Raw genomic sequence first — 144,179 nt, 5'->3', positions numbered from 1 at the left:
TTCCAACGAATGCTATCCTGGGACACGCAGCTCAGCGCGTCCTGCTCTCAGATCGCCATCTTGGATCCCCGCCGCATTGAGCATAAGTTATCTGAGTAGCAGGTATATTGACCCCATCATTCATATCTATGGAGTTCTTTTACTAAGCTACAGTAAAAACTAATGCACGTTTACTGTAGCAAAAAAATAGTTTACCTCAGGGCATGCATAGGTGCCCAGAAGTAATATTTGCACATATGCATGCTACCCACATGCTAAAAAAAATTAATTTATTAATACTGGAGGCAGAGAGTAGGCATGTTCTGTGGTAATTAGCAAAGCTATACTGCCATGCGCTAACCGATTAGTGCATGTTTAGCACATGAGCCCAAACCATCTACGCTAATGGCTAAGCACTTATGGCAAAATTAGCACGTGAAAACCCCATTGGGATAATATTATTATATATTCAATGATGGAGGTTTTTTTATGCCAATGAAAGAAATCTAGTTCATTTTAGAGGTGTTAATACATATTGCTTTATAGCTTTGAACCACCTCTGGACTTCTGAGGCATTTTCCCTTCAATGTTTTGGTAGATAAGAGATCTCATTATTTTGTTATTGCTGTGCATAATTAGCATGTGGCCATTAATACAGAAAATGAAAATATCAGCCAATTTACTCATTCCGTAAAAATGGTCTTAGCGCATAGGAATGATCCACGTAAAGACGTGCTAGGGTCACATTTTACCATGGCTTAGTAAAAGGGCCCCTATATGTATTTCATCTATGCTTAGATCTAAATCTACATTATCTACATATACAGTGTAAAGATTGCATCAAAGACGTAAGGTGAAGTTAACTATAGCATCAAAACAGTAAAAGTTCACCTTATTTATATACTCTATACTCCCTTGTTTGTATAGGTATATATATATATATATATATATATATACACATCTTCATAAAATAGATTTAAAACACAGTAAATTTCTTTTTTTCACAATATGACATTTTTAGCTTTTTATAAAGTTACCACCATATTTCATACTCGCAATACTTTTAACTAAAGAAATTCGGGACATTTCATAAGCACAAAATACATTAGATTATTGTTTTCTTTAAATGTAACAAAATAGAATTATAGTAATTCATTGAATTTACCTCAGTACTGAAGAATTAAATAGCATTATGTTGGATTGCACTACAGTTCAATAAGGCAGTTATAGGTCATTGCTTTGTCTAGCTCACGAGAATACATCAATAGGAATTTTGAACATAATTGGTTGGTGATGACCATAGTAATGAATCACTGAAAACATGCTGAGAACACTTAGGGCCAGATGCATTACACAGGATCGGAAAGACCGCGTGGGTCCACTTCAATCCAATTTTTGGCTGATTCTAAAAGAGCTATTGATGCACTAAAAATTTTGCATGCAAATGATTTGCGCAGATATTCATCGTAATCTCTGCCTCTGCCATCCGATTGCTATGAGAGTGATTCACACACATGCGAAGAGCTGGCAGGAGAAGCATGAACAGCTGAGAAAAAATCAGCAGGAGGGATGCCCATTCCTTCCTGCCAATGGAGCCCTCCCCCATACCAGGCGCCACCCCCTGAACCATCCCCTCACCCCCAAAAAAGGCAGGAGGGATGCCCACTCTCTCCTGTCACCAGATACTCCCCCAAACTCCTTAACCTCACTCCCCAAACCCACCCGGTACTTCTTTCACAAGTTAGGAGAAGGAAGAATGCAGTCCCATCTACTCCAAGACCCACAGTCCAAAATGGCGGGCCTTCCCCTTCCCAGTGCATCATGGGGAGAAGCCTAAGGCCTGATTGGCTCAGACACCTAAGGCCTCTCCCTAAGGCATCTGAGCTATTCAGGACCTTAGGCTCCTCCCTCTGTTCGACAGAATGTCTTCTTCAGGGGTCCCTTTGAAGTCCTATGGTAAAGATATGTGAATAAAAATGCCAGTCGGAAATAAACAAAGGGCTTAGCTAGCACTTTTATTCCAAGCCCTTTGTTTATTTCCGATTGGCATTTTTATCCCTGTATCTTTACCATAGGACTTCATAGGGACCCCTGAAGAAGATATTCTGTCGAAACATGGACCTTGTTGGGTCCAGGGTCCAAAGATTTTCAGCGGACTGCGTCCTAGAGGTTTTTATGTGGTTTGCCAAGTTTTAATATTATTTTAATATTAATAAAGTCTATCTCAGGAACATCATTTCTCCACATTTGTTTTTTGTTTCTACTTATACGTTTGGAACTGGACCTGTTTTAGAAGGGTCAAAGTTCTCCAAAGTGCCCAAACTTACCAGATGACCACTGCATGCTTCAAGGTAAGACACTCCTAAACTCCCCCAGTGTTCGCTGACCCTCTCACACTCACAAAATATCAGAGTACAAATATACATACCTGTCTCCAGAACATCAGCACCAGGTATAGGAAAGCCTAGTAGAGCTGCACACAGGTATCTTAAGTAGCCTGGTGAGTGGGCTAGTGAATCATAGAGAGGAGTAGCAAGTCCCATAAGCCACTCTAACCACTTCTTTTATGGTGGAAAATGTGATCCCACCAACCTCCCCAACCCTACACTGCCATATAGGTGCCACAGGCCTAGTAGGCTATAAGGGCTATTCAGGTTGTAGTTAGGTGGGTATAGTAGGGTTTTTTTGAGGGGGGAAATCAGTATAACCTATAAGGGAGCTCTGGTGAGATGTTTATCCGACACCCTTTATGTGAAGTTCACATAAGGTGCCCCACTGCTCTGTTGCCATGTCTGGGTAGCCAGTCCATTACAGGACTGGCCCCTCTCACATCCATATGGTCTTGTTCTGGGTGCTTTTGATAAAATTTTGGTTGAAAATGTGGTATAAAGATAGATGTCCTGGCGGTCTGGACCTCCCAATGGCCTGGACATCCAGTTAGAGGAATTTAATATATATTAAACTCCTCTATCTGGATATATATTTAATATATATTAAACTCCTTTATCTGGATGTCCAGGCCATTGGGATGTCCAGACCGCCAGGACATCTATCTTTATACCACATTTTCAACCAAAATTTCATCAAAAGCACCCAGAACAAGACCATATGGATGTGAGAGGGGCCAGCCCTGTAATGGACTGGCTACCCAGACATGGCAACAGATATATATTTCTAGACGTATGGCTTGTTTGTTTATGTTTTATCTTATTTATAACCCGCTTTTCCCAAAGCGGCTCACGAGTATAAACATACATAATAAAAAATATATAAAATATATATATAAAACAATCACACAAATAAGCAACCAGAGCTTACATCTAAACAGCCATTGAAGTATTCATATGAAAAAATAAATGCCTCTTCAATAGCTTCTTAAACCCAGCGAGATTACATTGCTTTATGATGTACAAAGGTAGGAGATTCTATTCCTGGGGTCCCCTGCAAGTGAACATAGTCACACGTGAGGAGTTCAATCTCAGGTCCCTTATAGACAGCACAGACAAATCGCCATGATGAATAGAACGCTATTTTGACAAGGGGACATAAACATGAATAGTACCCACCAAACTTGCAGGAGCCAACCCACTCAAATATAGATATACCATCACAAGCAACCTGAAATATATACGATCCTCTAATTTCAGCCAGTATAGCTTCACATAGTATTCAGTAACATGCTCAGTCCTTTCCAAATGAAAAAGAGTTCTAACCACTGAATTCTGTGCAACCTGTAATGCACTCAACAGGGTGGTTTGCCTTTCAAAAATAGGCAAATTCTTACTGCCAACTTTGGACATCTAGTTCCATATGTTCAAATTGGACTTAGACATATGTTTTGAAAATCCCCTCCACGTTAGTGTCACAATATTAGTGTCCATCCAAAAATAAGTTGAATTTCATTTATGTGCCCAGATTGTTCTTTTATAAATTTGTTTCACCATACACAGTGCTTCATTTAGACATCAAATTATGTCCAAAAACGTATCTGGCAGCTGGCTTCTATTCTGTCCGACATGAGCCTCATTTCAATTTCTGCCTCAGAGATGTACAGAGCTCAAGCAAGCCATTTTACTTCAATTAATCTTTATATAATCAGTCACACAACTGCAGGGCTTACCAAACTTTAACAATATTCCATCTTTTGTAGAGCTGAAACACCAAAGAAAAACGTTAAAAAACGTGATGTCAAAAACATGATGACATCATCTTCAACAAACTTTATTAAAGTGCAAATCCTCATCAGTTAATATACAGTATAATACCTACTTCCTAAATTCTGAGCATTATTTTGCCACTGCAGCTGAAAAGAGTATGAGGGGTATAATCGAAAGGAACGTCTAAGTCCGTTTTCATCTAAGTCACAAGTCGTCCAAAGTATAAAACAGCCTAGGACACATTTTCGAAAAATACATCCAAAATTTTTTTATGTTTCGAAAATCATTTAACTATACGTCCTGCCGATTTGATCGTCCAAGTCGCTAAATCGTCCATCTTTATACCAAATTTTCGTCCAACTTTTTGTCCAAGTCAAAAAACGCCTAGAACAAGCCCTGTTGGATATGGGAGGGGTCTAGAAAGTGATGGACAGAACACCCAGACATGGCACCTAAATAGTGGGGTACCTTAAAGGGCACTGCTGTGAACTTCACAAAAAGGGTGCCATGTCTTCTCCTCACTACTTCAGCTCCCTTATAGGTCATGGTGAGCCCCACAACCACCTCCAGAATCCCCTAGACCCACTTATCTACCACCCCAATAGCCTTTATGGCTGCAAGAGCCACTTATATGCCTGTACAAAAGTGTTTTGGGGGTGTATAGGGGAGTGCACATGTTTAAGTATCAATGCAGTGATTACAGGGGCTTATGGGCATGGGTTCTCCTCTCCATGGGTCCTTAAACCACCCCCAAGATGGCTTAAGCCCCCTCTGTGCTGGACGACTAGGCTTTCCTATGCCAGGCTGCCAGGTGATGATGGTCTGGAGGCTGAAATTTAAAGGTGTGATTATGATTTTTATGGGGTTGGGGGGGTGTCGGTGATCACTGGGGTAGTGTATGGGGTCTGTATTATGTGTTTGCAGTGCTTTTCTGGTGACTTTAGGTGGGTTTTTGTGACTTAGACCATGTTTTAAATTATCTAAGTCACAATGTCCAAGTTCCGTCGATCCTGGGCTGTATAACTTTTGGTTATACATGCTGTATGACTAAGTCTAAGCCGGCCCATGTCCCACCCAACTCCCACCCTTGACACTCCTCCTCCATTTAGCTTTGGTCGTTCAGCGGCACTATGAAGGCCTAGGTCATTTAGAAATACGTCTAAAACCCGTTTTCATTATTGGCACTTGGATGTATTTTGAAAATGTTTGTCCAAGTGCCAACATAGGCCAGTTTTTGGACATTTTTCTCTTTCGATTATGAGCCCCTATATGTATATGTATGAGGATAAATAAAAAAGTACACTGACTTTTCCTCCTAAACCCTCTGCTCCTCTTCCTTTGTTCTCCATCTCGGTAAATAATACTGTCATCGTTCCAGTCTCCTCAGCTTACAACCTTGGAGTCGTCTTCAATTCCGATCTCTCATTTTCTACGCACATCCAACAGACTGCTAAAGCCTGTTCCTACTATCTCTACAATATCACCAAAATGTGTCCCTTCTTCTCTGAGCGCACTACCCGGAGCCTTGTCCATGCTCTTATAATCTCATGCAATTTACTTCTAACAGACCTCCCACTGAGCCGCTTCTCTCTCCTGCAATCTGTGCAAAACTCAACTGCACAGCTTATCTTCTTCCAACCTTGCTACACTCACCTTACCCACCTCCTCAAATCACTTCACTGGCTCCCTTTCCACCTTCACATATAGTTCAATCTCCAATTACTAACCTACAAGTGTGTTCATGCCGCATCCCCTTAGTATCTCTACTCTCTTATCTCTCTTTATAAGCCTCCCTGAGAATGCAATTCCTCAGATAAACTGATTTTATCTGTACCCTTCTCTTCCACTGCCAATTCCAGACTTCTCTCCTTTCATCTAGTTGCACTTTATGCCTGGAATAAACTACCTGTTTGCCACTTCCCTTGTTTAAAAGCAGATTGAAAATCTACCTTTTTGATATACTGTAGCCTTCAGTTCATAACCCTACTCCCCACTGCCCACTCCTCACCACTTTAGCCAGCAGACTACATATCTCCTTAACTGTATCCCCACCCTGGCATCCTGTTTGTCTGTCTTGACTGTTTAGATTATAAGCTCTTTTGAGCAGGGACAATCTCTTTTGTGACTCTGTACAGCACTGCGTACATCTGGTAACATTCTAGAAATAGTGGTAGTAGAAGCAATAATGCTACCTAGCATGCGCACGCTCACATCCCCCAAAAATAACAGGGAATAGATAAACATCAAAATCATTGAATAGTACGAAGCAATAACAAACAAATTAGAAAGCAAATTTTAAAAAGCCTCTGATGAAGTACTCAATTTCTGGCTTGAACGTTCAATATCAAGTCTTCGCTAACTGCAAAAATCAATCATTCAGACAGCCAGAGCTAACACCACAATGACTAATAATGGGAAAAACACTTCTCCTTCTAATTGAAATTGAAGTCTCATCCCCTACAGCTAGCAATCAATAAATGTCCCTACTAGGAATGGACAGTAGTTAGCATGCATTCAATTTGTTATCATGCCTTAAAAAATGTAGGGGTCCTTTTAGTAAGCTATGGTAGAACATGGCCTTGGCATACCCTTACCTGGGTTTTCCGACATGCTGAAGCCACTTTTACAACAGCAGTAAAATAGCTTATTTTCTATTTTTTGTATTAATGGCCATGCACTAATGTTGCCTTTAGTGAACGACCATTAAAAACAATTACTAGGTGAACACTTACCACAACCCATTTTGTCAGAGTAAGAGTTCACGTAATAATCAGTTAGCATGTGGTAATGTAGCAGTGCTAACTCATCAGTGCAGACATGACCACTCTCCAGCCTCAAACATGCCCCCTCCATATACTTATACAGTATAATCTTGTTATAACGGACTCGCTTATAACGGAACCTTGCCTAAAGTGGATGAGGTTCGCTGGTCCCAGCCGAGCGCCATTATAAACATACAGAAAATCATCGGATATAGCGGACTCGCATATAACGGACTTTCGGATATAACGGACAACTATTTTGGTCCCGAGAGCCACTTTTAGCTGTAATTTTCTTCGGCTATAAGATATGCAGGCTCCACCTACAAGGCGAGTGGCATGCCGGTGATATAATATCAAAATGCAGCCCAGAAGAAAATGACAGAATATTTTTCTTTCCAGTACAGTACGACATAATGCTTTAGAACATCTTTTAGGGCTTCTTTTACGAAGCCAAGTTAGCGGTTTAACACGCGTAATAGCACGCACTAATTTGCCGGCCGCACTAGCCGCTACCGCCTCCTCTTGAGCAGGCGGTAGTTTTTCGGATAGCGCGGGGGTTAGCGCGCGCTAAAAATGTGTGTGCAATAAAGCCACTAATGCGGCTTCGTAAAAGGAGCCCTTAGTGTTCTGGTTTTGCAATCATTTCATGCCATACCAATGTTTTGCTGAGTTTTGTTCTTTATGTTGCTGATATGGTTGTGCATTGACTGTTGTTCATTGACTGAACATTGTTTCAAGTTGACCTAAATAAAGTTTTTTAAAATTGCAACTCTGTATATAATGGACTTTGGATATAACAGACCGTTTTTCCAGGTCCCTTGAAGTCCGTTATAACGAGATTATACTGTAAATTCCAAACTTGCTGCAGGACCTGCATCTTCCACTGAATATTCCATTTTATGCACTTTCAACTATAAATGAAGGGTGGTAAATTGCTTAGGGCATTATTAAAAAGCTCTAACAAATTTTACTTTTTTTAAATAAAAATTACGGTAATATATAAAATAAACCAAGAAAAAAATCTGAAAATTGGAATGAAGACCAAATGAACCGAAAATGAACCAAATTTTTTTTTTAAATCATGTACACATCCACAGAGGGCCATTTTCAAAAAGGATGTCTAAGTCCAACTTACAAATAAATATACTTCAATGTAAATTACACTAAAAAAATCTCCTCTCATTGATACAAAACCTATATGCTAAATCTTCCACCCTTGAATTCTACTCTCACTATATCATACTATAGGTGGGAAAATAGCCTCAGAATAGAGTGACTTCATGTTTGCATATGCTCTCAACAGTTCACTCTCATTTTCAATCATAGGCCAAGCCACCTCCCCCCCCTTTTTAACTTTATTTAATTATTAATCTTATCTATCCTTTTTTCTATACTCATTTTTCTTATTATTAATTTCAGATTTTTTTCATTAAAAAATTCTCCATAAATAGTCTTCATAAACCATATTCTTCCAAGCTCAGAGGGACCAATTTCATTTCTTATAGTAAGTGCATAGAAGTTATGTTCACTTCATGAAACAGTGCATTCAATAATCTTCAAAGTGCTCCTTAATTCATTAAATCAATTTTTCAGAAGATCCAGTATATAGTCCAACAGGAAACACTGCAATATGTGTTTAAATTTCTTTCTTCACATTATTAGAAACAAGCCACATATCATCTATATTTTTTACTATTATTTAGCTCATTTTCTGTATTTTCTCCATTTATTCTTTCTTTCTTTTCAAGACCGCTTCATTTCTATCTCCAGATTGTTTATTTTCTATCTCTAACGTGGCCAGCGTTTCGCGGTTTCAAATTTCTAACCGCTGCCTCAAGGAATTAATAATAATAGCAGTTTACATACCGCAGGACCGTGAAGTTATATGCGGTTTACAATGATTAGAAATGTTACAGATTGAATGGAATTAACAAAGTACAGACTTAGTGGTTGATAGTTCTAGCGATCGTTTGTTGAGAACTAAGATTGTATAGGTTGGTTTCCCAAGTATTTCAGGAACAGATGTGTTTTTAGGCGTTTCCTGACTTCCCCATAGGCAGTAGGCACGAGCAATTGTTCAAGGTCAGATTGATATTGGCTTGCACATTTCCAAACACGCAGTTTCTCCTGTGGCCAAACAATGTAAAGAAAGTAGTGCTCTGCAACTGATGCAAACAGATTATCAAGGACATAATCAAAACAGAAAAATATTTTTTTTTAAAAACCCAAGTCAGCACTTGGACATTTTGCTGGCCAAAATGTCCATGTGCCCATTATCAAACCTAAAAATCTGGATGTCTTGCAGGTCATTTGCCCTCCAGAACCTCTAAAGAGGTGTGCACTGGGTGGGATTTGGGTAGGCTTTGGGGTGGGGTAGACTTAGACGTCATGCAGCGATAATTGAACCTTTTATGAGACATCCTAAGTGCAATTTACGTCAATTATAATGTGCTAATTTATTTTTATTATTGGTGCCAATTATGTCTTTTCAATTATTAACCACCTCCTTTACAAACGCGTAGTGCGGGTTTTAGCACCTGCAGTGGCAGTAACTACTCCAATGCTCATAGGAATTCTATGGGCATTGGAGCAGTAAAAGAGGGGGATAGAATAGTAAGCACTATATTTTGTTGGGCTTACTTTTGGGGGAAAAGTTATCAACATGGACTACTGTTAAGTACTATTTTACCATTGATTCTAGGAACAGATGTATCTTTTGGAGGGCTATCCATGCACTACTATAGTGAGATATGTACCTGGATTTTTTTTATGTGAAGTTCACTGCAGTATCCCCTAAGAAGCTCTGCTGTTCTGCTGGGAAGTCTGTATGGCCAGTCTAGTAAGAATGCTGATCCCCCCCCCCCCCCCCCCCCCGTCAGCATTCCAGTGGCTTGTTCAGTGTGTTTTTCTTTTTTTGTGTGTTCCAAATTTTTATTGGTATATAACAATAACATACAATATATCAATTAAGAAGAAATGAACAGAAAGAACATCAGCAGTAGAAATACAAGTCAAGTATCCAGTGTCTGAGCAAAATAAAGACGGTCAACATAAATCAAGTAAGAGCTATAGAATATGGTAAGAAAACATTAACAGATAAAAGTAACATATAGGTTCTGCATATAAGGTACTATACTCTCCCTGTTGCAGCTAAAACGACAAGAAAATAGGTAATGGTGAATTATATATTGTTGCATAATGAATACAGTTATGAGTAAGAAAATAAAGGCCAAATAAAACATAATGATTATTCAAAAAGATAGATGCGCTGAGGACATGCATCTATGAGAAATGGCCATTTTCAAAAAGACAAGATAGACATTTTGCATTTTTGAAAAAGGGCATGTTTTATGCTGGATCTTTGTGCATGCTCCACAAAACATCCAAACTCAGATTTGGACGTCATATTAAAAATGCCACAGTAAGAGGCAAGTGTGTTTGTGTGTTTATTCAGATACTAGCAATATCTGGAAACAATTTCAAACTGGATATGCACTGGACATGTTTACTGATTTTTTATTTTTTTTAATAATAATTAAAAATAAAATTTCAAAATAACTTCACTATTTTTATTGCTTTTCTCCCTCTCTCAGTTCTAGCTGTGGCAACTAGCCACGGGCAGAAAGAGTTTTTAATGTCACATTCTTTCTGCTCCAGAGACATCTGTCTGATTCACAATGTCCTCTCTCTTCTAATACTGTCAGCGAGTACTTTTAGTGAGTACTAGGCAGTGCAGGCCTGCAGCCGCAGCCAGGAAGCCACAGGCAGAAAGCCTGAGGTTTTAAAGCTACTTTGTTCTGCTTTACAGTGAGATCTTTGTGAACCATAGCCCTCTCTCTTTCATTACTGTCAGTTTCTTTCTATTAGCAGATACAGATAGTAGCCCTGCAGTCAACCAGCCTTAGGCAGAATGCCTGAAAGGATTTTATTGGTTACTTTTTCTGCTTCTAAGACAGATCTTTCTGAGTCATAGAGCTATATTCTGTTTGGATGATTTGGGTTTTTCAAAATTGGTTATATTGCTTCACTTTAACAAAGTAGTTTTTTAGAATTACCTTCCCTCTTATAAAGCATGAGAGAAATGGTACTCTTAGAATATCCTCTTTTTATTCCTGTTCTACTGCTGACGAGAGCTGACCTATTCAGGAAAAAATTGTGTGATTTGATTTTGCCAACTGAATCGATTTTTTTTGACTCTATACGATTTAATTTGCTTTCTATGATATAACTTTAAAATTAGCTGGCGTGTTTATTTGGCAGCCTCTTCAACCCCAAGCCAGCACTGACATGTGTAAACAAAATAAATACTGTTAGATCTTAGCTTGTGCTCGCTGTCTAACACCAGATCTGGCAGGATACACATTTCAAATCTGACGTATTATAATCACAAAATAGAAAATAAAATTATTTTTCTACCTTTTGTTGTCTAACGGGAATTGACTGAGAAGTATTCTTGATTATTGGGTTTTCTACTATATATACCAGGGGTGGGTGGGACCATAAATCTTTAATTAGTAGAGAGCCAAACAGATGAGAACCAAACTTCCCAAAAAGTATAGGAAAAGAGGGTGGTTTTTTTTTAAGATATATATATATATATAATTTTTTTTTTTTTTTACTAGCTAAAATAGTAAAAGATTGAAGGGAACAGGAAAGTACTTGATTCTATGGGGCTCATTTTCAAAAAAGATAGCCATCCAAAAACCAGCATAAACTGGCACTTACTGGTCAAAACGTCCAAGTGGGCATTTTCAAAACGGACTTTCCAGATGTATTTCTGGTTGTTTTGTCTCCAGTGCATCTAAATCTTAAGAGGACATGTTAGAGGTGTGTTTTGGCGGGCTTAGGGTGTACCTAGGAGTTGGACGTTCTGCAGGGTTAATCAAACTTTTAACAAAACATCCTGGGCATCATTTAGACATTTGGACCTGCTTTAAAAACTAAATAAGTGTCAAATAGGTGCCCAAACTGACCAGATGACCACTGGAAGGATTAAGGCATGACCCCCCCACACACACCTTACTCCCCAGTGGTCACTGACCCCCTCCCACCCCTCAGATATGTGACCCCCCCAAAAAAAAAACCAAAAACCCAGTACATTCCAGTCTGCCACTCAAATTCTGGAATGTACAACTTCAATGATAGTATAGACCTGGGAAGGACCTGGGCACAGTTCACTATTTTTAAAAAAAGCTTTGAAAAACATGTTAACCAAAGGACTGATGACAATCGAGAGTGCAAGTTTTGCAATAATTCATATACTGCTTGTTTGAAATAATAATTACCTCTGATGGTCCTTTTGCTATTTTAAAGAGATATGAATAAGAATTGGTTCTAAAATCTGATCATAAAGATCTAAGAACTGTTTTACTGAAATTAAAAAATTTGAGATAGCTGGGACCCTAATGATACAATTTAAGGTTTGAGCATTTATGCTAGTTCAGTGGCTGGTGTAGTGCTCACACTTAATTTAATTATGCAAATAAAGGCAAATAAATTATATTATGCAAATAAAGGCAAGTATTCTATAACACACTCGTATAACTTCCTGATATGCCCCTGACTCGCCCAGGCCCCTTCCAGGTCTATATACTATTATTGAAGCTGCACACTCCAGAATTGGAGTGTGCAACATATAGGCTCTCTTTTACTAAGGTGCACTAACCGATTAGCGTACACGCTAATCGATTTAGTGCACGCTAAACGCTAACGTGTGCATGCTAGTGTATGGACGCATTAGCATTTAGTGCTGTACGACTAAGTCTAAGCCTGCCCACGTCCCGCCCAACTCCCGCCCTCGACACTCCTCCTGAAATGCCCTGTTTAGCTTTGGTCATTCAGTGGCACTATGAAGGCCTAGGTTGTTTAGAAATACGTCCAAAATCCTTTTTTATTATCGGCACTTGGACGTATTTTGACTATGTTCGTCCAAGTGCTGACTTAGGCCGGTTTTTGGACATTTTTCTCTTTCAATTATGAGCCCCTTAGCACACATTTGTAAAAGAGGGCCTTACTAAAAGAGGGGAATAGAGGCGCCTTATTTTGTTGGGTTTACTTTTGGGGGAAATGTTACCATTGTCCAATTTTATGCAACATGAGGTATTTGGTGTTAACAGTAAAATCACATTTCTTAATAGCAGCCTTTTATCATACATATGTCATATTCCATGAGTAAAAAATGCTTACATGTAAAAAATATATTTATTTCTAAAATTACACCCTTCCAAGCAAGTCAACAAAACGGCTGGCTAGGCATCATCATCAAGCACTCCTCATCCTATCTTAACTTCAGAAAACAAGTTAAAACCAACCTGTGTAACCGATTTGTAACCAAGAACTCTTAAACCTTCCCCTGAACCCTTATTCACATGTACTCGATATCCCTACATTGTGACTTTATGTAACCAAAGACTTCATTGTTATTTTTCCGCTGACTGTCCAGCTCTTCTTATTGTAAACCGCCTCGAACTACTATAGCTTTGGCGGTATATAAAAATAAAATTATTATTATTATTAAAGTACAGGTGTTGTGCTTGGAGACTTCCTTTCATTTATTTCAAATACTTTGAGCATGGGGCATTGACGCCATTTGTGAAAGCTTCAGGTTTGAAAATAATTCTACATGCAAAATGACACCAGCGCAAGGTTTTAAAATTATAACCAGGATTTATTGAATTATTGGTTCTATTTTCCCATTATTAGATCAAAAGAACAGCATAATTGCTTACGTTGCGCTCATGGGAGATCATCATTGTGGCCAAAGGCTGGCCTTCTCACAATGGTCTCGTCTTTCTATCTCATTACAGTCTATTATATAACTTTTGGTTTAGTGACATCATCAAGTTTGACGACCAATAACATTTCTCTGGGTGGTCTTAAAGTTTAGACAAAGAAACATTCCTCCATGTTTAAAAGTTAGTCAAAGTTTCAGATGATTTCTGAATTAACATTAACATTCAAAAGAATTCACAATTATTAACATGGTAAATTCTCAGTCCTTCCATGCTGACAAGTTCTGAGCCTTAAAGGAAAAAAAAACTCCTAAGCTGACAGATTCAAATTGCACAGCCTTACACAGAAATCTTACTCAGGAGAAAAAGGGGGGTTAAATCCCCCTCTCCTCTCCCTGAAGCGTGGGCTTCCAATGCCCCCCTTCTCCCTATTCTTGAGACTGACTCTAATCACTTCCAGATGTTGTGCTCAAGATTTTTCCTTAGTGTTTCTTCTTATAAAACCATTTATATATCACATTCATATCACCACATATCACATTCAGGGGCCCCAAACATTCATAATTTCATTCATATCTTGGCCATTCATACTTCATACATTTTATATCTCAGTTTGGAATATGGAATCTAATATGCTTTTTCTAACTGGCCTGAGCACATCTGTTTTCAATTAGAACCACGAGGCTAAAGGCGGGAAGCTGAACAAAGAACAGAAACTATTCACTGACACAAGATGCTGACCTAAGACAGGACAGTTATAGTACACACAAAGAACCTAAACTGGACTCCATGTAATCATGATTTCCACCATGATTTAGCTCAACAGCAAAGTACACAAGAAAACACCATTCTTTTCCTTATATTAATCTTTAGTGTGTTTTTTCTTCTGGCCTTAGCTACATTATATTTAAATGTTTTATTCACCTGTTTTTCCGTACGCTTCTATTTGGGCGCAGTCCTTAACTAACACAGATGTTTGTCTAACTAGAATTACCCAGAATCATACGAAAAACTGGCGCTACAAAAATACTGCACTATCATGCTTCTGACATCCATCTCAATATCGTCCCATAAACACGAGCCACGACTCAACTTCTAATATTAACAGTAAAGGGTTCCCCACATTTCCAAAAAGAAGGGTCACTGGAAAGAAATGATCTTTCTTTTTCCTTTTAATTTTTCATTTAAGGCAATAATACAAATCTCCACAGAGATATGAGTTAACAGAACAGTGTTAAATGAAAGACAATACCTTTGTGTGCGCTAGAAGAATCAAAGCAGAAAATATCCTTAGCAGGCACACAGTCCTCCTCTGGCCAGGCAAAGAAGCAAGTAGGGAACTCTTAGAACACATTTTCAGAACTGACCCTGTGTCATAGGGCTTCTTTTACTAAGCTGCGATAGCATTTTTAGCGCATGCAGAATTTTAGCGCGTGCTAAACCTGTGCTACACGGATAGACCTAACGCCAGCTCAATGCTGGTGTTGGCGTCTAGCACGCATGGCAATTTAGCATGCGCTAAGTGCATGCTAAAACTGCTAGCGCAACTTTGTAAAAGGATCTCATAGTGTTGCTGTTATAACAGCGGGAGCCAGAGATGCTTGCTTTTTCTCTTACCCCTCTTGTCCCCCACCCCCCAAACTTCCCAACAAAATCATACAAACACTTATTAGTGAAAACATGGCCACAGCCCTGTTTATTGGAAATTAACATTTTAACAGAACCACCAACATAAAATATTTCAAGCTACAACAGTATAAAGTATAGCCCCCGATCCAGCCATGTCAGCAAGGATCTGAGGGGTGGCATGAACCCCACATGCCCCATTTTCCAGGGTCACCTGACCCCCCAGGCACGGCTACCACGCTGTCCCGCAGTTCTTCACCCCGATGAGCCCAGCAGCCAGTAGCTCAGGATACTGCTCCCAAGCCCCTCACAGCCTCAACCTTCCAGTGCCTAAAAAAGGGGATGGTGGTCGGGAATGCCACCTTGGAGGACCAGGAATGCCACGAGTCCTCTGAAGTCACAGCTTAAAACCCTCCCACTCGACTACCCCCACGGCTGTGGTCCGCCAATCGCTCCCCAACCCTTCAGCAGGAAAGCTCTGCCAGCCAATCCCCTCCCGCTTCCCACCTGACTCTTTTCGACACACATGCGCACTCGTCCTCCCAGCCCCATGTTAGTCTCATCCCACGAGACGGGCTCTCGGACTCCTAATTAAGTGGTCATTTTAATAAGATGTGCTAAGAAATGGGCTTAGCATGTTTTAACGTGGGATTTTCTTGTGTTAAGCCTATTTCTCACATGTCCTTAAAACAGAGGGGATTTTTTTCTTTTCACATGCTAATTTTTTCCTGCACAAATATTAAAACAGCAACACTTATGAGGCAGTAAGGGCCCAATTCTATATATCATTTATACTCAAATATAAACCTATTCGAGTATAAACTGAGAACACTGTTTCTCCCCTAAAGGGGGCAAACTGTTAACTCGAGAATAAACCAGGAGGTTTATATTTAAGTGTCTCAGTCTTACATATGAACCTAGAAGTGGAGGAAAAAGAATCTTTATAAATGATAAAGGATGCACTGTGTGCACTTCCACCCCCACCTCCCCCCCCCCATACACACAATGACTGGCATTTACTTCTCAACCTCCTGCCACCATCGCAACCATCATTTTGCCCTCCCTCTCCTACTGATAATCAGTTTGTCAATTACTTGCTTCTCTGGCAGACACTGACACAATTATTCACTGAATGGATGGGAGCGGGGCCTTGAACATCAATGCATGCTCTTAGGCCTGTTGGCTGCCGCCCACAGTCAGAGAGGGAGGAAGCCGGCAGGCCTAAGAAGGGGTTTTGAGAAACAAATGCCAGTCATCGAGGAGGGGTACGGAAGAGGCAGGAAATGTTGGTTGCTGTGGGGATGGGGTGTTAAGAAAGAAATACAGTTCATTGGAAGGGGTGGGGGAGGCGAAGGTGCCATATGAAGGGTTACTACAGGAGGATCTGGTGGGGTTGAGATGAAATGCTGGTTATCAGGTGTTGTGGAGAGATGAGAGACTTGAATATAAACTGAGGCCCCCATTTTTGATCTTTAAGTTTGGGCCAAATATCTCAGTTTATATACGAGTATATACGGTATGCCACCTAAAACATCAGCTCTGACTAGTGCAATTCTATAACAGTTAGGCACCCGTTATAGAATCACATATATTGATGCCTAAGCATGCTTAGGAGGCACTAAGTATTCTAATATATAGGTGCACCCTATAAATGCCAATTTTTTCCTGTACTAAGGGCTAGATTCACTAAGCAAACCGATCGTTTACCGATCAGTTTGCGACCCGATTTTCCTCTGACCTGATTCACTAACCTCTCCTGCGATCTGCTTACAATCTGTGCATGCAAATGAAAGGAAACGGCATGCAAAGTAGGCAGGGATGCGATTCACCAAACAAATCTGGGACACCGACTGGGCTGGCAGATCAACAGAAGAAGCGATTGCTGGGGACCAGTCGCACACGTCTCTACCGACTCTCCTGCTCTGCCTTGTACTCTGCCCCAATCTTCCAGCCCTGCTTTCTGCCCCAATCAAGTCCTACTCTCTGCTCCAAGCTCTGGATCTCTGCCGCCTTCCCTGCAGTGCGAGCCCGTGGGTTTAAAGCAGGGGCTGCACAACGCAGTAGGCACGATGGGACCACTGGTCTGACCCAGCAGCAGCAAATCTTATATTCTTATGTTCACCATCTTGGTTGAATTCCTTTCTAGAGGTGGCGATTTTCCTTTCCTTCCATAAAGAATTCACTTCCCCATAATGGGAACTACAATTTAAATCATGAATCACACATTAATCTTAAATATGTCAGCATAATAAGCTGACCCGTTTATCCCTGACTATAAAGAGACACTGCAGAATGTAGGGGTTTTAGTGAGGTACTAACGGCAACAGATCAAGTACGCAGCCTAGGAGTAACCTTAGACGGACACCTATCCCTATCCACCCACATATCCCAAGTAGTCTCTACCTCCTTCTACTACCTCCGCCAACTGAGAAGGATCAAACCCTACATCTCCACACCTGACCTAGCCCAACTCCTCTACGCATATGTCCTCTCCAGAATGGATTACTGCAACTCCCTATTTAATGGAATAACCAAAAAAGATCTCAAGCGCCTCCAATGGGTCCAAAATGCAGCTATCCGCCTCCAACACAGCCTCAACTACCATGATCCCATCTCCCCAGCACTCCACGCTGAACACTGGCTCCCAATTAGCCAACGCTGTGCATTCAAGGCCCTGGCAATAGCATACAAAAGAATTTATGCCACCACCCCCTCCTACATAAAATCCAAGCTACCCATCTACATCTCCACCCGCACCCTCTGCTCAGAAACGGAGATACGCCTATGTATTCCCCCCGGATGGTCCCTCCTCTCAGAAACCGCCCGCAAACGCTCCTACAGCCACTTCATTCCCCAACACTGGAACCAACTCCCCCCTCAACTCAGACTATAGAACTCACTAATGACATTCCGGAAAATGATAAAGACCCTTCTCTTCAACTAAAGGTCACCCTCAGGCTACACCCAACCCCTTAAACCCCACCTCTACCCTTCTTTCTCCATTCTAATCTTCTGCCAAAAATTTCTGTATAGTCCAATCTCAGCCTATACTCAAATAACTTGTATCTAAACTAAACTACTGTTCTTAATTTGCTGTATAGTCCCTATATTTACACTGCTGCACAGTCTCGTATGTCCAAGTATTTAAATCTACTGTATAATCTTGTATGTCCAATTCACTCCATTGTGAATGTTTACTTGTAAACCGTTCTGAGCTACTGTGAGGACGGGATAAAAATCTAAATAAATAAATAAATAAATAATAAAATTTTGAGCCCAATGACTAAATTTGTAAAAACATAATAATGTATTTTCATCATATCTCTTCTTTTCTTTGGTTTATTTATCTTTACACATCCAGAGGGGTGGGGGGTTGGAGGGAGGGGAATAAATATTGATAGTGATATTTGGGTAACTTTATTCTTTATTTGTATTGTATATTAGGATATATTATGATATTATTATATGCAGGAAAATGAAATTATTGAATGATATTTATGTTATCTGTATAGATAATAGTGTAATATGTGGAATATCTTTTGTTCTTTCATTTGTATGACACTGTTTTTGATTAAAAATCAATAAAGAATTTAAAAAAAAAGAGACACTGCAGACACCCTGTGAGAGTCTGGTATTCCAGGATTTTACAAAAAAAAAAGAAAAAGATGTTTGAAGATTTTTACTGATGTTTGTGCTCAGAATGACGCTCAATATAAATTAATTAGTAAAGTTACTTAATTAATTCATATTCATTAATGATTTACTAAGTAATTCAGTTACAGGTTCTCTTCTTTCCCAATAGTTTAAAGACTTGACTCGTGCTATGAGGAATAATTTTTGCAGTCACTTAGCAAAATCCCTGTGGACGTTGGTGTGAGAACAGGGTGGTCAAGAAGGAAACAGAAAAAGAAATAAAAATGTATTTGCCTAAAATTAGTTATAAACATTCTATTTGTATTCCAGGTGGCAAAAAAATTGCTACTCAGTCTGAAATCAAGCAATATCCCCCCAAAATCAGCAATATTACTAAAATTGCCATCACTGCTGTGTGTATTGGTTTGAATGCCAAACTGACCAGTATAGGACTACTTCAATGTTTCTGTAGCATTTTTTATTACAAAAATATAAAAAGGGCTTCAAAGCAACTCCTTAATCCTGTATAATAGAGCACAGCACTTAATTTGCTTCTCTATAAAGCAACAATAGGCAATTTATATTATGCTGTTGCCTAGCTGTCAAATGAATGCATTTCAGGGTTAAGATTTCTTGCCTTGCTTTGTGTTTTTTTATAGTCTCTGTTTCCACACTTTATGACAGTGTAACATGCAGATAGAAATGTTTGTATAGCAAAATTTATTAGCATAAACAGCCTCAATGTCTAAAATGTTAATTTTACAGCATATTCGGATAATTCGAGTTCTGATAAAAAGAGAAAGCTGAATTTCAAATTGACCCCTCCCCCCAACACACATTTTTTTCTAAGATGCTCTGACGCTCATAGGAATTCGGAGCATCAGAACAGCGTCAGAGCATTTAACGCTCCAGGCCATAGTAACATAGTAACATAGTAGATGACGGCAGATAAAGACCCGAATGGTCCATCCAGTCTGCCCAACCTGATTCAATTTAAATTTTTTTTTTTTTTTTTTTCTTCTTCTTAGCTATTTCTGGGCGAGAATCCAAAGCTTTACCCGGTACTGTGCTTGGGTTCCAACTGCCGAAATCTCTGTTAAGACTTACTCCAGCCCATCTACACCCTCCCAGCCATTGAAGCCCTCCCCTGCCCATCCTCCTCCAAACGGCCATACACAGACGCAGACCGTACAAGTCTGCCCAGTAACTGGCCTAGTTCAATCTTTAATATTATTTTCTGATTCTAAATCTTCTGTGTTCATCCCACGCTTCTTTGAACTCAGTCACAGTTTTACTCTCCACCACCTCTCTCGGGAGCGCATTCCAGGCATCCACCACCCTCTCCGTAAAGTAGAATTTCCTAACATTGCCCCTGAATCTACCACCCCTCAACCTCAAATTATGTCCTCTGGTTTTACCATTTTCCTTTCTCTGGAAAAGATTTTGTTCTACGTTAATACCCTTTAAGTATTTGAACGTCTGAATCATATCTCCCCTGTCTCTCCTTTCCTCTAGGGTATACATATTCAGGGCTTCCAGTCTCTCCTCATACGTCTTCTGGCGCAAGCCTCCTATCATTTTCGTCGCCCTCCTCTGGACCGCCTCAAGTCTTCTTACGTCTTTCGCCAGATACGGTCTCCAAAACTGAACACAATACTCCAAGTGGGGCCTCACCAATGACCTGTACAGGGGCATCAACACCTTCTTCCTTCTACTGACTACGCCTCTCTTTATACAGCCCAGAATCCTTCTGGCAGCAGCCACTGCCTTGTCACACTGTTTTTTCGCCTTTAGATCTTCGGACACTATCACCCCAAGGTCCCTCTCCCCGTCCGTGCATATCAGCTTCTCTCCTCCCAGCATATACAGTTCCTTCCTATTATTAATCCCCAAATGCATTACTCTGCATTTCTTTGCATTGAATTTTAGTTGCCAGGCATTAGACCATTCCTCTAACTTTTGCAGATCCTTTTTCATATTCTCCACTCCCTCTTCGGTGTCTACTCTGTTACAAATCTTGGTATCATCTGCAAAAAGGCACACTTTTCCTTCTAACCCTTCAGCAATGTCACTTACATACATATTGAACAGGATTGGCCCCAGCACCGAACCCTGAGGGACTCCACTAGTCACCTGTCCTTCCTTCGAGCGACTTCCATTAACCACCACCCTCTGGCGTCTGTCCGACAGCCAGTTTTTGACCCAGTTCACCACTTTGGGTCCTAACTTCAGCCCTTCAAGTTTGTTCAACAGCCTCCTATGAGGAACTGTATCAAAGGCTTTGCTGAAATCCAAGTAAATTACATCTAGCATATGTCCTCGATCCAGCTCTCTGGTCACCCAATCAAAAAATTCAATCAGGTTCGTTTGGCATGATTTACCTTTTGTAAAGCCATGTTGCCTCGGATCCTGTAACCCATTAGATTCAAGGAAATACACTATCCTTTCTTTCAGCAACACTTCCATTATTTTTCCAACAACTGAAGTGAGGCTCACCGGCCTGTAGTTTCCTGCTTCATCCCTGTGACCACTTTTATGAATAGGGACCACATCCGCTCTCCTCCAATCCCCAGGAATCACTCCCGTCTCCAGAGATTTGTTGAACAAGTCTTTAATAGGACTCGCCAGAACCTCTCTGAGCTCCCTTAGTATCCTGGTATGGATCCCGTCTGGTCCCATCGCTTTGTCCACCTTCAGTTTTTCAAGTTGCTCATAAACACCCTCCTCCGTGAACGGCGCAGAATCTACTCCATTTTCTCATGTAACTTTGCCAGACAATCTCGGTCCTTCTCCAGGATTTTCTTCTGTGAACACAGAACAGAAGTATTTGTTTAGCACATTTGCTTTCTCCTCATCACTCTCCACATATTTGTTCCCAGCATCTTTTAGCCTAGCAATTCCATTTTTTATTTTCCTCCTTTCACTAATATATCTGAAAAAATTTTTATCTCCCTTTTTTACATTTTTAGCCATTTGTTCTTCCGCCTGTGCCTTCGCCAAATGTATCTCTCTCTTGGCTTCTTTCAGTTTCACCCTGTAGTCCTTTCTGCTCTCCTCTTCTTGGGTTTTTTTATATTTCATGAACGCCAACTCTTTCGCCTTTATTTTCTCAGCCACTAGGTTGGAGAACCATATCGGCTTCCTTTTTCTCTTGTTTTTATTGATTTTCTTCACATAAAGGTCCGTAGCCATTTTTATCGCTCCTTTCAGCTTAGACCACTGTCTTTCCACTTCTCTTATGTCCTCCCATCCTAACAGCTCTTTCTTCAGGTACTTTCCCATTGCATTAAAGTCCGTACGTTTGAAATCTAGGACTTTAAGTATCGTGCGGCCGCTCTCCACTTTAGCCGTTATATCAAACCAAACCGTTTGATGATCGCTACTACCCAGGTGAGCACCCACTCGAACATTAGAGATACTCTCTCCATTTGTGAGGACCAGATCCGATATCGCTTTTTCCCTTGTGGGTTCCGTCACCATTTGTCTGAGCAGAGCCTCTTGAAAGGCATCCACAATCTCCCTACTTCTTTCCGATTCCGCAGACGGAACATTCCAGTCCGCATCCGGCAGGTTGAAATCTCCCAACAGCAGAACCTCCTCTTTCCTTCCAAACTTTTGGATATCCACAATCAGATCCTTATCAATTTGCTGCGATTGAGTCGGAGGTCTGTAGACTACACCCACGTAGATAGAAGTTCCATCTTCTCTTTTCAGAGCAATCCATATCGCTTCTTCCTCTCCCCAGGTCCCTTGCATTTCGGTCGCTTGGATATTGATCTTTACATAGAGAGCTACTCCTCCACCTTTATGACCATCTCTGTCCTTCCTAAAAAGATTATATCCCGGTATGTTTGCATCCCATCCATGTGATTCACTGAACCATGTCTCTGTGATAGCAACAATATCTAGATCTGCCTCTAATATCAGGGCTTGCAGATCATGAACTTTGTTGCTTAGACTGCGAGCATTTGTGGTCATCGCTTTCCAGCTATTTTTCAGCGATAATCTCCTTTTTCGTATGGATTTTTGTGTCGTTTCACTTTCCGTTGCAATACTAAGAAATGAGTTGCTGATATTGCTTATGTTGCAGCCTTTACTACTATCACATCTTTTCTTTTGCCGGGGGTGGTCTCTATAATTGTCCTTCGTACATACACCACCCCCACCTTCTAGTTTAAATGCCTAGAAAAATATTGTCTAAATTTCTCTGCAAGGTTTCTTTTTCCTGCTGTAGTAATATGTAGCCCATCAGTGCAATATAGCTTCTTATCCTTCCATGTATTTCCCCATCCTCCTATGTACCTGAAGCCTTCTTGATGACACCAGGCTCTGAGCCATCTATTAAAGTCCTCTGTGTTTTTCACTCTTTGCTCTCCTTTTCCATATGCAGGCAGTATTTCAGAAAAAGCTAAAGTCTTTACAAAAGGTTTCACGCCCTCACCAAGCTCCCGAAAAGCTTTCTGTGCTGCAAGTGTGGAGTTGTTGGCCAGGTCATTTGTTCCCAGATGGATAACAACATCAGTGTTAAAATCCTTAGTTTCTTCCTTAATTATAGTCAGTATTTGCCTGGAACTCCTGGTAGCTGAGGATCCTGGAAGACATTTCACTATTTTGGTCTCCTCGCCCTGTGTTCCAAGGTTAATGCCTCTGATGATGGAATCCCCCAAAAGTAATAGTTTTCTGTTTTTGGCTTTTTTATTTGTACTTAGGGTGCGCTTGTTCTCTTGAGTTACCTTCATTGGTTCCAGTCCCACCTCCCTTCTGTTTTCCTGAGTATCACAGTGCACTAGTGGAGCGAAGGAATTCTGTAGAGGTAATATTAGTGAAGGTGGATGTTTCTGTGTTACATGTCGCAGTCTTCCTGAGCCTACTGTGACCCATTTATTCCTGGGCTGTTTTATTCTTTGAGGTAGAGGTGGTAAGTTGGTATGATTTTGTGGAGTGATGGAAGCTGCTTTAATTGTATTCAATTCCTGTTTAAGTTTGCAGAGCTCCTCCTTAATACTGGCAAGTTGAAGACAGATGGGGCAAGCCTTAAGCCTCCAAATAGTATGTCTTGGAATTAAAGCACCACAGTGATTGCATAGAATAAAGGTCATCTTGATTGGTTGTGAAGTGACTTGATTTGAGTAGTCCTGATTATATGGGTCTCTATATATGAATAGTGGTCCCTGGGGTTGGTGGGACTATAAGTAAGACTACTAGTAAGGCAGAAATATAGGCTCTATACTACCTAAAACACAGTATTTTAAACAAAACTGCAGGTTCTATCAGGCCGTGGTAGAAAACTCTATCGTGGCTTAATAAAAGGGGGTGTGAGTTTGTCACTACTAGAGCTTGCATGGTAGCCCAGTAGTAGAAATGTATGTCACTATGGAGCTCTTTTACAAAGCTGTAGTACAAGTTGGCCCTAGTGCGTCCTTAGATGGATTTGTCCTACGAGCTAAGGCTGTTTTTACCAGTCAGAAAATGACCAATTTTTTTAGTTTTTAGGTTTTTTTTAAAATTAATGGATATATACATTACCATTAGCATACAACCAATAAAAACAAATGTCATGGGAGCACTTACAGACACCTATTTTGTAGGCGGAAAGGGCTCCCATGCTAATCAGTTAGCACGCTATAATGTGGACTCGTTAACTGATTAACAATGGAATGCCTACTTTCCATTTCCAGACACACTTCTTCCAAGCAAAAAATAAAAAATATTTCTTAGCACATGAGAACTTTCCACAGGGCACCTAAGTGGATCCTGTGGTATGCCCTCTTAAGTTGTCATAAGCACAAGCTAGCACTTACCGCAGCTTAGTGAAAGGACCCTATGTATGAAATCTAGGTTCAGTTCCCAAGTTTTGTTTCTGTAACTATGAATTGTTCGTTTTAGGGGAGTCTCTTTGATAAAGCTTTAGGTGAAACAAGTCAGAGTAACACATTTCCCAGACGGACTAAAAAAAAACTTTTCTACGTAATATTTGAGCAGTTGATCATTAATGATCAAGTTCAGTAAATATTTACTGAGCATTTCAATGAAATTAAATTTTTAAGAAGCTGACTAATTTAAATACTATATATACAGTATATATCTGAATGACTATAGCTAAAGGACCTATAAAGATATGACACATAAAGCGTAGCACTATGAAAATTAATTGAGTGTTGAGTGGTGTCACTGAGGTCTTGTGAGAGGATTCTAATATTATTACTTTGTTATATGGACTTGGAGATTACCGTATTTTTCGTTCCATAAGACACTTTTTTGCCATCCAAAAGTGGGTGGAAATCTTGGTGCGTCTTATGAAGCGAAGGTACAAATTTAGTTACCCTCCCCCCGTACCATTGTAAATCCCGCCCACCACTGCTGCACTACCTTTCTAAACTCACCCGCCCACTGCTACCGCAATACCTATTTAAACCCACCCAGCTGCCCGCTGCCACCACACCACCTTTATTTAAAACCCCGCTCCGTCTGTCCATCCGTCGCCATTCCCCCTTTTTTACCTGGTGGTCCAGCACCCTCGTCTTATTTCCTGGCCAATGGCAAAACAGATCAACAGCATGGACATCAGGAACAAGCTTTACGCTCTCCCGTTCGGCCCCACGCTGCTTTCTGAATGGCTGCCTTAGGTTCTCGCGGGACTCGCGAGAACTTATGGCAGCAATTCGGAAAGCAGCGTGGGGCCGAGCAGGAGAGCGTAAAGCTTGCTCCTGACGTTCGCACTGCTTTTTTTGTTTCACCGCTGGCCGGGAAATGAGCCCAGAAGAGCGAAGGCTGCCACAGCAGGCAGGGAGGGAGTGAAGCTGGCTGGATCTGCTGGGCAGAATTTTAAAAGATACGGGGGGGGGGGGGGGAGGCTTGCCTGGGCTGGTTGGCTGGTTGGCCTGGAGCTGGCTGGCTGGCTTGGGGCTGGATGGCCTGGGGTTGGCTGGCTTGGAGCTGGCTGGCTAGCCTTGGGCTGGCTGGTTGGCCTTGGGCTGGATAGTTGGCCTGGAACTAGCTGGCTGGCCTGGGGCTGGCTGATTGGCCTGGGGCTGGCTGGATGGTTTGGGGCTGGCGGGCTGGCTGGTTTGAGGCTGGCGGGCTGGCTTGAGGAAGGCTGGCTTGGGGCTGCCTACCATTAGAGGTGCCCACCACTAGATGTCCCCTATACCCTGTCCTGGCCTACCACTAGACCACCAGAGGGTTTTAGATATTGGAATAACTCGACAGGTGACCTGTCAGTAACTGTGTTACCGATGGGTCTGCCTGTTTTTGGTTTTTCTTTTTCAATAGCACATATATTTAGCATGTGCTACACCCACAAAATATCTGGCCCCCAAAAAAAGTCCCCCACCACTGATGATAGCCCTCCCCAATGACCCCCCCATGAGCCGGCACCGTGACACCCCCTCCCCCACTCATGGCAGTGAAAATGGCAGGAAGGATGCCTACTCCCTCCTGCCTGGCCAAGTACTCCTGCATAGTGCCCCTACACGGTCCTGGAACCCCCCACCGACCCCCCCCCACAAAGAATAGAAAGGCAGGAGGGATGCCCAGTTCCTTCCTGCCACCGGATGCTCCCCCAAACATAGTAACATAGTAGATGACGGCAGATAAAGACCCGAATGGTCCATCCAGTCTGCCCAACCTGATTCAATTAAATTTTTTTTTAATATTTTTTCTTCTTAGCTATTTCTGGGCAAGAATCCAAAGCTTTACCCGGTACTGTGCTTGGGTTCCAAACCCTCCACAGTACACTATGTGATGCACGGGGAGGAGCCTAAGGCCCTGATTGGCTCAGACACCTTACGGAGAGGCCTTGGGCATGCAAACTTGGTAGTGCATCAATCGCTCGGCCAGAATCAGTCATAGAATCGGCCAACAGCGATCCAGTCTGTATTACCAACTGACTTTAGTGCATCTAGCCCCATATATAGAATCCAGGGGTTAGCAGGAGATTGAAGTTGCATCCTGCTTCCTTCAGATAGGTCCCAAGACTGTTTAATTAGTAAACAAGGAACTAAAATATTAAAGAACTCCCTTACTAAGATGGCAGTATTTAAATCTAGGAGAATAAAGTTATACATTCTTCTTGAGGGACATGGCTCCCTTGCACTCGGGTAAAGTTCTGGTGTAAACTTCAAGAGTTGTGAAGGGGCTTGTTAATTTTCCAAATGACCCCTATTCTGATTTCTGATCTTGTACCTGTGACTTTAGAGGTTAGCAAGTTGAAAAATGATAATCCTCTTCTCACATGGAATATGAACAGAATCTTGCTAAAAGACCCCAATTTTGTAGAACCGTTAAAAGAGGCATGGGAAAGTTTTGTTTTGCTTCTGAATCAGATACCATCGATCTGATTGTTCATTTCATGAGATACTCCGAAAGCCATACTTAACAGGCATAGTATTTCATTAACTTCTAGAATAAAAAAAAATAAAGTGGTTCAGGCTAAATTTGAGACATTACAGGCTGAACTGGTACACTTAGAGAAGCTACATAAAACTACACATATTGAAAATTCAAAAAGCGCTTATTGGAATTCAAGCTGAACTGAATTCCTTAGAGACCTTTATTAGAACTTCAAATATGCAAGGAACAAAAAGATTCTTTATGAGCAGTCTAATGGGTTATTAATGTGGCAAAGTACAAGACCAAAGATAAAGTGTCAGATACCTCAGATTAAGAACGATAGGAATGTAATGTCATCTGAGGCTGAACAAATAACTTCTTGTTTTTCTGAGTGTTATAAAATGCTATATACTGTACCTCTCAAAGGCCTTGGAACTTGAGGAGTAGTTGGCAGCTACTTGCTGAAGTAAAGGAATGGGGAAATTGTCCCTTTGAAAGTGCAGAGATAGATCAAGCAATTATCACCCACAAAACTAATATAGCTTCTAGTCCTGGTCATCTCCTTTTGGAGTTGTTATAAAGGTCTAAGAGGGCAAATCTATGAAAGGGACTTATATTCAGTAGGAACATGCAGGGAAAAATATTGTTTTTGTTCCAGGACAATTTTCTTAATTAAGAAGTTGCTGCCCAAACAAAAGAGAAAATCCCACATGTTGCAAACCACTATCCTCCCCCCCAAATATCACTATATAATAATACAGCAGATAAAGACCTGAATGGCTCATCTAGTCTGCCCAACAATTACACTCATTATAAAAATTCATGCTTAAATTGAATCATCTTTTAATTTTGCTATCACTGGGTGCTAGACAGTAGAAGCCTTCTCAGAACTTCTGGGGTTACTGTCAAAGCATGATACCTTGGGTCCAACTACTGCTTAGGTTGTAAGCTCTATCAAGCAGGGACTGTTTTTCTTCTTCTTTATGACTCTGTGCAGCGCTGCGTGCGTCTAGTAGCACTATAGAAATAATTAACAGTAGTAGTACTGGAGCTGCTATCAAAGTTCATTCTAGCCTATCCAAATCATCAAATCATTCGTGAAATACAGACTGTAAAAGTCCGCCCAGAACCTTCCTCATGTTCTAAATTACTGGAGTTTCCATCAAAGCCCTCCATAGCCCATCCTAAACTGAATTGCCATATATAGGGCACAGGCCATGCAGGTCTGCCTAGTACCAGCCCTTGTTCTTCAACTAATACCATTCATTTTCTAATTAGAGATCCTTTGGGATCATTTCACACTTTTTTTTAAATTCCATCACCATTTTCGCTCCACCACCTCCCATGGGAGGGCATTTCAGGCATCAACCACCCTCTCCGTGAAAAAATAATATCCTAACATTACTACCCCACAATCTATGCCCTCTAGTTTTACCATTGTCCCTTCTCTGGGGGGGGGGGGGGGGGAAAGGTTCTATAGTAATACCTTTCAAATATTTAAAAATCTGTGTCATATTACCCCATCTCTCCTCTCCTCTCCTCTCGAGTATACATATTCAGGTCTTTTAGTCTCTTATTGCACGTCTTTTGTCTCTAACCCCCTATCATTTTCATCACCTTCCTCTGGACCGCTTCAAGTCTTATATGCTTAACCAGATACAGCCTCCAAAACTGAACACAATACTACTCCAAGTGGGGCACCACCAATGACTTGTTCAGGGGAATCAACAATTCTTTTCTTCTGCTGGCTACGTCTTTCTCTGTACAGCATAGCATCCTTCTGGCTACAGTCACACTATTATGCCACCTTCGGATCCTCATACACTATCACCCCCAAGGTCCCTCTTCCCGTCTGTGAATATCAGTATCTCACCTCCCAGCATATATGGCTCCCTTGGATTTCTACTCCTCAAATGCATCACTTTGCACTTCTTTGCATTGAATTTTAGTCTATTATTCTAACTTTTGCAGATTTTTTACAATATTTTTTCACTCCCTCTAGATTGTCTACTATATTGGCATCATCTGCAAAAAGGCAAATTTTACCTTCTAACCCTTCAGCAATGTTGCTTACAAACATATTGAACAGAATCAGCCCCAGCATCGATCCTTGAAGCACTTTACTACTGATGTTTCCTTTCTCTGAGTGAATTCCATTATTCACCACCTTCTGGCGTCTATCCGTCAACCAGTTACTAATCCAATTCACCACTTTGGGCCCTAACTACAGCCCATGAAGTTTATTCAAGAATCTAATATGAGGCCATGTCAAAGGCTTTGCTGAAATCTAAGTAAATTACATCTAGCACACACCCTCAATCTAATTCTCTGGTTGCCCAACCCCTTTAAATATCCCATGGCACTAGTGTTAAGAAATTTATCACCCCTTCCCCCTCTTCCCCCTCCCCTACACACCAGAGAGGCAATTGAGTTCCCCTGCCATATAGTGGGTTATCACTGGTCGAAGAGTATCAGGGCAGGAGTGATCGTCCTTTGATCCCAGCTCCATTGCACTGAAACAAAGATAGCTGTAGCCCCTGAATTGAAATACCAGGAGTTGGAGCCTTGGAAGCAGGCTACTTTAAAATAGACAAACTTTTGAAGGCACCCCAAAACTGAGTGTCATGGTAGTTACAATTTGTTAGATTAATAAAAACTTGGCTGTTCTTTTGCAGCAGGGTGAGTAATCCAGCAACAGGTTTTTTTTTTTTTAAGAGGAAACAATGGGGCATCTTCCATAAGAAATTCCTGTGGGTGTGCCAAGAACCATTAGAAACAATTCATTAGTAACTAATACAGAGATGCCAAATTACCCAGTTCAAGGAGGCAGACATTTTGTCCAATCCTAGTTTTGAACATACATTTCAGAGCAGTGTGGGATTTATAAATCCTGGTTCTACCCATTGAAATCAATGCTGCAGGTCCTATAATGTATCATAGTTATGCTTTCAGAAAGGAAGGTCAGGTCTAAAATGTCCCTTTTTGAACTGGGTAGCTTAGCAGTTCTGTTTTCTTCTATCAGATATTTTTTTTTTGTTTTTTTCATTTATGCAACTAAATAAGTATTTTTTATGTCAAAGTCCCTAGTAGGGACTCCTGCAGATTAAATACTAGAATATAACAAAGCTTAGTGGTAGAGCTATTGCCTCCACACCCAGTGGTTGTGGGATCAAATCCCAGCACTGTTCCTTGTGACCCTGGGCAAGTCACTTAAGAACATAAGAACATAAGAGTTGCCGCTGCTGGGTCAGACCAGTGGTCCATCATACCCAGCAGTCCGCTCACGCGGCGGCCCTCCGGTCAAAGACCAGCACCCTACTAGTCCCTTTGGGCCCTACTAGCCCAACCAGCGTACGCCCTTATTTAGCAGGAACTTGTTAACTTTGCCTTGAATCCCTGGAGGGTGTTTACCTCTATGACTCCGGAAGAGTGTTCCAGTCTTCTACCACTCTCTGGGTGATGAAGAACCTTCTTACATTTGTACGGAATCTATCCCCTTTCAACTTTAAAGAGTGCCTTCTTGTTCTCTTAACCTTGAAGAGGGTGAACAACCTGTCCTTATCTACTAAGTCTATCCCCTTCAGTACCTTGAATGTTTCGATCATTTCCCCTCTCAATCTCCTCTGTTTGAGGGAGAAGAGGCCCAGTTTCTCTAATCTTTCACTGTACAGCAGCTCTTCCAACCCCTTAACCATCTTCGTTGCTCTTCTCTGGACCTTTTTTAGTAGTACCGTGTCCTTCTTCATGTACAGTGACCAGTGCTGTACGCAGTACTCCAGGTGAGGGTGCACCATGGCCTGATACAGCAGCATGATAACCTTCTCTGATCTGTTCGTGATCCCCTTCTTTATCATTCCTAGCATTCTGTTTGCCCTTTTCACTGCTGCCGCACATTGTCGATCAGAGCTCCCAAGTCTCTTTCCTGGGAGGTTTCTCCAAGTACAGCCCCAGACATCCTGTAGTCGTGCATGAGATTTTTGTTACTGACATGCATCACTTTACACTTGTTCACGTTGAATCTAATCTGCCATGTCGATGCCCATTCCTCAAGCCTGATTATGTCACGTTGCAGATCTTCACAATCCCCCTGCATCTTCACTACTCTGAATAACTTCGTATCGTCCGCAAATTTAATCACCTCGCTCATCGTACCTATGTCCATATCGTTTATAAAGATGTTGAAGAGCACGAGTCCAAACACCAAGCTCTGCGGCACCCCACTGGTGACACTCTTCTAGTCCGAGTATTGTCCATTTACCCCCACTCTCTGTTTCCTATGCTCCAGATAGTTTTCAATCTACGTGAGTATTTCACCCTCGATTCCATGGCTCGCAATTTTCCAAAGAAGTCGTTCATGCGGAACCTTGTTGATCGTCTTCTGAAAGTCCAGATATACAATGTCGCTGGGTCGCCCTTGTCTATCTGCCTGTTTCCTCCCTCGAAGAAGTGCAGCAAGTTCGTCAAACAAGATCTGCCTTTGCTGAAACCATGCTGGCTGGTCCTCATCGGACCGTGTCCTTCAAGGTGTTCAATTATGCGATCCTTTATCAGCACCTCTACCATCTTTCCCGGTACCGAGGTCAGACTCACCAGTCTGTAGTTTCCCGGGTCTCCCCTTGAACCTTTTTTGAAGATCGGCGTAACATTCACCACTTTCCAGTCCTCCGGGATCTTTCCCATTTTGATCAACAGATTGGCTATTAGTTGAAGCAGTTCAGCTATGGTCCCTTTTAGTTTCTTGATGACCCTCGGATGGATGCCATCCGGTCCCGGAGATTTATCACTCTTAAGCCTATCAATTTGCCTGCATATCTCTTCTAGATTGACCGTTAATCCTGTCAGTTTCCCGTTTTCACTTCCAGCATATAGTCTGATTGGTTCTGGTATGCTGTATATATCCTCTTTGGTAAATACAGATGCAAAAAAATGTGTTTAGTTTGTCAGCGATTGCTTTGTCCTCCTTTAGTGTTCCCTTTATTCCTTGGTCGTCCAACGGTCCCACTGCTTCCTTCGCAGGTCGTTTCCCCTTGATATATCGAAAGAACGGCTTGAAGTTTTTTTGCCTCATTGGCTATTTTTTCCTCGTAGTCTCTTTTGGCCCATTTTACTGCCTTATGGCTCCATTGCCCTGAGTACAAAATAAGTACCTGTGCATATGTAAACTGCTTTGAAAGTATAACCACAAAGATAATATACAATTTCCATAGTAAGCAAGGTAAAAACAAGAACCAAATGCATGATTGCACAAGAAAACTGCCTCTACTAGTTATCATTTCTAAAGCACTACTAGGCATATGCAGCACTGTACACCAGAGGAAGAGGGCAGTTACTCAAGCCTGACCTGGGCTGGACTCTGCTGGACCAATCAGAAAACAGGAACTAAGAACACCAGAAATGCATCACACAGCTAGGAAGGGCCTGGCTACAACCAGATTCCTGAAAGGCAGAATAACTCTTCCAACAGGCATTCACCTCCCAATCTAAGAGTCACAGATTCAAGGCTGGTTTGTGTCTGATGGTTATTAATATTGAACTAAAATCCTGATATTTTATTTTTGTAGCTTAAGGTTAGAAACAACAAGGGAAATGTTGTTTACATTTTCCATGCCAAAGATGTCTATTTGGAGACTATTCTAGAAATGAAAGTAGGCATCTACTTTCCTTTATAGAATACTAGTAAAGCAGGGCAAAAATGTGCAAGCATTTTAGGTGCAAAAACTTGAACAGCTATAAGAAGCTATAAGAATGGCCACACTGGGTCAGACCAATGCTCTATCTAGCCTAGTATTCTGTTTCCACAGTGGCCAATCCAGGTCACATGTACCTGGCAGAAGCCCAAATAGTAGTAACATTCCATGCTACCAATCCAAGGACAAGCAGTGGCCTCCCTCATGTTTGTCTCAATAGCAGACTTTGAACTTTTCCTCCAGAAACTTGTCCAAACTTTTTTTTAACCCACTTTTAATCTTCTGCTATTTGTCTTCAGATTCAACATCCTTTGTTTCATTGATTGACATTTAAAGTCAATGGATTGGATTGGATTGATTGGATCCAATATTGGATTGGATTTATTATTTGATTTACTCCTATTGACATAAGTATTTAACGGCGTACATTAAAAATATAATACTTATTATAAGCTCTTTCAAACAGGGACTGTTTTCTTTGTGACTCTGTACAGTGCTTCGTACATCTGGTAGCACTATAGAAATAATTAATAGTAATAATAGGAACAGTACAGGGGGCAGTGTTGGGAGGAACCATCAGTTAGGTGGATGCCAGCAATATTCAGTGCTGACACTCACATAGCTAAGTAGATGAATTCAGGACAGCTCAAAAGCTGTCCTAAATTCAGCTACATAGCCATGTTGGCCCCATCTGTATATCATCTGTGACCCGCATAGGCAAAAAATAAATTATACAGAGGCCTGCCGATCTCTCTTCACGTTCCAGAAGCGAGAACAAATCACTTTCTGACCACATAAGCTCCTCACACCTCCAACATTCAGGTTAAAGCCCCCCGAGCTTTTCTCGGTGGACAGGAATGAAGCCCACTCACTCCTAAACCTAGCAACAGCCTTTCCAAAATGGCTGCGTGACCTCCTGTGGCAGCCTTGTGATACTACTGAAGTACTGAGATAGGCCTGAGCCTAACCTGCATGCTGGAGAAGTGGGAGAGAGGTTTGCATGGTTGGAGGAGTGGAGCACGGGCTTGGACTCATTTCAGAATGTAGTCCATCCCTCCCCTGAGAGAATTACCTACTGCCTTCTAATATTGTAGTCATGTAACTGAGGGTCTTATCAGTAAGAATTCTCCCAGGAAAAAGATCAGGTTAACATAAAAATTTGCTTCACCCATAAAATTAAGTGAATGGATGAAACAGAACTTAAATTTCAATAATCAGACATATTGTGAAATTGTAAAGAATTGATTTCACTAAAAATATTTAAACCAAATTAGGAATCCTTATTTTCAATGAATAGTTATAACAGAGTTATTGTTCTTAGCATTTACAGTTATATGGGTTATAACTTTATTAAATAGAAACAAGTTTGCTAAAGGTTTGTTTTTCCAACAGGTCAGAAGCAGTTACCAGTAAATTAACACCATTTAAAATACAATTCACCTCACAAAACAGTGTTTTCTACAGAAGGCAATATCAGATAAGTAAATGTTCTCAGAGTTTTTTAACTAAACATATACAATAAAAATTTAAACAAGCAATTAAATCAGGAATTTGATTCTTTCTGTAAATGTTCTGTCTTGCAGGTGCTTCTGAATATAGCAGGACTATGCTTTAACAAATCAGGTAAGTAGGCAGCGCTTTCTTGACTACTTCTTCTTTCTTCCCTGGATGATTGCGGTGTGGAACAGTCTTGCATGGTGGCTGTGACACCTCTCAATTTCCAGGGTCCTTCTCCTGTGGATCTTGGATGAGATTATTCTGTCTGCAGATGCAAATCTCAAAGGCTGGGGAATGGTGTGTATGACCATCCCTGTTCAGGATCAAAAGGTGCCCTCAGAGTGCAAGTAGTCGATCAATCACTTTGAGCTTTGGGTGATTCAGCTGGCTCTTATCCACTTCGAGGGTTGTATCCATCATCGAACCGTCGATGTCTTCTTGGACAATGCCACGCCAGTGGCTTATATCAATCGGCAGGGGGGCATGAGGAGTCCCTCGCTGAGTGTGGAGGCTCAGCTTCTCTTCTGGTGGGTGGAGAGACAACTTGTGGCACTGTCAGCAGCACATATGGCAGGAGTGGACAACGTTCAAGCAGATTTTCTCTGTTGTCTGACATTGGACCCCGGAGAATAGTCCCTGTCTCAAAGAACGTTCAATTGCATAGTAGCCTAGTAGGGGTGCCAATTGATTCTTCTCACTGCGTCTTGTTGAGTAGAAACCAATGTTTCAGTTATCATGCTGTGGCTTTCTTCGGGTTATGCTGTGAGATCTGCAGTTTGTCTTTGTAAATAGTGGATTCAATGATCTGATTGGGAACAGAGCGTACATTGGTCACCAGTTTGAATTATGATGGGAAAGTCAGTTGGTCACAAATTTGAATTTTGGTGGGAAAATCTGTTGGTCTCTTTATTCCCCCATAGAATGGAAATGTCTGTGGTGAGTTTAAAGATATTCTCCCTGTAAAGCTGGGTTATATGTTCTCTCAGGGTTTCATCAGCTGACATTGTGCTTGTTACTCCTTGGGATTTTGCCTAGAACTTGTGACTTGGGTTGGCCACTACTAGAAACACAATACTGGGTTTGATGGGACCTTCAGTCTTCCCAGTATGGCAACTCAAATTCTTATGTTCCCTCCCATGACCTGTCTCTTCTCCAGCTGAAGAGTCCTAGCTGCTTTAGCCTTTCCTGAATAGGGAAGTTGTTCTATCCCTTTTATCATTTTTTTTCTCTTCTCTGTATCTTTTCTAATTCCATTAAATCTTTTTTGAGATGCGGCAACAGAATTGCACACAGTATTTGAATTGTGGCCATACCATAGAGCGATACAATTGTTCAATAGCATCATTCAACCATTTATTCTATATGCAAGTGAAACTTGAGGGAGAATAGAACCTTCAGTTCTGTTATACACACTCTCAGGTTGATATTCAAAGTGATTTAATTGGCTTCTGGCTGGTTAAATTACCTGCTTAGGACTAACTGTTCATTTTTAGTGGCACTAAACTGGTTCTATTTTGGGAACATACTAGGGGTAAAGTCACAGTTAATAAGACAAGGTAACCGCATATATAGGATCCTATAAAAGTCAGTTCTAAAGCAGCAGCAAAAGTGGTCTTACCACAGGTCTTTCCTGTGTGCCAAGGCCACTTGTGCTATGGCCAAAAATAGGCTGATTTTCCTAATTCTAGAATTAATGGTCATGTACTAAGACCCAAATTCTATAAAGGGTGCCTAAAGGGCACCTAAGTCCCACCTAATGCTGAGTGGTACTTAAGCATTGAAACTACCCCTTCTTTTACAAAGGTGTGCTTTAGGATGGAGACTGTGGGAAGCGCCTGGACCCTATTCAGGGACACCTTGCAGGAAGCACAGAGAATGTATGTCCCCAGTTTCAGGAAAGGCTGCAAGAACAAGCGATCAAAGGACCCGGTTTGGATGTCAACAGAAGTAAAGAGGGCGATAAAGGACAAAAAGGTATCCTTCCGGAGATGGAAAAAGGACCCAACGGAGGAAAATCACCAGACGCACAGGAAATGCCAAAAAGAATGCCACCGGGAGGTTAGAAAAGCAAAGGGGGAATACGAAGAGGGGCTGGCCAGAGAGGCGAAAAACTTCAAGGCATTCTTCAGTTACGTTAAGGGAAAGCGACTAGCGAGAGAGGAGGTGGGGCCGTTGGACGATGGGGATAGGAAGGGAGTGATTAAGGAGGATAAAGAGGTAGCTGAGAGGTTGAACACGTTCTTCTCGTCGGTTTTCACGAGCGAAGACACATCTAATATACCGGACTCAGAGGAGCTCATGAGTGGAGAACAGGCTGAAAAATTGGATCACATAGAGGTAAGTAAGGAGGATGTCCTCAAACAGATAGACAGGCTAAAATGCGGCAAATCACCGGGCCCGGACGGGATCCACCCAAGGGTGCCCCCAAGAAATAGCGGGCACAATCCAGCATGTTTGCAACCTATCCTTGAAAACTGGTGAGGTACCAGAGGACTGGAAATTGGCGAATGTCACACCTATCTTCAAGAAGGGATCGAGGGGTGACCCCGGGAACTACAGGCCGGTGAGCCTGACTTCAATTATAGGGAAGATGGTGGAAGCTATGATCAAGGACGGCATTTGCGAGCACATCGAGAAGAATGACCTATTGAGAACAAGCCAGCACGGATTCTGTAAGGGAAGGTCATGCCTAACGAACCTTCTGTACTTCTTTGAGGGAATAAGCAGTCGGGTGGACAATGGGGAACCCATAGACATCATTTACCTCGATTTTCAAAAGGCTTTCGACAAGGTGCCACATGAAAGGCTGCTTAAGAAGCTGTGGAACCACAGGGTGGGAGGGGATGTGCACAGATGGATCAAGCACTGGTTGTCGGGCAGACTGCAGAGGGTCGGAGTAAAGGGTCAATATTCTGACTGGCGGGGAGTCACAAGCGGTGTACCAAAGGGGTCGGTGCTGGGGCCGTTACTCTTTAACATATTTATCAATGACCTGGAAAAGGAGGCAAAGTGCGAGGTTATAAAATTTGCAGACAATACCAAACTGTGCGGCAGAGTTAGGACCAGGGAGGAGTGTGAGGACCTACAAAGAGACTTGGACAAGCTAGAAGACTGGGCAAACAAATGGCAAATGGGCTTTAACGTGGACAAATGCAAGGTCATGCATATAGGGAAAAAGAACCCGTTGTTCAACTACAAATTGGGGGGGGTATTGTTGGGAGACAGCAGACTTGAGAGAGACTTGGGTGTGCTGGTGGATGCATCACTGAAGCCATCTGCACAGTGCGCAGCAGCCTCCAAAAAAGCCAACAGGATGCTTGGCATCATAAAGAAGGGCATAACAACCAGAACACGGGAAGTCATCATGCCATTGTATCGAGCGATGGTGCGTCCACATCTGGAATACTGCGTTCAGTATTGGTCACCGCACCTCAAGAAGGACATGGCGGTACTTGAGAGAGTCCAAAGGAGAGCAACGAAAATGGTAAAAGGGCTGGAACACTGCCCATACGCCGAGAGGTTGGATAGGCTGGGGCTCTTCTCTCTGGAAAAGAGGAGGCTCAGGGGAGATATGATAGAGACCTTCAAGATCATGAGGGGCATAGAGAGGGTGGATAGGGACAGATTCTTCAGACTGAAGGGGACAACAGGTACGAGGGGGCATTCGGAGAAACTGAAGGGAGATAGGTTCAAAACAAACGCAAGGAAGTTTTTTTTCACCCAAAGAGTCGTGGACACTTGGAATGCGCTACCGGAGGAAGTGATCAGGCAGAGTACGGTACAGGGATTCAAACAGGGATTGGACGGATTCCTGAAGGATAAAGGGATCATGGGATACTGAGGGAGGAGCTGGGATGTAACACAAGTATAGAAAGCTAACCAGGTAATGAGTATAGAAACCAAACCAGGTCGTGCATGTGCAAGACCGGAGGGTTAGGACTTCGATAGGAAGACAGGACTTAAATGAGAAACCAAGGTGGCAAGGGAGCCCCTTCTGGTGATACAGACAGGTCGTGACCTGTTGGGCCGCCGCGGGAGCGGACTGCTGGGCAGGATGGACCTGTGGTCTGACCCAGCAGAGGCACTGCTTATGTTCTTATGTTCTTATGCTAAGCTTTTTAGCGCATGCTAAATATTAGCATGTGCTAAACATACGCTAAACACTAACGCGTGCATGTTATCCTATGGTCGTGTTAGCGGTTAGTGCACATATTGATTTAGCATGAGCTAAATCTGCGCTAAAACGCTTAGTGTGCCTTTGTAAAAGAGGGCCCAAGTGGTTAATAGCCATTTAAGGGTCTTAACAACCAAAAATTTGCACATGGACATCCAGAGGATGTGGATTTCACTTTGCAGGTGCGTCCACAATTTCATGGATGCCAACTGGGAAAACTCACGCCAAAGAGAATAGGCGTGGGTATGGAATAAGCGCAGAATGAGTGTGTTTTCAATATGGGGGTCCTTTGATTCATTTACATAACGCTGCGCAACTTAGGGCGTCCATTTCCTTGTTTTCAGTAATGAGCTGATTGGAGAACTGTTTAGTCAGAAAAAAAGGGTAGCTTTTTAACAAGAAACATAAAGCTGTGTTTTTCATGTGATCTTTTCCTCTAATTCGCAAATAGCATTGCTGTTTGTTCACAAAAATAGAAGGTTTTGCATGCAATATATCTGTTTTGATGTGCCCTGTTTATGTGGTGTCTTATTAAATGTATTTTGATATTAATAAAGCAAAAATAAAAATCCAGAGAGCTATTTAGCAGATTGTATTAATGACGTCCAAACTGTGCCTAAGTTCCAGCCAAAGAACTCAGGTCTATCTGAAGCCCAAACTATGCTGAAAAGTAGGCTTCCTTTACAATGCCTATAGGACCTAGTTTTACAATTGCTATGCAACTTGCTAGCTCACTGTGTAGAACACTGGTTAAACTTATAGCCTTCTACCCTAATGTTGTGGTTCGAATCCCAGTCACTCTCTCTGATGGAAGAGAAATAAATAAAAGCATTAAACAGATCCAACTCCCAGTATCACAATTATAATGAAAAACACCATAAAATCGCCATTCTAATAATGTCATAATAATAAAATATTATAACATTAAGGACTCTCGCCTAAAACCTGATATTATAACATTAAGGACTCTCGCCTAAAACCTGATTCTCTAAAGGATGTCTCAAAAACTGGACGTCAAAACAGTGCTGAACGTCACTGAGCGTGATTCTACAAAGGACGTATATCTTGGACGTCCAATCTGCGCCTAACTTTAGATGCGCTTTGCAGAATCAGGGCCTTAGTGAGAGCCAATTAAAATACTATGGTGTGGACCCTTCAGTAATGTTTTTTCCATGGAAAAATGATCTTAAATTTTTACCGCAAATAATCTTAGATAACTCCCCACTCCAAATAGTAACAACAACGAAAATACTGGGAGTGTTACTAGATCAAGAACTTTCTTTTCATGATCAGATTAGTTCAGTGGTTAAAAAACTGTTTTTATAAGCTACGTCTTATTAGATCTTTATCAAAAGTCTTAAAACCAGTGGCTCTTAACGTTCTCATTCATTTTTTAATCATTTCTAGGCTTGATTATTGCAACACATTGTATCATGGTATAACCCAGAAAGAAATAAGAAGGCTACAAATTATACAAAATACAGCAATAAAAATTATTACTAATTCAAAAAAATATGATCATGTCACACCTCTTCTTCAAAAAGCACACTGGTTACCAATCTCGCATAGAATAACTTATAAAATCGCACTGATAACCTTTAAAATCCATCAAACTAACGCATCAATATTTCTGGATTGCCTTCTGATACCATATTCTCCATTTAGGCCATTAGATCAACAGAACAGCATTTGCTGACTATCCCTTCCTTAAAAGTAATAGGTACTAGGAGATCTACTATTTTTTGGGTTATAGTATCCCAGCTCTGAAACAACCTACCAATTTACTTACGTGATGAATTCTCACTAGAAAAATTCAAAAGCTCTTTAAAAAGTTTCTTGTATAAGGGCGCATTTGAGACATAGATAGGATAATTCATTTATCATTAATGCTTATGCTCTAATACCTAATTTTAATCAGACCTTATGTATAGGTCGAAATCTTCTTTACCTTCAAGATTATTCTTTGTTACCCTCCAGATGTTCTTTCCCTAAATGTTTCTTTATTTTCTTTAAAGATTGTAGTTCATCCCCCTCTCCTTTTGTATCGGTAATAATTTGTACATAAATACTGTATGTTTATATGTGTAAAATTGGTTTATTTTTGTCTCCTATTTTTAAATTGTCATACGCATTGAAATATTTGACATTGCGTGTACAACAAATTTTTAATAAACTTGAACTTGAAACCCTTACTGTCACCCTTTTTGTAGGCGGTAAGGGCTCCTGCACCAACCCTGCACTAATCAGTTAGGCCACAACAATGCCCCAAGCACTAACTAATTTGCCCCTCAAAAGGCCCCTACGTAGTGCACATTATTTGAGCGCTATTCATAGAATTCTCACCTTGGAGGGTAATTCTATAAAGTAGGTGCTAACATTTAGGACTCAGTTAAACAAGTAAAGGTTTAAGAAACACACGTACTTACTAAGCAGTATTCTAAATGCATATCTACCAGCCTAAGAATGCTTCCAAAGTACATATTTTGCAAGTGGGCATACACATAGGCCCAAATTCTCTAAACGGCGCCATAAATTAGGTGGGAATAGGCACCTTACCGCTACCTAATTTAGTCATTTTAATTGGTGAGATATAAGTCAACTAGGGCCTCTTTTACAAAGCCACAGTAGTGATTCCTAGCGCAGAAAATGCAACGAAGCCTATTAAACTTCTGCGAGCTTCATCATATTTTCTGCGCCAGGAATCACTACTGTGGCTTTGTTAAAGGAGCTTTTAATGCCCAAGTCTGAAAATACATCCACAAATTGGTAAGGAAGGCCTAAATAACCCAAAATGAAGCAAAAATGCACAGATGCTTTAATATATATACTTTAATCTTGCTGAATTTCTAGGAAAAATACTAGTTTCTGTTTGAAAATCTACAAAAAAATATGTATTTTTGAAGCAGCCATTTAGATTGGAACTCTGCTGGCTTTTTGAAATCCTCCCAATAGCAAATTTTATTTCAACAGAGGTCCGTAGTCTGAATAGCATTCTGACAGTGATAAAAAAGCAGACATGTTTTATGGCAATCTACCAAACCTGTTAACTTATCTGTCAAGTAAATTTCTTTCAATAATTTCTTAACTTTATGAAAAGGCTCCTTTGCTTTATTGTTTTTTGTCAGTAGAATAATATGACTTTTTAGTCACCTGTAGACTCTTTTACAGATAGCTACCACTGGTGCCTCTTTAATTATGTGTTGCTTGAAATTTTCCTCCAAACTTTTCTATGATATTCTAGTGAATCTTTTTTCAAGATTTTTTTTTAAGTTCAATAAGTTTTATTAGTATTTCATAAGAAAAAATAACAATTGACAACAATGTGAAAAATATATAGAAATGCAATCTCCATCACAGTACACAGTAGTGAATAAGAATGTTATACAGGCTATAATGTAAGACAAATCAGAAGCAACATATTCAATGATTGAAAAACCCCAAGGTAAATATACAAAAGAACATAACTCAAGTAAAGGGTGATAAGGAAAAATCCAGTAATCTACAACTCCCTCCTCAACTCGACACGTGGAGAAGTATTTGGTCTACAGCTTTACGTTCTTCTTGCTCATCTTCATTAAAGCAAACCGTATACTTTGTGCTTCATAGAGCGATATGGACCCCACATAAACTGGCTCACTTCAAACCTTCTGAACCTGGCCTCTGTTGGTCCTGCTCAAAAGAGCGTGGTACTTTTTTGCATCAGCTTTTTTCCTGTTCGCTTATTACTCCCTTTTGGCATTCTATTGGGAAAAAAATTTGTGCTGTCTTTAACATCAATGTCTCTCTTACTCCTGCCCTAATACTTCTTGGTACCCATGCTCTTGATTGTGAGTTACATGATGATGATAAGAAACTCTTTACTCTTATGCTACAATTAGCTATAAAGCTAGTTTTGCAGAATTGGAAAAATTTATCTCTGGTTACCTACACGATGTGGTGGAATATGTTGTGTGTTACAGCGAAATATGAAAGGGCTGCTGCCATTAAGAAAAAGTCATTACATTCATTTTTTCAAGATTTTAAGTTTCATTGAATACCACAGGGACTACTTAACCCAAAAATATGGCCATTGTTAAGAGTTGCTATCTAATTTATCAAGCTATGTATTTCATAAATTCCAACTGAAATCATAGCACTGGTTTTTATATTTGACAAGTTAGCCTCCTTTCAGGGTTCAAATCCAAATCTTAATACCCCCAGCCCCCGATCCAAAGCAACTTTAGACAAGTTGGGGACCTGATTGTTTAATTTATGGCCTGATTGTTTAATTTGTGTCTAACTTCCTCAAGTAGCATCTGACTATAACCTGGCAATGATAAACCAAACCTCACTACAAAATGGTCCCTTTAAGGAACCTGAGCAATACTGACTTGATCCATTTGCAATGCCCCTTATAACACTGACATAAAACTGAGATGGACAGAAGATATTTATTGGGCAAGCACCAAGGCTATCATTGTGTTGGATAATGGACTGGCTAATGCATCATTCTTGTATCTATGATTAGTGTTGTGCTGTTATCATCAAGGTTACCTGACAAGAGCTGCTAAGGGCTGTAGGGTGAATTGGAGAGGAAGAGAGATCACAGTCTGCTACAGGAGAGAAGACAGAGTGAACTTCTTGAACTTCTATCCCAGCTGGGCCTATTCGATGTGGCACTGAGGTCATCAGAACATCTGATAAGAGTTGCCAAGTACTACAGTGCAGAAAATAAAAGGGCCCTTTGGAGCCCCTTTAAAGCCACTTTAGACAAGTTGTGGGACTGACTGTTTAATTTGTGGCTCTTAGAAAATCATTGGCGTCTGGTGCATAAGAACAAGGCAGTATGTGCTCATAAGAACATACAAATAGCCATACTGGGTCAGACCAGTGGTTCATCTAGCCCAGTATCCTGTTTCCACAGTGGCTAATCCAGGTCACAAGTGCTTGGCAAAAACCCAAATGTAGCATGTCTGACTATACTACTTATATGTAAATGGAAAATAGAATCCAAGCCTCCTGTTCCCACTCATGAGAGTGAGCACAATTGATAAACATGTAGTTTCTTTGTCTGTTGCTGGAGGTCTCTCCAGCCCCACATCTCATACTGAGGGTTTATCCTCTATCATATATCTCACAGCATTGGCTCCTCCTGAAGATGGGGGAGGTTACATTATATTACATTACTAACTTTTATTCTGCCATAACCTCGCAGTTCTAGGCAGATTACAAAAGAGGTATGATGGACATTTCTAGGAACATTGCAGGTTTAGGAACTAAATACAAGGCTGAGACTTATTCAGAAACATGGGAAACTTAGGTATGGTATTTACTTGTCTTGACAAAGTTCCTAAAAAGCAGGGTCTTTATATTCCTTCAGAGGCTTTTATAATTTGGCGATGTTAACAGGATGTGTGGTCTATTTTCGCTTCCTGGGTTGCTAGTAATCTGTCGTATAATCTCTTGCGATGTGTGCTTTTGATTGTGGGGTGGATAAATGGAGTCTGAATTCTACTTGGTCTGGCTGAGGTGTTCCGGATAAGGCAATCGTTCAGGTAGGTAGAGGTAGTGCCATTCAGGGATTTGTATAATAGACAGTAAAGTTTGAATAATATTCGTGCTTGTATTGGGAGTCAGTGCATGTGTAAATATGCTGTAGTGAAGTTGTCATATTTGCTTAATAAGTAGATCAGTCTGAGGGCCTTGTTTTGAACAGTCTGCAATTGTTTTATCGTGCTTGCGGGGCATGGTAGGTATAGGATGTTACTGTTGCCTAGTTGTCCCAGAACTAGGGACTGGACCAGGAATTGGAATTGCTCCCTGTTGAAAAATTTTCTTATTTGTCGTAGGTTCCGCATGACTGTGAAGGATTTCTGGATTGTTTTGTTGATTTGCAGTTGCATAGTGCAGCATCTGTCTATCATCACCCCGAGAAGTTTTAGGGCAAGTTGTATGGAATATATGGTGGATTTTATTTCTGTGTCTGTTATGGGTAGAGTTTTTTCCTTTTCAAGCAGTAGGAACTTTGTTTTGTCCTTGTTCAGATTAAGTTTGTGGTCTGTCATCCATTTTTCGACTGCTTCTATTGTCTTATGAAGCTTTCCTGTTGTGGTGGTAGTTGAGTGGTCAAAAGGAAGGAGGATGGTAATGTCATCTGCATAGCTGTAAGATGTTATCCCTAATTTGTCCAAGCAGGTACTAAGGGAGGTGACGTAGAAGCTAAAAAGCATAGGAGATAATAGTGATCCTTGGGGGACACCACAGGGATTGGGCCAGGATTCAGATATTTCTTTGTTTGTTTTGACTTTATAGTTCCTAGCTTGCAGGAATACTTGGAACCATGTGTGAACCCTGCCTGTGATTCCTATTGTTTCTAGTATTTGTAGTAGGATGGCGTGATCTACTAGGACAAATGAAGCTGAAAGGTCTAGTTTTATGACAGCATTTTCTTTCCTTTGCTTAGGTGTTGTCGGGCTGTGTCCAGAAGAGACCCTAGTAGTGTATCTGTGCCTTAGTTGGACCTGAATCCTGATTGTGAAGAGTGAAGTAGGTTGTGGTCTTCTAGGTAGTTTGTGAGGTATTGTGCCACTAGACCTTTCATTAGTTTTACATATATTGGCATTGAAGCAATGGGTCTATAGTTGGAGGGGAGGATAATTGTACAACTTTGGGTCTTTGGTGATTGGGGTGATGATTATTTTGCTGACCTCTTGTGGGAATTGGCCCTCTCTGAACAGTAATTGTATCCAGTTCGTGAGGTGAGTATGAAATTTTAGAGAGGTGGTTTTTAACAAGTAAGGTGGGGGGGGGCAGTTATTAAGATCACATGCTGCCTGGCTATATTTTCTATAAAGTCAGTTCAGGTCTGGCCATTGTATTGTTGGAAAGTCAGTCCATGTTCTGTCTATTATGGCTCAGTCAGTCGCCTTATGTGGGTTGTAGTGTTACTTTGTCCAGTAGGCTTGGGGCGTTTTCAAAGGTGGTTCTGGCATTTGTGATTTTGTTTTTAAAGTATTCTGCCAATTGGGTTGCTGGCAGGGGGGGGGGGGTTTCCATTGGTGGCTAGGTGGGGCTTGGTGTCAGTGAGTTCTCTTAATAGCTTGAATAGTTTTTTTGTGTCTTGAGTTTCCTTGCTTACCTGTTTGGTGTAGAATGCTTTCTGTTTCTCCTTTAGTTTGGTCAGGTTTCTCCGTTCTTTTTTTTGTGTATTCCTGATTTCTTTTTCTCCAGTTTCTTTTGAGTTGTCTGCATTGTCTTTTAAGTAGGAGAAGTTCGCTGTTGAACCATTTATTGGTTCATCTGCTGATTCTGTTCTTTATTTGCATTGGTGCCAGCTCATCCAGGATTTTCTCATTTTGTGTGTGCCATTGGGCTTTAAATTCTTTGTGATCACAGGGATCTATCAAAGAATCTGCTTTGGTCCAGAATGTTGGTGGGTTAATAATTTGCCCTGTTTTGTATGTCGATCTTTGGATTTCTTGTTTGGTTTTGGTTTGTGCCAGTTGAAGCTGAAAGTGTACATGAAGTGGTCGGACCAGAAGGAACGGAGCCAGGTTCCATTTGAGATGTGAATCTCCAGTGAGATGGATTGTTGAGTCATGAAAGTTACTATGTCTAGTTGATGTCCTTTTTAATGTGTGGCTGAGGGTTTAGTATCTGATAGAATAGGAATGAAAGAAGATTTTCTATTTGTTTGGAGGAGTGATCTTTGAGGTGAAGATTTAGATCTCCTAGGAACAGGTTGTGGGCTGAGGATAGTGAGTTTTGGAAAGCAAAGTCTTCGAATTCAGGTCTAGCAACTCCCATTTCCCAGGCATTATGTAGCAGAGAAGGCAGGTCATGGAGCCTTTTAGCATTTCATCAGATAGTTTTCAGGCTAGTAGATCCATGTATGGGATGGAAGCTTTGTCTAGTATGTCTATGTTTAGATTGATTTTAGACAAGGCTGGCCAAACCTCCCCCTTAATTTTTCTCTCACAGCCCACCATGAGTTTGTAGCCTTGTGGACAGAATTCTATTATACAGGGGCCAGAGTCAGAGGTTAGCCTGGTTTTGGATAGGAATAGGCATCCTAGTTTCTCAGTTACTACCCATTCCCATATTAGGTCAGCTTTAGAACCTAGTGTTTTGATGGTCATATACACACAGGGGATTGGGGAGTATTCCATTTGTGAGTTGTTTACCCTTTTTAGGTGAATTAGGGTCTTCGGCCTGGGAGGGGGCTTGGAAGGAGGTGAGCTCTTTGGGCGAATGTTTGTCTTTTCCCTCATGTTGGGGAGATGTGGTACATTTAGGATGAATAGTCTACTAGAATTCTGTCTTTGTAGCTTCTCCTGATTGGGTGGTAAAGTCTGTTGGCTGATAGAGCTACTGAGATTTGGAAGATGAGGTTCCCTGCCACTTTCCAGTTAGCTAGGATTAGGGTAAGTAGCAGGATAGTGTACATTTGTTTTTTCATGGAAGGCTTCATTCAGCACCAAAACTGGACTAAAATCTGAGTTCAGGTTTCAATCAAAACTGCATATATATGTGTATACAAAGATGCACCATGACCAGTGTTAGCTGCTTAATACAGTGTAGTAAAAGGGCTCCTTAATATTTATTACCTGCCCCCTTTTATGAAAAGATATAAAACAATGGTTTGTACAGCTTGTTGATTAATTTTTTAGGCATCCTCTTAATTGGTATGGGGAAATTTTTCTATCTTCTTATTCTTCAAGGCTTCCTTATTCATAAATGAAAACATTCTAACAATCCTAATTAGAAGTCCTGATTGAACATTCTGAAAAAGAGAGAAATAGCCTGAATTTGATTTTTGAATTACTAGAAGTCATTCATCGTACAGATAAATGAATGTGGAGAATTTTATTGCTGTCCTATGCACTAGGGAGTATCTGTATAGTCTTTGATATTGTCACTCATAGAGCAGAGGGCCTTTACAGTACAATTCATGGCATATATTGAATGTTTTTTTGTTTAAAAAAGGAAAAAAAAAAAAGAAACCACATAACAAATAATGCAAAAATATTCTGAGATATTTGGTGAAACTGTCAATCATAACTGTACATATTAACCTAATAGACTTTAGACAAGTTGTTAATAGGGTGCCTCAGAAAGCACTTTAGATGATAAGGAAATTCAACATCAGTCTTGTATTTTTAGTCTTCTAGAATAATGTTACAGCAGATCAAATAGCAGAGTCCTGTTTGATAATAACATGGAAAGTGGTTTATATCAGTAGGCAAGCACCAAGGTTGTCTTCATTTGCCATGCTTATTTAATTTATAGCTAGAACAAATCACGCCAGATACCTTGGAGAAATTTACTGCCAAAGTGCCAGTGGGAGGATGAGAAATGAGCAACTTTCATTTTGCACATGGCATTGATTTAATAGCTGGAACTTCAGAAGGGTTTAAAGAGAAAATAGAAAAGATGCATAAGTCTACAAGCAGATATGGGCTGAAAATTAGTGTGGAGAAGAATAAATTAGTGACAGCATCAGACAGCAGTACTGAAAATGTAGCGATAATAATTAGTAATAAGAAGCTGGAATAAATAGCTCACTTTAAATATCTTGGAGCAAACAGAAAAGATATTACATCAAAAATAGAAGTTTAAAATAGCCATTATCACTGGATAATAAAACAAATCTATTCTGGCAGTGACATCACAATGAAAATGAAATTTAATACTTCATTCAAACAACTCTTTCAGAATGTCTATTCAGAAAAGTGGACCAGGCAGACATATGCCCAAGACAATCTTCTCTCCCTGCTAGCAGAGAAAACTACTGGAAGTTCTCCAGAACAGCACCCTATTCCAGCTTGCCAGTTCTTAATGGATTTGTTCCCTCCCTACTGATATCATCTGGGGGGTGGGATGTACCAACAGAGACCACTTGGAAACTTAAGGGATCCCCATAACTGAGTAGGATTTGTACCTGGATCCCATTGCATAAAGTCCACTGCACTGACTAGGCTGCCTCTCTGTTCTGCAGGGATGCCTATTTGGCCATTTTTGTACAAATGATGCCAAACAGAACTTTTTAGTGCCTGCTTTTTTAACATTGACATATTAGACACTTCATTTTGAGAACTGGCCATTCATTTTGGGCGGTTTCTGTGCAAGAACATCCTTCTCCCGTATTTTTGAACAGGAAATCCCAACTCTTTTCCTATTGAAATAGCAGCTTTGAGATGGACTTTATAAGCAGGATGTCCCAATTTTTACTTGGACATTCTTTTGAAAATGCCCCTCCACAGCTGCAATGCACCTTAATTACTTCCTCCTGAAATTCAAAGAACTAAACTAAAGCTTAACTTTGTATACCGAGTCATCATTCTGAGAAGGCTCGACTCGGTTTACAGCAATTAAATAAACAGGGAATGATTTACAAATGATAAATATAAGATAATAGCAAAATTTCAAAGGAATTAATTTTCAAAATGTTTGGCAAATAGAATAGTTTACGGAAAAATTAAAACGAACTGGAATTCCTTAAAAAAAAGGGGAGATCATTCCAGAGTTGAGAGAATTTAAAGACCAAAGATTGACGGAAGATCTTGACTCCTTTAATCCCATTTTTAGAAGGAAGGGAGAGTTTAAATTGCTGGATACCTCTTGCAAAGGAGAATCGGTAAACAGTCCAAAATAAAGGAATAAGAGGATTGAAGATACCATGTAGAATTTTAAAAGAAATACAAGCGCATTTAAATTGAATTCTAAAATAAATAGAAAGCAGATTGAAATAAGGAAAAATATGAATGAATATAAGCACTGACAAGTTAGATATAAAGGGGGAAGGCCAATGACATAATTTGGGGAGTAGAAATCCGAGAGAGCCATATGTGTTGCAAGGTGAGAGGCTGATATGCACGGATGGGGAAAGGGACCTTGGGGTGATAGTGTCTGAGGATCTAAAGGCAACAAAACAGTGTGATAAGCTGGTGGCTGTAGCCAGAAGGATGCTAGGCTGTATACAAAGAGGAAGGGAAGTGTTGATGCCCCTGTACAAGTCATTGATGAGGCCTCACTTGGAGTATTGTGTTCATTTTTGTTAGACTTTAAGGGGTCCAGAAGAAGGCAAGGAAAATGGTAGGGGCTTTGAGCCAAAAGATATATAAAGAGATACTGGAAGACCTGAATATGTATACTCTAGAATAAAGGAAGGATAGGGGTGATATGACACATACACTTAAATATTGAAAGGTATTAATATACTGTAGGACCAAATCTTTTTTAGAGAACAGAAAATGGTAAAATTGTATAAATTGTAAAAACGTATAAATGTAAAAATGTATAAATTGAACTTGTGGAATAGTAGACTTAGGAGTAACGTTAGGAAATTCTTTTTCATGGAGAGGGTGGTTGATGCCTGGAATGCCCTCCCGAGTGAGGTGGTGGAAAGGAAAATGGTGATGGAATTTAAAAAGATTGTGGGATGAACACAGTAGAGATCTCTAATTAGAAAATGAATGACAATTGAAGAACAAGGGCCAATACTAGGCAGAGTTGCATGATCTGTGCCCTATATATGATAGTTCAGTTTAGGATGGGCTGGGGAGGGCTTTGATGGAAACTCTAGTGATTTAGAACATGAGGAAGGTGCTGAATGGACTTTACAGTCTCTTTCCCACAAATGATGTGATGGATTGGATAAGCTGGAGTGAGCTTTGATGGACTCCAAGATACCAAGCTTTGACAGCAAATCTGCAGTCAGTCCAGTCCTGCATAGCCGCACTCAACCACCCTCAGCCTCAGCTACCAGTGCACAGAAACAGCATTTTATTTTTACTGGGGAATGGGGAGTCTGCGTTGGGGTTGGGCTGCACCTGATCAGTCGTCTCATTGCAATTTTCTTTCTCCCCGCAGGTGCAGCTAAGTTGTGCAGACATTTCCTATGGCAGCTTTGTGGATTTATGGTAAATTGTATCACCGCAGAGCTCAGGCCTCCAGCAGCAGCAGCAGCATTCCTCTCCCCCTTCTGTGGTCTAATGGGCTTTGTAGAGTGTCAAGCCACAAGTACACACTACAGCGATCATCAGGGCCACTGACCTACAGAGAGCAAGGCAAGCTCAAGGAAGCAGGTAAATAAATAAACATAATTATTGTGGGTCAGTAGGTCACAGACACTGACCCGTGACCCACATGACCTATCTAATATTGTTGGCCCATCTGACCCATGACCCGTTAACCCATTATCAGCTCTGAGCAGGAGATAGTGGATGCTGCGGATGGGAAACTGGATGGGCCATTTAGCCTTTATCTGCCATCATGTTTCTAGGTTTCATCCCCCTCTATCCAGGAGAAAAAATGTATATGCTCTGAGAATAGCACTTGTCTTACAATAAGTATTTTATCCCCCCCCCCCTTCCTTTTACTAAACCGCGATAGCGGTTATTAGTGCAGAGAGCCGCACTGAATGCTCCATGGTGCTCCCGACGCTCAAAGAGTTCCTATGAGCACCAGGAGCAGCGCGGAACATTCAGCATGGCTCCCTGCACTAATAACCGCTATCGCGGTTTAGTAAAAGGGGGTGTATATCTCTTATATCCCAAACCTCTGAAATATTGTGTCAACTCTTTCATCTAAAAGTGGCTTCAAGCATGAAGTGTTAAAAATTATAAAACATGTTTGGATGTTGCAAACCTTTTTCAATGAAAGATGATAAATATAGATTGCTATTATTGTGTAGTGTGAGATATTACCTTGCACCGTTAGAATTGCTTAAATTGCTTCAAATTAAATCTGGAGGGTGGTAAATATTACGTATTTAACTATGAATCTGAATATCTTTCCTGAATAAAAGAGCACTTTTTATAAGTAAATGGAAGTTTAATGATCCTGTAAGCACCCTAGGCTTTTATTCTTAAATATGTTTCAGTAGGCAATGAATGCAAGCTTATTTTTAGAAAGACCAATGAAGGCATAATGATGTAAAAATAATCCATTGTACAAGGCAATTTTGGGAAAAGTTAAAATTAGACACACAGTGGTATTTATCAAATAACCAAGTACTAATTTTTGCATGTTATTAATGTAACAATCTACTGGACAATACACATGATTGTGAGCAAAGAAAGGTATTGTCAGAAATAAGGAAAGAAAAGTTATTGAACTCAGAATAGATACAAGGGGGCCACTTAAAGTTCTCAGCCCATCCAAGAAGAGAATGATGTGGAGCCATGAAACGTATGAGTTATTCCACACTTTTCATGACACTTTTCATATCATTTCATATCAATCAAATGAAAAGTGTCAAGAAAAGTGTGAAATAACTTGTAAGTTCCATGGCTCCACATCGTTCTCTTCTTGGATTGGCTGAGAACTTTTCATCGTAGATTGAATGGAAAATATTTTGTATTATGCAGTCAGTGCTCAGCTTTCTTCCATTTCCCAAACTGGAGAACGGTAACCTGTTTTATTTTTGATGTTAAGATAGACATCCCATCCCTTTTCAAATAATCCTGTCTCTGAACTTTCTATAATGTGGCACCTTGTTCCGGGAATACATTTTCTGAATTGTTACATCATAGGCCTCTATCCATGTGAATATTCAAATTCTATCTAAAACCATACATTACCTTATTGATTCTTTTTTCAGGTTTCCAGGTCTCACTGTGTCTTGTCAGGTAGAAACTGCCTTTTCAGCCACCATGCTTTAGCTTTCTTCAGGGTGTGCTATGAGGTCTGCAGTTTGTCTTTGTAAATAGTGGGTCCACTAACCTGATTGTGAACAGGGCAATCTGTTGGTCTCTTTTTTTTCTCCATAGAATGGAAAAAATCTTTGGTAAGTTTAAGATATTCTCCCCCACTGATTTTCCCACCAAAATTCAAATGGACTGTTCTGTTCCCAATCAGTGGACCCACTATAAAAAAGACAAACTGCAGACCTCACAGCATATCTTGACGAAAGCCACAGCATGATGGTTGAAATGTCAGTTTCTACCTGACAAGATGCAGTGAGACCTGGAAAATTGCAACAAGCACAATTGCAGCTGTGGAAACCCTGAGTACCTTGTTGATAGGGCCAGATTAATGGATAGGCCCAGTAGGCACGTGCCTAGGGCCCAAAACTGTCAGGAGGGCCTGCTGAAGGAGGGCACACTGACTTAGCTTTCCAATTTTTTGTTGTTGTTGTTGGCAATGGGCCCTCCTCCTCGGTATCGACGGCAACACAGGGCCCCCCCTGGCATCGGCGCTCCCCTGGGCCCCTCCCCCGGCATCAGCACAACTGGCAGGTTGCTAGCTACCCTATCCTTGCCACCACAATTTCCTCTCTCTACAGGGATGTCCAACCCGTGGCCCACGAGCCGCATATGGCCCCGCTTGATGGCGATGTGGCATTTTCCTCTGCTGCCCAGGTGTTTAGCTTGTTGCTAGCTCCCTCCTCCGTCTTGCTGCAGTGTTCACTCAAAGACGCAGGTAGCGGCTCCTACATGCCTCCTGCGGCTGACCCGGTAGTGTTCCCTCTAACGTCACAACATCAGAGAGAAGGCTTCCAGATCAGCCACGGGAGGCGCGTAGGAGCTATTGCCCACGGCTTTGAGCGAACACTGGAGCAAGACGGAGGAGAGAGCTGGCAACAAGCTAAACAACCGCGGCACAGAAGGGAGGGACGGAGAAAGACGTGTTGGGACTTGAGAGGGAGGAAGCACAAACAGGACAAATGATGGAAGGAAGGAGGGGCATGAACTTAGGACACAGAATGAAGGGAAAGAAGGAGGGGAGCATGAGCCATAAGATGGAAGAATGGAGGGAGTGAGGGAAAGAGATGCTGAGGTGAGGGAGAGAATAAAAAGGGAAAATTGGGTGTCTGAGAGAGGGAAAGAGATGGTGCACATGGGGAGATGAAGAAAGAGGAGAACTGTTGGAGAGAGAGAAGTGATGGGAGAAGAGTGAGGTAGAGATGCATGGGCGCGGAGAGAAGGGGGCGAACATACTGGGCCAAGGAAGCCTTGTGGATTTTTTTTTTGTACAGAGGGGGAGGGTATTAAAGAAGTGCTAGATTGGGCGTGGGGGGAGAGCTTATGGGGCCAGAAACAGAGGACAGAGAGAGTGGGCAATGGTATGAAGGGAGAGAAGTTGGACCTGGGATGGTGTGGACGAAGATGGAAAGAGATAATTGAAGGGAGAACTGTTGGGAATAGAAAGGGAGAAATGGTGGACCTGGGGAAGGGAGGCAGGCAGGTAGGGGGAGAGATGGGATGGAGGGCAGTTGGGAAGAGAAAGAGAGAGAAGTTGGATCTGGGGATGGAAGGGAGGGAGGGAGAATTGTTAAGCCTGTGGATGGAAGACAGAGAGATGCAGCATCTCTCTTTTTTTCCCTTCCATTTCATTGTTCAGCATCAAGGAGGGAGGGAAGAAGAAAAACAGAAAAGAGAGGGAGCAAAATGTTAGACCATAGGGATAGAGGAGGAGAGATGGACCCATGGGAGGGCAGGAGGGAAGAGAGCTGGGATAAGAAGATGCTAAGAGATATAAAGAAAGGGACAGGGAGTTATAGCCTGACCAGAGGAGAGCGGGAAGGGGATTCTGAAAGCGGTAAGCCATGTGGATGAGGTCAAAAGGGAGATGACAAGATGAGTGAGAGAGCAGTGAGTAGAAATGTGGTAATGAGGAGTAGATAGCAGGAAATAGGAGGCTGGGAAAGGAGTGAGATGGGAAATGGGAGAGCTGGGGACTGAGAGAAGATGGAGAATTGAGAGGTAGCTGAATATTTAAAAAGAAGAAGGGTGAGAAAGAAGGCAAGATTTGAGTGGACAGAGGCAAAAAAGAAAAATTGAAGAAAGCTTAATGTGAAAGATCCATTCCCACCTTTTGTCTGTCTGTTTGGCACTGAAGAAGAAAGGAAATGAGAAAAGAAATAGTAATAATAATAAAAGAAATAGCAGATGGAAAGGAGAATGTGAAAGATCCATTCTCACCTTTTGTCTGTCTGTTTGGCACTGAAGAAGAAAGGAGATAAGAAAAGAAATAGTAATAATAATAATAAAATAAATAGCAGATGGAAAGGAGAATAAAAGAAATAGCAGATGGAAAGGAGGCCTGGAAAGAGTTAAAGAGCACAGACAGAGGAAAGCAGAACAAGATGATTAGTATATTACTTTCACCAGACAGCAAAGGTAGGACAATTTATTTTCTTTTCAGTTTAGTGATTTAATTATGTCAGTGTTGAGAATTTATGTCTTTGGCTTTGTTTTGCACTGTTTTTGTTTCTATTTTTCTGATGTTGCATGACATGCAGAGTCTGGCATCTGCATTCATTTTTTGTCTGTTTCAGTTCGCTCTAACACTGAGCAAGCTGGCTTCCCTTCTCCCTCCTCCTCATGATGTAACTTCCTGTTTCGGAGGAGAAGGGAAGCCGGAACATGCTGTGTTAGAGCCCTGTTGCCTGGGTTCAGTTCACTTAAAGACGGTGGGCAAAAGGGCAGTGAGGGAGTGAAAGGGAGGGAAGCTGATCTCACCTCACCGGGCAGCTGGGGGGAGGGAGGGAAATGCTGCTTCACCCAATTGGGGAGAGAGAGGGAAGGAGGGAGAAGGAAGACCAGTGAAGGGAGAGGAGAAGAAAAAGAGATGCCAAGACCATGGGAGGGAAGGGAAGGAAAGGAGATACCAGACCATGGAGGGAAGGGAAGGAGACCAGGGGCAAGGAAGTAGAGGGGAGAAATAAAAAAGGGCACATGCTGGATTGGGTAAGACAATAGGTAAATAAATGGGGGTGGTGGGGTGAGGCAGGGGTGGGACATGATGGGGCGGGGCAGGTGGTTTGGGGCAGGGGGTCCAATGGACTTGTGTGCCTAGGGGCCCTCGACGAATTAATCCTGCCCGGCTTGTTGATGCTGCTTTTAAATCTTAAGCTCTGCCCCTTCCCAGCTGCAACATTCTTAACATTAATCCTGTGTTCTGCGATAAATATATACAGAAGATGCACTAATAGTGTAGCCTCCATACAATCTTGAAAATATATATAAAACTTTTTAAGCTGTATCTTCAGAATGTGCCTTCCTAATGGTTACTCTTGCACCATTAGGAATATTGCACTGCATTCCACATCAATTTATATTTAGAACTGTTGTTCTGCACTCATCATAGTTAGCTTGACTAGCTTTGTATAAACTTCAATATAGTATGAATCAAGTCAAATCACTTTAGAATTATGAATTCAAATATTGCAATCATTGTCACTTTGTAAAATTTAATGGCACTTATCCGAGTGCTGTAAAACTGAATGTCAGCTGGGGACTGATTCTTCTGACATGTTTCACCTATATCGGCTGCCTCAAGTTTGTTCCCTGAAAAATAAAACAATGTTGTTATTCTGAGTCCCAATAGCCACAAGAATAAACAATCCTTTATAAGACTTCTCTTTTCATTTCTGCTCTTTATTACTTAACTGTGTCACTCTGGTCCATTCCCCAGTAGCTTCTTCCTACTAAAGATGGGCGTGGCGTCTTTGAATCAACTTTATATAGAGAGCTAGTAGAACAATAATGCACTGATCCTTTGGACTCTTTACAGGGAAATACCTTTATATACTGTATAGCTGAAAAAAGATATTCATTGTGATTCCTTACAAGGGAGTTGCCTGTTTAGTTTCTAAATTCAAGCCAAGTGGAGCTACTATGTTTAACCGATATATTCAATGTTGTTCTCTATAATTTAATATTTGCTCATAGTTAGGGAAAATATAGGGGAAACGATTGCTAGACACAGAAACAATCTTAAGGAAGAGAAGAATCAGGTTATGCATGCTCAGTGCGGGAACTGCCAATGGTGTGACTACAATCTAAGGTAAAGAATGGGCGGTATCACATAGAAATATAGATATCAGATCATGGAGCAACATCGCATGCAAAAATAGAAATGTAGTATATGCAATAATATGTCCATGTGATTTTATATATGCTGGATGTAGTAGTAGACCAGTGCATATTCGGTTGAATGAACATAAGTCAAGAATTGTCACACATACCCAACAAGCACCTTTGGCACAACATTGGCAGGAAAAACAACATTAAATAAATATTAGGTAGCAAATTAAAGATCAAGTTACTGAAGGGTAGGAGGATGATCTAGCCTTTGTCCTACTCCACAAACTTTCCCCTAACCAAAACGATGAATCAATTACTCTTAATTTCAATTGAGGTGAGCCCTGTGGTGCCATCAAGCCTCACCCTGGCTCGGTATAGTGTTGCCCCCCCCCCCCCCGAGCCCTTTAATCCTCACACTCAGATGTTAACTCTTGCATTTCATTATATCCATTGTCACTCTTGCTCAGTGCCCTTTGCACCCGCCAAGCTACGGCTTCTGCCCTGTACTAGCTCTCTCCCCAACATAACCTGAAATGAACCGTACCCCTACCTGCTCTTCTGTCCCTTTTTTTCCTTTATTTTGTATTTGACCCAAGGGAGGGGATGGGGGGAAGTAAAGTAGTGTGACTAAACTTCCATCCAACCTTCCACCTCCCTGCATGAACCGCTTCCTCTGCCCACCAAATTATCCACCCCTTCCCTTCCTTCTACCAATCCTTTATTCCACTTTACCCACCACCCCTTCAACTCAGGTGACTCTTCTCTCCTTCCTTTGATTCTTCCCCTTCTCCTATTTTCTTTAACGTGACCCTACCTAAGCCTCACCTCACCCCCCCCATGCCCTCTTGCCCCAGTTCTTGTGCGGGCTTTAGCCCCCCGGTAAAGGGGGTAGACATTAAGATTTGGGATTTGTTTTAAACCAAAAGAAGATACAGCTGACAAACTAATGCATTTGCTGACAGATTAATCTAAGCCTTTCCACTCTCCATCAGATTTATCTAAAGCCATATAATGTCCTCCTTCCCCAGAGGTGGAGGGGCTCTTTACTCAGAAGATCTCCATACCCTTCCAAGAGGTACTTGTGCTCCCTATCAAAGCATCCCCCTCTTTCCTTCCCCTCCCTCAGAGCTCATCCCCCTTCCCTATGATGCATCTCTGCTCCCCTATCTGTTCCTTCTCTAATGCCTTACCTCAGCTTGAAAAGCCTGTTTAAGGTGAGGGAGATCCATATTCTTAATACCCTGCTTATTTCACACAAGGAAAATGGCTGAACCATCACATTTTTTATTCCCCATTTTAATATACACATAAAAAGTTTACCAAGGGGCAGTTCAGCCCTTTTATAATTGTATTACAAAAGCCTCATTGGCTGGAAAATAGATTTGAAAGTTAGAAAATTTATTTACTCTAAGCTCTATAAGCAGTAGCCAGTCTTGAAAACCCTGTTTTTGCTGGTAACCTTGAATATTTATGTTTGATTCATTTTTTATATAATTGATTTTGGCATAATGAAATCCAAACAGGTTCACAGGATCTCCTGAGGCAAAACTGATTCTGCCAGGATTTATGCTGATTCCCAAGAAGGCAATAAAAGGTACCAGGCAAAATATTTTTTAAAGTCATACCTTAAGTTCCACGGTTTATTGATTTTATCTTTGATACAAATGTCAAAGAGCAATGTTACAACAAAAGCAAGTTAAATTTTGTCACCAGTAATTAAGAACATAAGAACATAAGAAGTTGCCTCCGCTGAGGCAGACCATAGGTCCATCCTGCCCAGCGGTCCGCTCCCGCGGTGGCCCATCAGGCCCATTGCCTGAGTAATGGTCTATACCTATCTATACCCCTCAATCCCTTTTTCTTCTAGGAATCTATCCAAACCTTCTTTGAAACCATTTAATGTTTTCTTGTCTACAACAGCCTCTGGAAGCGCGTTCCATGTATCCACCACCCTCTGAGTGAAAAAGAACTTCCTAGCGTTTGTTCTAAACCTGTCCCCTTTCAATTTCTCCGAGTGCCCCCTTGTACTTGTGGTGCCCCTTAATTTGAAAAATCTGTCCCTGTCTACTTTTTCTATGCCCTTCAGGATCTTGAAGGTTTCTATCATGTCTCCTCTAAGTCTTCGCTTCTCCAGGGAGAAAAGTCCCAACTGCTTCAATCTTTCGGTGTATGGGAGATTTTCCATTCCCTTTATCAGTTTAGTTGCTCTTCTTTGTACTCCCTCAAGTACCGCCATGTCTTTCTTGAGATACGGTGACCAGTACTGGACACAGTACTCCAGATGCGGCCGTACCATTGCACGATACAGCGGCATGATGACTTCCTTCGTCCTGGTCGTAATACCCTTCTTAATGATACCCAACATTCTGTTTGCTTTCCTTGAGGGTGTGGTGCATTGCGCCGATGCCTTCAGATTTGCGTCTACCATCACTCCCAGGTCTCTCTCCAGGTTACTGACCCCTAGTGGTGTTCCCCCCATTTTGTATGTGAACATCGGGTTCTTTTTTCCCACATGCATGACCTTGCATTTCCCCACGTTGAAGCTCATCTGCCATTTTTCGGCCCAATTCTAAGTACACAGAAACCTCTGGTAATTGTTATAGGTCAAACATTCTGTTCTCTGGAGTATATGATGCTTCTGATATGTTTACTGAATGATACAATGTTTACATCTGAAATTGTGTATTTGAAAGGCCTCCCCCCATCTCTCTTTCATGTGAACTGTACATGTTTGATCAGGTATCAGATATTCAAAATAAATGTGTGCTTGCACCGTAGAGATAAACAGAAATGTCTGTACAATAGAAAAAATGAACTTAAACATTTAATTTTGCAAATGTTGTTTTTTTTATCACAAGTAAAGGTCAATCACAGAGCCAGTAACAGTACTATGCATATATTATACAGGGCCTGGGCTCAGTTCTTTAGGCACTCATCTGCTTCCCAGGGCCCAAAGAAATAGAAGAAACCTACCAAGTCACCCCTCCCCAGCAAAAGAACATAAGAATAGACTTACTAGGTCAGACCAATGGTCCAACTAACCTAATACTCCTTCTTCACAGTGGCCAATCCAGGTTACAAGTACCTGGCAAAAAAAACCAAATAGTAGCAACATTCCATGCTACCGATCCAGGGCAAGCAGAGGCTTCTCCCATGTCTGTCTCAATAACAGACTATAGACTTTTCCTCCAGGAAATTGTCCAAATCTTTCCTAAAACCAGTTGCTCTATCTGTTCTTACCACAGCCTCTGGCAACGCATTCCAGGGTTTAACTTGTCTGAGTGAAAAGAATATTTCCTACTATTGATTTTAAAAGTAGCTTCATCAAGTGTCCTCTAGTCCAGTGTTTTTCAACCGCTGTTCCGCGGCACACTAGTGTGCCGCGAGATGTTGCCTGGTGTGCCGCAGAGCCGCCATCAGGGCAGTACTACCAGTCCTGCATTCAGGGGCCCGGAGCTGACAGGGGGCCCGGGCTCCCCCAGGGTCCTAGGCAGTGTTCTAAGGCAGGGGCGCCAGTAGCTCGCCAAGGCAAAGTGAGTCGATCACCTAGGACTCACTTTGTCTTGGCGATCTAATCTATCGAGCCGATAAGTCTTCTTCTCCCCGACGTCAATTCTGCAGTCGGAGAGGAAGTTCGGGCCAGCCAATCGCTGCCTGGCTGGGCGGAACTTCCTCTCCGATTGCAGAATTGACGTCAGGGAGAGCATGCGTCGGCTTTGGGGCCTGTTATCCATTGGTGGGTTCTGTTCCCCGATGGAAGCGGCAGTGGCAGTGGCTTGGGGAACGGCAGGGAGAAAGAAAGAAAGGGGGCAGGCAGGGAAACAGAAGGAAAGAAGAGAAACAGAAAAAAAGAAAGAAAGGTCAGGGAGAGAGGAAGAAAAAGTTGGGGGAGGGAATGAGGTGTGGAGGAGAGAAAGCATACAGGCTGATAGAAGGGAAGAAAGATTGGATGCACAGTCAGAAGAAGAAAGTACAACCAGAAATCACCAGACAAGGTAGGAAAAATGATTTTATTTTAAATTTAGCAAAGTGGAGGCAGTATTACCACAGTTTTCAAAGGAATTTGCCCAAATAACTTAATAGTTAACTGGGTAAATTCCCAGAGATGAAAACTTCCCTTCACTTACTATGCACAGTTCTGAATTTATATCTGCTGTCTATATTTTACAATATGGTCACCTTTTACTAAACCGCAATAGTGGTTTTTAGCGCAGGGAGCCTATGAGCGTCAAGAGCAGCGCTGGGCATTCAGCGCAGCTCCCTGCGCTAAAAACTGCTATTGTGGTTTAATAAAAAGGATGGAGGGTATATTTGTCTATTTTTGTATGGTTGTTACTGAGGTGACAATGCATAGAGTCATCTGCCTTGACTTCTTTGAAAAAAACCCAGAATAAGAATGATAATTAACATTTTCTCAGCGTATAGTGTGCTTTGTGTTTTTTAATTTTATTATTGGTAGATCATTTTGACTTGGTCATTTTAAAGTAGCTCACAAGCTCAAAAAGTTTGGGCACCTCTGAGCTACAGTGTTGAAACTGTGTATTTCTATTTTATCCCCCCTTTTACAAAACTGTGGAGCGTTTTTTAGCGCCAGCCGTGGTGGTAGCAGCTCTGATGCTCAGAATTCTATGAGTGTCAGGGCTGTTACCACTGTGGCTAAAATCCACACTACAGTTTTGTAAAAGGGTGAGGGGTTAGTTTGTGATGACATATTCCATACTAGGCGAAGGTGTTTTCTGTGTTCTGTGTGTTTGAAAGACATGGTTTTCTGTTAGGATTGACGGTGTAGGATTGATCTGTGCTGGTCTGGCTTGTTTAGTTTTACAGAGCTGTCATCTGGAGCTGTCATCCGCCGGCTCATCGGGGATCGATCAGAAGAGTGCTGAGTGTGACGGACAGCGGCTATCTGGAGGAGACAAGCGCAGTAAGTCCTGAGTGACAGTGAGATACTGCAGTGATGGACAAGTTTTTGAAAAGAAAAGAACTAGACTCTGAACAAAATTTGGAGCCAGATGAGAGCCCAAGTATGACTGGGAGTCAAAAGAAAGCAAAGATGGTTAGCGCAAGCAAATTCTCTGGCGCAAGGCAATATAGTGAAAGCTATATTTCAGTTGGATTTACTTTCACTGGAGATGCAAACAAACCAACTCCACTGTGCGTGGTGTGTGGTGAAAAGCTAGCTAACAGTGCTATGGTCCCAAGCAAACTTAAACGCCATCTCCAAACGAAACACCCTTCGCTTCAAAACAAGAATGCGGACTATTTTGTTCGCCTGTGTGACAACACGGAGAAACAGGCAACTTTCATGAGAAAAAACCACAAAGGTAAATGAAAGAGTTCTTAAAGCTAGCTATCAAGTTGCTGAACTTATAGCCAAGTCAAAAAAGTCGCACACTGTGGCAGAGACATTAATACTTCCTGCCTGCAAAGCTATTGTAGAGGAGATGCTCGGACCTGAAGCAGCTAAGGAAATAGCCAAAGTCCCTCTCTCAGACAACACAATTTCCAGACGTATTAATGACATGTCTGCAGACATCGAAAGTGTGGTTTTGGAAAAGATCCGTATCAGTGAGAAATTTGCATTGCAACTTGACGAGTCTACTGATATCAGTGGACATGCTGAACTCTTGGCCAATGTGCGTTTTGTTGATGGTGATGCAATTAGAGAAAACTTCTTTTTTTGCAAGGCATTGCCAGAAAAAACAACAGGAGAAGAAATTTTTCGGGTCACATCAGAATGCCTTGAAAAAGGAGGACTTAAGTAGGAAAACTGCACAAGTGTCTGTCCGGTGGTTGTCGCGTGGCAAGGTCTTGGTTCGTGTGTATGAGCTGCGGGAGGAACTTAAAGTGTTTCTGACAAATGAGAGGTCAGATTACGCAAAGCAGTTTGCAAGTGATGAGTGGTGTGCAAGGCTGGCATACCTGGCAGACATATTTTATCATCTGAATGAACTGAACACACGAATGCAAGGCCGAAGTGAAAACCTGCTTACAAGTACAGATAAAATAAATGTATTCCGTTCAAAGGTGCAACTCTGGCATCAACACGTGGAAAGTGGCAATCTTGAAATGTTCACACTCACCAAGCAATGGCAAGGTGTTCACACTGCTGCACTGTGTGAGATAATAGTTAAACATTTAAAAACTCTTGAGGAGAAGTTGTCATTTTATTTCTCTTCAGTCTCCACTGAATGCCTTGACTGGGTTAGAGACCCTTATAGCTCAGCATCAGTTGGTGGAAAGAACATGACTTTATAGGAGCAGGAGGAACTAACTGAACTGAGACAAAATCGTGGTTTCAAGCTAAGATTTGCTGATCTACCTTTGGACAGTTTTTGGTTGGATACCGCCAAGGAGTTCCCCCTTCTGGCAAACAAAGCTATTTTGACATTGCTCCCATTTTCCACTACATATCTGTGTGAGATTAGCTTTTCAAGCATGATTGCTATAAAAACCAAATACAGAGAGAGACTGAGAGCTGTTGACGAAGAGCTACGTGTGTGTCTTTCTTCGATTCCAGCCAGAATATCAGCTTTGTGTTCAGCCAAACAGGCCCAGGTTTCGCACTGAATAAAGTATTTTATAATTTTTCACTATTCTGTTTACTTAATATTTCATAATAAAGTAATTATAAAATACTTTCTTTGTGTTTATTTGATTCCTATTCAAGAGAATTACTTTATATATAGTCAATATAGGCACAGAGTTAAATTTTTTAACATTTTCTAATGGTGGTGTGCCTCGTGATTTTTTTCATGAAACAAGTGTGCCTTTGCCCAAAAAAGGTTGAAAAACACTGCTCTAGTCTGTCATTTTTGATGGAGTGAAAAATTGATCCACTTGTACCCATTCTACTCCATTCAGGATTTTGTAGACTTCAATCATATCTCCCCTCAGCCGTCTCTTTTCTAAGCTGAAGAGCCCTAACCTTTTTAGTCTTTCTTCATACGAGAGGAGTTCCAGTCCCTTTATCATCTTAGTCGCTCTTTTTGGAACCTTTTCTAGTGCCATTATATCTTTCTTGATATAAGGAGAAAAGAACTGAATGCAGTACTCCAGATGAGGTCGCACCATGGAGCGATACAGGGGCATTATAACATTCTTAGTCTTGTTAACAATCCCTTTTTTAATAATTCCTAGCATTCTGTTTGCTTTTTTGGCTGCCACTGTACATTGGGCAGAAGATTTCAACGTATTGACTACGATGACACCAATATCCTTTTCTTGGGTGCTAACTCCTACAGTGGACCCTAGCATCAGGTAACTGTCATTTGGGTTATTCTTCCCAATGTGCATCACTTTGCATTTATCCACATTAAATTTCAGCTGCCATTTGGACGCCCAGTCTTCCAATTTCCCAAGGTCCGCCTGCAATTTTCACAATCTGCATGCGTTTTAACAACTGTGAACAGTTTAGTGTCATCTTCAAATTTAATCACCTCACTCATCTTTCCAATTTCCAGATCATTTATAAATAAGTTAAATAGCACGAGTCCCAGTACATATCCCTGTGGCACTCTACTGTTTACTCTCCTCCATTGAGAAAAATGACCATTTAACCATAACCAAATCCTAATCCACAAGTGAACTTTACCACCTATCCCATGACTCCTTAATTTTTTATCAGGAACCTCTCATTCTTAGTATTATTAACCATCTCTTTTAAAAATATTTCCTAGCATCTTATTTGCTTTATTGGCTGCCTCTGCACATTCAGCATATTGTCTACAAAGACACCCAGAACTTTTTCTTGGGCACTGAGCCCTTGAGGTAGACTCCAGCATCTGGTTACTATGATTTTTGTTTTTCTTTTCAAAGCAACAAATTAAAAAAAACAAAGGCTAGCAAAATAAAACATATTTCAATATTTTAATAACAATAGCATTGTACATTTATTCTCCAGGAATCAATATGTTAGTTATTTCCTCTTTTTTATGTGAGTGCATCAAATCTTCAAAGACCCTTTTTACTCAAAATGAGCTAGTATTTACTGTTAAGAATGTAGAAGCATAATTTCTTGAAATTGCACATCCCGTGAATAAGTTAATGCTGCTAATTAGAGCTGCATGCCTTGCTGTGATGTAAAATTGCCTATGCGTAGACCTGAATGTCTTTTTTATTATGCCTCTGATAAGTCACTCTAGAATGGTAGCAGAATTAATCATGTTTAACATTTACCAGTCCATGACAGAAATTATTGAGACAAATGTCTGTTAATATGCAAATGAAGGTCCTCTTGCCTCCAGCATCATCCTGTAATTACTCAGCTGTTTCTCTAGTGTGATTTATTGAATCAGCAATTTATAAAGATAGAGTGGCACCGACTAATTTACTCATGTAGTTTCATTAACATTTGAGGGGTGAAAATATGCTTGCTGTCACTTTCAAGATGGCATTTGTTAGCCGTACAACGTGATATGGGTCATTTAATTCATCTATGCAAATTCATTTACGGAATGTTGGAGGATCACCGTACAACTGTGCTTCTGTAATGCCTCTTCCAGCATCCTCACTCATGATTTCCTAAGTGGTTGGTTTAGGAAAGCACTTTGAGAATACAGCAACAGCTGGTCCTTGGAAGAAATAAATAACCAGATTAATGAGATAATGGAAACTTCTGGTAATTAGAGAAGATCTGATTGGCATAATATTTACTGGGTCACAGTTGTAAAAAACGTATTGAAAAATGCTCACATAAAAGCTTTTACTGAGTAATCTTCCTGTAAGATCTTTGTTTGGTCTTTGTCATGATGAAGTTATATCATTTTTAAATCTTATAAATGTGTCTTGTAATGCAACATCACCTAATGCATATAATAGGCCTAACAGCATCATAAACATGAAAAAGTATGATAAAACAAACCCTTTATATAAGCTTACCTCCCCCACCCCAATTCTCAGTAAGAAGAATAAAATGAAAATTGTATTCCTTCCCAAAGTCACACATAATACAAAACAGTGTCTTATATACCGCAATTCTCTACAAGAAATCTATGCAGTTTACATTAAAAGTCAAATCAAATGTCATCGTAAAAGATATAAATACAAAGCTCAACAATACAAATCCCTACTATAGCCTGTCCCTCCTCCCATTCTCACTAGGGAACTGAAACTGACTGCATTGTTTAGCTAAAGAAATGTTATCACATTATAATTCCTCCCAAACCCGAACAATAAAATACGCAAATTTCCTGCAATATCTTCCCTTCAGCTTGCGATTAATTTCAATCAGCCAGTAATGATAATTAACAAAGGGAGAAGTCGAGCATGCACAGCCAAGACAAGCAACACTGGGAAATGGGGCGAGTCTGACAGAGAAAGTCTTTCTTTAGATCTTTTGTTGATATATTTGCTAAAATATGAGAGTGGGAGCTGAGATTTAAAGGCCTCAAAAAAATAAATGAGCATTCTTTTAAAAGTCGTGGGAACCATCAACATTTTCCTTATTGCTTCAAGATGTTTTTACCCTGAAAAATGATTTAATAAATAAATTATTTTCTTTTTCTGTGTTGTAAGTAGTGCACACTCATTGTAAAAGTGTGCATGCCTAATGAAAAGTGCAGCCTTCATACAGTATATTCAATTCCGTGTACTTTTGAAGACTTATCTTTTTGAACGTGCTTTCTCTTAAATTGTTAATCAGTAGAGAACACTTTTTGTAGTGATGGACCGTGTATGGTTTTTATTTCTTTGTACGAAAGCAGTGTGCTTTCCTATATTTAATCAAAGATTTAGCTAAGAAATACTTTCTTTCCTGCTAAACAAGCAACCATATTGTAATTTTTACCGACCCTCAGTGGCACCACTCAGGACTCAAACTTTTCATTGTCCTGAGCTTTACGTGTCTGCTCGTCACTGGGTCTACCAATCTTTTAGAGCTAAATATTTTTAGACTTTTTATAATTATTTATATTTTTATATATGTTTTTATACTTAGCTTAAAACTGTGGCTAAGTCTTCTTGGCTTGAGATGTCAGCGTTTATAAGGGATGTCCAAGCCTTATAAACGCTGACATCTCAAGCCAAGAAGACTTAGCCACAGTTTTAAGCTAAGTATAAAAACATATATAAAAATATAAATAATTATAAAAAGTCTAAAAATATTTAGCTCTAAAAAGATTGGTAGACCCAGTGACGAGCAGACACGTAAAGCTCAGGACAATGAAAAGTTTGAGTCCTGAGTGGTGCCACTGAGGGTCGGTAAAAATTACAATATGGTTGCTTGTTTAGCAGGAAAGAAAGTATTTCTTAGCTAAATCTTTGATATATGAAGTAAGCACCTAGATTCATATACAGTGCTTTGGGTTTGATTCCTATATTTAATGGCATTCTTTTTCTATTTATTTTTTCTTGTTTTGATGTATTTTATTGTAAACTGCCTTGAATTGTGCTGCAACTAAGGCGGTATATGAAATTTTAATAAATGATAAAAGACTGCTCTCTTCTCAAATCTCTAGTTTATATATATATGGTACCAAAAGATCAGTGGCTAAATTTAAGGCTCCTAAGGTGCCTAGCGGTTTTAGTGCACGCTAAAATGCCACGCATGCTAAACGCTAATGCCTCCATAGAACTTGCGTTAGTATTTTTCGTTTAGCACATGGTTTGCACGCGCTAATCTTTTGCGCGCACTAAAAATGCTAGCACACCTTAGTAAAAGGAGCCCTTAGGCAGAGATCCAAGATGCACACATATCTAAGGGCCTCTTTTATCAAGCTGAATAGCGCGGGCTGGTGCGGTAAATTCACCGAAGTCCACAGGGATTAAATGGGGTTCGGTGCATTTGCCTCTCGGTACTCACTACTATGGCTTGATAAAAGAGGCTTTAAATTAGTCACTGAACTATCAACAATGAATTAATATTATTATTATGTTCTTGTATACCGCCATACCCAATGAGTTCTAGGCGGTTCACATCAATTAATTAGGATCCGATCTGCACACGGATTTACAACATTTTGTCGAAGTTACAAGCAACGAGGAAGGGGAGGCCTTATCAATCAATAATAGCACTTAATTGTCATTAATTTGAATTTGCACATGCTAGTGTGCTGTTCTATAAAACCCTGCACTTAAATCTTTTTGTTAAAAGCTTTCAAAAGTCTGGCTTACAAATGTATTTTCATTGTAGATTTTTGGAAATCTGATGTGATTTTAATGTTTTAGTTAATATTTCACCATCCACCCCCTTTTTATAAAACTGAAAAAGTGTTTTTTTATTGTCGGCTGGTGCGCTGAATGCTCTGTGCTGCTCCTGACGTTCATATGAGGGTCAGGAGCAATGCAAAGCATTCAGCGTGCCGGCCGGTGCTAAAAAGGAGAGAGATTGTTTTGTCTAGTAAGTTTATATAACTATTGTAACCCGCCTAGAATCATGGGATAGTGCAGGATAGAAAATTTTATTTTATATTTGTATAATGAAAAATTTCTTGTCAAGATGGATTGTTTTGTATAACTTTTAAAATTGCATAAAGTAATCAATATATTGAAAGAAAAAAATATACAAGCACTACAGGCTAAAAAAAAAAATAGGCCACAAACAAAGGAAGGGGAAGAGGAAAGAACCCAAGGGAATTATCCTTGAGAAAATTAAGGAAAATGTACACTGAAAAGGAAGCAGACTAATGTCAAGCCTATATTAATATGTCTCTAATTTAGGGTATTGCCAGATAAAGCATATTTCTAGATCTCAAAAAGGTTTGCAATTGTACCGACTCATAAAGGACCCCTTTTATCAAGCAACACTAGAGGTTTATAGTACGAGCCAGTACGGTAAATGCTCTGATGCTCATACCTCATTGGCCTGCGCTAAAAACCTCTAGTACAGCTTAATAAGGGGGGGGGGGGGGGAGTATAGGTAAGTAACGCCCTTAAACTGAAGAGAATACTTGCAAGGATACCTTAAGAAAAATTTTGCTCCCAATTGAGAAGCCTCCTGCCACAAAGCAAAAAATTGCTTCCACCTCTCCTGTTTTTTTTCTAGACACATCAGGATAAATATGTATGTATTTTAAACCCCAAATGTCAGAGTCCAAATAGCGAAAATAAAAATGCAATGCTGTATCCTTATCTTGAGCAACAATAAACAATACAAGCAATGTATTTCTCCTAGCTACCAATTCCCTTGAGTTTTCTAAGAGTTCAGTAACAACCAAAGAATCTTCTGAAATAACTTCTGGACATTCTGCTTTTTCGGGGGTAGAAAGATAATAGGTATTATTAAGTGGAGCATAGCTGAATCCGGAAAATTAATATTCTCATTTAAGTATCTATAGAACAGATCCTTAGGTAGTATAGAAACAACCTGTGGAAAATTCAATATTTGTTGGATTAAGAGCAAAAGAGCATAAGCATATGGGACAGACCAAAAATCCATCAAGCCCAGTATCCTGTTAAACACTCTGACACTCATAGAATTCCCATGAGCATTGGAGCATTTAACTCACCAGCCCGTGGTAGAAACCTCTACTGTCGAATAGTAAAAGGATCTCCACATAGGCTAAAATAGGTATTTTTTTGCCCTTCACATATAGTTTTCATTTTATAAAAGTATCCTTCACCTGCTTCTCATTAATATTGTTTGCTCCTTTTTAAATTTCTGAGGAAAGATTCTCTTCCCAAAATTTGTTTTCACTTTTACAATCACCCAACCACACATACCGGTACTATCCCAGATAAATAGTAGATATTCAGATGCATACAAAAGCTTTTTATTTGAGTCACAAAGGGTTGGACTCTACAAAAGGCACTGATATTAGTGGCTGCAAAAACGGCTGCTGATCACGTGTCAATTGCGCAATGGTGCCATCTGTAGAATCGTGGATACCTCAAACATAGGTGCCAGAAATGTAGGCTAGGGTTTGAGGCCTACATTTCCGCACCTATGTTTGATGTGAATCACATCCATGGAGGATAGCGACAACTTTTAATTTCAGGAAAGGAAACTACGAAGAAATGAGGGAAATGGTAAGGAAGAAACTTAGGAACACTTCCAAAAAATGGCAAATGGTAGAACATGCCTGGTCTTTTTTCAAGGACATGGTGAGCGAGGCGCAAAATCTGTATATCCCCAGATTCAGAAAGGGGTGCAAAAAGAGTCGAACAAAAGACCCGACGTGGATAACTAAAATAGTGAAGGAAGCGATAGGCAATAAGAAAAATTCATTCAGGAAATGGAAAAAGGACAAAACTGAGGGGAACTGGAAAGAGCACAGGAAGTATCAAAAATAATGTCACCGTGTGGTTCGAAAAGCCAAAAGAGAGTATGAAGAGAGGCTAGCCAGGGAAGCACGAAATTTCAAACCATTCTTTAGATATGTTAAAGGGAAGCAGCCGGCTAGGAAGAGGTAGGACCGCTAGACGCCGGAGACAGGAAGGGAGCTGTGAAGGAGGAGAAAGAAATGGCAGAAAGACTTAACATGTTCTTTTTGTCTGTATTTACAAATGAAGACACATCCAACCTGAGCAATTCTTCAATGGAAATCAAGCAGAAAAATTAACATCCATGGAAGTGAGCCTTGAAGATGTACGCAGGCAGATAGGAAAAACTAAAAACTGACAAATCCCCGGGTCCGGACGGAATCCATCCAAGTGTTCTGAAGGAATTAAAGGAGGAGATAGCAGAACTACTGCAGCAAATTTGCAATCTATCCCTGAAAATAGGCATGATCCCGGAGGATTGGAAGATAGCCATTGTCACGCCCATCTTTAAAAAGGGATCAAGAGGTGACCCGGGAAACTACAGACCGGTGAGTCTGACCTCGGTTCCGGGGAAAATGGTGGAAGCACTGATAAAAGAAAACTTCAATGAACATTTTGAAACAAACAAACTTCTGATAACCAGCCAACATGGCTTCTGCAAGGGGAGATCATGCCTAACGAACTTATTGCACTTCTTTGAAAGAATTAACAAACAGATCGACAGAGGAGACCCCATAGACATCATATATCTAGATTTCCAAAAAGCCTTTGACAAGGTGCCCCATGAACGTCTACTCCGGAAACTGAAGAACCATGGGGTGGAAGGAGATGTACATAGATGGATCAGAAACTGGTTGGCGGGTAGGAAGCAGAGGGTAGGAGTGAAGGGCCACTACTTGGAATGGAGGAGGGTCATGAGTGGTGTCCCGCAGGACTCGGTGCTTGGGCCGCTGCTATTTAATATATTCATAAATGATCTAGAAACAGGGATGAAGTGTGAGATAATAAAATTTGCAGACGACACCAAACTATTTAGTGGAGCTCGGACTAAAGAGGACTGCGAAGAATTGCAAAGGGACTTGAACAAACTAGGGGAATGGGCGACGAGATGGCAGATGAAGTTCAACATTGAGAAATGTAAAGTATTACATGTGGGAAGCAGAAACCCAAGGTACAACTATACGATGGGAGGGATGTTATTGAATGAGAGTACCCAAGAAAGGGACTTGGGGGTAATGGTGGACATGACAATGAAGCCGACAGCACAGTGTGCAGCAGCCGCTAAGAGAGCGAATAGAATGCTAGGTATAATCAAGAAGGGTATTACAACCAGAACAAAATAAGTTATCCTGCCGTTGTATTGGGCGATGGTGCGTCCGCATCTGGAGTACTGCATCCAATATTGGTCGCCGTACCTTAAGAAGGATATAGCGATACTCGAGAGGGTTCAGAGGAGAGCGACACGTCTGATAAAAGGTATGGAAAACCTTTCATAAGCTGAGAGATTGGAGAAACTGGGTCTCTTTTCCCTGGAGAAGAGGAGACTTAAAGGGGATATGATAGAGACTTACAAGATCATGAAGGGCATAGAGAGAGTAGAGAGGGACAGATTCTTCAAAATCTTGAAAAATAAAAGAACAAGAGGGCATTCGGAAAAGTTGGGGACAGATTGAAAATGAATGCTAGAAAGTTGTTCTTTACCCAACGTGTGGTGGACACCTGGAATGCGCTTCCAGAAGACGTAATAGGGCAGAGTACGGTACTGGGGTTCAAGAAAGGATTGGACAATTTCCTGCTGGAACAGGGGATAGAGGGGTATAGATAGAGGATTACTGCACAGGTATTCTATGCCTACTTCAACCTTAGGCATTCTAAGGCATTCCCGTAAACGCGATCTTGGCACCAGTTTTATAGGTGCCTCTAGGGACCTAAATTTTCTTTTTAAACTATTTTTAAAATGGATTTTAATGGCTTTGCCACTTAAGTTAGGCACTGGTAGGACACCTACCGGTGTCTTACTTAAGGCACCATTTATATAATATTGTGCTACTGCCAGTGTGTCCTCATGAATTCTCACTAGCAAGCCACTGTGTTTTCCACAAATGAGAGTAGAGACGGGTCAGAGTTTATCAAAAATTTGTTGTTATTGTTATAATTGTTCTTGTCAGAATGCACCATTAGTCAATTAACATTGCCCACCAGGGTTTCTCTCATTTTCTTGGGTTTTCTCAATTCCAAGCAAAAACATATTTCATTTAAATTCAAAAAGAAAAAAAAAAACAGTGCTAATAGTCCAAACCACAATTCCCACAATGCCCTTCATTCACCTTCCTTGGGTTGGGCACTTGTGCAGCTTCAGTGATTAGTTCAAGACTATAATCCCCACAATGCCTTTCATTCATCTTCCTGGGTTAAGGCATTTGTGCAGTTCATTAGCCAATTCAATAGTTCAAAGGCAGAACTTCTTCCCAAATAGTGTGAGACTTTCAGTAGCCTAATACTCTCTGCCCCAGCCAGCATGGCTGAGCAGAAAATGAATGAAAACACCAGAAGAACACAGCTTAAACTTCTTTCTTGCCTTGCAGTTGCAGAATGTATTGCTTAGAGTAGATCCACTCCATGACACCCATTTCAGCCTTCCATTCACAGGGCTCATGCTTGGAAGTTCAGGTCAGCTACAGGCAGAGTTTCCTCTCCTAACTCCTCTCGCCTTGGGTTCTGCATCCCCTACCCTATATGTCATGTCTGTCTGTCCAAGTTAGATTGTAAGTTCTTTTGAGCAGGGACCGTCTATAAATGTCAAAATGTACAGCTCTGCATACGCCTTTCAGCACTATATAAATGATTAGTAGTAGTAGTAGTAGTAGTGGAAGCTCTTCCATTTCTACATCAGGAGGGACGTTGGAGAGAGGTGTGCTGGTGAACTCTTCCCCTCCTGGATAATAATAATAATAATTTATTCTTGTATACCGCCATACCCAAGAAGTTCTAGGCAGTTCACATCCGTTAATTAAGATCTGCGATGACACACGGATTTACAAAATTTTGACAAAGTTACAAGCAACGAAGAAGGGAGCGTGGGGACACTTTAACAGAGATTTATCAAAAGTACAAGCAGCATCGAAGGTAGGGATGGAAGGTAAGAGAAAACGAGAGAGGAGACCAAGTATAGGGGGAGGAGGAAGGGGGAGAGCAGTAGGAGCGGTGTGAGAGTGGGAAAGGGGTAGTTGCAGGTGGAAAGGGGTTATAGGACCTGTTCGCGGAAAAGGTGCGTTTTGAGTAATTTTCTGAAGCTAAGGTAGGTAGGGGCCTCGAGTATCAATTGGGCAACGCACTACTCAGGTCAAGTTGAAGGATCAAGGCACTGGAGCCCTGGCTAAAGAGTGTGTGCAAGTGGTCAAGTAAGGCTGCTATGATGGTTTCGGTGCTGTGGTCTGCGCGAAAGCCCGATTGATTGTCGCTAAGTATGTTGAATTTATCCAGATATGCTGTGAGTTCAGCTTTTACCACCCCTTCTGCAATTTGAACATCTGAGGCTAGACTTGTTTTAACAACAAATTAAGGATAAAAAAGTGCCCAAACTGACCAGATAATCACTGGAGGGCTGTAAGCATGACCCCCACACTCCCCTAGTGGTCACTGACTTCCTCCCACCTCTCAAATATGTAAATGAAACAGTGTATATCTGCCTACATTCCAGTTTCAGGTATTATGGCCAGCAAGCAGGTTCCTGTAGTAGCCTGATGGCGGTATAGTGAACCATAGAGGTAGGGACTCAGGCCCATACTCCATTCTAACCACTACACTTATGATGGAGTTTGTGAGCCTTCCAACCCTCATCCTAATCTCACTGCATCCACATATAGGTATCATTTTAGGTATAAGGGCTATTGGTGTGGTATACAGTTTGGCACAATGGATTTTGGAGGGCTCACCATACAATAAAAAAGGGGCTATGATGAGATGTGCGCCTGGGACTTTTTTTGTGAGGTTCACTGCAATGACCCCTAGGGTGCTCAATTGCTCTGCTGGGATGTCTGTGTTGGCAGTCTGTTAAGATGCTGGCCTCTTCTACATCCCAATGACTGGTTCTGGTATGTTTTTCACTTGGATTTTTTTTTTTTTAATGGTTAAGAAAGATAGACACACTGGGCCTGATTCTATAAATGGTACCTAACTTCTAGGTACCACTTGGCTTGGTTGTCAATCAACTGCTAGACGCCATTTACAGCATCATGCCTAGTCGCACCTAACTTGATTTAGGCATCGCTAGGCATCCTAATGGTTGGCATTGGTACATTATGGCAGGGTTTTCCTGGACTAATCAACCAGCACTTACAACAGATGCCTAGTGATGCCTAAGTATGAGTTGTCACACCCGCGCTCCTGTAAGGCGCAGCGAGCCCATGGGGATGTGACCAAAACCTCAGATCCAGCATGTCCCTTACTACCGAGGGATCCTTCAGGTCTTAATTCAGGCACAGTATCTGCCTAATGGGCATGCAAGGTAAAGAGTCTAAGTCAGAAATGGCGAAAACAAAATAGCTTTATTTCAGCAACTGGCCAAATAAACCAAAATACAGGCCTTGCAGTTCAGGATAAACTTATATTTCATGGAATTATAACAAAAAGGTTCAAACAACACAATCAGGATGTTCAAGTTGGTCAGCACTGAATTGAGTACAGTCCCCTGCTTCTGGACTTTAACCAGGTAAGTCACAGTCCTCATCACCAGAGCAGTAATACTTTGACTTTGCAGGCTTTACACACAGTTCATACCAAAAAACAAGGTCAGCAGTACTTGGTTTCTCAATGAACAGAAAAACAAACTTACAACAGACTGCGCAGTAAAGCAGGTAGAAATTTCACATGGTTTTACTGTGCTATACCAGGCATATTTTCCCTTGGAAACGTTGCTGCAGTTTCTATGCACAGCTGAGAGGGAAGGCAATGTAATTGCTCAGCTTAGTAACAATCTAGGAAACCATTCACACGTTTGCTGGTAACCCACACTTCACTGCTTTAAAGAAAGCCTCCGTTTAGCTTTCAAGGAGAAATCCTAAACTTACTTCAAAGAAGAACTATAGTTTAGCTGCAGCTCAGAGATATAAACAGCAAACCAAACTCTTATGCTCACTCTGTTTCCATGGCTATTGGCTGGGTCTCAGTTCCTACCCGGCTTTCCTGCACCTCCATGGCTTCTTCCTCCGGCTGCTCCTAAAGATTCCAGGTAGGAGACAACTCATCTGCCTCTACCATATGCCAGTCTGTATTATCTGACTCCTCTGTGTGGAGAGAGAGTGACTGACTCTCCCCAGGTTTCCTCTCTCCTGTTTGCTTCCCTCCCTGTTCTGAGGAGCCATGTTATATCCTGTGGGGAGCCACTCCCCCACTGAGTAGGTGGGGGAAGGGTTTTCCACACACTAGCCTGCTCTCTATTATTACAGGCAGGATTCTTTCTAGTCCTAATTCTCCTAGGCACAGGTTGCTCAAAAGGTATCAAACTTCTGACAGTGGCAGGGACAAGTTTGCACTGGGTACAGCTTTCCAGCCTAACCTTTTCCTGCCCTGCCTCTTCTGACTCCAGATCATTGTCTGAGCAGTAATCACTAGCTCTGTTAATTGGCAGGCCATCTGGTCAGCTCTCCTACACCTAGGCTCAGTGTGTTTTCTCCTGATTCTTGGGACAAAACCTGGGACGGATTCGGGTTTGTTAAAGCCAAGACCCAAAACGAACTTCAGTTTGTCACAGAGTGTGGCACAGTGGTTAAAACTACAACCTCAGCACCCTGAAGTTGTGGGTTCAAACCCACACTGCTGCTTGTGAACCTGGGCAAGTCACTTAATCCCCCCATTACCCCAGGTACATAAGATAGATTGCGAGCCCACTGGGACAGAGGGGAAAATGCTTGAGAACCTGAATAAATTCATGTAAAACCATTTTGAGCTCCCCTGGGAGAACAGTATAGAAAACTAAATAAATAATCTCTGCCTCTAACCATGCATATTTTTCAGTTAGGCGCTGGTAGGCACCTTGACTTAGGTCCACTAGGCACTGTGTGGAATTTCTTATTCAACTTTAATAATTTTTTAGATTAGTTTTTAATGGCATGCTCAATTACCACACCAATTAAACTAATTAAGAAAAATAAAGATGCACATGGATTTCAGCTAGGTATCACTACGCATCATTGATCAGGATACCTAGCAGCACCTAACTTAGGCTCCACTTATAGAATTTCTCCCACTGAACATAAACTCATCCATTTTTTAAAAAACAAGACAGACATTTTGTAGTTTTGAAAATGGGCATGTCTGCAACTGGATTTTTGGGCATCTTCCACAAAGCATCTAAAATCAGATTTAGATGCCCCTCCATGTGTATTGTGTGGTTATGTTGCGTTTTGTGTTTTTATTTCTGTTTTAATATTTTGTGAATGTTTTTATTGTAATCCACATATGTTTTCTGTGTGGAATAAATATGTTAAAATAATAATAATAGTCTGACCAGGCAGTAACAAAAGTGAGTTATGTCGGTGGGAGTGGGTGATAAAGTAGGAAAGGTGAAAGTGTGCAAGGGAGGCAGTTAAAGTGGTGGGAGGGAAAGGGGAAAGGATGAAAAAGGGGGCTAAGACATACCCACCTATACACATATATATCTTTGGTCCTCTGCCCCCTACTCTCTACCTTCACATGACCTTCTTGATCCCATTAACTTCCCCATTCCCCTCCTTAGACCTACTACAATCCTATCATCCATATATGTACATATACATACACACTGTGACCCATTAACTCCCCTCCCACCCTCCTGTGCCCCATTATCTCCCCTCCTACCCAATTATTCCCCCATCTTTCCTTTTATCTCCCAAACTAATCCCTACCTCCTTCACTATCACACGTTTCTTCCATATAGAACTCTCTTCCATTCCAACATACTCTCATAACTCCTCACATAACTGACTAACCACCTTCTCAGAGGTACATTCATACCACACATTCCCACAGGTACACACCTACATTCCTCATAATTTGTAGTTGCAAATATACTCATCACATCTAAAGTGACTAAAGTAGGGAAAATCTGTTATAAATCCTGTGTTTTAGGGTAGCACTGATAGAACCTGCATTTTTGTTTAAAATACTGTGTTTTAGGTGGTATAGAGCCTATATTTCTGTCTTACCAGTATTCAGCCATTGTTTTCTGCTGATTAGGTGGAGAAGGGAGGGGTTCTGTTTTACTTCTAAGGTTAATTGCATTATCTTTGGGACATTGCTGAAACAAGGCTGCCCTGTGAACTTCTAAAAGCTAAGTTACTCACCATTTCATATTCTGCTCTTTTCACTGGTTTTCAGCATTATATCTGCTTAATTTCTCTTCTCCTCCCTGTTTCTTACTAAAAAAAAAAAATATAAAAAAGCACAAAAAAATCCTTCTCTTTCCTCTGTTAAATCTTATTTCTTCTTCCTGCAGTTTTGTTTAAAATACTGTGTTTTAGGTGGTATAGAGCCTATATTTCTGCCTTACTAGTAGTCTTACTTATAGTCCCACCAACCCCAGGGACCACTATTCATATATAGAGACCCATATAATCAGGACTTCACAACCAATCAAGATGACCTTTATTCTATGCAATCACTGTGGTGCTTTAATTCCAAGACATACTATTTGGAGGCTTAAGGCTTGCCCCATCTGTCTTCAACTTGCCAGTATTAAGGAGGAGCTCTGCAAACTTAAACAGGAATTGAATACAATTAAAGCAGCTTCCATCACTCCACAAAATCATACCAACTTACCACCTCTACCTCAAAGAATAAAACAGCCCAGGAATAAATGGGTCACAGTAGGCTCAGGAAGACTGCGACATGTAACACAGAAACATCCACCTTCACTAATATTACCTCTACAGAATTCCTTCGCTCCACTAGTGCACTGCGATACTCAGGAAAACAGAAGGGAGGTGGGACTGGAACCAATGAAGGAAACTCAAGAGAACAAGAGCACCCTAAGTACAAATAAAAAAGCCAAAAACAGAAAACTATTACTGTTGGGGGATTCCATCATCAGAGGCATTAACCTTGGAACACAGGGCGAGGAGTCCAAAATAGTGAAATGTCTTCCAGGATCCTCAGCTACCAGGAGTTCCAGGCAAATACTGACTATAATTAAGGAAGAAACTAAGGATTTTAACACTGATGTTGTTATCCATCTGGGAACAAATGACCTGGCCAACAACTCCACACTTGCAGCACAGAAAGCTTTTCGGGAGCTTGGTGAGGGCGTGAAACCTTTTGTAAAGACTTTAGCTTTTTCTGAAATACTGCCTGCATATGGAAAAGGAGAGCAAAGAATGAAAAACACAGAGGACTTTAATAGATGGCTCAGAGCCTGGTGTCATCAAGAAGGCTTCAGGTACATAGGAGGATGGGGAAATACATGGAAGGACAAGAAGCTATATTGCACTGATGGGCTACATATTACTACAGCAGGAAAAAGAAACCTTGCAGAGAAATTTAGACAATATTTTTCCAGGCATTTAAACTAGAAGGTGGGGGTGGTGTATGTACGAAGGACAATTATAGAGACCACCCCCGGCAAAAGAAAAGATGTGATAGTAGTAAAGGCAGCAACATAAGCAATATCAGCAACTCATTTCTTAGTATTGCAACGGAAAGTGAAACGACACAAAAATCCATACGAAAAAGGAGATTATTGCTGAAAAATAGCTGGAAAGCGATGACCACAAATGCTCGCAGTCTAAGCAACAAAGTTCATGATCCGCAAGCCCTGATATTAGAGGCAGATCTAGATATTGTTGCTATCACAGAGACATGGTTCAGTGAATCACATGGATGGGATGCAAACATACCGGGATATAATCTTTTTAGGAAGGAAAGAGATGGTCATAAAGGTGGAGGAGTAGCTCTCTATGTAAAGATCAATATCCAAGCGACCGAAATGCAAGGGACCTGGGGAGAGGAAGAAGCGATATGGATTGCTCTGAAAAGAGAAGATGGAACTTCTATCTACGTGGGTGTAGTCTACAGACCTCCGACTCAATCGCAGCAAATTGATAAGGATCTGATTGTGGATATCCAAAAGTTTGGAAGGAAAGAGGAGGTTCTGCTGTTGGGAGATTTCAACCTGCCGGATGCGGACTGGAATGTTCCGTCTGCGGAATCGGAAAGAAGTAGGGAGATTGTGGATGCCTTTCAAGAGGCTCTGCTCAGACAAATGGTGACAGAACCCACAAGGGAAAAAGCGATATTGGATCTGGTCCTCACAAATGGAGAGAGTATCTCTAATGTTCGAGTGGGTGCTCACCTGGGTAGTAGCGATCATCAAACGGTTTGGTTTGATATAACGGCTAAAGTGGAGAGCGGCCGCACGATAATTAAAGTCCTAGATTTCAAACGTACGGACTTTAATGCAATGGGAAAGTACCTGAAGAAAGAGCTGTTAGGATGGGAGGACATAAGAGAAGTGGAAAGACAGTGGTCTAAGCTGAAAGGAGTGATAAAAATGGCTACGGACCTTTATGTGAAGAAAATCAATAAAAACAAAAGAAAAAGGAAGCCGATATGGTTCTCCAACCTAGTGGCTGAGAAAATAAAGGCGAAAGAGTTGGCGTTCATGAAATATAAAAAAACCCAAGAAGAGGAGAGCAGAAAAGACTACAGGGTGAAACTGAAAGAAGCCAAGAGAGAGATACGTTTGGCGAAGGCACAGGCGGAAGAACAAATGGCTAAAAATGTAAAAAAGGGAGATAAAAATTTTTTCAGATATATTAGTGAAAGGAGGAAGATAAAAAATGGAATTGCTAGGCTAAAAGATGCTGGGAACATATATGTGGAGAGTGATGAGGAGAAAGCAAATGTGCTAAACAAATACTTCTGTTCTGTGTTCACAGAAGAAAATCCTGGAGAAGGACCGAGATTGTCCGGCAAAGTTACACGAGAAAATGGAGTAGATTCTGCGCCGTTCACGGAGGAGGGTGTTTATGAGCAACTTGAAAAACTGAAGGTGGACAAAGCGATGGGACCAGACGGGATCCATCCCAGGATACTAAGGGAACTCAGAGAGGTTCTGGCGAGTCCTATTAAAGACTTGTTCAACAAATCTCTGGAGACGGGAGTGATTCCTGGGGATTGGAGGAGAGCGGATGTGGTCCCTATTCATAAAAGTGGTCACAGGGATGAAGCAGGAAACTACAGGCCGGTGAGCCTCACTTCAGTTGTTGGAAAAATAATGGAAGTGTTGCTGAAAGAAAGGATAGTGTATTTCCTTGAATCTAATGGGTTACAGGATCCGAGGCAACATGGCTTTACAAAAGGTAAATCGTGCCAAACGAACCTGATTGAATTTTTTGATTGGGTGATCAGAGAGCTGGATCGAGGACATATGCTAGATGTAATTTATTTGGATTTCAGCAAAGCCTTTGATACAGTTCCTCATAGGAGGCTGTTGAACAAACTTGAAGGGCTGAAGTTAGGACCCAAAGTGGTGAACTGGGTCAGAAACTGGCTGTCGGACAGACGCCAGAGGGTGGTGGTTAATGGAAGTCGCTCGAAGGAAGGAAAGGTGACTAGTGGAGTCCCTCAGGGTTCGGTGCTGGGGCCAATCCTGTTCAATATGTATGTAAGTGACATTGCTGAAGGGTTAGAAGGAAAAGTGTGCCTTTTTGCAGATGATACCAAGATTTGTAACAGAGTAGACACCGAAGAGGGAGTGGAAAATATGAAAAAGGATCTGCAAAAGTTAGAGGAATGGTCTAATGCCTGGCAACTAAAATTCAATGCAAAGAAATGCAGAGTAATGCATTTGGGGATTAATAATAGGAAGGAACCGTATATGCTGGGAGGAGAGAAGCTGATATGCACGGACGGGGAGAGGGACCTTGGGGTGATAGTGTCCGAAGATCTAAAGGCGAAAAAACAGTGTGACAAGGCAGTGGCTGCTGCCAGAAGGATTCTGGGCTGTATAAAGAGAGGCGTAGTCAGTAGAAGAAAGAAGGTGTTGATGCCCCTGTACAGGTCATTGGTGAGGCCCCACTTGGAGTATTGTGTTCAGTTTTGGAGACCGTATCTGGCGAAAGACGTAAGAAGACTTGAGGCGGTCCAGAGGAGGGCGACGAAAATGATAGGAGGCTTGCACCAGAAGACATATGAGGAGAGACTGGAAGCCCTGAATATGTATACCCTAGAGGAAAGGAGAGACAGGGGAGATATGATTCAGACGTTCAAATACTTAAAGGGTATTAACGTAGAACAAAATCTTTTCCAGAGAAAGGAAAATGGTAAAACCAGAGGACATAATTTGAGGTTGAGGGGTGGTAGATTCAGGGGCAATGTTAGGAAATTCTACTTTACGGAGAGGGTGGTGGATGCCTGGAATGCGCTCCCGAGAGAGGTGGTGGAGAGTAAAACTGTGACTGAGTTCAAAGAAGCGTGGGATGAACACAGAAGATTTAGAATCAGAAAATAATATTAAAGATTGAACTAGGCCAGTTACTGGGCAGACTTGTACGGTCTGTGTCTGTGTATGGCCGTTTGGAGGAGGATGGGCAGGGGAGGGCTTCAATGGCTGGGAGGGTGTAGATGGGCTGGAGTAAGTCTTAACAGAGATTTCGGCAGTTGGAACCCAAGCACAGTACCGGGTAAAGCTTTGGATTCTCGCCCAGAAATAGCTAAGAAGAAAAAAAAAAAAAAAAAAAAATTTTAAATTGAATCAGGTTGGGCAGACTGGATGGACCATTCGGGTCTTTATCTGCCGTCATCTACTATGTATTACAGATACATTCCATATCTCCTTGTACAACTGTGCCAGCCTACTGAGACATACTCCACCATGTTGCCCCAATTTATCCAGAAGACAAAACAACAAAATCCAAATAGCACCAAAAGATTCCACAAAGGAAATGAAGCAGCAAAGCAACAAAAGATAAGATTGTGGAACAGAAGATCAGATATACCAGTTTGTAGTTTAATAAGCATCCAAAAAAACTCCGAAATATATCTGAGGCTGAGCGGAGGAAGACAAAATACACCATTGTATCACATATAAATGTGCACTTTCAAACTTACTATGATGGTGATGATAACCAGGACATCTACACCACAGAACTGAGAAGGATTTTCTTATTATGTCAGTTTAGAAAACAAGCAAATAACAAACCAAAAAATACTTGCTATTGCAACTGGATTCCACACCTCAGCCAATCATTTTTCCTTATGCCAAGGGTCAAAAATTTGAGAATTAGCTATTCCTGGCAATTATTTAAGAAATAGCAGGTTATTGATTTTCTATTTAATCTCTTCGATTGTCAAATTATTTTTGTCCATACTATTTTCCTTGAGCAGAAATGTATCATTTCCTCTTTGGTGGCCCTCAAGAACCATACTCTCCTTAGGTTAGAGAGGACTTGGGAGACATTTTTGTTGCACTGCTGTCCTTGACTGATTATTTTGGGGAGAGGTGGTTTCTTTTGGATATCTCCTCTCATCACTGGCTGTTATTGCTTGTTTAGGAGGAAGGGGTGGAAGGATTTTCTTAATATAAATGTTTCATTATCCAACAAAACTTATTGAGGATCGGCTTTGTGTTTCCCTTCATTTCATTTGTGTTGGTTGTATCGGCATTTACGTGCCTTAGGGCTCCTTTTACGAAGCCGCGTTAGCGGTTTAACATGTGTAATAGCGTGCGCTAATTTGCCAGCTGCGCTAGCCGCTACCGTCTCCTCTTGAGCAGGCGGTAGTTTTTTGGCTAGCGCAGGGGTTAGCACGTGCTAAAAATGTGCGTGCGATAAAGCCGCTAATGCGGCTTCATAAAATGAGCCCTTATTTACACTTGATATGTTAACTATGATACTGCTTGTTACTATGCTTGGTTCTTAAGACCTTCTAAAAAAAATCCAAAAGAAATATATAATTTTCTGCACATCTGTTCAATATTTATTTTCAGTGTCATAAATCTACCCCGTAACCTAAGATAACTTTAAACTATCTTATGCAAGTAATACTTAAGGAAATTCTATTTTAGTTTATTTTCCTATCACTAGAATTCTGACAAAACATATATATACATTCAAGTTTCAAGTTTATTAGGATTTTATATACCGCCTATCAAGGTTATCTAAGCGGTTTTTACAATCAGGTACTCAAGCATCTTCCCTCTCTGTCCCGGTGGGCTCACAATCTATCTAACGTACCTGGAGCTACGGAGGATTAAGTGACTTGCCCAGGGTCACAAGGAGCAGCGCGGGGTTTGAACCCACAACCCCAGGGTGCTGAGGCTATAGATCCAACCACTGCGCCACACACTCTTCCTCAGTGAGCTGATCAATAACAGGAAACATCAGAAACACCTGGTGACAGAGAAGACAGAAAGGGAGAGCTGTGTCTCGCCCGATCTCCTACCTCAGGTAGCGAGCAAGCAAGAGCAACTGCTGGGGAGGTGATGAGAGCCTGCCAACTCCAGAGCATGCATTCGGACCCGAGCAGAAGCTGCAGCCCTGCACTGTGAGGGCTTCTGCCACCCATCCTAGCTCAACCCAGCACCGTCTTGGAGCCGGAGACAATGACCTTGCAGGAAGCAGTGAAGGTAAGGTCCCGCCCATCACAAGGGCCCCAACATGATGCTGGATATGGACACCGGGAGGGGAGGGTGGGAGAGAAACAGAAAAGGACCTTGAGGAGGGGTGGGAAACAGACTTAACGACAGGGCAGATGCTAGACTAAAGGTGGTAGAGAGGAGATGACTCAAAATGTTAGCAGAAGGAAGATAGAAAGAGGGAGAAACCTGAAACAAAGGGAAAGCAGAAGAGAGGGGGCAGATATTGGACTTGGGGGTGTATAGAGGGAAGAGAGAGACTGCAGAGAGGTGGAAAGATTCTGGACCAGGGAGGGAGGAAGGAAGAGGGGAGAGAGAGAGAAGCAGAGAAAGACCTGGAAGAAAGGAGAACAAATGTTGGACATTGGGGTGATGGGGTGGTAAGCAGAAGAAAGACAAAGAGAGAGAGAGAGGCCTGGACCAAAGGCGAAAGATAGGAGGCAGATGCTGGACTATCAGAGGTGCAGACAGAAGAGACAGAGGGGGAGAGAGCCTGAGGAAGAACAGAGAGATGCAAGATCATAACAGAGGAGGGAGAGAGAGGGAGACCTGGAACAAAGGTGATGGTAGGTACAAAGGAGAACTAACACTGGATCTGGGGAGGGTAAACAGAGGGAAAAGAGATAGAGATATGGACCCAAAGGGGATGGGATGGACTGTGAAAGAAATGTTGGATGCACAGTCAGAAGGAAGTCCAACCAGAAATGAATTAAATCACCAGACAACAAAGGTAGTAAAAATTATTTTATTTTCAATTTAGTGATCGAAATGTGTCAGTTGTGAGAATTTATATATGCTGTGTGTATATGAAAAAGGAAAAGAAAAAATTGCATTACAGTTAGTAGGGGAGTGGGGACAGGGTGCAGAGCCTGGCAGGGAGTGAGGGGGTCTGGGTGCAAAGCCTGGTATATGTTAGTACACAATTTGGTTCAGAATGGGTTTTTTTCTTGTTTTTCTACTCTAAATCTAGGGTGCGTCTTATGGTCAGGTGTGTTTTATGGCGCGAAAAATATGGTAATCAAGTTGAGCTTGCAGATTGGCTATGTGAACCAATTTGCACCCATAATTTAAGGTGCCATAAGTAGAATTTGGGGGTATGTACCTAAACCAGAAACCTAACTGTATCCTTCCCAAACTCCACCCCTGATCTTGCCTGCAAGTGAATCACATCCAAGTGCATGCTTTCTCAGAGTCATTTTATAAAATGTCATTTTACACACATAAAACAGGGTTTTATAATTAGCTCTCATATGATGTTTCTTCATCTGTGGCTTCTTTCTTCACTTCATCCTATATAGGCAATGTTTGTGGAGTAATACTAGAATTGTTTCACTGTCAATATTTTCTCTGGTCTTAGCCCATTAGGCCTCACAGTGATCTTTCTCAACACTTTCCTTAACTCATACCTATGGACATTGTTGTGATGGCCCGATCAAAGTAGTCCAAAATCCGAAAATTGGTATCACAGTATATATATAATCCCCAAGACTGAACCTACAACGGTGTGAAAAAATGCACCACCAGCAAATTCTTCAATAAGAAAAGGATATAAATTCAAAAGCCAAAGGACACTAATCAGTACGGGCTCATACACACCCTCGTAATAACCAATGGCCCCGGGCAGGTATTTATTGAGTGATAAGCACTTAGACAGAAATCTAAATAAATCTTGCCCCATACATCATCATGTCCTTATATTTTATAATAAATAGCTGGTAAAACAATCAAGTGCTAAAACACAACCGAAGAAGTGTCAGGAGGAGAAAATATAAAAAGTATGAAGGAAGTAGAAGAAAAGGCCTTTCCGGAAGAACACACAAAAAAATAAATAAAAAATATATACAAAATGGAAAACTAAAAAACAAAACTGTGAATCAACCAAAAAATTCCTAGAGTAAACAAAGTCTTCAAAAATGTCCAAATGAAAATCCAAGTGTTGATAATAATGTGAAAAGACTAAGTCTTGAACTAAATATCATCAATGAAATCCAATGGAGAAGGCTATCATCATGAAGAACATGCACAACAAATAGAGTAACCCAATGTAGTATTTCCACTGGAATCTTTCAAAACAGAGTAGTGGTAAATGGTTCTAACAGAGAAATATTTTTTTGCAAACTCAATTTGTAATAGTAGTTATACACCTTTATTGATTGTACCCATTTATTCATCAATACTCAGGTCTCATATTTAAAACTGAAATCTTAAAATGCAGTTTTTAAAGAAAAATAATGTACTTTCCATTTGCATATGAGGTACTGGAAACCTTTGACATTGGATTTTGAAGGTAAGTACTCACTGTGAGCGGTATTGAATCAGAGTGCAAATATTTGCACAGTGCAGGGTATTTATTGAAATCATTGCATACATATTAATGAATCAAATATCAACTCATACAGCAGAGATGAGTTAATCAGCTGTGACTCGTGATAAGCATCTCAAGAGCCACAGAAATTTCAGCATAATGAGTCATATTAGAGCCAAAGGTAAAATCTAGGTCAACCTGGATTAGTCCCTAGATGAATTTATACATAAACTTTCATGATAATTCAGGATTAAACAATCAATGTTTGACCTTAGATTTGCATTTTCAATGTATAACACATCTCAAAGTTTTCACAAACTTTAATAATGTTTCAGAAACAGAAAATAAAAATTTGATTGCATGAGACCACTGGATAATATCACTGCAAATATAGTCTAACAACTGAAGCTGAAACCAGCTATTGTGTGAGTACTCTGAAGATTGGCATTTAGCTTGATAAGTACCAATATTCATCCTTCAACCAGTTTAGACTACATACGTAGTAGTCCTATATTTGTTTAGTTTAATTTAACCAGTCAAGGACTAAGAATTGGCACTTAAACAGTTAAGTGCCAGTCATCTGCACATACCTGAGTATTTAATGCTGGTACCTGGCCATGGCCCAAAATTGAATATCAGGGTGTAATTTCAGTGGTAGTGGTCAGTATTTAAACTATGTTAGCCATTGCTAGCTGAGCACTGATCACAGTGGCCTATTTAATAAAGAGCAATAAGTAGTAACCAGGGATTCAAGACAAAGTTAGACAAGTTCCTGCTGAACCGGAACGTACATAGGTAGGGCTAGTCTCAGTTAGGGCGCTGGTCTTTGACCAGAGGGCCGCCGTGTGAGCGGACTGCTGGGCACGATGGACCACTAGTCTGACCCAGCAGCGGCAATTCTTATCTTCTTATGTTCTTGACCAGATGGATTAGCACATAGTAATTGTTAGTACATAGCTATGGTACAGTTACTTCATGGCAATGACTGTTACGGCTATTTAATTCATATGCTAAGAGAAGTAGCTATTAAGTTGTGTTTAAAGTTGGCCTTAGTTTACAGTGAGAGCCAGTAACCTGAGGAAATGTGGTATTATTTATTGACTCCAGTGATGCATGGATAATGTAGCTCATGATGAACCTCACAAGCTGCATTATTCATACTGCCCACTAAAGACCAACTCACGAACACAACTCCCTGAAAAGGTCCCCCCCCCCCCGAAAGAAAACCCTACTGTAAGATTATCATTAGGGGGTCACTAGAACCATAATGAACCTGGCACTGGCAGGGGCAGGAGTGACTGGGGATCACGGATGCCTCAGATACCCCTAGATACCAAGAATTATTATATTATATTCAAGGGATGTCTTCAGGGGGAAGGAAGCAGTGGGGCTGTTAGATGACCATGGAATAAAGGGAGTACTAAAGGAGGACAAAGCCATTGCCAACAAACTGAACACATTTTTTGTGTCTGTATTTACCGAAGAGGATATATCCAATATACCAGAAGCCAACAGGCTATACACAAGAAATGAAGACGGGAAACTGACAGGGTCGACGGTCAGTCTAGAAGAGGTATGCAGACAGATTGATAGGCTTAAAAACGATAAATCCCCAGGACCAGACGGCATCCTCCCGAGGGTAATCAAGGAACTGAAAGGGGGTTATAGCTGAACTGCTTCAACTAATAGCCAATGTGTCGATCAAATCAGGAATGATTCCGTAAGATTGGAAAGTGGCGAATGTTACACCAATCTTCAAGAAAGGTTCGAGGGGATATCCAGGAAACTACAGACCAGTGAGTCTGACTTTGGTAGTGGGAAAGATGGTGGAGGCACTGATAAAGGACCACATCATTGATCACCTTGATGGACACAAACTGATGAGGACCAGCCAGCACAGCTTCAGCAAAGGAAGATCTTGCTTGACAAACTTATTGCACTTCTTTGAGTAAATTGACAGCTAGACAAGGGTGACCCCGTCGACATCGTATATCTAGATTTTCAGAAGACGTTCGACAAGGTCCCGCATGAACGTCTACTTTGAAAAATTGCGAGCCATGGAATTGAGGGTGATATACTGTCACAATCCTAGCCCTGAAGCTCATCTTGGGCCAGGTTTTGTTACTAGTAAAGCTAGTCCGATTGTACAAAAGGCTAACCAGGGAGAGAGGGTTGTGGGCAGGAGAAGGGAAAGTCCTACATTCCCCTTTAAATCCGAACTAAAGGATCTCCAGGGAAGAGAGGAAGGGGAGAGAGACAGCTTAGAACAGCCGGCTAGGAATTCACCTCCCCCTGTGCACCTCCAGCTGAAGGAGATAATTAGGAAGCCCAGGAAACCTAAGCAAATAGTGCAGGCTGCTCCTCCCCCGGGGAGAGCAGGGCGTGCTCACCTGAGCTCTTTAGAAGCTGCTCTGAGAAGGAGAAAAACAGTCCACCCTGGGACAGCCCAGGAAGAGGTCTCTCCTGGCTGCTCTCTGGGGTCCCAGGACGTTGAGATGCAGGAGATTGATACTGACCCTTGGGCCAACCAGCAAACACTACAAGAGCCCATGGACTGCTCAACAACTAATGGACTGCCTGAAGACATTCAGATGGAAGAGAGTTAAGTGGCAGGGCCAGGTAGTTGCTTGGAGTATTATCTATCTGTTGCTATATTTCTCAGAGACTGGGTTTACTGCAAGTTAACTGGGGACTTGTGCTGACCTGCTGAGTTGAAGCAGGAAGAAAAGAAAAAACGTTTTTTTTTCTAAACTTAAAAGGTACTGAAAACATGAAGTTTACCTTGATTGTGGCTGTTATGTTGTGAGTGAGGGAAGTAATCTGTGGGGAGAATCCACTGTCCATACTGGTTGGGTTTGTGGGGCCATTGGTGGCATTCTGTATTTCAGAAAGTTTAAATTAGTGGATTCACTTACTCCCCTCCCCCCATCAGCAGTTTAAACTGATTGGGGACAAGCCTGTCTAACTTTAAGGCTTGGACATAGCGCTGTAAGAAGGGCAAGCAGCAGTGCTGTATAACTGTCGGAGTTTAAGACAGCAACAGTTTGGGATTTATTTCCTAACCTTTGAAGGCTATAGTATATTCAAGGGATTTATCTCACTTACCTGCATGAAGGTGAGAGCTGAAACTTCACAGGGTTTGTCAGCTCTAATTTTCTGTTTGTGGACTTATTTTGTAGCTTTGGGAGTCGGGACTGAATGAAAGTAGTCTCCCAACTCCAACCCACAATAAACCCATTATATGAACTGTGAACTGACTCTTTTACATTTTTGTTTCATATGTTGAAAGTGACTGTAATCCAGCAGGACTTCCTTACTTTACGGGAAGCACGTCCAGGGAAGCGTTTTCGTGAGCAGAATACGGGCCTAGCGGAGACTCAGGTACCAGCTCCGTTACAATACTCACGTGTATTATAAACTGGTTGGCAGATAGGAAACAGAGAGTGGGGGTAAATGGACAATACTCAGACTGGAAAAGTATCACGAGTGGAGTGCCGCAGGCTTATGCTCTTCAATATATTTATAAACGACCTAAAAATTGGCACGATGAGTGAGGTGATTAAATTTGCGGACGATACAAAGTTATTCAGAGTAGTGAGGACACAGAAGGTTTGCGAAGACCTACAACGAGACATAAACACACTCGAGGAATGGACCGTGAAATGGCAAATGAAGTTCAACATGGATAAGTGCAAGGTGATGCATGTTGGTAACAAAAATCATATGCACGAATACATGATGTCCGGTGCTATACTCAGAGAGAGTCCCCAGGAAAGAGACTTGGGAGTACTTGTAGACAAATCAATGAAACCATCCGCGCAATGCACGGCGGCGGCAAAAAGGGCAAACAGAATGCTTGAAATCATTAAGAAGGGGATCACAAACAGATCTGAAAAGGTTATCATGCCATTGCACCAGGCCATGGTATGTCCCCACCTGGAATACTGTGTCCAACATTGGTCGCCGTATATGAAAAAGGACATAGTGCTACTCAAAAGAGTCCAGAGACGAGTGACAAAAATGGTTATGGGACTGGAGGAGTTGCCGTACAATGAGAGGCTAGAGAAACTGGGCCTCTTCTCCCTTGAAAATAGGAGACTGAGAGAGGACATGATCAAAACATTCATGATATTGAAGGAAATTGACTTAGTAGAGAAAGAGATTGTTCACCCTCTCCAAGGTGAAGAGAATGAGAGGGTACTCGCTAAAGTTAAAAGGGAATAAATTCCGTACAAACGTAATGAAGTTCTTCTTCACCCAGAGAGTGGTAGAAATCTGGAATGCTCTTCCAGAGGTTGTTATATGGGAAAGCACCCTTCAGGGATTCAAGAACAGGTTGGATAAGTTCCATACACAGGTAAGGCTAAATTCAAATAGGGAACTGGTCTTTGACCTAAGGTCCGCCGCGTGAGTGGACTGCTGGGCACGATGGACCACTGGTCTGACCCAGCAGCGGCAAATCTTATGTTCTTATGTTTTTAGGAGAAGCACTTTCTTTTTTTATGTGTTTGTCTCTTTAAAATGGTTTCCCAGGCAGGTAAAATAACACTAGTTTTGAGCTGGCATAATTTTTTTCAAGATTAACATACTGTAGTTTACAACATTCATCTCAAAATGAATGAATCGATTTACATAATAATGAGCTGTCTGCATACATTTCTATGCTCTGCATCTCATTATGTATCATGTGATAACTTATATTAACATATGTTATGGTAATATTGTATAATGCAAAGAAAACAAGAGCATGGGTAGCCCAGACCTCTGAAAGGTTCAGAAATGGTAATATAAATTACATGATTGCCGTTTATCATGTACTAAGATGTAAATAGCATGTGGTATTGCTATAAACCACTCTAATAACTATCCTCCCCTAAATGTATGCAATGGAAGGACCCCGGAAATGGGTAGAAAATGGGCAGGTTATGAGCACAAACTGCATCATAACTTGCTGTTTTTTGTCACTGCTGCAGATAATGTAAATATACTTACCTGCCACCCCATCACATTTGCAAAGAAGGCCTACCAACCACCCCTAATCTTCTTTCTGGGTCTTTTAGGGGCTCCCTGATGGCTACTGAGGGGCAGGAACAATCTCTGAGCAATCCTGCCCCATCAGTGTCTGGTTTTAAAATGTTACCTCTAAACACTAGTAGTGGTCTCACTAAAGGTCCAGCTGCCAAATAAAGGGTATGCTACAGTTGCTGTCCTGTGTCCTGGAGATTACCATTTATCCCATACACCTTACTCAGTTGGTCGTGGAGGTGGTTTTGGGCTGTTACTCTCATCTTCTTGTAGATTCCAACTTCTTCTTCTACCTCAATTTCTTCCTTTGAAGTCACATCATCTGTCTATATGTTCCTCTAGCTCTTCGAGAAGCAGTTATTTATCGACCACCTGATAAATCACTTTCTTCCTTTCTCACTGACTTTGACTTCTGGCTTTCTTGAACCTTCATCTCCTTCCATCATTTTTGGTGATTTTAACATTCATGCTGATGACCCCTCTGACTCTTATGTTTCTAGATCAGTGGCATAGAAGGGGGGCGAGGGCAAGGGGGCAGTCCACCCCGGGCATCATCTTGCTCAAGGCATTGGCTCCCCTCCTCCTCTCTACCCCCCTTTCCACTCCTCTTCCCTGCTGCCCCTTCCCCACTATCTTTTTAAATTTGGTGCGAGCAGCCACCAACTTGCTGCCCGCTTCGGCGCTCTCTCTGATGACACTTCCAGACCCCGAAGCCAACATGGGCAGTAAGTTGGTGGATGTGCACGCCAAAGTTAAAAAGGTACAGGGAAGGGGCATCCATGCGCAGTAGGGGGGCGGGAGAGGGGTGCTACCGCCCCGGCGTTGCTCACCCTCGTCTCCTCTCCTGCTCTAGATTTCTCGCTTTAATGTCCTCATTCAATCTTCAGCTGTGTTCCACTACCACTACACACCAGAATAGCCACTGCCTTGATCTTGTTTTCCCCTCCAACTTCTGAATCATCAATTTCTCTCAGTTCTTGCCCTCTCTGACCATCATCTGATAACTCTGTGTTATTATTCACACATAAAATTGGGTTTGGAAACACCTCTTAATTCCCGCTTTATTGCTCTTTATATTTATAGGTCAACTTTAATAGAAGAAAACAATTCGGAGAGGGGCGTGGCTTGGCACGTGCAATACATGGACGTGTGATCGTGTCTCTCTGTTCCCCAGGCAGCAATTTATAAAATAATATACCTTATTTTGAAGAAATTTCAAGTTTTTCTTGTGCCAGGAGATATATGAGTATGGCAAGCACAAGACAGGGAAAGATTGATTCAGCTTTCGCAAATGCTGGCACGGCAAAGTGCCTCAAACAGGATATGGTGGCCGCAGCTAAAGCCCCACTTCCGGATGAAGAGGAAAGTGGGAGGAAAGAAATAATGGTGGAACTGAAAAAAATCTCAAAACAAATTCAAAAAAACACGGAAAGCATAAGTGAAGTAAAAGAAGAGGTTTTAAATATAAACAGGCAATTGGAGGCAGTGAATCAGAAAATGACAGTTTTAGAATCCAGAGTGGAGCAGGTTGAAATGGCTGCAGCACAAACAAAGGAAGATAATAAACTGATCAGAGAACTGCAGAAGAAACTGGTGGACTATGAAAATCGTGGAAGGAGGAAGAATATAAAAATTATAGGTTTGGGAGAAAATTTGGAAGGGGAAAATCCGATACAATTTCTGGAAAATTTACTTCCAAAACTGCTTCAGTTAAATACAAGGTTCCCATTAGAAATCAAACGTGAAAGAAGACAGAAAAAAGAAGAAAGAAGATGTGAAGCAGATTGGCTGTTTTAAAAATTAATTCTAGATCCTGATAATATAGTTTAGTTAATGGAAACATCAGGATATAGTGGCAAAAGGGGATAAAATAAAATATTTTAATAAATAATAGATATGATAGCAATGGATTATCAATTTACTAATAATATATATTATGGGATAAGTATTAAAATATTAAATATGGGGATAACATTGAGTTATGAAACTGAATTTGAATGATATTAAAGGTAAATGAATTTTTGGAGGGTTCTTTAAGGTCAATATATTAATTGATTTATAGGTATGATATAATAAAATATTTTTAATAAGTAGTAGATATGATATAAATGAACAGATATTCTTGAAAGAAATAGAGATATATGAAATTAAATGAATTTGATATGAAATTAAATATTTTAAGTAAAAGTTTATGTTTTTTAAAGATTGTAGGGTATGGATGGGGGTCATTAATTTAATAATAATAAAATATGGTGGGATAATTATTAAAACATTAAATATAGGGATAAAAATGAATAATGGAATTTAATTGAATGCTATTATAGGTAAATGAATTTCTTTGGATGGTTATTTAAGGTCAAGATATTAATTTATTTATAGGTAGGAAAATATTTGAATTGAATAGATTTTTAATAATATATGAGATGAAATATTTTTAAAGGCTGTCTGGGGGGAGTGTGGGGTTGCATTTCCTATGTGCGTTACAAGTTTATCCATTTGGAGGGAGGGTTTGGGAGGGATAGGGTTGGGGGGAATATTAATAATTTATTTAGTGATGAATTTGGGGGAGAAAGATGAAGGGCAATTGAATATTTGGAGGGAGGGAGGGGAGGGGAGGGGGACTAAGGGATTATTGAATATTTGTTGCAGAGTACATTTGGAAAAGAAGAGAAATGAGAATTTAATGGATTTAATATCAGAAGTTATGAATGCAAGGGTGCCTGATCATTTGATAATAATTATAAATTATGATATTATTAGAATGGATATATATGTTAAAGATGATTAAGTTTTTTTCATTGAATGTTAATGGCCTCAATCATGTGATTAAGAAAAGGAAAATGTTAGATTTCCTTAAGAAACAGAATTCGGACATATATTTCATACAAGAGACACACCTATCAATTAATGAATCTAGGAAGCTGGAAGGTGGGTGGATTTCCAAGTGTTTTTTTGCACCAGCGAATGGGAAGAAGGCAGGTGTAGCAATATTAATAAGTAAGAAATGTTCAGCAAATTTTCAAATGGTTGCTGCAGATCCCTTGGGAAGGTGGGTACATATCAAAATGAGCATGGGGAATAATACCCTTGATTTGTTTAATTTGTATGCTCCAAATACTAATCAAATGGAGTTTTTCAAAAATATGCAAAAAGTACTATTACCACTGGCTGTTTCTAATCTAGTGGTGGCTGGAGATTTCAATGCTGTAATGGATCCGATAATGGACAAGAGTCCAAATAAAATATTAAAATCATTAGGTTTAGATAATTTGGTTCAATCTTGTGATTTAACAGATGTATGGCGTATTCTTCATTTTAATGATCGGGAATTTTCCTTTTTTTTTGCAAGTGCATAAATCGTTTTCAAGAATTGATTATATATTTACCTCTCTAGCTAATCATTGTAATTCTGTCTTTTTTAAATTAACCTTTTGTAATCCGCCTTGAACCGCAAGGTAATGGCGGAATAGAAATCCCTAATGTAATGTAATGTAATATTTGTTTCAAATAAAATAGCTCAAAAAGTGAATAAAGCCATCATAGATCCGATAATTTTATCTGATCATGGTGGTGTTTGGATTGAATTACAATTGGATGAGCAAGTGGAGGCAAAGCCGATTTGGAGGTTCGATAATGCTTTGATTGCAGATCCAAAATTTATTGATGAGTTTAAATCAAAAATGAATGAGTTCTTTCAAATTAATGATTCTAGAGAGGTTAATATTGAGATGGTATGGGATGCTTTTAAAGCAACCGTGAGAGGTTATATTATTTCATACTCAGCTTATGTCAGAAAACAAGCTAAGAAACAATTCTATGATTTAGAAAAAGAAATTAAAATTTTAGAAAAAAAATTAATGGGTAGGTGGGAGCATAAGACATTACAAATTTTGTTAAAAGCTAAAGCCAAATACAATGAGTTATCTTCAAAACTTGTTAGAGAGGATTTGTTTTATCAGCAAGCTCAGTATTATGGACATTCAAATAAGGCTGGAAAATTATTAGCAAATTATCTTAAGGCAAAAAAAGGACAAAAATTGTTATAATAAAGGATAATAAAGGGGAATCATACACTAAAAATGAGCATATTTTAAAACAGTTTTTTGCTTTCTATAAGGATCTATATTCTTCAGAAAACTATAGAAATAAAGAACAAGATGGTTTAAATTTTTTAAATTTACTTGATGGTCCAAAAATTCCTGAGCATATAAAAGGAAGTTTAGAAGAACCTATATCTCTAAAAGAGTTAGAATAAGCAATGAAATCTCTTAGAGTTGGATCCGCTCCAGGTGGTGATGGGTTTACAGTGGAATTTTATAAATCATTTCAAAATACTCTTTTACCATATCTGTTAAATTTGTATAAGTATCAACTGACTAATGGTTGTATTACAGGTACTATGGCAGATTCGGTGGTTATTGTTTTGCCAAAACCAAACAGAGATCCTACTTTGGTATCAAACTATAGGCCTATTTCATTAATAAATGTAGATGGGAAAATTCTTGCTAAAATAATGGCGTTAAGATTGGCAAAAGCTCTCCCGTATATTATAGATACTCATCAAACAGGATTTGTTGCAAGGATACATTCTTCACATAACACTAGGTTGGTGTTTCATACTTTAAATTTAACAAAAACAGTAAAAGATCCGACGTTTATGATCTCTCTAGATGCAGAAAAGGCCTTTGATAGGGTAGAATGGAATTTTATGTATCAGGCATTGGAGTGGTTTGGGATGGGATCTGGATTCATTCAAATGGTTCAAACGCTGTATAGCTCCCCTGGTGCAAGATTATATATTAATAATAGTTTATCAGATAGATTTGACTTGCGGATGGGGGTTAGGCAGGGTTGTCCCTTATCTCCATTGCTTTTTGATGTTGTTCTGGAGCCCTTGTTAATTGCTATTAATCAAGCAAAGGGGATACAGGGTATTCCCTATTCAAACTGGGAATATAAACTGTCTGCTTATGCAGATGATATTTTACTTTATTTGAGGAATCCAGTGACCACCATACCATGCTTACTTGAATTGATAGAGAGATTTGGAAAATTTTCAGGATATAAGATTAATTGGAGTAAGTCTGAAGTTTTACCGCTTAATGTTTACTGTGTCAAAGGATTATTCGATTCATTCGATTTTGTATGGAAGGATGAGGGCCTAAAGTATTTAGGTATACTAATCAAAAATAATGTTGATGATACAGTAAAGGAAAATGAAAAACTTTTACTTAAAAAGTTACAGAGATGTGTGAAAAATGGAATCCATCGCATTTATCTTGGTGGGGGAGAGTTCAAACTATTAAAATGATGATATTGCCTGTAGTTTGCTATCAAATGAGTATGATACCAGTTTTTTTTCAGGGGTCATTCTATAAAAAGTTAAATGGTATTCTTACGAAATTTGTTTGGTTAGGTAAAAGACCAAGAATTGCTTTAGTATCTTTACAAAGATCAATTATGGAGGGAGGGGTAAATTTTCCAAATTTTTATAGGTATCATCAAGCCTATATTCTACGTCAGGGTATGTATTGGATCCTCCCAGAGCTCATGGAGAATGTCCCAGATTGGTTATATTTGGAATGGCGACTCCTGTTTCCTTTTCATTTGGTTCATTTGCTTAGCATAAAAATACCTAGAAGATATAGAGAAGATAAAATATTTGTTGACACATGGAAAACATTAAGGTATGTTAGTAACCTGTCACCTATTCCAATTGTTAAATCTTTACACCAATCCATTTGGGTAAACTCCAAGATCAAAATTGGCGGAGCGCAAATCGTTTGGAAACAATGGATTATTGGGGGTATTCGTACCTTGAATGATGTTATTTTAAATGGATCACTGCTTAGTTTTTCACAATTGCAACACAAATTTGGTCTGAAAAAAAATCAAAGTTTTAAATGGTTGCAATTGAAGCAGGCTATTCAGGAGGGTTCCCTGAATGGAAGACTCTTCATAATCAATATAGTTTAGAATTCCTTTGCTTTCAGGCGGATTTCTTGGGTCACCAAGCCGCACAGTGGTATAAATTATTAAGCGAATATGTGAATAAAAAAAAGAAAACTGGGTTGAGGGATATTTGGAGCATTGAGATTAAGCACCAAATTTCGGCATCTCAATGGCCACGAATTTGGTCTTGGAGAATAAAATCAACAATGTCGGCATCTATGAGACAAAAATGGTTGTTTTTGTTGCATAGAGTGTTTTGGACCCCAGTTCGTTTACAGAAAGTAGATAATTCTAGGTCTAATAGATGTTGGCATTGTAAGCAAGAAGCAGGGACTTTAGATCATTTAATTTTTTTCTGTCCTTGCATAAATGCATTCTGGAAGTCAATTTGGCCCCAAATTAATTTGTTATTAGAAAATCATGTTGCCCTGTCCTATGATACAATTTTATTTGGCACTTCAATGAGATATAAAAGTCAAATTTCAGGATCCAATAATAAATTATTATTTTTTTTTTAAATATATTTTTATTAGAAGAAAGAGTACAACAAGGCAATGGGTCATACAAAAGAAAAACCAAGGTTCAGGTACAAAGAAGAAAGAAAACTACAAAAGTACAGAATATCACATAGCCACAGCTGCAGTACACCAAATCCTTGAGAGGAGCAGAAAAAGAGCAAGCAGCAGCTAAATAACAAAAATCACCAAATAGCAAAATAGGGGTGAACGACACCCCCAAAATGAAGACGCTAAAAAGTGGAAATAAAGAGAACAGAAAACACAAAATGCGAGCCCAATCACCCCGCCAACCCTTTACAGTTTATAATAAGAGAAAACTCACACACTCAGTCTCATCAACCCCAGAATCGTACATACCAACAAACATACACGCCACAATCAAACACCCACTCATACACCCCCCAACCCTCCCCTAGAACGAGCGACCAAGGGCAACCGCTGAAACGCCCGCCAGAGAGCCAGATATGCCAGCACCTCAGGATTAAGCGAGCATTTGTAATAGGTAAGCTCAAAACGAGCCAATTCAGACATCTGTCCCAACCAGCTCTCGAGAGGAACATCCCTATCCTGCGTCCAGTGACGCAATATAGTGCGTTTGACAGTCAAAAAAGTCAAATATATAAAGCGCCGCTGGGGCAGTGTAATACCCTGAGCCTCAAGCAAAGTCTGGTCCCCTAAAAGCAACGTCTTATAATCCCAATCCACCTCCATCTGCAAGACCAAACGAAGCTGCGCAAAAGACTGGTTCCACAAAGCAAGGGTGGGACACTCCAGAAAGGAATGCAAAAAGGACCCCTTCGCTCCTTTGCATTTGGAACATAAGTCAGAATCCCAAAGCCCCAACCGAGCGCCTCGTGCCCTGGTAATATACGCCCTGTGAAGAATCTTAAATTGGGTTTCCTGCCAAGCCGCGGACTTCACAAAGACCTTTAAAGTGTGAAAGAGCTCTTGAAAGGTCTCTGGAGTATAGTGAGCCGACAGATCACGATTCCAAGCGGTGCGTAATTGAGTAAGGCGACCCGCCGCACAACCCGAACCGGCCACCTTATACCAGACAGACAAAGAGCCCCTTTCAGCAGGAATCCGAAAGAAAAACTCATCGAGGGGCCCGCACAGCCACCTAGTCCCATGGAGCTGCTGAAGACCAAAAAAATAATGAATGGCTTGCAAATAAGCAAAAAAGTGATTATGTGGTAGATCCCAACGGTCCCTGAAAGAGGCAAATGAAGAAAAATAAACCGGATCCCCCTCCATCATATCATGAAGAGTGAAGGCCCCACGAGCAGCCCAATCAGCAAAAAGTCGACTGCGAAGACCCGGTAGGAAATCAGGGTTACCCGAGAGGGTAAGAAATGGGGAAGCATTGGGGGTCTTACCCTGAGTCCGGCGCCACCATCTCCATGCCAAACAAAAAGGTCTCAAAAACCGAAATTTGGAAGACAACCCCCCTCCCCTCGGAAACGTGGAAGAATGTAAAAGATTCAAAAAGGTATACGGGGCACACCAAGTCGGCCACCAGCCCGTGGGGGAAAACCGGGCAACGCCCGAGAGCCCCTCATGCACAAATCTAAGGAGAGCCGCCACGTTGTAAAGTCGAACATCTGGAAGGCCTAAGCCACCCTGGCCCCCAGGGAGAGTCATCTTGGCATAGCTAATACGGGCCGAACGGCGACGCCACAAAAAGGCAATGAAGATGGATCGAAGTTTACCAATATCACGTTGAAGGATCCATATAGGCACTGTCTGCAGCGGATAAAGAATCTTCAGCAAAAGAATCATCTTAATTAAAGCAGCCCGTCCGAACAACGACACGGGAAGATTCTTCCACGCACTGCAAAGCAAGCGAATGCGTTCTATGGCATCCAGAATATTACGCTGATAGAGAACCCGCGGATCTGGGTGTAAATAAATGCCGAGATATCTCATAGCCGATTTCACCGGGGGTATGGGTAGACCCGCATGCCAAGGTTCCCAGGCAAGGCCCGTCAGAGGCATCAGCTCCGATTTATCACAATTCACCCGGAGGCCCGAGATGGCTCCAAAATCCGTCACCAAGCGGAGAGCTATTGGCAAATGGAGAGGAGCCTGATCTAGAAAGAGCAGGATATCGTCAGCAAACAGCGTAAGGCGGCACTCAGTGGGTCCCACCCGTATCCCACAGAGCTCCCTACACTCGCGGATCTTTATGGCCAAAGGTTCCAAGGCTAAAACGAACAGAAGCGGAGAAAGGGGGCATCCCTGACGAGTCCCCCGACATAAATCAAAGGTAGGCGAAAGACCCCCATTAATAATAAGGCGAGCCTGTGGTTTTGTGTAAAGGCCCTCAATCCAGTGTACGAAGCTCCCCGTCACCCCATAGGCCGGAAGCACCCAAAATAAATATTGCCACGAAATACTGTCGAAGGCTTTTTCCATATCGAGACCTACGATGGCAGAAGTACCTCCGTCCCCCCTGCGAGCATGCATCGCCGACAAGGCCTTGAGCAAGTTCATAGAAGCATAACGATGTGGCACAAACCCCACCTGATCTTTGCCTATAAGTTGTGGTAAAAACATGTTTAAGCGAGCCGCTAAAATGGAGGCCAGCAACTTGGCATCTTGATTTAACAAAGAGTTAGGTCTATAGGAGCCCACCTGAGTATGATCCTTGCCCGGTTTAGGAAGCAAAGTAATATGGGCCAAATTGCTCCGAGGGCTGTCCCCCCAGGGGAAAAATATTGAAAAAGATCCCCTAGAGGCCGAACCAGGAGGTCAGATAAAAGTTTATAGTACTCTGGGCCAAAACCATTGGGGCCCGGCGCTTTAGCGAGATGCAACTTTCTGATCCCCAAGCGAATCTCATCAGCCGTGATAGGCGCATTTAACTGAGTCCCCTGAGATGCCGAGAGCCGCGGGAGAGTGATATCTCGAAAGAAACGATCCCTCTCCTCATCAGTGAAGTCGCGGCGCGCATAGAGAGACCGATAAAACTCCACAAAGTGCTCCCGAATACGAGACTCTTGTGTAAAGCATTCTCCCTGCTTATTTCTCACTAATCGAATAAGCTGTTTCTTCCGAAAAGGGCGGACCAAGGTCGCCAGGAGCTTGCCCGCCTTATTCCCCCACTGATAAAATCTGAAGTTCTGAGTGTATAGAGTTTGCCGAGCCCTCTGCTCCAGCAGGTCATTAATTTGGTGACGGATATCCTTGAGTTGCTGCAACTCAGCCGGATCTAAACTAGTGGAATGGCGCCTGCGAAGAGCTGCCAGCTTCTCCGATAATGTCAGAAGCGCCTCTCCCTGACGCCTCCGCTTGATGGAAAGATACTGAATAATATGCCCCCGCATGACCGCCTTAGAAGCTTCCCAATAAATTTCCGGGTCCTCCACCGATGCACGGTTATCCGCGTCATATTCCAGCCATTTAGCTCTAAGATAACTATGAAACTCCTTATCACCATATAAGGCCGCAGGGAATCTCCAGGTGCGTTCCTCCTGTCTATCCGTGACCCCCAGCATAAGAAACACCGCTGCATGATCAGAAAGCGTCGAGTCCTCAATAGCTACTGGGCCAACCCTAGAGAAAAGGGAGGACGACACCAAAATGTAATCCAAACCAGAATATAATTTATGCGGATGAGAAAAGAACGTATATTCACGATCAAAAGGGTGCAATGTTCTCCACGCGTCAACCAACTCCAAAGGACCAGAAAGAAACTGCACCCCCCTCTGGTCGTAATTGCAAGGCCGCGGCATGGCAGGAGAACAGTCTATCACAAGGTCAGCCGTGACATTGAAATCCCCACCGACTACCAGTTGGTATGTAGGATATTGCGTCAGAATGCCCAACAGCTCAGAGAAAAATTTGTGACAGTAAACATTAGGGGCATAGAGATTGCAAAAAAGGAGGTGAAATCCCCAAAGTTCCCCCAAAAGGAGAACATAGCAGCCCTCTTTATCTTGAATTATCTTGTGAATAGTAAGGGGCAATTGCTTATGGACCAAAATAGCAACTCCTCGCTGCCTACCATTGTAGGCTGAGTACCCCACTTCACCCACCCAGTCCCTACGCAGCTTCTCATGCTCAGAGGCAGTGAGGTGGGTTTCCTGCAAATAGGCAATGTCAATGTGATGTTGTTTAAGCCAAGTAAGTATCTTTTTACATTTCACCGGTGAGTGAATGCCATCGACATTGAAAGTGGCCACCTGCAGATTAACCATAATTACCTCCTAGAAAGAAACACCAAAGCACCCAAAGGGTGAGCCAAGCAAGACAAACTGGCACCCGCGCCCCACAGCTAGGCCCGGGACCAGAAGAAGACACGTGAAAGGCAAGCCAAATAACAGCAGTTCCCTCAGACACACTCCAATCCCAAACCCCCCCCCCAGTACCCCTCTCATACACACAAAAAACAGCACACACACCCATCCAACTGTTCCCTGCTCAGACATACTCCCCCCCTGCCCTCCAGTCACACAGTACCCTCCCCCCAACCCACACCCTCCCCTACAACCCTACTTCCATGGATAGCCCCCATGCCCACCATACAGCCTTACTCACACCCCTACCAGAGCCCCCCCCCCAACCCCCAGACCCCCATCTAGAGTAGCATCTGCATAATAACAAAAGAAAAAATAGAGTACCCATAGCAAACATCCCAGAAAAATACAATGCAGCACCGTAGAAAATGGAGAACAAAACAGAACAGAACAAAACAGAACAAAAGGCACAGGTCAAAACCTCAACGGAGGGAGACCCCGAGGAGCCAAAACACACAGCTCTACTCGAGGCCCACAACCAGTTGCAGAAACCGGGACATGGAAGCTGCAGAAAAGGCCAAAGTCATAGTGAGCGCCCACAGCCGGCCACCATGGACAGTTGCAATAGAAAGCATCCCCAGAATATATAAGGAAAATAGAATAACAGAACCATCCAGGAGACCAAACACTGTCCATAAATCCAAACACCCAGGCACCGGCCACCAAACCAGACTCCCAGTCATTACAGTGTCCTGTCAGCATCAGGTCTGGCGGCCTCCAAGACGAGAGTCCCCAGTCCATAGCTCCCAACCAAACACCAAAAGAGCAAGCAAACTCACAGGAACAGTTTCCACCACCAAAATCCCCAAAAGCCAGCTAGCAAATAAATCCAGTCCAGCAGCTCTCAAAAGATGGTCACGGCTTATTCAACCGGTCCATGTAAGCTCGGGCATCCTCAGCCGTGTTCAGCAGTACACTGGTCCCCTCATGCCAGACTCGCAGCTTGGCAGGGAACACCAATGCAAAAGAGAAATATAGAAACATAGAAATAGACGGCAGATAAGGGCCCACGGCCCATCTAGTCTGCCCACCTTAATGTCCCTTCCCTTACCTTTGCCCTGTGAATAGATCCCATGTGCCGATCCCATTTGGCCTTAAAATCAGGCACGCTGCTGGCCTCAATCACCTGTAGTGGAAGACTATTCCAGCGATCAACCACTCTTTCAGTGAAAAAGAATTTCCTGGTGTCACCTCGTGGTTTCCCGCCCCTGATTTTCAACGGATGCCCTCTTGTTGTCGTGGGACCCTTGAAAAAGAAGATATTTTCCTCCGCCTCGATGCGGCCCGTAAGATACTTGAACGTCTCGATCATGTCCCCCCTCTCTCTGCGCTCCTCAAGCGAGTATAGCTGTAATTTGTCAAGCTGTTTTTCGTATGGTAGATCCTTGAGTCCCGAGACCATCCGGGTGGCCATTCTTTGCACCGACTCCAATCTCAGCACATCCTTGCGATAATGCGGCCTCCAGAATTGCACACAGTATTCCAGGTGGGGCCTCACCATGGATCTATACAATGGCATAATGACTTACCCTTGCGGTGTAACTCAGAACAGAATGGAGACATCAGCTTGCGTTGAGCAGATACTCTCACCGAGTAGTCGTTGAACAGCAAGATTTTCCGACCCTCATACTCCAAAGAGGGAACTTTGCGGTAAGCTCGCAGCAGGTCTTCCTTCTCCCTCCAGGAGCAGAACCGGGCTATGGCAATCCGGGGGCGCTGATCTGCCGATGGACGTGTTCCCACACGATGCGCCCTCTCGCATCCATATTTGGTCTCGGTTGAGGGTAGGCCCAAAGTCTCAGGCAGCCAGCGGCTGAAAATGCGGTATAAGTCTGCATCCCTAACAGACTCCGGCAAGCCAACAAGACGCAAATTATTGCGGCGATTGCGGTTTTCGTGCTCCTCCACCCGCTCCAGCAAGGTTTGTGTCTCCTTCTGGAGAGCCTGAATCTGCGCCGCCATGCCGTCGCTGCGGTCCTCCTGCGTCGATATGCGCTGCTCAGCCTCTGCAATCCGGTGGCCCTGGGAGTCAAACTTTTCGTTGAGCTCATCCACTGCTGACTGCAATTTATTTAGGCTATCAGCCAGAGCCGCGGAGACGGACTTCGTGATCTCCTGAATCCAGTCTCCAGCCGGCACCGTGAACGAGGTAGAGGCCGCCGCCATTTTTACAATCTGCAATGATTTCATGCGATCGCGAAGTCCCCTCTGGGTCTTAGTTGGCATGCCCTATGCCTCCAAATAAACTCACCGACCCGTAGAGTCTGCTAGGGCGAACCAGATCGCGCTGATTGGGGTAAAAAAATAACAGTTTAATTGTCAGATTTTAACGAGGGTTAGGGGAGCTCCTCGAACACACGTCTGGCTAGGCACACCGCATCACGTGACCCCCCCATAAATTATTATTAATATTAACAGGAGTTGCCATTCAGCACATAACTAGGAATTGGAAGGATTATACAAGTCTGAATTTTACGTTTTGGTGGAATACAGTGTGTTATATATATAGAATGGAAAAAGCTATAGCATTACAAAATGGGAACTATAATAATTTTAAAAAGATATGGGGGCCATTAATGGAATATTCAAATGATTTGGCACCTTTACAAGACTGATTGAATATATAATGAAAAAGATAGAATATGATAATGATTGAAATATAGAAATGGGAGGGGATGGGGGTGGGATATTTCACTACTTAATAAGATGTATGGTTAAGAATGTACAAGTGATTGTGTATAATATATTATATAAAATTGTAAACTTGTTGATTGATGTAAAAATGAATAAAGAAGTTTAAAAAAAGAAGAAAACAATTCATTCAAACAAACAATAGTTGCATGAGCCAGAGAACAAATTGATATCAAGTCAAATTGATTAACCAGACCTCAAATACCCAAGGCACTACTTAGTCATTTTTCATGCCCTTACTGGGGTGATAATTCATCATTGGTCTTGATAAAGTGACATGTGCTCAAATCTTTTTAATTTGATGACATTTAATAAATATAAAGTGCATTTAGTGCTTAAGGTGCTAAAGAAAGGAAGGCACTTATCTTTTGTGCCCGACAGCTGCCTAACCGTTTCACACTTGGTTTCGTCAGGGGCTATGCCTCCTTTTTGTGTATGCACCAAAAATTATCTGAAAAGCTCTGAGTACGCGAAAATAACCAGCACTCGCACAGGTCAGCCTATATAGGAATCTTTTCATCTAAATTTAGTGGTAATAAAGACAATGGGGACAATTCTATAAAATGGCACCTAGCTGTAAGCACTACTTAGGCATGTCACAGGTGCCATTAATTAGAAATATAGAAACATGAAGGCAAATAAAGGTCAAATGGCCTATCTAGTCTGCCCATCCGCAGTAACCATTATCTCTTTCTCTTGCTGAGAGATCCCACGTGCCTATCCATGATGGCAGATAAATGTCTATCTGCACTAAGATACCTTATAGAATAGCACCTAAGTTCCATATTGCCTAAATACAAGGGGGTGTACACGAAGTCAGAGAATGGGTGGTCCATGGGCATGTTTCCCAGGTACACACATAGACTATAAAATATTAAATAATGCATGGCATGTGACACACATAGGCGTGCTAATTTACACCTGCTGTTGACATAGAGATAGAGTGTGTACTTAAATATAGGCATGCCAATGCCAAACTTACGCTAGTATTGGTGCCAAAATATCTTTATAGAATTGGCGCAAAGTGCATGACATTGAGATGTCTACACTAAAGCACCAACTTATGGACTTGCCTCCATTATCTAATAAACCTGGATCCAAAGTATGCACAAGCTACAAAGGCTTAACACAAGTTTGGTTCGTGATCTGATGAAAAGTAAAAAAGTTAGTTCATTTTCCTGTAGTTAGTATTAATGAAGGTTTTACAACAATTTTTTTTCATATGCCTGCCTGAACTACTCACAGATTATTTTTCTTGTTTTTACTGCCTCTACTAGTGGAAAGTTAGAGGAAGGAGACAGAGGGTTATGGTCAATGGTGATCACTCTGAGCAAAGGGATGTTACCAGTGGTGTGCCTCAAGGTTTAGTTCTTGGACCTGTTCTTTTTAACATTTTTGTAAGTGATATTTCTGAAGTGTTGTCAGGTAAGATTTGCCTCTTGACAGATTATACCAAAATCTGCAATAGAGTAGGACACCTTGATGCCGTGAATCTTGAAGAATGGTCTGAAATTTGGCAGCTAAGATTTAAAGCTAAGAAATACAAGGTCATGCATTTGGCCTGCAAAAACATGAGGGATTGGTATAGTTTAGGGGGTGAATAAATTTTGTGCATGAAAGAGGAGGGGACTTGGGAGTGATAGTATGTGATGATCTGAAGGTGGCCTAACAGTTTGAAAAGGTGATGGCGAAAGCTAGAAGGATGCTAGGGTACATAGGGAGAGGTATGGCCAGTAGGAAAAAAAAGAGGTATTGATGCCCCTGTATAAGATTCTAGTGAGACCTCATTTAGAATATTGTGTACAATTCTGGAGACTGCACCTTCAAAAAGATATTAATAGGATGGCGCCAGTCCAGAGGAAGGCTACTAATATGGTGCATGATCTTCATCATAAGGCATATGGGGACAGACTTACTGATCTCAATATGTGTACTTTGGAGGAAAGGTAGGAGTGGGGAGATAAGACAGACATGTTTAAATGCCTACATGACATACATGCGCATGAGGTGAGCCTTTCATTTGAAAGGAAGCTCCAGAACAAGAGGGCATAGGATAAAGTTAAGAGTAATCTACGGAAATACTTTTTTACAGAAAGGGTAGTAGATTCATGGAATAGTCTCCCAGTAGAGGTGGTGGAATCAAAGACTGTGTCTGAGTTCAAGAAAGTGTGGGATAAGCACATGAGATCTCTTAAGGAGAGGAAGAGATAGTGGATGCTGTAGATGGGCAGACTGGACGGGCTATTTGGCCTTTATCTGCCGTCATGTTTTTATGGATCCATACTAAATGCTATGCTATATAAGATGCATGCTTTTATAGACTAGCGATTAACACTCAATTTTTTTCACTGCTGCCCAGTGGCATATAGAGGGTAGGAAGCGCCCAGGGTGGTAGCATCCCTGTACTCTTCTCCACCCCACCCCTCACCATGCATGTGCCTTCCCTCCAATGTACCTCTAACTCAGTGAGCCATGACACATTAAACTGGCGGCTGATATGTGATATCATCATGTTAATGTTTGTGCATGTGCGGAGACCCTCCAGATGGGGTCTTGAGCTGCCTGTGACGGGTGCTGCAAAAGAAGAGGCACAGGGAGGAGGAAAGACGCCAGGGAGGAGGAATGGCACTGGCGACGGCTGACTGCCTAAAGGATGTGCCTCTTGCCATGAGAGGCATGTCCTATAGGCAGTCAAACCTGCGCTGGCATCTCTCCTCCTCCTCAGTGTCTCAGGGCACACAGTTTGTGATACACTGTTCTATTTCTTCGCCAGCAGGATCAGCATCTCCAGCCTGCTGCTTGCACCAGCCATAGCTCTCCCACAGAGAGTCCGCAATCTGGTCCCACAATCTGAAAGTGACTTAGAGGAGAGCCAAGGTCAGCATGAGCAGCAGGTTGGAGATGTAACTCATGCCGGCAAAGAGCCAAAGAGGTACGGAGTGCGGTGAATGATTGCCAGCCAGCTTAAATGCTTTCAATTTATAGCCCAAATATTACCAAGCTGGACTCTGTAATCCTTGAACAGGTTTCTTTAATATCAAAATTAAAACAAAGAATTCTGAGGGTCTGATTCTTTATAGGGCGCCGGTCTTGGCGACTGCCTAAAAAGCAACTGAGAATTGTGTACCGGTGTCGTAAACAGAATTGTGTCTACACTAATGGACAGACACCTAAGCACCCCCCCCCCCCCCGATTCTCTAATCGGCACCCATGTCACTGGTGTTGGTTAGAGAATTGTGCCTTAGCCTGCTCACAAAGATAAGCGGTTTAACCGCCTATCTTTGCTGAGGGATCCCTTTACATCAGCTGATTGCAGCAAGGGAAGCCCCGATCACCTGAGCCAGCAGGAGTCCCCGAAGCCTCAGCTTCGGAAAATCCTGCCGGCTTAGCTGATTAGGGGAAAATGCCCCTGGCACTTTTAGCTGAGACAGCTGTGGCAGAGGTCCCTGTGACATCTACCCTTGAAATCGGCAGAAGGATGGCCACTACTTCTTGCTTCCGGCCCCTCTTAAGTGCAAACACCTCCCCAAGCAAAGTGGCAGGAGGGATGCCCACTCTTTCCTGCCGCTGGCCCTCTGAAACCCCTGACACCCCTCCCAACAGCCAACCCCTCCCACCCGCGTACCTTTTTGAAATATGGTCGGCTGGAAGGATGCTTATTCCCTCCATCCGGCAGGCCTGCCTCTTCCAAAATGGTGGCCTTCCCCTTCCCGGTGCATCCTGGGATGCACTGGGAGTGGCATAAGACTCCAATTGGCCATATACCTAATGCTACTCCCATGGTGACATGATAGAGCTCTATAAAATAATGAGTGGAGTGGAAAGGGTGGATGCCTGAAATGAGCTTCCGAGAGAGGTGGTGGAGATGAAAATGTTGACGGAGTTCAAAAAAGTGTGGGATGAACACAGAGGATCTAGAATCAGAAAAGAATAGTAAATATTGAAGAACTAAGGCCAGTACTGGGTAGACTTGCATGGTCTGTTTCTGTATATGGCAATTTGGTGGAGGATGGGCTGGGAAGGGCTTTAATGGCTTGGAGGGTTTAGATGGAATGCAGTGAGCTTTGACGGGGACTTTAGTAGTTGGAACCTAAGAACAGTACCGGGCAGAGCTTTAGATTCTTGCCCATAAATAGTTAAGAAGAAGAAGAAAAAAAACCCAACAAATTTTTAGATTGAATCAGGTTGGGCAGACTAGATGGACCATTCGGGTCTTTATCTGTTGTCATCTACTGTTATTATGTTACTATGAAACGCTTGTTCACTCTTTCCAAAAATACTAGGAGTTAGGGGCATATGATGAAGCTACTAAGTATTAGATTTAAAACAAACCGGAGAAAATATTTCTTCATATAATGTGTAATCAAACTCTGGAATTTGTTGCTGGAGAATGTGGTGAAATCAGTTAGTTTAGCGGGGTTTAAAAAAGGTTTAGACAATTTCCTATAAGAGAAGTCCGTAGGCCATTATTGAGATGACTTGGGGAAACATACTGCTTATTCCTAAAATAAGCAGCATATAATCTGTTTACTACTTAGAATCTAGCTAGGTATTTGGTACTTGGATTAGTCACTCATGGAAACAGAATACTGGGCTTGATAGACTTTCAGTCTGTTCCAGTATGGCAATTTTTATGTTTCAAGTCATTACTGAAAAAAAGTATTTTGCTGAAATTTACAGTATGTGTGCCATAAGTCAACGTGGGATTTAAAAATATATAAATATATTGCTGACCTTTGAAATTGTGTATCCTGGAGCATTCACATACAGTGGTGTTTTAAATTTGGCATTTACATACCAATGCAATCTAAATGTGTAAATGCCACTATTTAAAGGGGATGGAACATTTCCCTTATGATGAATAGCTAAAGAGGTTTGGACTCTTCAATTTGGTGAAAAGGCATCTGAGAGTGAACGTGATATCAGAGTGAACTACGAATCAGCTAGAATAGTAAAAAAAGTGAGCATTTAACTTTTCAAACACTGAACCAAGTAGTCATTCCAAGAAACTAATGGTCAGCTGATTGAAAACTAATTATAGATCTGTTGCCAAAAGATGTGGTCAAATCAATCGTGATAGCAGAATTCAAAATAGTTTGTGCCAGCATAAACTACTACACCATTAGAAAGCTAGAGGAATAGTTAGAAAAGAATATAAAGATTTGGAGAAAAAGTAACAAATTATTAATCAGATAGACATGAAAGAGCCTTTATTCATCCTTGTAAATGAGTTTTTAAAATCAAGGGGCTAATTTTCAAAGCCCTTAGATAAACAAAGTACTATAGGTTTCCAAGGCGTTCAGAAAGCTGCCTGTATTTGAAAACATTTTTGAATACATGTGAGCTTTTATATTCTTTGTTTACGTACTATAATGGGCATTTTTTTTAAACACACAAGTTAGGAAATTTAGCCCTATGCTTTGGCACACAGCTGTTAATTTTCAGCTGATCACATCAGCCCCTGAGTGTGTATGCACGGATAATTCAAAGGAGTGGATGGGCCTGCTGGGATCTCCAGATAAGAAATGTTTTATGAGAGCAGGAAAGAATATAAAGAAATCTATGAGGAAGAAAACTGTAATGTAAGTATTTTTTTAATTTATTAATTATAACCTGCTTCTGTATATTTTAATGCAGCTAAGAACTGCTTTTTTGCTAGAGGAAGAACATAAAAATAGCCTTACTGGGTCAGACCAATGGTCCATCAAGCCCAGTAGCCCGTTCTCACAGTGACCAATCCAGGTCACTAGTACCTGGCCAAAACCCAAGGAGTAGCAATATTCCATGCTACCGATCCAGGGCAAGCAGTGGCTTCCCCCATGTCTTTATCAATAACAGACTATGGACTTTTCTTCCAAGAACTTGTCCAAACCTTCCTTAAAACCAGCTACGCTATCCGCTCTTACCACATCCTCTGGCAACGCGTTCCAGAGCTTAACTATTCTCTGAGTGAAAAAAAAATTTCCTCCTATTGATTTTAAAAGTATTTCCCTGTAACTTTATCGAATGTCCCCTAGCCTTTGTAATTTTTGATGGAGTGAAAAATCAATCCACTTGTACCCGTTCTACTCCACTCAGGATTTTGTAGACTTCAGTCATATATCCCTTCAGCCTTCTCTTTTCCAAGCTGAAGAGCCCTAACCTTTTTAGTCATGCCTCATACGAGAGGAGTTCCATCCCCTTTATCATCTTGGTTGCTCTTCTTTGAACCTTTTCTAGTGCTGCTATATCTTTCTTGAGATAAGGAGATCAGAATTGAACGCAATACTCTAGATGAGGTCACACCATGGAGCGATACAGGGGCATTATAACATTCTTAGTCTTGTTAACCATCCCTTTTTTAGGCTGCCGCCACACATTGGGCGGAAGGTTTCATTGTATTGTCTATGATGATACCCAGATTCTAAAGCTCTACAGGAAGATGGCTTGAACTTTCTAGGGAAGAGGTCCTTGAATTTATATGGGAAAACCTGGGCTGTGGGGAAATACTCAAGTGATGAGGTTGGGAAGGACTAGGAGAGGCATTGGTACCCATGGAGTTCTGGTGATATCTACTCCTGTTTGCTAGTACTCACACCTGTATTACACTCTACTCAAGCCAGGGTCAGTTTAAGATATGAGCCAGGTGTGGCACTGGCTCAGGATGCAAAAAGTTCCAGGGATAAGGTTGTCTTAATGGTTGTTCATGTTGGTGACTTCCCCCTTAATGTTATTATGGTGGCTATTTTAGAAGCTCTGTTCTTATTCTGGGCATCGGGAGATCCAATTTTACAAAAGCCGGATATGGCATCTAACAGTGCAGTATGTATATATGGCAAGGGGACTTGGTCTGGGTGTGTTTTGCATGGGACTAGGGCCCAAAATATGGATGTTCAACTCTGATCACCTCAAGAGCGATGACAGGTAAATAGGAGGCAGCAGAAGCTGAACAACCGTGGATGAACAAAAAAAAAGCATGGGATGAACACAGAGGATCTAGAATCAGAAAATAATAGCAAATATTGAAGGACTAAGGCCAGTACTGGGCAGACTTGCACGGACTGTGCCTATATATGGTTGATTGGCTGTGGAATGGCTGGGATGGTGTAGATGGGCTGGAGTGAGCTTTGACGGAGACTTCAGTAGTCGGAACCTAAGCAGAGCTTTGGATTCTTGCCCAGAAATAGCTAAGAAGAAGAAAAAAAATAATAAAAATTGAAACAGGTTGGGCAGACTGGATGGATCATTCGGGTCTTTATCTGCCATCATCTACTATGTTACTATGTTAACCAACTCAGCTGCCCTCTGTCCAGCATTTTCCCTTGACCCTGTCAATCAACCCCCCTCCTATCTTCAAACTGTCTTTGAGGTCCCTGGCATCACATTTTCCACTCCTCTGTCTTACCTGCAAATTTGCCATTTTTTTTGCTCCTGGATAGTGGCAGAGAATCGCACGGGTTGCCTGCAGCAGCCCTGGAGCCTCCTCCCCTGCCGCGAGTGAAGGAAGAGGGAAGGAGAAAGGGGGTGGAGGGATGCCGGACGGCGTGCTCTGCTCCTTGTGAAGTTCAGTTTCCCTTCAATGTGTCCAATAACGCAGCTGTAGGAGTGCAAGTCCGCCGAAGAGAGGGGGAGAGAGGGCAGGCCACAGGAGATCCTCCGACGTCGGCATCAATCCACCACTGGTGACCAAGTCGGGGCCATGCTGCATCGCACCAATGACTTCTCTCTTCTGCTGCTGGACAAGAGCCTGGAAAGGGTTGTGCGCTACTCCTCTGCCAGAGTTTGTACAGTTCCTGTCTTCACCCTCTTAGGATGCAAATGGAGTTCACTCGGAGCCATCCTCTCTGCCGATGCAATGCTCCAATTCCCACCACCCTTTGCACTCCGTCGAGCCACCAGAAGGGAAACGGAAATCTCCCGCCAATATCAATATCAATATCAATCCCCCACCGCACCACATCACATGTGTGAGATTTTGTGCATAGCCAGTGCATGTGACTTGGTGGTGTCTCTGACGCTGCCGGAAGAGTCAACTGTAGAAAAGGGCAGGAGCAAAGGATACAGCGCTGGGCAGCAGCAATTTGAAAAAGGTACCGGGGGGTTAGGGGGGAGGTGTGTGTATTTGCTCCATAAGACGTACCCTTATTTCCACCCACTTATTTGGGGGAAAAAAGTGCGTCTTATGGAGTGAAAAATACGGTATATTATTCTGAGTGGAAATTAACCAAAGCTCTTACACATATATCTATCTATCTATCTATCTGTGTGTGTGTGTGTACGTTTTTAATACTGTGTATAATTATACATTACCAATAAACACTTTGTAAAAGAGAAGTTCAGAAATGTTTGTGCTAATCATTTTAATAATGTAAACATTTTCGCCAAGTTGATGAACTAGGAAATCTAAGAAAGTCACTAGAAAAAGATGGTCAACTAGGGAATTGTTGAAATCCATTAGATCTGGAGGAGAAGGAGTATAATAGTTAGAGCAGTTGGATGCCCAGGAGAAGGAGTATAATAGTTAGAGCAGTTGGATGCCCAGGGGACTGAGCTCAGTTCCCAGCGTGGCTCCTTGTGATCCTGGACAAGTCACTTAACCCTCAGTTGCCCCAGGTACAACCCCCCTCAAAAAAAAAAAAAACATAGATTGTGAGCTCACTAGAAACAAAGTGTTGCATATAATAAATGTAAACCACATTGGCTGACCATAGAAAGACAGTATATCAAATCTCTCTTCATTGGGGAGTTGTAAGAAAAGGGCAATTTAGAAGGGGGGTAACTTAAGGCAGTGATTCCCAACCCTGTCCTGGAGGAACACCAGGCCAATCGGGTTTTCAGGCTAGCCCTAATGAATATGCATGAGAGAGATTTGCATATGATGGAAGTGATAGGAATGCAAATTTGCTTTATGCATATTCATTAGGGCTAGCCTGAAAACCCAATTGGCCTGGTGTTCCTCCAGGACAGGGTTGGGAACCACTGACTTAAGGCACAATAAAACAAAACCTTTTACCACACCTTGATTTATCATGGGAGTCAGCAAACTGCAGTATAACAGTCCTGCAGGGTACTGACTACCATAGTAAATGAATAACATTGCTTATGAGTCACTTCACAAGCAGCATTATTCTAGCAGCCTCGAAGCATCAAGCCTCAAAACCATATCCCAATGCTCCTGGGCTAGTCTATAGGGGCTTATACCATCCCTTCTTGATCATATCCCCCACCCCCTAAAGGAACCCATCATTTTAGTGGGCTTACCAGCCTTGTACCTGGTAGTTCAATAGTCATAGTGTAGGATCAATACCTGGTTGATCCTACCCTTCTGATGCCATCTCCAAAAAGGAACCCCAAGCTGTAGTCTCATGCTACTACCACTGAGGTTATATTTCTTTATATGGAAACAAGACTCCTAGCAGTAGTAATGCAAGACTAAGGGCATCGGTTTGGAAACGTCACCTGTAGAGCAGGAGTAACTGGACACCAAACCTGATAACACTACTGGATCATCAAGTAAAGGGCTTTTAGATTATGGCCTCTAAATGTTGGACATGATGATCCTATCGAAAATGGCCCTCCTATATATGACCCCTTTGCTGAATGTGCATTACTTTATTGCCTTTCTGGAAATGAAGACATTGAAATTTTATTATATTTGAATAGTGACTAACTTTTAGCTCTAATAAATACTAGGCATCTTGATGGTCAAGGGGTGAAAGAGAGTATTAAGGAAGAGTAAATTAATATATGTACTTATTGAATCTATTTTTCTGTATTCAAGTGATCTCTTTGATTTTAAGATGCCAAATTCCCTATATATGGGCTGGCTTTTGTTCAGCTTTTAGAATATATGTTGTCTGCCTTTAAGACTTGGATGTCCTCATATATCAATATATTAACAAATTGTTTGATTTGCTGTCTATGTATACTTAAATATGATCTCTTAAGTATTAATGTATACTTAAACAAAAGGAGAAAACCATTAAAATGACTATTATTGGAAAACATTTGTGTTTTCTAAATTTCTGAGGGGAGAAGCACTCCTATGACCATTTGCAGCATGGTCATTAGGCGTGCCAATCTAGATGCCTATCTATAGGCATTTTTTTAATAGAATCAGGGCCTTTCTTTTAAGAAATTCTAAATTCTAGATACAATAATTCTAGATACAATATGTGCCTATAAGTTAGGTGCAAGAATTTAAGCCAGCCGTAGAGCTGGTGTCAATGTTCATACCTAAATGCTAGAGATACACACATATGGGGAAATTCTATAAATGACACCTAAAGTGTCTACACCAATGGGAAAAATAAATAAATTAAGATTGATTGGGTGGTAGGCATCTAAGTCTGTAGGCACCCAGATGCCTAACACCATGTAGGCGTGGTTAAGGCCAGATTGGGGGCATCTTTTTTAAGTTAGGTATTGCTAAGCATTGCTAACAGAATCATGCCTGCTTTGTAGGCCAGATAAACCCTGGCCTACATTAGAGATGTGTACACTGTAGACATCTGGAATGTAGGTGTGATTCTGTTAGTGTAACCTAACATGATTGACATGTCTAAGTGCCTACATTGTAGATTTCTGCAATGTAGACGTCTCTAATGTAGGCCAGGGTTTACTTTATCTGCAAGGTAGGCACAATTCTGTTAGCAATACCTAACGTGTGATTGACACATCTAGGTGCCTACAAATGTACATGCTGTTAATAGAATCTGGTCCATAGAGCTAGATTAAATAAAAGGTGCTGAAAAATCCGGGCCCCAAAAAAATCAACACTCAAAGATGAGGGTTCATCATAGAGTAGCACTGGAGTACCAAAACTTACACCGGCTATAACTGGGTGTAATTCCTGGTGCCCAATTTGGGTGCACATATCCAGTATTGTATAACACTGCATGCAAATTTTAGGAATGCCCCTGACCTACCCATGCACTGCCAATGGTCATGACCCCTTTTGAGTTGTACACTATAGGATTTGGGTTATAGAATAGCAAGATATGTGCACAAATCCAAATTGGTATCAACTAGAGCCAATTAGCACCCAACTGACAAATAATTTGGCTTTTGAGTCAATTTAGTTGGTCATAGAACCTGGATCAATACCCAGTTTTGGGCACCATATATATGAAAATCTGGCAGATAACTTATAACATTCTATAAATTACAAGTGTATGAGTTCTTCATGTGCTTTGCCTAGACATCACCTATGCAATACTCATCTGTCAAATACATGCTATGTAAGATATGTATATATTTATAATGTATATCTTACATAGCATGCATTTGACAGATATATAGCATGTATTTGGAATTTTGTCCATTATTCTAAACATGTGTCAGCGGACTTGGCACATAAGCGATAGCGCCCACTGACTTACCCCCTCGGTAGCCCAAATTTTTTTATATGTTGCCTATAAAATCGGTGCTGCTTACTACGGCGCTAAACGCGATTCATAAAAGTTATGTACACTAAATAGAATCATGCCTAACATCGCCTAGGCATCGCTGGGTGTCCCAGTATTTAGGTGCACCCTATTTATGCAAGGGTTTCCTTGGCATATATGCCTGTGCTTAATTTGTATGCATAACAGTGTCCAAGTCCAAAACATGCACCTAACTCAAAAACATGCCCACGATCCACCCCATGACCATGCCCACTTTCAACTACAAACTTTGGACTAGGCACATACTTTTCATAGAATTACTTTTTACGAGTTGTGCACCTGACTTTCAATTAAGTCCAAGCAACATCAATTACGAGTTATTAATTACCAGTTAAGCCTAATAATCAATTAAGTTAGGGGCCTACACTGACTAGGCGCACTGATGTAGATGGGCGGACTTTATAGAATTTGGGGGAATGTGTTTAAAATGGGACTCTCATAGAGAAAATATTTTCTTATCAAGTCAAAATATTCTGCATTCCTCTTAGTACTCACTATATTTAATACCTGCCATTTATTTCTGCTCCCATTTCCTCTCATTTATAAACATTAGTTTCAAGATGGAAAAAACTCTGGAATTAGTTGTCAGAGAATGTGGTGAAATCAGTTAGTTTAGCAAAGTTTAAGAAAGGTAATTCCTAAAAGAGAAGTCCAACTCCATAGTCCATTATTGAGATGACTTGGGGAAACCCACTGCTTATATCTAAGATAAGTAGCATAAAGTCTGTTTTACTAATTGGGATCTAGCTAGGTACTTGGGACTTGGATTGGCCACTGTTGGAAGCATGATGATGGGCTCGATGGACCTTTGGTCTGTCCCAGAATAGCAATTTGTATGTTTTTCAAAAGTAAAACAAAACTTTTCTTGATGCCCAATCCTTGTGTAAATCCCCAGGCACTTTTTTATGGGCATATAAAACACTGCTCAAGTTCCTTATAAAATTACTGCCAGAATGCCAATGGAACATTACTATTTGCACATATTCCAATAATGATAATTAAAATCCTTTAATTTCTTGCTTCTGAGGCTGAGGTTTCAGGAAACATATATAGATGCATGGCAAAAATAGAAAGATAAATTGTACAGCTTCTTATTATATCATGAAACTCTTGGAAGACATTCTGAGAGCAGACAAGCAGGCAGTAACTCAGAGGAGGAATTACTGCTGTTCCTTCTGTGTCGGTATGACGTTAATACCTGGCCTATATTTAGCCACAGACTAGCATTCTAATTTGGAAAGAATAAGAACAGTTCATTTACTTTAAAGCTAGGTACTGTGCATATACAACAGAGGTATGAAAGACCCAAGGACATGCACAAAATATTTCAACTAACATGTGCTTATTGTAGCATTAAAAAAAGCATCTTGTGGGGTATGCTGAGGTGTCCCATGGTAATATTTGAATGTGTGGGTGCTACCCATGCACAGAAAACTAAATTTTTGTGTGTGTGTGTGGACTACTTCTGTGCTAATCAGTTAATAGATCTACATTGTTGTGCTAGCTGATTACTGCATTTATGAGGGACTGTCAAAGTTCTTAGCTCAACTGACAAAGTTGAGGCAGTCTCCATCAAGGGCTTTACACTTAGTCCAGTGATTTTCCACTTTTTTTGTTCCATATTTTTCAGATGGTCTTCTTCCTGGTGCATCCTGGGATGCAATGGGTGTGGCCTAAGACTCCAATTGGCCCAGTCTTTGGATGCACTGGGAAGGAGGCCTAAAGCCCTGATTGACTCAGATCCCAGGATGCATCGGAAAGGGTGCCAGTTAGCGAATCGGGGGTTGGGGGGGAGGTTAGGCTTCTGATGTTACAGCAGATGCGATTCTGCATAGGATGCCAGAGCCTGATTCTCAGCTGCTTCTTAAGCGGCTGCCGAGACCAGCATCCTATACAGAATCAGGTTTTTGGTTGGTTTTGGAGGGATCCACTATACAATATAACAGTGAGATGTGTACCTGGGGCCTTTTATGTGAAGTCAACTACAGTATCCCTTAGGGTGTTCCACTGATCTGCTGGGATGTCTGTGTTGCCAGTCTACTAAGAATGCAGCCCCCTCCCCCTGTCATGCATCCTGTCTTTTTTGTTTTGTTTTTCCTCTGGATTTTTTTTGTAATGGTCCTGAAAGATAGATGCACTTGGCCATTTTCAAAACAAAAGGTTGGACTTTTTCTAGTTTGAAAATGACCATTTTCTCTCCTGGATTTATGAACGTTTTTCCCAAAATGTCCAAAATTGGACTTACTATCTGCAAATGCTATAAATATACAAGCCACTCAGCTTAGTACTTAATATGCAAATCCAATAAACTGAAAGTACTAGTTCTAAAATATCTAAATGCTGGACAGATTCTCACTCTTTCATATGGAGATTTTATTTTCCAATTACTTGTTTTAAAATTACTCCATAGATTGAAAAAATTTTTTGTGTATGGATCTTCAGAACGCAATCAGGCACAGCATACTTCCGGTTGCATAGGTCTACATCGATCCAATTTTTTAATGCTTTTTTTGTATGTGTTTCTTTTCTTCTTTCTTCCTAACATTATACAGAATTAATATTAAAATTTATACACCACTTAGCTTGTGCTTATTGGTCAGTGCCTTGCTAAATCCTCAATTTCACCACCTCTCCCAACATGCATGTTCCATAAGAAACTTTCTTCAGGGTCGAGGGGATCTGTAACATTTGAGAGAGCATTCAACTACCATGTAGGCATACAAGTATATACTGTTTCATTTACATCTTTGGGGAGTGGGAGGGATCAGTGACCACTGGGAAAGTGTGAGGGTTCATCCCCCCAGTGGTTATTTGGTCAGTTTGGGCACCTTTTTGGCACTTATTTATTACTAAAACAGGTCTAGCTCCAGAAGTCCAAATTGTGCCCTGGACATTTTAAATGTTTGATTGTGGCAGAAAACCATCCAAGTCATAAACCTACCTTAGTCCCACCCAAACCATGCCTCAAGTACGCCCCCATGAGATTTAGATGAACTGTGGATGAACAGCATAGATATCCATCTAGAATAGAAGTTTCAAAAATATCAAATTGGAAGGGGTTAGCAAGAAAAACTTCTATCTGCCCCTTTATGCCATTTTTTGACTTTATCTTTTTTGAAAATGAGCCCCAGAGTACAAGTGGCATACAACTTCTAAAATCCTGAGAAATATGATTACTATTTGACTTTATGCAACCAAAGATTGTCAGGATAACCAAGTTAAATGCAAGATTTTTGTTCTGCTAATTGTGTAATTTCCTATTCATCTTATTAATTGCAGAGGCAAAAATGACATTTATTTTGCTATAATTAGAAAATTGTGTAACTTTATTCATATAGATGTACTGTCTGATGAAAAATTATCTGTCACAGAAAAGCCATTTCCCATACCTAAAGTACCCAGTGACAGAAGGTCAGCTTCTTTATTGTGGGAAGACCAATAAGTCCTTAGGCGTCGGAATAGGGGGGGCACAGAGGCCATGCCCCCCCCCCTAATTGCCCATCCTGTTACTCAGGTAGTACGCGGTCTGACCGCCGCTCACCGACATAACTGCAGGAAGGGAAGGGCCAGGAATGTGCAGCGAATGCACACCCCTGGCCCACAAGCCACCCCTGTTGGCAGAATTGACATTGGGGGGAGGCTTGTGGGCCAGTGCCGCTGCACGTGCCTGGCTCTTCCCTTCTTGGATTTGCTGCAGCAGAGAACAGCTAGCGGCAAGCGGCAGTGGACTGGGGGGGAGAATCAGCGGCGGATAGGCCAGACTTCGGCGCAGCAGGAAGGGAGGCAGACTGGCTTCAGCGGCGAACCGAGGGAAGGAAGAATCAGCGGTGGGTAGGCCAGGCTTTGGCGCGGAAGGGAGGCAGGCAGGCAGGCTGGCTTCGGTGCAGCAGGGAGGGAGGCAGACAAGCAGGCTGGCTTCGGGGGAGGGTTGGGACAAAGGCTGGAAGGCAGTGAGGGGGACATAGGAAGGAGGGAGGGAGGAAGGAAGGAGAGAGAGAGAGAGAGAGAGGCAGAGAAAGACCGGGAGTAGGGTGTTGTAAGCAGAAGAAAGACAGAGAGAGAGAGAGAGAAAAGCCTGGTCCAAAGGGGAAAGACAGGAGCCAGATGCTGGACTATGGGAGGTACAGACAGAGAGAGAGAGACCCTGAGGAAGAACAGAGTGATGGAAGATCATAACAGAGGAGGGGAAGGTGGGGTTGTAAGCAGAAGAAAGACAGAGAGAGAGAGGCCTGGACCAAAGGGGAAAGACAGGAGGCAGATGCTGAACTATAAGAGGTGCAGACAGAGGGGAAGAGACCCTGATGAATAATAGAGAGATGGAAGATCATAACAGAGGAGGGAGAGAGAGGGAGACATGGAATATAGGTGGTGGTAGGTATAAAGGAGAACTGACAGTGGATCTGGGGAGGGTAAGCAGAGGAAAAAGAGACCTGGACTCAAAGGGGATGGGGCTAGATTATAAAAGAAATGTTGGATAAGAAAGAAAGAAAGAAAGAAATATTGGATGCACAGTCAGAAGGAAGTGCAACCAGAGACTCATGAAATCACCAGACAACAAAGGTAGGAAAAATGATTTTATATCTGATGTCTATATTTTGCACTATATTTGTCTATTTTTCTATAGTTGTTACTGAGGTGACATTGCATATTTTAAAGTCATCTGCTTTGACATATTTGAAAAAACCTTGAATATAAATGATAATTAACATTTTCTCTGCGTACAGTATGCTTTGTGTTTTTTTTTTAATTTTGTGGTTACCATTATGCATTAATAAGATTATATTGTGTGTATATGAAAAATGGATAGAAGAAATTGCATTACAATTAGTATTATTATTATGGGGTGGAGTCAGGGGTGGAGTTTGGGCAGGTCTAGAGCAGAGCTTTTGGGTCCCCCCAAACATAAAAGCGTTCTGCTGCCTATGAATAAGTCCTTTAAATTATAGCCTACACTGTAGTGACTGCTACTAGTAATTCCTTGTTATTACAATCCTCTACTCTATAATGTGCCAATGTTTTTTCATATATTTTTAAAATATCTGTGGCTAAATATGAGAACTGAAGGACATATACACGTTTACAGTACAGTTTAAGGGGTGAAGAACTTATGTGCATGGCAGAAGAGCGGGACTTGGGTGTGATTGTATGTGATGATCTTAAGGTGGCTAAACAGGTTAAAAAGGTGACGGCGAAAGCTAGAAGGATGCTAGGTTGCATAGGGAGAGGTATGGCCAGTAGGAAAAAGGAGGTATTGATGCCCCTGTATAAGAGTGTGATGAGACCTCATTTAGAATATTGTGCACAATTCTGGAGGCCACACCTTCAAAATGATATAAAAAGGATGGAGTCAGTCCAGAGGAAGGCTACTAAAATGATATGTGGTCTTCATCATAAGGCTTATGGGGACAGACTTAAAGATCTCAATCTATATACTTTGGAAGAAAGGTGGGAGAGCGGCGATATGATAGAGACGTTTAAATACCTATGTAATGTAAATGCGCATGAGTCGAGTCTCTTTCATTTGAAAGGAAACTCTGCAATGAGAGGGCATAGGATGAAGTTAAGAGGTGATAGGCTCCGGAGTAATCTAAGGAAATACTTTGTTACAGAAAGGGTGGTAGATGTGTGGTAGATACAGAGATTGTGTCTGAATTCAATAGGGCCTGGGATAGGCACATGGGATCTCTTGGAGAGAGAAAGAGATAATGATTACTGCGGATGGGCAGACTGGATGGGCCATTTGGCCTTTATCTGCCATCATGTTTCTATGTTTAGCATCATTGGGCATATATGCCATTTTCTTTAAAATAATCCTAACCCTGTTTTATGCTCTATTACTACACCTGTCCAGCTACCCTATCTCTTTGAATCTATTTTGCATTTTTATAGCTTGAGATTCAAATTCTTGTTGTGTAATATGTAGCCTTCCTAACCTTAAAAATTAAATTTACTGCAAGTCAGTACCTGCTGTTTGGAAACCACCGCTTCATTTACGATAATACAACCTCTTTGAAGGATTTGATTTTATTGACTGATTCTCATGTTTCTCTCTGTCAGCCCTGTGTCTAATAGATGAACAAGGTTGACATGGGGTAGCCGATCACAGTTTTAGGAGTCTGGGAAGGAAACATCAGTTCAAGAAAATTCTCACGTCCAGTGAAGGCACAAGATCTATTCTCTGCATGAGCCTGTTTTTTAAAGTACTTTAGGGTACTTGACTGCCTGTTGGCTTGGCTTATAAAGTACAGCAGACAAAAAAGAAAGATAACAGCTTTGCTTTGATCAACAGAAAGGAAACTATTCTCTTTAAAGTTCAGCAGAAAATAGGATAGCTAAAGTGGCTAGGGATCTTCAGCTTGAAGAAGGCGGCTCAGGGGGAGATATGATAGAGGTTTATAAAATACTGAGTGGAGTGGAAAGGGTAGGTGTGAATCACTTGTATACTCTTTCCAAAAATACTAGGACTAGAGGGGCATGTGATGAAGCTATTAAATAGTAGATTTAAAACAGACCAGAGAAAATATTTCTTCACATAATATAACCATATAGGGCTCCTTTTACTAAGCTGTGCTAGCGGTTTTAGCGCACGCTAGACACTAACGCCGCCATTGAGCTGGCGTTAGTTTTTACGCATGGCGCGGGGGTTATCGTGTGCTAATCTGCAGCACGCGCTAAAAATTCTAGCACACCTTAGTATAAGGAGCCCATAATTAAACTCTGGAATTTGTGGCCAGAGAATGTGGTGAAAGCAATTTGCAAAGCAGGGTTTAAAAATGGTTTGGATAATTTCCTAAAATAAAAATCTACAAGCCATTAAGATGGACTTGGGGAAATTCACTGCTTATTTCTAGGATAAACAGTATAAAATATTTTTAATTTTTGGGATCTTGCCAGGTACTTGTGACTTGGGTTGGCCACTGTTGGAAACAGGATACTGGGTTTGATGAACTTGCAGTCTGTCTTAGTATGGTAGCTCTAATGTTCTTATCCAAAATTATCTCCTGGCTTAGTATTAAAATAAAAAAAATATATTGGACTTCTCCCTTACTCCCCCTCTCCTCTAGAAAATAAAAGACAATAAAATGTAAGCTGGAGCCCAGTTTCTTCTGCCCATCAATGCCCATTATTTGCTTCATATTAAATAAAAAGCCTCTTTACCAACCCAATCCTAATCACCACGTCAGTCTCATGTTCAACAAAAAAGTTTCCAGCACCCAAATCCACTTACCAGCTCACTTATTGTTTCAGCTGTGTGGATGCTAGAACACCTCCAGTATTGAACAAATGTTTTAACTTTTATGATGTAATTTATGATGGGATGAGCACCCCCCAATCATTCAAAAAAGTTGGCTCCTATAGTTTTGGGGCATTAAAAACCAGGTGGAGCAACAAACCAGTTTTCTAGCTCCCTACCTCTTTAAATCCCTCCTTTACAAAGCTGCGCTTCTGTTTTTAGCATCAGCCTCTGTGGTAACAGCTCCAACGCTCACAGAATAAGACCCAAGTATACCTTATAAGTTGTGCTGAATAGTAAATGCTAGTAGAACTAGCACTGCACTTTCAATGAAGAAGGAAATAGTCCTAATAAAAAAAACAACAACTTCTGGTCTCCTCACTTCCAGATAACATTTGGGTAATAGGATGGATGGTCAAACTTGGATGCCCCTTTCTATCCTTTCTATCTCAGGTCCATAGCCACCTGAGATGGCCATTTTTGTTTGTCATGGGCAAAGTTGAACTAGTGAAATGGGGAATATTTTTGATGAATGGAGAACATGGTCATGAGGTCAGTTGCTTGGACTTATATTTTGTTGACACATGGCAATAATTATTGCTTTCATTGGTTAATTTGTCCACATACCAGAGTAGGCATTGAGGGCCAGATTCTATAAATGGCACCTAAGCATGCCTACAATGTAGGCGCCACCCCATGTGGTTGTCAATCAGCTGCTAGGTGCTCCTACAGAATCATGCCTAGTGTGTCGCTAAGCACAGTCAAGGTAGGCACCAGTACGTTAGGCCAGGTTTTTCTGGGCCTAATTTACCAGCACCTAACTCAGATACCTAGCAAAGTCTAAGTCAACCATATCTATTCTCTGCCCCTAACCATGCCTACTGTTCAGATAGGTGTCATTAAGCACCTCAACTTAGGCATTGCTTGGCATCCTATGAGTTCTATGCAGAACACTTAATAGGTAATTTTTTTTTTGGATTGGCTAAAAACTGACATAGTCAGTTACCACACCAATTAAGCCAATTATTTATTTATTTTTAAATGCTGCACACGGATTCCAATTAGATGTCACTAGGCATTTTTTATTAGGGCACCAAGCGGTGCCTAACATAGGCATCCTTTAGAGCGGTGTTCTTCAGCCACCGGTCCGCAGATCGGTGCCAGTCTGCAAAACTTTCCTGCCGGTCCGTGCAGGGACGGCACGTGCCTCGAGCTGAGACAGTGTTCTTCAATCGCCAGTCTGCGGTGCGATCAATGCGGCATTATCTTCTGGCCGGCTCCCTCTTCCTCACTGCTGCAGTGCATAAAGCCACGGGCAGTGGCTCCTATGTGCGTCCTGTGCCTGAAACAGAAGCATTCTCTCTGTCATCGCAATGTCATAGGGAAGGCTTCCGGATGAGGTGTTGGATGCATGAGGCGCCATCGCACGCGGCTTTCTGCACTGTGGCAGTGAGGAAGAGGGAGCAGGCTAGAAGATAAATGAGGGAGGGAGGCCAGAAGATGCATGGAGGGAGGGAGACAACAAAGGTAGGAAGAATGATTTTATTTTGAATGTAGTGATTGAATTGTGTCAATTTTGAGAATTTACATCTGCTGTCTATATTTTGCACTGTTCAGGAATTGAAAGTTAGGCACCTGCCTTAAAGAATAGAATTTTAATAGATACCAATCAATGTCAATAATTGGTTGTTTGCAGCTGATTATTGATGGTTATTGGCTCATTAACTAATTAATTTATGTGCACATCTCAGGAGCATGCTCAAATTTAAAGCATGAAAATCTGGGCGCCATATATAGAATCTGAGAGAAAGTGCATACTCATTCAGAACATAAGATTTGCCGCTGCTGGGTCAGACTAGTGGTCCATCGTGCCCAGCAGTCCGCTCACGCGGCAGCCCTTAGGTCAAAGACCAGTGCCCTATTTGAGTCTAGCTTTACTTGCGTATGGTCTGTTCCAGTAGGAACTTATCCAACCTTGTCTTGAATCCCTAAAGGATGCTTTCCTCTATAACAGCCTCCAGAAGAGTGTTCCAGAAGAGTGTTCCCTCTTTCAAGAGAGGGTGCACTTAATGACTTTGATCCTGTGATGAAGACACAGCCAAATGAGACAAATAAAATTAATATTCCAGGAAATGGCACCAGAAGTGCCACAAAATAAGCATTCCCTGTGTGCCTATACCTATTTGCCTGTCTATGTTTTTTGGCTTGCTTTCCTGTATGACTTGACTATGCAGTCTGTTTAGATCCACTAGGCCTGACAGATTTTTCAAACTGTTGGTTTTTTTTCTCTGACACTGAGACAGGAATGGAAATCGGCTGCCCTTTTGTCTCTTACTATGCAGTCTGTCTGGCTCTGGATCCACAGAGCCTGGGATTTTAAAATTATTCTTCTCTAACAGAGAGACATAAATAATGCTGCCTGTCTTTCTATGGGAGCCCTCTCTGTGCTCTTTGGATGCTTCCTCTATTGTTTTTACCCCCTTTTGACTTCAACTTTCTAGAGTCATTGCTTTCTTATCATCTTTCCTGTGTACAGTACAGAAGAGAAAATAGTGCTTAACTGCTGGTGCATTCAGTTTCCTTCTATATTGCTGGTATCAGACAGGAGTTGGGAGAAGTAAGGCAGGGATTCTTTTATATATATATACATCTATTGTAATAATTATTGAAATATATCAGTACAGACAATCATAAGAGACAGAACCTTGAGTATTGTTTTCACTTCTGGTCACTGTGTCTCAAAAATGATATAGCAGAATTAGAAAAGATTCAATGAGTGACCAAAATGATAACCAGGTTCTCGTATGAGAAAAGGCTAAGGAGGTTAGGACTTTTCAGGTTGGAAAAGAGGCGGCTGAGGTGAATATATGCTATGAGGAGGATACCGCTCTAAATTGACTCTCCAGTCATTAGTAGCAGTATAGAAGCTTCCGATAATGATAAAGATTAAAGGGCTACACAATCCCGAGTGATGAAGAACAGATGGAAATTAATCAATTTTTTACTCCTTAAAAAAATAGGCACTCCAATGAAATTACAAGGAAATACTTTAGAAAACAATATGAGGAGATATTGTTTCACTAAGAATAGTTAAGCTCTGGAACTCATTGCAAGAGGATGTAGTAACAGTGGTTAGCATGTCTGAGTTTAAAAAAGGGTTGGTGAAGTTCTTGGAGGAAAAGTCCATAATCTACTATTGAAATAGACATGGAGGAAGCCACTGCTTGCCCTGAGATTGGTTGCATGGAATGTTGCTACTATTTGGGTTTCTGCCAGGTACTTGTGGCCTGGATTAGCCACCGCTGGAAAGAGGACACTGGGCTAGATGGACCATTGGTGTGACCTAGTATGGCTTATGTCATGTTCTTAACATCCCCTCTCCACCCTTTTCTCACATACCTCTAATCAAACAATGTTCATAAATCTTTATATTAAAATAGTTATACGCTGTAGACCTTGCTCCCCTTCACACATACTTCAAAAGTTTTATCATTCACAAACATCAGAGGGGGGGAGGGGGCATTTGTTGTTTTTAGCCCCTTCTGTTAAGAATAATTTACCTTTTCTTCCCCCCAAACTCCCAATCTCCTTTCCCTTCCATATAGTCCCTGCATGTCCTACATTTCCCTTTTCATCACCCCCTCTCTTGCACATCAAAGGCCAAAGTACAGCTTGTCCCCTCTTGTTGAAATCTAACATTCATCTCATATATGTCTAGACAATCCTTCCCAAAGCATTACAAATGTGGCTTCAAGTCATTGGTGACAATGATTGTATATAACTGTACCAAACACTCCAAAAAAATTCTTGTGGCTTTTGTGAAGGCCAGTGACATCCTGAAGTTCCATCAAACGAAGATTATGGAGCCTACAGTATTTCTCCATTCCCAGTATGATGGTGAGTTTGACTATATCCATTTCAAGGCAACCATTCTGGACTTTTGAATCAACATTTCATAGCCTTTTCCTATAACTCCCAGGTCATACCAGTTTCAACATGTTTAGTTCTTCCAGTGACTCCAGCTTTTTCCCCCACAAGTAGTTTTGCTGTGTCTGGCCCAACAGACAATAATGTTTCCAAAATTAATGAACACAAATGAAGTTTTAACTTAGTCCATTTCTATGGCTTTATGGGTTGCTTAACAATACATGGACTAAAATTTGTATTGCTTTTCTATTAGTTTAGAAATACGAGCATATCCATACTATGCAGCCATTACGAAGGGCAAATTCCCATTTAGATTACTGGGTGCAAGATGTGATGAAAACAATAGTAAAGAGTATTTTGGTGGTTAGAAAAGCCGGTTGTGAACTAGGGAAATAAGGATTCAAATTCTGATTCTTTATGGCTTTGGGCAGATTACTTCACTTGCCATTTTTTTAAGGTACAACTTAGGAGAAGGACAAGAGGGAAGAGAGAGCTATAGGAAACACAGAAGAGTTATGAGTACAAAAACAAAGGTTGTAAAGGAATCTTCTGGGATGATGAAGGATTTTTGCTTCTGGAGTTCATGCCACACAAGACAACCATAACCAGGGAGAGTTACGCCAACACAATGATCACTTTTTTAGGAGTCAATCAAGGAGAAAAAAAATGAGAAAAACTCACAGCAGGCGTGCTGCTTTTTCACGACAATGTGCCAATGCACATATCGCAACAATCATAGGCTGCCATCTGAGAATGTGGGTTTCAGCAGCTAAATCATCCACCCTACAGTCCTGACCTTGGTCCCTCGGATTATGTCCTGTTCCGAGTTTTGAAGAAATCTCTCTGTGAATAGCGGTTTTCAAGTGAAGAAGATGTCCTGGTTTGAAGGTCAAACAGAAGAATTCTTTTCAAAGGTATTAAAGTCATTACAGGAAAAGTAGATGAAGTGTATGGAGCTATCAGGAAAATATGCTGAAAAATAAAACACAAATTTTTTGTAAACTCTTTTCTTTCCTACTGAGGTAGATAAATTATTGAACACCCCTCATATTTTTAAACCTCTCTGATAACATAGCATCTTTTAATCATGTGTGTCCTATAGAGAAACTGAAAATTATCTTCATTACATTACATTACTAATTTCTATTCCGCCTCAACCTTGCAGTTCTGGGCGGATTACAAAAGAGACAACTGGACATTTCCAGGATAATTACAGAGAGAATTCTGGTCATTTCCAGGAGAAGTTACAAGAATAATGGAGCTGTATATTTCAAGAGCTACAAGATGCTGTACAAATAGCTCTTGAAATATACAGCTCCATGTATTTGCATGAATGCTGTAGTGTTTTCCAGTTATGGAAACACAAAACTCATTTATGTAATGTGCAATTGTTAGAATAACAAAGCTGAAATTATAAAAAAAAGGTTTTAGAGACCAAAGGACTTTTCATAAATCAACTCTGTAGGTGTCCTGAGCTTACAGGGCAAGTTATCCATATTATATAGTGGTTTGCATGGATATTCTAAATGTATTCTTGTCACTATAATTATCCAGATAACTTAACAACCGAGGTTATAGTTTAATTAACTTTTGCTTAATTGCAAGTTTCTCAGTCAAAACCCAGCATTGTTGTTGCTTCATTAACCTCTGGGTGTGAGTCGCTATGTTCCAACATGATGTGGGATCATTATAGGGAAGTTTTTCATCAATAGTAATCTAATAAAATGACAGAGCCATTTTGCAATGGTGTGGTTGGGAGGGGGAGGAGGTTTTCCCTTTTTTGCAGTCTCCACAGGAGAAGCAGAGCAAGCAATAAATTACATAGGGCCAGTTTTACAAAGCCGCACAGTAACGGCCCTGAAGCCCATAGAGATTTAAAGGGCTTCGAGGCTGTTGCCACTCGGCTTTGTAAAACAGGCCCATAGAGTTTTTTATCTTTGTTATTGGACTAACTTAGTATATTTTTTGACTAGCTTTCAAAGGCAGTATTATCTTCTTATGGTCTTATTCTACTGACCTAAAGAAGGTATTGCCTTTCAAAGTTAGTAAAAAAAAAAAAAAAAAAGTCAGATTCTATAAATGGCAGTTTTTGGCACAATTTTCAGTCAACCACTAGGTGTCATTTATAGATTCTTAAACAAACTTAGAGCTTAAACAATTCTTAAACAAACTTAGAGCTAGATTAAATAGAGTGTGTTAACATGTTAACAAAAATTAATATGAATTATATACTTGTTTAGAACATAGGTCCCATTGATTGTTTTGGATCTTGCATTCCATAATATATGTTACATTGCATCAATATATATTAACATACAATAGCATGATAACATGCTAATGCACTTTAGTAAATCTAAATGCATGTGACCACAGTATGTTCAGCAGCAGATTTTAAGTACCACATGGATGAAGTCATAAGAACATAAGAATAGCTTTACTGGGTCAGACCAGTGGTCTATCAATCCCAGTAGCTTGTTCTCATGGTGGCCAATCCAGTTCACTAGTACCTGGCAAAAACCCAAAGTGTAGCAACATTCCATGTTACTGGTTCAGGGCAAGCAGTGGCTTCCCTCATCTCTTTCTTAATAACAGACTATGGACTTTTCCTCCAGAAAATTGTCCAAACCTTCCTGAAAATCACAAGTTACTTATGTACTTTGCAAAGAGGGTGATCATCTAGTGAAAGGGATATACATATCATGATTGAATGCAATTGGAGTGAGGTAAATGCAAATAATAAAATGTAATAAATGCAAGTAATATAATAACATATAACATAGTAACATAGTAGATGACGGCAGATAAAGACCTGAATGGTCCATCTAGTCTGCCCAACCTGATTCAGTCTAAAAATTTGTTGGTTTTTTTTTCTTCTTCTTCTTAGCTATTTCTGGGCGAGAATCCAAATCTCCCCGATACTGTTCTTAGGTCCCAATTACTGAAGCCTCCGTCAAAGCTTACTCTAGCCCATCTACACAATCCAAGCCATTGAAGCCCTCCCCAGCCCATCCTCAACCAAATGGCCATATACAGATACAGACCGTGCAAGTCTGCCCAGTACTGGCCTTAGTTCTTATTTACTATTCTTTTCTGATTCTAGATCCGCTGTGTTCACCCAGAATAAGGAGAACCCAGATCCCGTTCACCTACCCCCCACTCAAAGGCACTAGACGCAAAAAATTACATGACAACCTACTTGCTACACAGGCGGCGAAACTTGGCCCCACCATCTCCAAGCTGCTGATCACAACTACTGACTCTAAAGCGTTCTGAAAAGATATCAAAACCATACTATTCAAAAAACACATCCCAACAACCTAATCTCCCCTCATTTCCTATCCCTACCGCACTTTCCTTGCAATTCCTCCCTTTCAGGCAACATCTAATCAAGTCTCTATGACGATACGTCAATACATACCCAGAAACATTGTAACCACTAAATATCTCAAAACGTCCGATACCTCTACTTATAAACTGAATCTAGCTTTCTGTAATGTAAAGTTATGTAAGTACTGTAAGGTAATGTAAAGTAATGCAAAGTAAATCTATGTAATGTATGAAAAGTTATGTAAAATAAGGTATGCAAAGTTTGTAAAGTAATGTAAAGTATTGTATTGTCATCGCCTGGAAATAACCAGCCATCTTCTAATATAATCCGCTTAGAACTGCAAGGTACAAGCGGAATAGAAATCACTAATGTAATGTAATCCCACACTTTTTTGAACTCTGTCACCGTTTTCATCTCCACTACCTCTCTTGGGAGCGCATTCTAGGCATTCACCACCCTCTCCATAAAGAAGAATTTCCTTACATTGCTCTTGAGTCTACCACCCCTCAACCTCAAATTACGTCCTCTGAAAAAGAAAGGAAAAGGGCGGAATCTTTCTCTCTGTTCATGTGATAAATCTGTAGACCAATAATTCTGTATCTTGATATAAAAAGGAAAAAAAAAACAATTAGTAATAACATAGTAACATAGTAGATGATGGCAGATAAAGACCCAAATGGTCCATCCAGTCTGCCCAACCTGATTCAATTTAAATTTTTAATTTTTTTCTTCTTAGCTATATCTGGGCAAGAATCCAAAGCTCTATCTGGTACTGTGCTTGGGTTCCAACTGCCGAAATCTCCGTCAAAAACCTACTCAAGCCCATCTACACCCTCCTAGCCATTGAAGCCCTCTCCAGATCATCCTCCCCCAAACGGCCATATACAGACACAGACCGTGTAAGTCTGCCCAGTACTGGCCTTAGTTCAATATATAATATTATTTTCTGATTCTAGATCCTCTGTGTTCATCCCACGCTTTTTTTGATACCAGGCAGATTGCTAAATTGGTTCCACTTCTTCCATAGAAGACATGAATTTCATATCAGGCAAGGAACTTTCATCTGTACTTTTCAATATTTACATGACATATTCCTAAATTGTTCCTGTTTAGATTTGAATTATAAACTTTATGCTGATAACCTGCAATTTTTCTTTCCAATAGAAATGACAATCAATACAGCTGTTGTATGTTTTGCTCTTTGTATCCATCTTATCCCTTTGCTTTGTAACATTTCATAATTCCTCCTCATACTGTACCTTTTTCCAAACAAGTTAACTTATTTCAGGCTTCTCTCTCTTAAAAATAGCTCCATGACTAATTGTTGATCTTCCCCAAGATATCACCCTAGGCTGTGCATAGTAAAATTTAAAATTACGCAGTGCTAATTGCAAATGCCTTAAATCTCATTCTCCATCATCCCATCTCTGGTTTGTGCCATTTATTAGGAATATCGCACTGCCATTTTTAGAGCCAAATGTATTTTTTATTCAAGGACCATATAATTTCCAGTCAACAAACTACACAAATTCTTCAAAATACTTAAACATATTTTTCCATCTAATCCTGATTCTGTTTCACCCTCAGATCCTTTAACTGTGGCATGGCAAAATAAGGCTTGTTCTCTCCAACAGATTGTTTCATTTAACTCATGCAGTGTTTATGTTCAATTGATTGTCAAAATTTAAAAATCAATAAAGATTAAAAAAAAAAAAAATCTTGCCTCCCACCCATGGCCCCCTTGGGTGGAGGGAGGGTTTTCTTTTGTTTGTATGTGGTGGGATTTCTATGAAAATGTGGGAGCAAACCAACAGTTGGTGGGTCTTTATTCATTTTCTCTATTCAGTGATATTTGTAAGTGGGGCACTGTTTGGTTTTTGCTATATATAATGCTTGGGAGGGGCTCATGAATGTCCCACTTGTCTGCTCTTTTTGCTACATCTATATCTATGTTTGGGCCTTGGGTTGTGCTGTATATTTTCCTCCACAGTGTTTCTGGATACTGTGTGTATGCCTTTGCTTTGTTTGCTTTCTTAATAAAAATATTTCAAACCAAACCAAAAACCCCCAACAACTCTTGTATTCCACCTTCAGAAGAGGAGATTAATGTCTCCTTAACCAGTGAATGGTGTTCATTTAAAATTCTCTCCCTTTATGATTTGCTGAAGATATTCCATACTCTATCTTTCCTCCTCCTCTTGATCCCACCTTGATTTAGTTAAACATTTTTATAAGTATGCCTCTTACTCATTATTCACCATAGCCTTCAATTTGGCATAGTACCTGAGATTTCAAAACATGCAATTGTCAAACCAAGTATTAAAAAAAAAAAAATGTACCCCCTCTTTTACAAAACCGTGGAAGCAGTTTTTAGTGCAGGCCGGCGCACTGAATGCTCTGCCCTGCTCCCGACGCTCATAAGAACTCTGAGCGTCGAGAGTAACGAAGAGCATTCAGCGCACCAGCCACAGCTAAAAACCGCTTTTGCAGTTTTGAAAAAAAAAAAAGAGGGGGGGGGTTTAATCTGGATCCTGTTAAACCATTAACCTATAAACCTATTTCTAATCTGCTTCTATTTTCCAAAATTTTTTGAGAAAATTTTCCTAGGTCATTTAATATCCTTTTCTGACAAGTCCTTTGTGCTATTTCCTAGGCAAAGCAATTTCAGAGTAGCACAAAGAGAAGCAATTGTGGCATTCCTCAAGGATCCATTCTTTCCCCTCTATTTTTCAAACTTTTTAAATCACCTTTGATTACTTTGTTCCAATTGTGTGGCTGTCGTTCTTACTGTTATGCTGATGATATCCAAACTGGCTGCTCCTTCACTTTGGATTTCACTGATCTCAAGTCTTAATTATTGTTTGGACCAATTCTCTACCTTGTGACAAAATCGTAGAGGTTTTCTTTAGGGCTCCTTTTACAAAGGTGCGTTAGGTGCCTTAACGCGCGTAATAGTGCGCGCTAGCCGCTACCGCCTCCTCTTGAGCATGCAGTAGTTTTTCGGCTAGCGCACGCTAATCCAGTGCGTGCGCTAAAAATGCTAGCGCACCTTTGTAAAAGGAGGCCTTAGTATCTCTAAAAGTGAAACTTTTCACTTTCCTAACCCTTACTGCTCGGTTCCAACCTCACCCATTATTCAAAGGCATACCCTACCATTTTAAGACGTTATTTTTATCCTAAACTAACATTTAAATTTCACATTGATAGTTTTACAATCATCGTTTTGTTTTTTGTTTTATTTTGTTTTACAATGCATTTGTTCTTTTAAATCATATCTGCCTCTTTCAAGAATTAATCTTCTATTATAATCTTTAGTTACATTATAGTACATTTAGATTACTGCAATTTGTTATTTTCAGATCTCCCATTTTCTTCTCATACGTTTACAATTAACACAATCTACAGAGGTTAAACTTCTCCATGGAACACGCCAGTGGCGTAGTAAGGGTAAGCAGTGCCCAGGGCGGGTGACACCCCTCCCCTGCCCTCTTCCCCGCCCCCTTCCCTTTCCCCATACCTTTTTAACTTCTCCGCTGTGAGCAGCATGCCCACGTCGGTGTCGTCTCGCCCTATGATGTCACTTCCTAGGTGTGGGTCCTGGAAGTGACATCAGAAAGAGTGTCGATGCCGACGCAGGCAGCAGCCTCACTCCGGGGAAGTAAAAAAAGGTATGGCGGAAGGCAAAGGATGTACATGAGCAGCAAGGAGAGGAGCGGGGGGGGGGGGAGGGTCAGAGAGGAGGAGGGGTACCACGCCCTAAGCAAGACCGCGCCTGGAGCAGACCAACCTTTTCTTACTACGTCACTTCAATGCACAGCTTCAACCATAGATAAGGGATTGTGATGTGTCCTCAGCTCCGCATCATTCTCTTCTTGGTTGGGCTGGGAACTTTTGCAGCGGCCCTCATATTGAAATTAACAGTGTAATAGGCTGATTTCGGGGCTAGATTCACTAACCTGCCCAATCGGGCCCGATCCGGGCAGATCCAACAAATTCCCCAAACTGCAACATGCAGATGAGGGCGATCGGAGGAACGGAGGATCGCTCTATAGCGATCCCCACACATGCACAGACCATATTTAGATGGTCTGGGCATGTGCTGGACCTCCAGCCCGTCACTTTTTTCTTTTCTTTTTTAAAACTTTTTTTTTTACAGCCCGTGATTTTAACCTGCTTTAAGCCTGTTGGTTAAAACCACGGACTTATACTGCGGGGAAGGGTGGGAGAGTCAGGGCAGGCAGGCAGGCAATCAGGGCAGCTCGGGGCAGGCAGGCAATCAGGGCAGCTACAGTCGGGGCAGGCAGGCAGATCAGGGAAGCAGGAGATCGGGGCTGACAGGGCTGAGAGCAGGGTGGCAGAAGGCAGTTGGAAAGGGCTTCAGCGACTGGTCCTTGACAGTCGCTTTTTGGGTTGATCGGCCAGCACAGTCGGATCGGGAAATTTGTTTAGTGAATCACGTCCCTACCTACTTTGCTTGCAGTATCCCTCATTTGCATGCACGGATCGGAATTGGATCGCAAAACAGGTTAGCGAATACTGCAGGAGGGAAATCGGGTCGCAAAGGGCTCGCAAACCGATTGGTACACGATCAGTTTGCTTAGTGAATCTAGCCCTAAGTTTTTTCAATTTAAGCAGATTTCACAGCATTAACTAGGCAAACAATGTGAAGAATGTTCATTTCCAGCATGCCGACATATACGCAAATGAGCTTGTCACTGCTCAAGCTGACGTTGGCACTAATAAAGTAATCAGATTGATTGGACTCCACTGGCTTTTAATTAACTTTGCTCAAGAGTTATTGCAGCTTGGTATTAGAAAATATTTTTCACAAACGGCTACTCTAATAAACCACGATAAGCTCAATGTTTCTCTTTTATTCTTGATGCTGTATTCTTTGTAGGTTGTGATACAGTCAATGCAACATAATACTTAGCCAAAGATTTTGTTCTATTTGAAGAGCTCTGTCAGCCAAATAGCCATTTTCTTCAGAAGATCTGATGAGCTGTGAGACAGATACAGTAAATGCTACAGCACAAATGTTTTGGACACTAGTGCTGCCTGATTTCCGATTTGAATCGATTCACCGATTCACTTAGGGTGAATCGATTCGAATCGATGTATATTTTTTAAAAATCGGCCTCTCTGATTCGGGGCACAACCCTCCTTCCCGTGCCCAGCTGTCATCGCGGTCACAAATCCTGCTGTCACCGACAACGCCACTCAAAACATTTTTTTTTTTTTAAAACCCTCTCACCGGCTTGTAGATTCCTCAGCCTGACTCGGCACAGCCTGAAGTTCTGTGTCTGACTCTGGCCAAAGAAAGTAAAAAAGAAAAAAAAGCCCGATAAAAACAGGTGATTTTTCAAACCCTCCCGGTAACACTATCCTGGATTAGCAGCTACACCGCTCTCTCCTCCGTAGCTTTAGCGGGTCAATTCCCTTCTGCAGCCTCAGGGCCTCTGATAGGCCATCCCACCTCCGATGATGCGTGTGCTAATCGATTTAGCACATATTAAATACTAAGGCATTCATAGAATATAATGGGTGCCTTAGCTTTTAGCGCGTGCTAAATCGATTAGCATATGCTAAATCGGTTATCGCGCCTTAGTAAAAGGACCCCATTATTTGGGCAATTCAGTTATCGTAAAATAAAGTTTCAATTTAATGCCACAGTGATCGATTCACCGAAATAGTTTTGACAAACTGGTTATGAGACATTAAAACGAGGTACATTCCTGACTCAAACAGAAATGCAGGATATAGAATATGAATTCATACTAAATTTGCCGTATATTATACACCTGCAACTTTGTAAATAATAAATATGCATTAACTTATGTTATTCTTATCCTTAGAATGCTACCAAAGACAATAAGGTATCTGGAGGTAAGGATTGTTCATGAAACATAACAAAATTACAAAAATGCTAAAAATCAGTCATCAGGCTAAAGAAAGATACATTAAGATGTGCATTGCTATTTTTATTTTTAAAAAGCAAATATCTAGCTGTTTTAAGGTAGAGAAAATATAGTGGCATACCAGTCTGGATTAGATTTGCTTATTCCCCTTGAATTAGGTCACAGGACCAGAAGACTTGCTTCTTCCCTGTAGTTATGAGGGGGTGCTGAAAAGTGCTCAGCCCAACCAAGAAGAGAATGATGTAGATATGATTTAATCAATGATCTAAAACAATCTCAAAACATAGCATTTGGTTTCTGTAAATTGGCACTTAACAAAATAAGATAACACTCTTTTCAGCTACTGTGGTGAAATAACGCTCGGAATTTAAGAAGTTAGTTGGTTGGGCTGATAAGTTTTCAGAACCCCCTCATATCTCAGCTTTAAGGCCTGGTCAGATGAATCTTTGCGCCATATGAAACACCCCAGTGGAAGCCTCCAGAGGACCGCCATTGTGAATGTCGGAGGGGAAGTTAAACTGTTGACTTCCCAGACTTCTCATACCTCCTTGAACCCAGAGGATAGAATGGTTCCTACAAATCCATTGATTGTGTTAACAATGGAGCAGCTTGATAAAGTGCGGCAGTCGGCACATTCTCAGCCACTGATTATCCCTAAGGTTAATTAGCATGGAATCTTGTTACTTTTAAGGTATCTTGTTACTCTGCCAGGTATGAGGGGTGCTGAAAGGTTCTCAGCCCAACCAAGAAGAGAATGACATAGATATGATTTAATCAATGATCTGAAATGATGTCAAAAACATAGAATTTTGTTTCTGCAAATTGGCACTTATCAAAATGAAAATACTCTTTTCAGCTACAGTGGCAAAATAATGCTCAGAATTTAGGAAGTTGGTTGGTTGGGCTGAGAACTTTTCAGCACCCCTTATACTTGGGACCTGGACTGGCCATTTTTGCAAACAGGATATTGGACTAGATCAGACATGGGCAACTCCGGTCCTCGAGGGCTGGGATCCAATCAGCTTTTCAGGATTTCCCCAATGAATATGCATTGAAAGCAGTGCATGCAAATAGATCTCACGCATATTCATTGGGGAAATCCTGAAAACCCGATTGGATTCCGGCCCTCGAGGACCGGAGTTGCCCATGGGCTCCTTTTACGAAGGTGCACTAGCGTTTTTAGCACGTGCTACAATGCTGCGGGCGCTTGACGCTAACACCTCCATAGAGCTGGTGTTAGTATTTTCTGTGTAGCGCGGGGTTAGCGCATGTAGCAGTGTAGCGCACGCTAAAAACGCCAGCGCACCTTCATAAAAGGAGCCCCATATCTAGACTAGATGGACCCTTAATCTGACCCAGTATGGCAGTTCTTATGTTCTTATGAATAAGATATACCCAAAGATATAACATAAGAATAGCCATGCTAGGTCAAAACAGTGGTCCATCTACCACAGTACCCTGACTCCAACAGTAGCCAATCAAGGTCACAAGTACAGGGCAGAAACACATTCCATGCTACTAATCCCAGGGCAAGAAGTGGCTTCCCCCATGTCTGCCTCAATAGGACTTTTCCTCCAGGAACTTGTCCAAACCTTTTTTTAAACACAAATACATTAACTGCTGTTCTTATGGCAATCAGTTCCAGAGCTTAACTATTCTTTGACTAAAAAAAATACTTTCTTCCTATTTGTTTTAAAAGTATTTCCATGTAATTTCATTCAGTGTCCCCTAATATTTGTACTTTTTGAAAGAGTAAAAAATTGATTCATTTTTACCTGTTCTACACCACTCAGGATTTTGTAGACCTCAGTCATTTCCCCCCAAGCCATCTCTTTTCCAAGTTGCAGAGCCCTAACTTCTTTAGCCTTTCCTCATATGAGAGGAGTTCCAAACCCTTTATTATTTTGATTGCTCTTTGTTGAATCGTTTCTAATTCTGCTGTATCTTTAAGATACAGCAACCAGAACTTAAACGCAATACTCAAGATGAGGTCACACCATAAAATGATAGAAGCATTGTAATATTCTTATCTTATTTACCATTCCTTTCCTAATACTTGTTAACATCCTGTTTTGCTTTTTCTCAACTGCTGCATATTGGTTAGAAGATCTAAAGACACTTAAATCTTTTTCATGGGTGCTGACTCCTAAGATGGATCCTAGCATCAGATAACTAGGATATGGGATTTTGGGTACTGTTTTTAAATGGTTTCAATCGTTTCTCAGTGACGGTTGTTTTTGTGTGACCAGTGGTTGTGAACAATCAGATTTTTTTTCCCATACGGTGTGGCGTGTCCCAGGGTTTTTCCCTATCTGCGATGTTGTTGAATTTGTTCATGACTCCTATTGGCAAACTATTTATGAAACTTGGAGTACAGTATTGTATCTATGCAGATGAGTTACAGGCTTTTTTGATTTCCTGTGGACCTGATCCAAGGTTTTCAGTTGTTATCAGCCTACTTAGATGAGATTATGAGATTGTAGTTCATCCCCCCTCTCCTTTTGTATCGGTAATTAAATTTGTACGTTTATACCTGTTTATTTGTAATACAATTGTTTTATTTTTGTCCCCTATTTTAAAACTGTTATACGCATTGAAGTACTTGACATTGCGTGTACAACAAATTTTTAATAAACTTGAAACTTGACATGGATGGCCATAAATTGTCTTTGTTTAAATGTCTCTAAAACAAACATTTTGTGGCTTTCACCATCAGGCATTGCAAGAGCTCCATCAAGTTTTGTGTATGACGGTGTATTGATTAGAGAGTTGCGCGGGGACAGAAATCCCACCCGTCCCCACCCATCCCCGCCAAAATCCCACCCGTCCCCACCCGTCCCTGTGAGGAATCCCTCCGTCCCCACCCATCCCCGTGAGGAATCCCCTCCGTCACCATCCTTCCCTATAAACTTCAGAAATAGTTATTTTATTTAATTATGCTACTGAATTAAAGGCTCTGGTAGAGACCCATTTACAAATAAGCAAAGAGACTTTATTAATTTGGAAATATTAATTGGGAAGAATACATACTTTGTAAATGGGTTTCTACCAGAACCTCTAATGTAAATATAAAATATAAATACTCAGCTGATGAAAACCCACAAACTGTCAGCTGAGGACTTCCTTTTCAGTTGGCCGGGGGTCCCTTTTGCCAAGCTTGGCAGGCAGCAGTAGCGTCCCTGAGTCACAGGTGCTGGCACCTCAGTGGCTCATGGATGCTGCCAGCGACTGCTGCGCTTGGTGGAGGGGAGTTCTGGCCATCTCTAGAGGAGGTCCTCTGCTGGCGGTGCAAGGGTCACAGCAAGGGTCAACAAGTACTTCAACACTGTAGAAATAAAACCAGAAATGCATTTCCTTTTCTTTTGAACACAAAACAAAGACATCTGCCATATACATTTCCCAAAGCTAACATATTTTAGTCAATAAATTCCGTTTTTTACCTTTGTTGTCTGGAGACTTATTTTTCCATAAAGTTGGTCCCAGTTTCTTTTTTCCGCTTTCCCATCTTCTGTAAATTCTTCTGTTGCTGTCCATTGGTTCCCCCTACCATGGTCCAGCATTTATCTCTTTCTCATCTTTCGTGCCTGCCCACCAGCCCCATGCCCAACATTTCTCCTTCTATCACCCCTCTCCAACACTATGCCACATCTCTCCCTCCATTCCCTTCACCACCGTCCAATATTCCTCCCTCTTGCATCCCTTTCAATCTGTCCCATTGTTCCCTTGCCACATTTCTCACTCTCATCTTTTTCTTCCCTATCACATTCTGTACCTTCCTCCCTACGACCAAAAATTCTCCTCTTTCTTCCATTTGCCGTGTGTACACAACCATCTCTCTTTCCCGCTCATTGACACACCCACACCCAATTCTCTCTTTCTATTCCCTCCCCCACCTCAGCATCTCTTTCCCTCCCTTCCTCTCTCCCCAGTTCATGACTTCTGTGTCCAAAAATGCATTCCCTTCCATCACTTCATTCGAGTCCAGATAACAGCAGGGGTTGGAGGCAGCCTGCAGCAAGCCATATGTAGCCGACCCAGAAGTCTTCCCCCGAAGTCAGAGCTGACATCGGAGGGAAGGCTTTGCATCAGTCTGGCGGTAGCTGAGGTGTCAGGTGGGAGGGGGTAGATACTGGATGTAGGAGGTGAGAGGAGACAGACTGTAGATAGAAATGGGGAGGGATCAGACACACTGGATGAAAGGGGAAAGATAAGACAAGCTGGAATGCCTGGGGAGAGAGAAAAAGACAGATGATGGATGTAAAGAAAAGGAGAGGGCAGGAAGACATTGAATGGAAAGGAGGAGAAGGGGAGGATACGGATGGAAGGGAGGAAAGAGAAAGATGGAGCAGACACTGAATAGAAGGGGGAGAAAGAGAAATGAAGCAGATGCTGGGCTGAAAGGAGGGGAAAGATGGGCAGATGCTGGATGGAAGGGGGAGAAAGAAGGGTGGATGATGGATGGGATGACAGAGGGGGCAGAAAGGAGGAAGAGAGGAGACAGATCAGATGCTGGGCAGAAGCAGCAAACAGAGGGGCAGATGCTGGATGGAAAGAGGAGGAGGGGCAGATGCTGGATGGAAAGGGACCTCAGGTCAGCATCTGAATGGCCGTGCAAGTCTACATGGGTCCAAATGGTGCCACACACTGCTAGACCCCTCCCCCCAGTCCATTGTGCTTTCTAGAAGCCAGTATTGTGGTGCAGCCTGGTCCCTGCTAGGTTTTCTCCCCCTAGATTGGGACAGACTGTGCTTTTGCCAGCAGAGGCAGAGTGGTGAGCCTGCACGATGGCGCAAACTAGCCCCCCTCCCCACCCCACCCCACAAGTGTCCTCCACCCAGAATAGGACCGAATCTGGGTTCCCAGTGGCTGAGCAGTGAGCCTACCAAGGCATCACCTACCGAGAATGGAACCAACTCTGCATTCCAGGTCTTTGTATGAGGGAGGTCTGGTGACCCAGAGTAAGAAGACTTAGAGCAGGGGTGCCCAAACTTTATGGGCTTGCGAGCTACTTTTATAATGACTAAGTCAAAATGATCTACCAACAATAAAATTTAAAAAAACACAAAGCACAATGAAAGGCAGAGAAAATGTTAATTATTCATATTCCGGGTTTTTTCAAAGAGGTCACGGCAGATGACTCTATGCAATGTCACCTCGGTAACAAAATACAAAAATAGACAAATACACCCCCTCCCTTTTTAATAAACCACAATAGTAGGTTTTAGCACAGGGAGTTACGCTGAATGCCTCGCACTGCTCTCAATGCTCATAGGCTCCCTGCGCTAAAAAACGATATTGCAGTTTAGTAAAAGGAGCCATAGTGCAAAATATAGACAGCAGATATAAATTCTCAAAACAAGACACATTTTGATCACTAAATTGAAAATAAGATCATTTTTCCTACCTTTGCTGTTTGGTGATTTCATGAGTCTCTGGTTGCACTTTCTTCTTCTGAATGTGCATCCAATCTTTCTTCCTTTCTTTCAGCCTCCTGTATGTTTCCTCTCCTCCAGACCTCATTCTCTCCCCCAACTTTTTCTTTCTGTCTCCCTGTTCCCCCTTCTTTCTGTCTCCCTGTCTGCCCCCTTTCTTTCTTTCTCCATGCCCTCCCCCAAGCCACTCGGTTTGCTGCCACCGCCATCGGGGAATAGCCCCCAAGACACCGCTGTCCCAAGCTTTCCCTGCAGAAGCGTCGTGCTGACCAGCATTCCGCTCCCTGATGTCAATTCTGACGTAGGAGAGGAAGTTCCGGGCCAACAAGGCATTTCTCCTCATCCCATCCAGCCTGAGCCCCATCTCTCCTTGATCCAGCATTTCCCTTCTGTGTTTGTCAGAATTACCATTCCACCTATTTTCCAGCATCACCCTTCTTTGTGTCCATCTCACCTATATCCCTATCTCATCACTTTTTCAGAATCTTCATTTGTCTCTGTCCTTGTCTTTACCCCATGTTCACCATTTGCCCTTTCAATGTCTTTATCTCCCCCCCCCCATTTTTTCAGCATTACTTCTATGTCTCTATTTCACCTCCTCTTCATGTCCCCTCTGTATCTCTATCCTTATTCAGTAGGTCCTGCTTACCCTTTCTCTTCTTTGTGTCACTATCTCCTTTTTCAGCTTTCCCCCATTTTCCTTTGTTACTGCACCCGGTAGCCAGAATCTTTCCACCCTCCCTCCACTCCGGCCCAGCCCAGTATGAAATATTTCCTTTTGTTTCCCTTCCCTCTCTCTTTCTCTCTCTCTTCTCCTCCCTCACCCACGAGTCCTGCATCTGGCCCTCTCCCTTCTACCTGCACCTGGCAACACCCCCCTGCTCCCCGGCTCTCTTCAGCAACTCGTCAGCAGCGGTGATCAAGACAAGCTGCCGACATCGAGGCCTTCCCTCTACGAGTCCCGCCTTTGTGGAAAAAGGAAGTTGAAACAAGCGGGACTCGCAGAGGGTAGGCCCCGACATCAGAAGCTTGTGTCGATCGCTGCTGCTGAGTTGCCGAAGAGAGCCGCGGAGCAGGGGGTGTGGCCGGAAGCAGGAAGAAGGGAGAGGGAGATAGGAAGGCTGTAGAAGCTCCGGAGCATGACACCGTCCCCGGCCAGGATGATTTCTTTTTCAGGCTGCTGCTGCCGCTGCCACCCCCCACCCGAAATGACAAAAACAGCCTAATGCCCGCGTCGGCATCTTTGACGTCGGGGAGAGGAAGGCTGATAGGCCCGGTAGATCGGGACGGCAACACGAGTCTATCACGGAGCCCGAGATGGGCTCTGCGGTCGACTCACGTTGCCTTCCTGAACTACCGGTTGATCGCGATCGACGTGTTGGGCACCCCAGACTTAGAGCCATAGCGCACGAGACTCCCACGGGGATGAAAACAGCCTACCTAAATTCTGGCGATGCAGGCATGCAGCTTACAAGTCTGGCGTCGCGGCGGGAAATAGCCATGCTGAGCAGTGAGCTCAGCACGTACACAGATGAAAGCCTTGCTTGCTGATTGGTCCGGCGGCACGGCGGGGCGGGGCCGCCGGACCAATCAGCAAGCAAGGCTTTCATCTGTGTACGTGCAGAGCTCACTGCTCAGCATGGCTATTTCCCGCCGCGACGCCGGACTTGTAAGCTGCATGCCTGCATCGCCAGAATTTAGGTAGGCTGTTTTCATCCCCGTGGGAGTCCCGTGGGCCAGGGGGCATCCCCGTGGGTGTCCCGTGGGCCAGGGGGGAAACCCGTGGGATCCCCGCGGGACCTGCGGGATCCCCGCGATCCCCGTTCCCGTGCAGACCTCTAGTATTGATTGCTATACAGAAGGAGATTTAGGGCTCCTTTTATAAAGGTACGCTAGCCGCTACCACCTCCTCTTGAGCAGGCGGTAGTTTTTTGGGTACCGCGCGCTAATCCGGTGCGTGCGCTAAAAACGCTAGAGCAGCTTTGTAAAAGGAGCCCTTAGAGTCTAGGGATCTTATTAGACTCCTCTCTACAATTTTGTGGTTATATTTTATCAGTGGTGAAAACAGCGTTTTTTTAAACATTCATATGGTATTGGAATTACGTGACTTATTACTCCTTCTAATTTCCATTAAACTATGCAATGCTTTGTTTTGCCACATCCAGATTATTGTAATATCTAATTGAATGAACTTCCAAAGAAATCATTGAGAGCTCTTCAGGTAGCACAAAATGCTGCAGCTAGAGTGATTGGTGGCATTCCCCGAACTATGCATGTTTCCCCACTGCTAATTGAGCTTCATTGACTCCCAATAGTGTGGAGAATTCAATTCAAGATCCTGACATTAGTACATAAAGCTTTACATCATTCTCTACTAGAAGTAGTAGCATCATTGTTGGAATCATATGTAGTAGTAGCATCATTGTTGGAATCATTCTTTGCAATTACAGTCCAAGCAATTGCTGGTTGTTCCTTCTGTTTGATCTATACTTAAAGCCACCAGTCGTCATGTTTTTAGGGAAGTAGGTCCACAATTACGGAACTCTTGACCGGACTCTGCTTTTTATCCTTTCCTAAGAGTTTGAAAGCCCATCTTTTCAGTAAAGCTTTTCAGAATCTGTGATGGGAAATTGGATTTTTGGGGTTTATTTTTCAAACAGGTTTGCTTTAATGTTTTAAAGGAATTGTTTTATGTTTTTAAAGAACTGCATGATGTACATTTTAGGACTTTAAACTATTCCAAGTGATTTTAGTATATGTTATAAAATGGTTGTTTTATTTGAATTATGAATGTGACTATGTACCCGCATAGAATATGGATATGTGGGATAAAAATGAATAAGTAAATAAATAAAATTAAACCATGTTTGTCTATGTGTTCCATAATTTTGGCTCTCTTTTACTATGCCATGGTAGAGTTTTCTACTGCGGCCCAGAGCTCTAAATG

This window comes from Geotrypetes seraphini, chromosome 2 (assembly GCF_902459505.1).
Source record: "Geotrypetes seraphini chromosome 2, aGeoSer1.1, whole genome shotgun sequence".
In the NCBI taxonomy this organism is placed as follows: Eukaryota; Metazoa; Chordata; class Amphibia; order Gymnophiona; family Dermophiidae; genus Geotrypetes; species Geotrypetes seraphini.
Note: the sequence above shows the minus strand (reverse complement) of the source record.